The sequence below is a fragment of the Lathyrus oleraceus genome, chromosome 1 (assembly GCF_024323335.1).
Source record: "Lathyrus oleraceus cultivar Zhongwan6 chromosome 1, CAAS_Psat_ZW6_1.0, whole genome shotgun sequence".
NCBI lineage: Eukaryota > Viridiplantae > Streptophyta > Magnoliopsida > Fabales > Fabaceae > Lathyrus > Lathyrus oleraceus.
Genome location: NC_066579.1, coordinates 236,783,187 through 236,927,365, shown reverse-complemented (window position 1 = coordinate 236,927,365; position 144,179 = coordinate 236,783,187).

Genomic DNA, 144,179 nt, shown 5'->3' with positions numbered 1-144,179 from the left:
CCATGAGTAATACATCACCTTAATCTGTTATGAGATATCCATATCTCTCAGGTAGGTGACGTATCCTGCCTGACCTACGCTGGTCTTGTTCTACTTGAGCAGGTTGCTCTTCCACAACCACTTGTGTTTCCTACTCTAATTCCTCCATAGGTGTATCGATGCTTTGTGATTCTTGAATTTCTTCAAGCTCTACTTTCCTCCCACTGGTTCCTTTGGAAATAAAATCCTTTTCTAGGAAAACTCCAGTTCGAGCGACAAACACTTTGCCCTCAGGAGGATTGTAGAAGTAATACCCTCTTGTTTCTTTAGGATACCCCACAAATAAGCATTTGTCAGATTTAGGCTCAAGCTTAGTTGAAATTTGTCGTTTCACATAAACTTTGCAACCCCAAATCTTCATGTAAGACATATGTGGTCTCTTACCACTCCATATCTCATATGGTGTCTTCTCAACCTTTTTGGATGGAACACGGTTAAGTGTGTAAGTTGCTGTCAATAGTGCATGTCCCCAAAAGGAGTTTGGAAGATCGGCGTGACTCATCATGGATCGGACCATGTCCAACAGGGTTCGATTTCTTCTCTCAGATACACCATTCCATTGGGGTGTTCTAGGAGGAGTGAGTTGGGATAGGATCCCACACTCTTTCAGATGGTCATCAAACTCTAGGCTTAAATACTCACCACCTCAATTTGATCGAAGAGTTTTAATATTCTTACCTAGTTGGTTTTGTACTCCATTCTTGAATTCCTTGAACTTTTCAAAGGACTCTGATTTGTGTTTCATTAAATCCACATAACCATATCTACTGAAATCATCAGTGAATGTGATGAAGTACAGAAAACCTCCTCTGGCTGGTATGTTCAGTGGTCCACATACATCAGTATGTATGAGGGCCAAAAGATCATTAGCTCTTTCACCTTTTCCTGTGAATGGAGACTTTGTCATCTTTCCAATTAAACAAGATCTGCATGTCTCATATGATTCATAATCAAAAGAGTCCAACAGTCCATCTTTATGGAGTTTGGAAATGCGTTTCTCATTTATGTGGCCTAATTGACAAGTCCAAAGGTAAGTTGGATTTAACTCATTGGGTTTCATCCTTTTAGTATTAATGTTATAAACTGGCATTTCAAGATCAAGGACATATAATCCATTGTTCATTTGAGCAATAGCATAGAATATATCATTCAAATAAATTGAACAACAATTGTTCTTTATTATGAATGAAAAACCGAACTTGTCTAAACAAGAAACAAAAATAATATTCCTGCTAATTGCAGGTACATAATAACAGTTCTCTAACTGAATTATTAAACCACTAGGTAAAGTCAATTCATAAGTTCCTACAGCTAAGGCAGCAACCTTTGCTCCATTGCCAACTCGTAGGTTGACTTCACCTTTTTCCAATTTTCTACTCCTTTTTAGTTCTTGCACATTTTTGTACAAATGTGAGAACCACATCCAGTATCTAATACCCATGATGCAGAAGTAGACAAATTAATTTCAATAACAAAAATACCTGAAGTTGGAGTCTCTACTCCATTCTTCCTATCTTCCAGGTACTTTGGGCAATTCCTCTTCCAGTGTCCGGTCTTACCGCAATGGAAGAAAGTGCCTTCTTTTTCTATGCCTCCACTAGGCTTTAAATCAACAATAGTGGGTTTGGGTTTGGCAACTTCCTTGCCTTTCCCTTTATCATGTTTGAGGACAATCCTCAGGTTTCGGTACCAATCCAGGAAATTTGTCCCAGACAATTTTTCCTTGTCAAGGGTTGATCGCAAGATGTTGTTAGAGGTGTTTGCTGTCATGGTAATCTACACAAAAATTAATGAAAATATAAGTATCATTGACATATTTAATTAGGCCTTTAATTAAATATGCTCCCACTATTTTACTCAAAATAAATGACCCTCATCATCTGATTCGGAAAATCCCATTGGAAGATTTTCTAGTGGGTCGAGATCCATATTTCACTTCGTTCTAAGTCCGCGTAGGCGGACTAGACAAAACTAGGTTATTTAGGTAGGAACTCCTTCCAATTGTATCTCATACAACTCTCGAAAATTTCAGTTGGGTGAATAACTCCTTATTCCAATCCATCATATAGATTATTCCCAACTCTTGCTTCTAAACATATATAATCTTATTATAATTTGTTTAGTTAAGTTTGACCCATTGTTTTAACAATTGGATATTACAATTATCCCATCGCACCTTACTAATATAGAACATGCACCTCGCGTAGGCGAAACCTACATTATCCATTACTAGTCTTGATGAGTGTTAAAACATGGAAAGCATAAACTTAATATTTAATTTGAGGGAATTACAATTTTTCTGATCTTACCGGCTTATTTATCATATAAATCGCCTCTCACATGCATCAACATACATTCACATGCATCAACATACATATATACATAATGAAACAGTTATGGCCCCTAACGCAATTGTTCTCCCAAGCCAATGAGAGAACCTAAGCTAACCTAACAACGATCTAAGCTTCTCCAAGCAAGATCTTCAAGGTTGTCCTCCTTTGGCACTGACTTCTTTGCTTTCTTCATATCATTACATTACATAAAAGAAACTCGTTTTACATACGAGGGAGTGAGATGAGAAAAGAAGTTACATTTGGGAGATTAAGAGAGAGGCACGACACGCAGGTCGTATTTTAAAACCCAAAACAAAATAAAGGAAAACTAAGGCCATAACCGATCACCAAAAGACAATAATAAACACTTTATTATTATTATTAATTCTTTTAATTAATTCAAACCAAATTAAATCTCGACGACCGATCACCACATTTTAATGAACAATTCATTTAAAATCGATGTCGCTTTTCGCATCAACACTTAATACTTTTAAAGCACTGAGTTATCCGAACGGGTGAATTTTGCCTTGCGTTAACCGGTTAACCATATGCTTTAACCGCTTAACACTGTTTGAAATCTGTTCAAAAATTGTTTTCTGCCTTGCGTTAACCGGTTAACCAAATACGTTAACCGGTTAACACTGTTTGAAAATCTCTTAGAAAACTGTTTTCCGTCTTGCGTTAACCGGTTAACCAAATGCGTTAACCGGTTAACACTGTTTGAAAAACTTAAAAAAATTTATTTCGTATTGCGTTAACCGGTTAACCATATGCGTTAACCGGTTAACACTGTTCCAAAAAGTGTTTTAGAAAGCACAACTCTTGTGCAGTCACAACCCCAATCGCATAACTCTCTGACAACACAACCCTTGTGCCGTCACTAACCCTGATGCACCAATTTCAGACCGTTAAACACATCTCGATTGTTGATTCAGTATGATTGATCAACACGTCATTGCTTCACCATACTAATGTCGGATCAAGAAGCAAATGACCATTGATCGCTTAAAGGAAAACAACCATTGAGTGTTTGAATGAACGAAACGAGAACACTATATCATATATAATGTATTTTGCATCAGGATTATATATATCATATATATAAATTGATCGATCTCAATTTAATCTTTGTTTCATTTTGTCTTTAATCATATTATTACAGAACAAAAACAGTTATCAGATTCATGGTTTCGTAAGTGGCTCTGATACCACTGAAGGAGAATTGCCATCCAAGGCGCAGCGGAATTTAAAAATTTCTCCATTTAGTGATCCTTACGAATGGGCATGATCAGTGATAGAATCGTTACCTCTTGTGGCGATCACGAACGTTGAACGATGACAACGTCTCTACTCAGTCCACACGAACGAATGCCTTCAATCTCAGTGCTAGCTGTTATGAATGAAGGCTTTGAGTGAGAGAAAGAGAGATACGAAATTCTAACTCTTCAGTTGTGTTGTATTCCCATACAATGCTTTTGCACAAGAGTTCTATTTATAGAACCACTTGTGTGGGCTTCAAGCTAAAAATCCCACTTAAGTGTATTTTGGCCCATATCTCATAATATGCCAAAATCACTTAAGTACTTGGTACCTTACCATATTTCGTATTCCACTTAAGTGCACCGTACCTTACGGTATTCCTTAGTTACTCTATCTCTCATCAATCCTTCCTTTGTGTGTGACCCTATAGGTTTTCGCGGCGTTGGCAATTATATTAAATCACGTATTTAACATAATAAACAGTGAGCGGTATCTAGCAACACATCACTGCTACCCAAGACACGAAAATGTCATGTGATCTGACAAAACTTCCTGTGATAATGATTATGTGTATAATTACCCCTTTGCCCTTATGTCTATATTGAACACAAGGTATAGACCGTATCATCCTTGTCCAGTTCAATATTGGGCCCATAGACATTTATCCTGTTACGCAGGATGGGCAAATTCCATCTAGGACACTCATGTCCCTCAGCATGCTTTGTGGAGTACCCATCAACTGTCTTTATGGTTATCCAGTTACGGACAATGTTGGATCAGCAATAAAGCACTCGACTCTACATCTAGGATCCATAGTGGTTTCAGGTCGAAGAGTGGTATACACCATTATCACCATGAGAATAACTTATGACACTTTGCATAACTTTCTATATAGTATTCTCATAGCGGGTCAATCCGGTATAAATATTACTCTTAATATTCATACCTATGTTTAAGACTTGATAGCTCTTTATTCATGATCCATGAGATGTGATCATCAGTTTACAAACATAATAGTCTTAATGCTTTAATGTTATCCCACTTCACACTAAAGCTCGACTACAGATACTTTAAGAATAATGTCCTTATGTTTAATGTGCTCTCATGATTAAGTCACACTTAATACATTAAACGGACTATCTATTCCAGGGACTTTATTAATCAACCATAATAAAGAAAAAGCCTTCTTATTATTAATAAATAATTCGATACAAGTACCAAAAGTATTGGCCTCTAGGGCTTACACCAACAGTAACTTGGTGAAGCAGGCATGGAAATAAACACATGAACCTTTGACATTTTTTAGAAGTAAACCACAAAACTTTGAGGCACTCTTGATTAAAATGAGATTGAAAGATGCTTGAGATGCTTGAGATCCTTAGAGATCATGCTTTGAGAAATATCCCCTTGAGAATCAATGGTTGACCACTTTTCTGAGGAATAAAAGAAAACCTGTAACGCCCCAGATTGCTATCAGGGTTACTGACTGACCCCACAAACCAACACGGGTCTTTACAGCGTGATTTGTGCTCACTCACATGCTTTCCAAAAAAACTTCCCAAAAGGTCACCCATCAAAATACTATTCTAAGTCAAGCATGCTTAACTATGGAGTTCTTATATGTTAGGCTAACGAAAAGAAGATTGTAACGCCCTAGACTGCTTTTAGGATTACTGACTGACCCCACAAACTAACACGAGTCTTTTTAGCATGCTTTATCCTCACTCACACACTTTTCAGAAAACTCCCCAGAAGGTCACCCATCCAAATACTACTCCAAGTCAAACACGCTTAACTATGGAGTTCTTATTTGTTGGGCTACCGAAAAGAAGACGGTAGCCCAACAGATAAGAACTCCATAATTAAGCATGCTTGAATTGGAGTAATATTTGGATGGGTGACCTTCTGGTAAGTTTCCTGGAAAGCATGTGAGTGAGGACAAAACATGCTGAAAAGGCTCGTGTTGGTTTGTGGGGTCAGTCGGTAATCCTGAAAGTAGTGTAGGGCGTTACAAATGGTATCAGGGACAAACCTCTCTCAGTATGATGTCGTTCGGGGACTAACCAAGTAGAAGCTGGTAGGCATGTAACATCCGAGGCCGAAGAGGATGAAGAGTGGTTACATGTAACACCCGAAGGCGAGGGAGTGGTTATCGATGCATGAGTCATGACAATGAGACACTCCTAGCAGCTTCTAGAGAAAAACTGAATTCACATCAGAATGAGAGGGATCCTAAGGTTGTGAATGTATGGAACTTCATGGTTGTAGGAAGACTTATAAGGATTAATTAGTACTACCTATACCAACAAGATGCATCTTCTTTTCTGTAGCCTAATAGATAAGAACTCCATAGTTAAGTGTGCTTGACTTGGAGTAGTATTTGGATGGGTAAACTTCTGGGAAGTTTCCTATGAAGCATGTGAGTGAGGATAAAACATGCTGAAAAGACTCATGTTAGTTTGTGAGGTCATTCGGTAACCCTGATAGCAATCTGGGGTGTTACGAAACCTAGCTGAGGAATCAGTGCTTGATACTCTTGTTGACAAGCCTTATCTTGCATAATAAAAACAAAATATATTTTTTGCTATTTTGATTAGTGGTTAGATAAGCAATGAACATATAAGAACAAAGGTAAAAACATAAAAAAAAAGGTTCTTGATGATCCATGTAAAAGCAAAACCCAAACTGAGGGTGACCTTGTTTGTATGAAAGGGTGCCAATGGTATGTGGGATATTAAGGTTAGAAATTAGGGTATAATAATACGACATGAACAAACTTCCAGTAGCAAACTGAGGGTTGTAATTATGAGGCATCCCCCATGGGTAGGCAGTAGTAAGCCTATTGGGAGCAGATTGAGACAAAGGTTGGCTGATAGCAGCAGGTTGACCAACAAGATCAATAGGATCCATCACAACCAGATTCGTGTCAGCAGCAGAAGTCACCATAGTAGTATCAACTTGATTGATAACAAAAATGTTGTCCCTTTGAGTCTGCATATGTTCCAGAATGGTATCCATCTGTCCTTGGAGAAGAGCTAGAGCTTCCCTTTTTACAGTGTTCTCTTGTTCAAAATCAGACATAATTCTCTGTTTGTTGGCTCTGGTGAAATATCGATGAGTTGTCGTCTTTCTGGAGAGGATGAAGACGAATGTAAGCATTTTGTATTTCGGATAGAGAAAATGCATATGAATGCATGAGATGTTATGTGAAAAGATTTTTGATTATTATATAGTTTCCCAAGAAATTCTCGTGTCTTTATTTGTCGCAAGCAATCATAAAGCTTATGAAATAAAGGCGCAAGATAACACTAATAATGAAAAGAACCCTTTTAAATTCATAATAATGAAACAAATAGTACAATTATTATAATTTTTCCCCAAGGGATACATCAAGTGTGTTCAACAAGATAAAAAACCCCCAAAAAACCAAACATCCATTGAAACCGGGTCAACCACCACTGTGTATCCTTGAAGGCACAAACTGAGTTGGATTACTCAAAAGGTCTTGTAGCACCACCTCCTTCTGATTCAAAAGAACTTGTAAATGACGAATGTTCCTTTCCCAATGCGTAACTTCTTGCTGAAGTTGATTAGTATCTTCTCTAATATAGTGCACCTGATCCTTCAACCGTCGAATCTCTTCAAACCGCTTGACGAATTATGTCTGGTGCTAAGATAAAGAAACCTCCAACTACTGAGTACATACTATTTATTCCTTCAACTCCTTCTTGCAACTCTCTAACTATTCTCGAAGCTTCTTGAGCTGGTCTTGGAAACTTATCTCTATCTTGGTGGCTTGATACTAGGCATCGACTAGTTGTTTCTTCTTGATGAACAAACTGTCAATAGTCCCTTTCAAAGCGTCACCTACTTTCCTCCTTTTGATCTTCTCCTCTTAGGCTTCCTCTACATCTTGGGATGTCTTGGCTCTCTTCTGGTTGAGGTTAAGCTCCAAGTCTTCTTTCTTCCTTGTGAGCCTACCAAGATTAGATCAGAGATTAGTGTTCTCTTTCTCGAAGCTCTTGATAGTCTCCTTGAGTTTCCCAACCTCGAACGTAGGAACAACAACAAGCAAGGGCTGTAGGATGTTCATAGATGGCTCAAACGGAAATGTCAACAATTTTTTTTAACCTTATCCTTAACCCGCTATGTATAAGCTTCCTTGATGATGCAATTATTTTTCCCTAACTCAGATCTTCCTTGAGGACGAACTTCCCTCCAAGCTCTGACGATCTCCCTTAGCAACTCTGGATTGTTAACCCCTTCATACAAAACAAACTCCTCCACATTCTCGAAATATGGCTTGCATAACAACGGATAACGCAATTGACGTAAAGATAACCTTGGATTATAGTTAATTCCACCTTTGGTACCTATGAGGTGTACATTAGGGAAGCTTCCACAATTCAGGATAATCTTGACATCATCATAGACTCTAGAGTACCACAACATATCATCAATGGTCAGATACATGATCCTCTTAGACCATTTGATATTCTCCTTGTTCTCGACGAAAGGACCCTTGTTGGACAGGTGGGAAATAAACCACCTATACAACAAAGGAACACAACACACGACAATAAGCTTCTTCTTTTGAGTCCTTGTGTGGTAAGTGTCAGCAAGAAGCATAGGAACCCGATTCTTGGATAAGAAGATGTGAATAGATACAAGGTCCACAAAGTCTTCCATACTAGGAAACAACATTTTTCCATAGATGAGCAATCCGAATACAGTGCTGAAAGCTATCCAACTCCTAACATCAGCAAAGGCAATGACCTTCTCAACCAAAAAATTCAGAGTAAAACCATGAGTTTCACCCCTAGGCTTGGGGTTAAGCTTCACTTTCTTTCTCTCCAAATGCAAAGCTTCAGCTAAAAGATGAGACTTCGGTATTTACTTGGTATTGACGAAAGGAACCTGATCCTTAATTTCGACCCTCAAAATATGTGAGTATTCTTCCAACATCGACGTCAACTGATAATCATGAAAAGTGAAACACCTCAAGGGAGGATCATAGAACTGCACTAAGGTATGGATTATGTTAATGTTCACTTCAATGTTAAGAATACCTAGTAGATTCCCATAGGCCTTCTTGAAATCCTCTTTGTGATCCATATCCATACAAGTTCCCAGACCCTTCAAAGATTTCAGCCGGGGTTCCACAAACTTGTGAATGAACACACTTCTTCTGCCAGGATTCATGCCATCTCAGAGTACTCGACAACAAGTTAGGCTCTCAGATTCCTTGGAAATGCATATGCAAAAAGAGTTATATGATGTAATATGATGTTTTATGATATGCAAATGATATGCAACAACATGGCCACATTCTAGATGATCTGTACATTTTGCTTGATGTTGGATCAAAGGTATGACGGTACAGAATAACAAAGGTATCTAGGAGCTTGGTTTCCTTATAAACCCAATATCCCACTCACAATTATGAACTAGCCTTTAAAAGGTGATCCTAAAAGGCTTCCCAGAGTCATGGAATCAAGTGGAAATACTTTGCTGTAGTGAATTCTCACAGGATAAAAGTACCCCCAAGTGAAACTAGTTTGAGTGTGGGTCTCGTGCCAACCTAATGCGTGAAACGCATGTCAACATCCATGAGTCTATCATGTGTGTATACTCAAGCTCGGATATATAGTTTCTCTCAAGTAACATCATTCTAACCCAACAACAACAAAATATAGATATCCAAAATGGGTTAGCAAAAATGAAAAATCTAAAGCAATATAATACATGCAATAAAAATACATAAAAAAAGCAGACAATCATGAACGTAAACACCCAAGCAAAGAAAGAACAAACAAAACTAGGCTCGAATCCTTCTAGCAACTAGGTTGCAATAGTGGTCCCCAGTAGAGTCTCCAGCTGAAGCTAGCTAAAATGCCCACCAAATGCATCACACGCTCAAAGGTACAACAAAGTTACCAAAGAACTTTATTTATCCTAAAAGAAGGAAGGGGAAAAATCAAGAAACCCAAGGGAAAAGAAACAAAGAATCGGGTAAGGGAATTGGTTATGTAAGGGGAAGATATTAACACCATTCACATCCATGGTACTCCATGGGAACCGTCTTGAATGCTCTTGCTTGGGTGGGTGTTGCTATCTTCATGTACCTATAAAATAGAAAAAGAGTTAGTAAAAAAGTGCTCGAGGAGGATTATGGCCCTCATGCCTACGTATTCTCATGGTTCAATGAGAAGGTTAGAGCCTCGTAGTTCGGAGAACAAAGACTAAAAAAAAGGGAGAGGAAAGAAGGGTGAATAAAAGTGCTTGCCAATGATTCACATCATCGTGCCTACGTATCCTCATAGTGCAATAAGGAAGTTAGAGCTCCGTAGTTCGGAGGACAAACACTGAAAAAAGGGGGATAGGAAAGAAGGGTGGAGAAAAGTGCTTGCCAAGGATTCCATCCTCGTGCGTACGTATCCTTATAATGCAATAAGGAAGTTAGAGATCTGTAGTTTGGAGGACAAAGACTAAAAAGAGATAAGATGATTGGGGGTGGTGTTTAAACCCAAGGAAAAAAGAAAGTGGTGTCAAAACCAAGAAATAGGGAATGACCATGAAGGTGCATCCCAAAAGGAAAGAGTAGGGGGTTAACCATAAAGGTGTGTCCCTACAAAGGAAAGGAAATTACAATCGTGTTTAAACCAACAAAAAGGAAACTTGTCAAAGCCGGAGACTCACATGACAAGGGTCTTACCAAAGTACTGGGACTAATATGGTAATGAGGAAAACAAGAACTTCTCAAAGACGGAGACTCACATGACAAGGGACTTACCAAAGCACTAGGACTGATATGGTAATGAGGAAAACATGAACTTCTCAAAGTCGAAGACTCACATGATAAGGTTCTTACCAAAGCATTGGGACTGATATGGTAAAGGAGTGGTGTCAAAACCAAGAAAGTGAGAATAACCATAAGGTGTATCTCAAAAAGAAAGGTGGTGTCAAAATTAAGAGAGGGGAATGACCATGAAGGTGTATCCCAAAAAAGGTATATAACCATGACAATGTCAACCTGAATTATGGTGTCATAACCAAGAAAATGAGAATGACCATAAGGTGTATCTCAAAAATAAAATGGTGTCAAAATCAAGAAAGAGGGAATGACCATGAAGGTGTATCCCTTAATTGTGGTGTCATAACCAAGGAAATGAAAATGACCATAAGGTATATTTCAAAAAAGAAAGGTATTTGCAATAGTGTTTAAACCAAAAGGATCTGAAGAGAGGAGCCACAAAGGCTAGGGGAAGACTTTGACAGTGAATTGATTGGAATTTCACTAAAGTCTATAAATAGAGACAAATATTGTGAGCAAATGGGTCATTCGGCCAATACTCAAAGATATTCTAGACAAATGTTAGGAAGATCCCCTCTCATCATTGTCTATTGCTTAAGGCCCATGGCATGCAAGCCTAATCAATAACTAATAAGTTGTTAGGGCAGATTCTCAAAGATGCTTGTGGGAATGAGTAAAATGAATGACTGCTGAGGAAAGATGTATTCCACTAAGGGTCTTGAACTTACTAGGGAGGTTGAAGCTCCAAGGTGACATAAGCAAGTCCCATCAAGTGACCAAGGGACCTATGGTCACTTGACAAAGACAAAGAGGAAATGTAACAGATGAAAGGATCTAGTTGATAAAAAATGGCACTTTATCAATCCAAATCGAGGGAAAGGTTTTGATGAATAAAAAAAGATGCATGAACATACAAAAATAGCCTAAAAAATCATTGTTAGGTATCCCAAGAGAAAGCCATGTGTGTATAAAGTGTATTGTCCTATGTCTCATTGTTAGATAGCCCAAGAGAAATCTATGTGTGTATGAGTGTGCAAAAACCTAAGCAGATGAATGCAAGAGGCATAAAGCAGATGAAATGAAGCACAAACCCATGTGTTTAACAAGAAAAAATGTAAGTCAAAGTGTCCACAAGGTCTCAGGGTCCACGATCACTCCAAGTCAAGCAAAGGGCCTAAATCCTAAGTCAAAGTCCAAAGTCTAAAAGTCTTCAATACTCCAGATCATAGGATTAAGATTAGGTCCAAGTTACCTTATCATGTTTTGATTCATTAATATTAACAAGCAAGCAATCAAACAAGATAAGAGTAACATATGAATATGGAAAATTGAGTAGAGTATGAAGTGATATAATGATTAATGAGACATAAAATTAAAGTACATTAAGTAAATGACATAAACTTAAATGACTTGAATTAGATGGCAATAAAGTAAAGAGCAAGACTTAATGTTAGGATTTAATGGTTAGTCAATTGCATCGGGACAATTTAGTGATATGTTAAGCAATCGTAAGTAGGCTTATGTAGAAGCCATACCTATCTGAGGCCCGTGAATAACAATGTATGTGTCAGACATGTTAGAGAACTAACACAAAGTTAATCTCCTACAACATGCAACACAATGATCATAGTAAAAGAAAGAGATGAAGATGGAAAGAAAGAGAGGGAGAATCAAATCAATTACATAAGGATCATTCTATCCTCAAATCAAAGAACTCAAAATATGGGGCATCGAGGGTTAATCTATCATTGAGGCAAAGTATTGAAGATGATTCACAATCATCTATCAATAGTTTTGGATCAAAGAAGGTTGATCAACCTTAAGTCCATCTATCAATAAATTGAGATGAGGAAGAAATCATCAACCAAGCAATCACTTCAACTCAAAACATTAAGTGATAAAGAAAATGAATTAATATTGATTAAATAAAGAAAGTAAAAGGAAAATGTCAAAGAGGGGTCAAAGCATCAAACAAAAGTCCAAGAAAAATGCGGAAGGTCAACAAAAATACCAATGATTTGACCTTAAAATTTGGGAGAATTTTTTTTTTAAAATGGTTAAAATAAAAAATGTAAAAATAAAATAAAATGGAAAATAAAATAAAATATAAAATAAATGCAAAAATGATTTTAAAAATTGTGCAAAAATAGTATGAGATAGAATTTATTTTTATGAAATTATGGAAAAAAATTGGACTAAAAAATAATAAAGGAGCTATTTAAAATTGCTTTTGGAAGAAAATAAAATAAAATAAAATATTTTTTTTAAACATTTGAATCCAATGGCTAGCAAAGGGGGTGCACACTGATTGGCTGAGTGATTTGAAGTTGGCTCAAATGCGCACGAAAAACTTCATCTTTAACCTCCAGATTTGTGATTTTTCAACTTCATGAACTAGTGTTTTTAGCATGAACCAAGCATGGATTCAGTTGCTAAACACTTCATCGTTCATGTCTCCCTGCATTAGAGCAATTGATTTGCTCTGAGCAGGGAGAGATTACTCAAAAACTCGAAGAACCCTAGTTCTTCAAAATGAAATTAAATGCTGAGTACTGAAAATAAATGACAAGTGAGGGCTTTTGGTTAGTGGAACAAGACGAAGAGTGTGGTAACTTGTTTGCTCAAGGTTGTAGCTCGTATCTGCTTGTTCGACCGAGGCTTCAAAATTCAACAACGGTGGATTCGAAATCTAGGTTGCAGAAGGACTTAGACCAAGACAATGCTTCAAAAACCTTCAAAGGATGCCGATGAAGGATTATGGGCAAAGAAATGGAAGTGAACAAGCTTAAATTGAAAAGGGCTTGACTGGTTATTCGAGGTATCGGGCTTCAATGGTTTCAAATTTTTCTTGGCTTTAAAAGCTTGCAAATGAAGGCAAAAGCTTCCTCTATTTATAAGGAATGTGTTAGGATTCAAATATGTGTGGAATGGATCTTAATGTGTGTAAATTTGGTGCCAAACTCATGATTTTGGAGCTTTGCAAGTCATTTTAAGTCCTCCTCTGATAGTTTTGGTCATGGGTAATTGATTTGCACGTGTGAGAAGTGGTCCTAAGTTTATTTGTGGATGATTCAACATTATAGGTCACGAACCAAAACAGAGTTCATGTCACCATGTTCATGCTTTGGCCAAATCCAATCCAATAGTGTGCTTTCTAATTTTCTTTGAGCCAAATGATCACTTCATGGAGTATAACAATATGCAAAAAGAACCAATCCAAAAAAAGATTTGAGGTGAAAGTTGTAGGCTTGTGAAGTTGAGGTCGTGACCTAAAAATTGGGCTGGGCAATTGGGTTAGCACTTTGCAGTAAGGTTGGTTAATTTGAGGTCCCATGTTCATGATGCCATAATTTTTTATTCCCTCGTCCATTTTGAGGCAACCTTAGGCCAAATGATCTTTCACATAAGCTTAACAAAATGCAAAAAAAAAATGGGATCAAAGGAGTGCCTGAGTTGCAAATGGAAAGGGTGGAAAGTAAGGGATCAAAGGAGTGCCTGAGGTACCTAATGATTGAATTAATGTTTGACCCTTGAATCAAAGTTGTAAAGGATCCCAAAAGGAACATTTGGCTCAACGAATCGTGGCATTTGGATGAAAATTGACGAAGTTATGTAGTTTGGACCAAAGGCATGGCACACTTGCAAATTAGGTCAAACCAACTTGCACATCTCTTGAAAAAAACTTGATGTTTTCTTGTAATTTAAACCATGATGATGATGGAATAGCATACCTTGATGAAATCTTGATTAGGACTTGAGTGACCTTGAATATATCTTTAAAATTGAGTGATGTGGCATGGAAATAAACACATGAACTACCTTTTAATCACCATGAACAATCTTGCACTTCTCTTGATGAAATCGTTTGTCTTGCCTTGATTTGAAGCATGATTACCTATATGAATAACAAGAACAAACAAGTACTAACTCTCCATGGAGTTAGGGTTAGTTGACAAGCAAAAAAAGGTGAAACCCTAGTATTAGCATACAAAACCCCATGCGGTCATGCTTGTGATTCAATGACCAAATGCAATGGTCATGCATGATATGACTTGATGTATGCAAATGTTTATGAAACAAAAAGAAAAAGGGAGGGTAAATTTTAGGGTATGACACAATGCAGGTACAAGTTAATGGATATGTTTGCAAAATGAAATTTGGACTTTTGAAGTTGAACTGCCAAACGAGAATCGACTTTTAAAAAAGACTATCAAATGTGAATTGGTTAAAAGGATATACTACCCATACACGAACTGGATTTGGGAACTCAACTTCCAAACGAGAACTTGATTTGATTTAACCGTCAGACAAGAACTGACTACCAGATGGGAACTGGATTTGATTTAGACTACTGTAAGACCCCAATTTTGACCCTAAGATCCCTCATGCCACCTCATTAACTTGGCATTAGCATTGGGATAACTTCTTGGTATCCTCCACACCTATCATTCATTGGGTTTGCATTGGGAGAGATTACCAAGGATATTTGATTGTATCATAATTTATTTTTCTCTGTGTACTAACCAAAATACCAAAAATATGTGTCTAGTGTAGTTTTGTTTCCTTTGTAGGTAGTGTGCATCCACCTAGGTCTCATCAAGTTTACAACTAGGGTTTGAGACACTCAATGAAAAGTATCAAGTTAGACAAGGTCTACATTAGTTCAAAGCATTATATATGGATCCCCATGTTCTTCATTTGTTATTTTGATAAAAAAAACATCTAGATTTGAAGCTTGTTTGTCAAGGAAGCCCTAATTCATATGGGTATCTTGTGTGCCTTCCTCAGCAAGTTTCTTCAACAATTGATCAAAGATATCATGGGATACTTCATTGAACATAATATCAAGCATATATGATCCTCCATGAGCCCCAAAGAGCAAAGGAACTTCAAGTTTGCAAGTTGGTTAGAGGAGGTTGACCAGAAAAGTCAACTAGTCAAATCTAGGGATCCCTAGACCCTATCTCTTGCAAATTTTGTCATATGAAAATTATTCCAAGATCAAATTTACTCTTTATTACACTCCACATAACTTTCATGTTGTCATCAAGAGGTAATTTTTGTTGGAAAGCCATTTTTTATGGTGAACGATTATAGGTCATTTGTATGTGCCCTAGATAGAAGGTCAACTTCCAAGAACCAAACTTGCTCAATATTTATGATATTAAGATGATCCAAGTTTCATGATCAATTTCAATATATCTTATACAACTTTATTCTTTTAGGAATGTCAAATTCCACATGAAAGGGCATGTTCCATGAGAAAACATTATAGGTCCACTTTGACCATTATCATTGAACAAGCAATTTTCTTCAACTTCTAAAATCTATAACCCCATCATGCAAGATCCAAATGGTGTCAAATTTGTGACCAAATTGAATATAATTGAAAGATATACAACTTTTTAGAAGTAACAAAAGTCATTTTAAGCTCATAGAAAAAGTTATTCAAGGTGGAAGAAGGATTCATTTGACTTTTAACTTAGAACATTTTCAAGTATGTTTGATTCCTCCAACTTCAAGGTCAGAATTCATCAAGTTCCAAGAATCAAATGGAAAAAGTTCCAACACCAAAGTTGTTCCCCTTCATGCAAGATTTCCAAAGAGCTCAATATCATTCCATTTAGACAAATATTGAAGGACTTGTGCATGGCTTCTTTGCATGGCCCAATTTGGCCACTTTTGAACTCAATTTTCAAACTACTTTGCATGGCTTCATGAATGCATGAATTTGGACCTATTGCAATCATCATTTGGGCCTAAATGAATGTCAATGCACCCATGTACATCACTTGATATTTTTGGATTCAAATTGGAATGTTGTCATTGAAGGGAACCCTTGCCCAAGCCTTGCGCGTCAATTCCATAGTCCCATTTCATAGAATACCATGAAGATTTCATTGAAACCGAGCTTCTAGTTCAACTTATGTTTCTGAACTAGAACTCCAAGGATTCAAAGCCATTTGCGTTTTAATCATCTCTTGCAAGCAAGAGGAAACAAGGCCAAGAAGAATTGCATTGAGATCAACCCAAATCACTGCAACCCGAAGGTGGATTTTCATAAACTTTCCTTATTCGATTCTCTCTTATTTCTCTATAAGTTTGTTTGATTTGTGGTTGGCTGAAGTCCTACCAATGTAGGAAACAAGATTGAGTTGCTTTGAGGTTGAATTGAAGCAACTCAAGTTGCATACCTCATTTTTCAACTCCACGTATCTCTTCATATAGTGAGAGTTGGAGAAATTGGAGGTCAGATTCGAGATCCTCATGATTCTCTCTTCAAAACCATATATGATCCATCCATTTTGGTGATGCTTTGGTCCTGATAGTCCGACGAGGGTGACCAGAGCTAGAGCTCTGGTGATGCGATGGCTATGTCCAGGCCACCTGATCTGGTTCCCACATTTTAATCTAAACCATCTAATATGATTACCATGTTTACACACACGTGGACTTTGGAACACCATGGACGTGATGCACGTGGCCATCAGATCTACCATCTCAATTAATGAGGGAGATCTGATGGCCCTTGTTTTTTTTGTTTTTTTTTGTTTTTCTGAATTAATATTTTAAATAGCCTATTCTTATCAAATTCATTATAAATCCAATTTTAATCCAAAAAATATGGGTCTTTCACCAAAAAAATTCAAATGATTTCCTCTTTCATTTTATGAATTAAAATTATTTTTTGGATTGGATTTGATATTTTTAGTGAATTTAATGTTTTTTTGACTTGTTTTTAATTAATTTTAAATACTTATGACTTTTCAAAAATGCAAAAAAAATTAGTCTAAGGTACTTTGACCTTGTTTGACCTATGATAAATCCCTTGGCCATTTATCCGGTGATTTGAACGGATTTGAGGTTTTTCATCTTTAAAAATGCATTTTTATTCATTTCAAAATTGGAATTAATCTGTTTAATTGTTTAAATATTTTGTTGAGCTATTTGATTGAATTTGTGTTGACTCATCTTCTGTTTGGCCTTGATCTTGGTTGAATTGGACTTCAATTTGATCAATACTATTGGATTTAGGGGGTTTATGAAGTATGAACTTCATCCCTCAAGATGAATGGATAGTATTGGTCAAACAAAGTTCATCCCTTGATAAATTTGGGATTGTATTCAATTTCATGTTCATATTCATCTCCTTCTTCCCCAATCCCTCATTGACCACTGACTTCTCAAATATTCAAATGCTAGTTGATTCATCAGTGACCTTGTGTCAGATGAATCAACATAAGCCTGATTGAGATAGGTCCATCCCATTTTATTTTTGTGTGTGGTATGCTTTAGGAGCTTGGTCTATATACCTTGTCTATAGCATGCATTAACACCAATATTATTATTCCCCGACCTCAGATAGTTGTGACTTCTCCATAAGTCCAATTACGAGTGATTAACATATAGCTAAATTTGTCCCAAAGGCATAAATTTTTTGTAAGTTAGATTGTAAGTCTCCCATTCCTCACGGTATTGTGTGAAGATTGAACCTTTTTTCCATTTATGAGAGCTAGTGGCATACTTGTTGATTTATCCAAGTTGGAGTCCTTCTCATGGATGATTCTTGGTTCATATCTTCATGCTTGTGAGTGGATGGTTGAGTGTTCTTCAGAGATTGACTTAAACAATTGCTCATTCCACTAACATTTCACTTACATTTCTTTGTATTAACTTTATTTTTAATAAAATTTAATTTAATGCAGTTTAAATTTATTCACTTTATCATTCATTGTCATTTACATTCCATGCAATTTGTTTATGTTTCAGTCATTTTTACTTTGCTCACTGGAGCCATATTTTGTTCTTTTATTATACTGTGTGCTTGTGATTTTATTTTGTTTGTGGTCTTAGGACCTTAAAATACTTAATAAAAACAAAAACCCTAAAAGATACATTGATGGACTATTGGACCTCTGTCTGAGACTTGATCTTGATACCTGGACTTAGAAATAGGCAAATTTCATGTGCTTTAGAGACTTGGCCAATGCCATTACTTGAGACCTTTCTTGGATAATTCCATTCATATGATACAAGCCTTAATAACTCCATTGGTTTATTTGCTACTTTGTCTCCGTGCTTAAGTTGTCATTTTGATCTTATTGTTTCTATCTAATGATTGTCTCTATAAGTTTGTCACAAGGAATATTTATCTGATATATTTGAAGACATTGAAGACGGCTTGCTTTTGGAGTGCTTGCTTGGATGTTTGGCTATCTTTATTTGATGCCATTTGGTCTTCTTATTAATTGCTTGGATGATTATGCTTGTTGCTTGATTAAAAAGTCCAAAGGAAATGAGTTTCTATCTGACATTCTTGTCTTGTGGATGCTTCCCATTGGTTAGATCTTTTCAACTCTAAACTTTTAAATCTTGTCTAGGATAGTCCCTTCATCTCCTCCCACTTCTTTAATTTCAAAATCTCTCCCTTATTTTCAAAAAAACTTATTTGCTTGTGTTTTCAACACTAGACTTGTTTTAATGAGTATAAACTTTGGCCTTATGACATTGATTCTCAAAACATTTCTTAAATAAAACTTGTAAATAAACTTAATCATATTGACTTTAATTTCAAAAGACAAAAAGAACTAACAACCTCATCTAATCATTTTGACCACTTTGTGCCATTTTCTTTTAAACTTTTTAGAAGAGAGCATTTAGATTTGAGTTATCTTTGGTTGAGATATAATTCTCCAATTCCATGATATATTGATTATAAGTCTTTCCATTTATTAGGGGTTTAGTGGCATACTCGTTGATTGATTCCAAGTTGGAGCCCTCCCTCTTAAATGTTGTAAAGTACTCATTATCGATGGATGTTTGGTTGAGTATTCTCCCGTTGATAACAAAAGATCTTTAAGATTTTGTTAAAATTAATCCACCAATTTTTGAAATTTTTACCACGAACTACGAGATTTTGACCCCTCATTTTTATGTTAGTACGTAGGCATAAGACCGAAGGTCTTGTCAAACATAAAAATATAATTAATGAATTCTTTTCTCATCCCCTCATTCTATATTTTTTATCAAACATATTTTTCAACTAAAACACTTACGCACAAAAAGGGCTCCCTAGGAGTACCTAGGACACTTTGGGTGCTCATACCCTCCCTCAGTATAACCAACCCCCCTACCTGTCATCTATAACATTTTATTAGTTTTGATTTGAAAATTTCTTATCTTTGGGTTTTGTTCATACTTTCCCTTTTACTTTGGAAACAATAAAAGCACGATGGAGACTCTAGTTTTATTAACGTTGAGCTAATAAATAGCTCAATGGTCATGAATTTACCACTACAACTACCTGACGTGAACTGGGTTTGAAACTTAACTACCAAATGAGAATTGGCTACTAGACGGGAATTGGGTTTAAAAACTTAACTACCAGACGAGAACTGGATTTTGAAAACTTAACTACTAGACGAGAACTAGCTTCCAAACGAGAATTAGATTTGAAAACTTAACTGCCAGATGAGAACTGACTTTGATTTAGACTACCAGACAGGAACTGGCTACCAGACGAGAACTGGGTTTGAAAAGTGTTTTCCAGACGAGAACTGAACTTTGAGGTACCAAATAATTTTGGATTTTTTTATATATAGGCTAATGCCATGATGCACAAGATGAAATGCATGATCTGATGCAAGAGTAATGTTTGTGCATGCAAACATGATTGATGCCAATGTATGAGGATGATCTGGCTATTTGAAGGGTTAAGACCAAGAAAGGTTCTTGCAATAACTTTCACGTCAAGCAGATGTTGAGGATATCATAATTCCCCGACACTCGCTTTTGAACTCAATGGTTGCTGATGTATGGTAGAATTTTCACTTGAACAACCTGAAGGTCTGGAGAGGACTTATTTGTCTGTATCGTACCTTTCCCCAGTCTATTGGGTCTTTGTTGAAATTTTCCTTGAGAAGACGTTTGGAAGCAGTCTTTCCAAAATATGACTTTAAGACGACTTTCCCTAGTCTTCTGAATCCTTCAACAATATGCCCCTGATTGATTGACCTTGAAACGACTTGCACCAAGCTAACTGTTCTTTGGAAGAATTTCCTTGATGTTGAGTGTCTATTTTCAAATAAAATTATTCATTCAAAAAGTGCTAATTTTAATGCAATGCCCATGCAAAAATTTGAATTCAACATTATTGAAATGGTGATATATAGTGCATGGATCACTGATCTTATTTGAAATGCGAAAGACAATGGGATATGACACAAATACAAATGATTAGAAAATATCTAGGAGTCAAGTTAAGGTAACCTTGCTGAGTATGCTTTCAAAAGAAACCTTGTTTCAATTAGGTCTTTTGAGGGTTGTAAGGCGACCTTGTTCATGTTTTTTGAACAAAAGGATATATGATGAAAGTTTTGATTTTAACCCAACCCAGTCTCCTTGATGATCTCCTTTCCTATATTCAGTTAACAAGACAAACTCATTTAAATTCCAAAAGAAATTTGAAAGTGTGACTATGATGGCTTGAGAAACATTGATAATCATTCATTTGATGTGGCAGTCACATATCTTTGTTTGGTAATCTCAAAATTTGATTCTATTAGGAATTTTGGTGACCCTTTGGTTCTTGATATGATGGTCACCTATTTTCACTTTTATTTCTTCTTTTCCCTAACTTTTCCCTGCACTGATTCTTTTGAACTCTTAGTCCATCGGGATGCCCTGATTTTTGCCTAAGTCGCCTTCTTTGTGTTCGACTTAGCATGCTTTCTTTTTTTGATTTTTTTTAGGTTTGGAAAGGCTCGTGACTACCAAGTCATTGGTTATTGAGGAACAACCACTATGCCTTTAGATTTTTCATGACCACTTCGACACTTCTTGATTTGTAAAGAAAAGTACGTGGTTACACATTTTAGGTGTTTTGAATGATTCTTTTGAACTTTGAATGCATAGCCGAATTAAATGAAAACTACCCTCCCTCGGGTTCAAAATAAAGGATTTTTCTCATTTAGAAAGAAACACCAACTTCTAGGCTCAAAGGGGTTGACAAGGGATTAACTTCCTTATATCTTCAGTGTTTGGGAGTTGAAATAATGCCTTACATCATCATCAAAGTTTTTTTGAAAGCATTCTTGTTGGAAATTCTGGGTATTTTGTTTTCATCATCCTCCCTCCAATTTGTGCTAAAACATATAGTTTGATAAAAAAGAGTGAAAGAGAGAAATATTTTTTGTTTTTGATATAAATGGAAAATGAGTGAATATGAATTCAATCAGAAAGTGCATGATCACTTCATTAATATTACCATTGAAAGAAAACAATAATAGTTAAAAGCAAATAAATATTCAAACATGCAAAGGAAATTAAAAAATAGAATGAAATAGAAAAATGATTACCAGCGTTGAGGATGAGCTTTTTGTCTGATTCACCGGATTTAGGGGATGTTTCTTGTAGCCTTGGTACTCATTTGGGCAAGGGATTTCCATCCACCAACAATTTTCCTCCTTGAAGGGTTAAGTACCTCTTGTCAATCAAGTGTTGTAATTTAGCTTTGAACGCTTTGCAATCCTCGGTTGAGTTCCCTGTCGATCCGACATGATATCTACATGTGACATTAGGGTCATACTCATGCGGGAATGGTTATGGTGGTGGATTAAGAAATTTGGGAACCACCAATGAGCTTTGAACCAGATGTGGCAGAAGTTGATGGTATGTCACGGGAATTGGATCCATAGGAGCATTCATTTTTCTAAATTATTTAGAGGTTTGTGTTGATTCTGATATCCGTGATCATGGGATTGTTGATTTTAATGTCGATGTTGATGAAAAGCCTGTGTCTGCTGATTAGGTGGACCTTGCTAAGGTTATTGATACTGCAAGCCTGTAGGTAGTGGTTTATGGTGTTGAATAGCCACTGCATACATATGCTGATAATAAAAAACTAGAGACGTGGCTTGTGGAGCTTGGGGAGTTTTCCATATTTAAGTAACTTCACCCTCCTCTTCATTTTGGGTATCACTAAAGGATTCACTCTTACTAGTCTGGCCATTTAAGACGCTTTGGATTCTTCCACTTTTGAGGTCACCCTCAATACGTTACCCAATTGTCACTTGGTTAGAGAAGGATGATGACACACTACTTATCATCTTTTCGAAGTATGGGCCTTACAGAGTACCCATAAACATATCATTTAGCTCCATGTCCAATATAGGTGGTTGAACACGAGCAACCAACTCTGTCCATCTTTAGGCATATTCTTTGAACGACTCAGTGCTATCCTGAGTAAGATTTTGCAATTGTATCTAGCTAGAGCTACGTCCAAATTCTACTAGTAATGCTTTAGGAATTCCTTAGCCAAGTCTTTCCAATTGTGGATCTGATTTCTCTCTACTTGCATGTACCATTCCAATGATGCTCCACTGAGGCTGTCTTGAAAGAAGTAGATGAGCAACTTGTCATCACGAGAGTACGCAACCATTTTTTGACAGTACATCGTCAAATACGTCTTTGGACAAATAATTCCTTTGTACTTCTCGAAATCTAGTGTTTTAAACTTTGGAGGGATTACTACGTTTGTCATTAAGCGTAGATCGAAAGCGTCGAGCCTATAGGTGCCACGCTCATCTATGGATTTAAACCTTTCTTCCAACTCACGATACATTTTAACAATATCAGCATCTTATGGTCATTTATTATTCACCATCAGGCTTGCCCCTTGGGGATTTGGCGTGGTGAATCCAAATCTATGATACTCAATACCATCATGAGGTGAGGTACGCCCATCTCGAACAATGTGGTGCTCTCGTATAAAAGGATTCTCAACTGGGATTCGTATTGGCTGAGGCTAAGCATAACCACTTGCTGGAGGTGGAATACCATTCTCAGTGATTGCAGTCACTGAATATCGTATTCTCTTTGTGCCAAAACTGATATTGCCTCCCTGAGTTGGTTCAGCTAGTTCTCCATCAGGTCAACATCTTCTCTTAACACAACCTGACTTTGCTCCCTTGGGTCCATGATCCTTTGAAATATGCTTTGAGTCTGATATGAGTGTCGGGAAATCAGATGCTATTTATGGACAAAGGTGGAATGAGTTTTTTTTTGGAAATGTATGCATATGCATGTGGACGTGCCAACTTTTTATGTTCATGTTAAGTATGTTATCACAATGAAATTGTCATGTTATGTATGAACAATTATGTGATCATCGAAACATTCTGACTAGTCTTTTCATGGAGGAAAAGTTCCAGGAATAGGAAATCCACCCCTAGGCAGGATCTAAGGTTTAAAAAGTTCCTAGAGTCATGGACCCTATTCAAGAATATTATCATCAGAATGACTAATCGTAAGACAATAATATCTTCAAGAGGATCTATTCTAAGTGAGGTATTTGTATTAACCTAATGAGTCCTAAGTCTCGCAGGTTAACACTACACAACCATTGACTCCACAGTTCTAGACATGGTTCCCAGAGTCAAGGATCCTATCTGATGATATTATTGTTAGAATGACTAATCGTAAGACAATAATATCCTCAAAAGGATCTATTTTGAGAGAGGTATTCACATCAACCCAACGAGTCCTAAGTCCCGTAGGTCAACACTACATAACCATCAGTCCTACAAGCCGTATGTTCAGGGTTCTACAAAAGGTCCTCATAATCATAGGTCATGGTTGAAAATATCACCACCAAAATGACAAATCGTAAGACAATAATACTTTCAAGGGATATCATCTGAGTGGGGTTCTCGCATCAACCTAATGAGTCCGATGTCTCGTATGTCAATACTATGCAACCATCATCATAACTTACATTTTTCTCATAGCTCGGGTATAAAGCTTTTCCTCACACAAATGCCAACAATAAGAGAATTCCAATGATATCATGTAACAATAATACGACAATTGGAAATATAAATAATAATGGTATATAAAGATAAAGCAAATAAGAAGTAAACAAACAGATAAAAGCAAACACTCAAACACTAAACAAACTAAAGTAGGGTGGACTCGCTTAAGAGAAGAATCCCTAATAGAGTCGCCAGCTGTCACGGTGCGAAAGATACCCAAGCGTAAGGAACACTTGAAATATAAACAAAACAGAGTCACCACCAATTTTTTTCAATTCCCAAAGATGGAAATGGAAAATATCGATAAAACCCATGAAAAACAAAAAGAAATGGTCGTCGCCACCAAATCGGGTTCGGGAGTTGGTTATGCAAGGGGAAGTTATTAACACCTTTCACATCCATTGTACTTAATGAGACCCATTTAGTTATTTGCAAGTTAGAATGCTAGCGTGATATTAGTTTGCGAACTTATACTTATCGAGTGAGAAAAAAAAGAAAAAAAAGAAATGGAAGACTTATGGTTTTTTAATATTAATGTGTCTGACAAGATTTCACAATCATGCTCCTACGTATCTTTAAGTGATATGAAGAACTCAAGGCATACATAGTTCTACCTAAAAGAGAACTACTGGATTGATTTCTTCTAAGAGAATGATGCTTATATCACATTTGAGCGGTTAAAACTTTACTGATCGCTTTTGGAGGCTGAAGTCTTTGTTTGTTTTGCGTCAAAATCGATGTAGCATACTCGTTTCTAAAAATGTTTTTGGGGTCGCGCAAATGCGGAAAACATGTTTGATAAGTTTGAGTTGATTTTAAGTGGAGGCAGGCATCCAAACAGGAAGCTCTACTATAGTACTCAAAAGCCCAAAAAGGAAGAGGCATAAGCCCAATCACTCTATTTTCATCCAAAAGTTTACATTGAAAATGTGTGGCGAGTTAGGTCAAAGTTCATTAATGGAAGACGATTATTTAAACAGGGAGCTTTACTACATTGTCCAAATAATCAGGAAAGAGAAGGCCGATACCCAATTAATATTTTTCTTCTACAAGAGAAATGACCTAATTCTAGTAATTATTGTATTTTAATATGGAAGACGAATGTTCGAACATGAAGCTCTATAGCAGTATCTTAACATTAAAAAAAGAGAAAGTCTAAACTTAATCAGTTTCTTCCATTTTTATTATGAAAAAGCTTTTAAAAAGTGGGGAATGACTAGATGTTGGATCAAGTGTCTGAAGTTTACTTCTGAAAATGATTTGGATGTGGTGAGGTTGATGCTCGACTTTGTAATCAATTTGGATTTGATTTGGGAAAGAGACTCGATATTGGATCGAGTGTTTGATTTTTTTGTTCTTTTTCTAAAAGTGGTTGACTTTAATCTTTTAATTAACAATCAACTAACATAATAAAAATAAATAAAAGCGGTAAACTTATTACACAATATAGAAATGGGGGTACAACTTGTCGAGTAAGGATATTAACATGGACTATTTAACCGATCAACTTCATACATTGAGATCAACTAAAATAATCGGTCAAATAAGTCCACTTAGAAACAACAACATTAATTAAATGGTAATCAAATAATCAAAAAAGAATCAATTAATTAACTATAACTTGATCAAAAGAAATGTAATAGACTAGCTAAATGATTAAGTAAAATCAAGAGATGAACATAAAACACAAGAGAGGTATGATCATGGATATGAGAGGTAAACGTAAGAAAAACAACTATACCAACCATGGGCCCAAGGCCCAATCCCACAACCAAAATGCTAATTAAAAAAAAACAAAATAAAATAATCATCATAATTATTTAAATAAAAATAATAGAAATAATAATAAGAAACAAAAAAACTTAAAAACAAGTATTTAGAGAGAGAGAGAGAGAGGCGGATCATAATTAGAAAGAGAGAATAAATTTTCAAAATTCAAAATTCACTAACCTCAAATTGACATGTGTCTTGGTAATGAATAAAAAATGCATCCTCTTCCTCTCTCACCATCGTGTAAACAAAACTTAGAAGAAAAATCTTTCGTCTTCTTCACCCATGCCCTCTCTGCAATAAATCTCTCACTCATATTCCATCTTCCACTTTCGTTTCGAAAAAACAAAGTTACAACACAATTCCTCAAACATCCAAAAAATCTTCAAAATCAAACCCGAAAAAAATAAAGGAAAAGAAAACATTATAGATCGCGGGAGCTGGGGTTCAAAGTCAAGGACCGTGCATAATCTTTAGAGCTTAACACGATGGTGCTGGCTGGGGTGCGACGGTGGTGTTTGATGGCGGCGTGATAGCGGTTGCCGTGCGTTTTACTGGTGTGGAGGTATGGCAGTTGTTTGGTCCTGTTGGAGTTGAAAAGGGTTCATTTGGCAATGACCTCGATTTAGAAAGGTTGAGAAGAAGAAACCAAAATGAATGGAGTGTGGAAGTTTTATGAAGGTCTGGTTTTCACCTTCTCAAGGAGAAAAAGTCGGTTGTCAAAAGTGGACAGTCATGAAATTGAGGGTTTTTTTTTCTTGTTACTGCACGTTCTCTCTTGAGTAGTGGGGTTTGCATTTTTTGAAAATGGAAAGTGAGTATGGTCTTTTCATAAAATGGAGAGAGAGAGAGAGTACCGAGTTTTTATGGTAGGCTTTGAAAGGGTGATATGTGTAGGGGGTTTGTCTAATGGAATTATGAAGGCTAATTGTGATATTTGTGATGAATCAGTAAAGATGATATTAGTGTAGGTTGTTCGTCAATCGGAGGGAGTATGTTGGGCCATGAAGATGGTATTCTCGAAGGAGAGGTGAAGGCTTGTTTCACATGACAAAGGTGGTGATGTTTTTTATGATTGTTTAAGTGTTAAAAGTTTGTGGTTTGTTTACGTTGTTGGTGATGATTTTGATGATGTGAAGAATGATGACATTATTGTTGATAGTGTTATGAAATGAAGGAGGGGTGGTTGAGAGAAGAAGAATGGAGGAAGATAAAGAAATGAAGAAGAAAGGTTTTATTGTGTTTTCTAACGTGAAGTACCATGTGGTAAAAAAGAAAAAGAAAAATAATATTGAAAAAATGCTGCCTCCCTCCTATTGTGGACCGATCACATGCCACAACCAACCACAAAACATGCGTCACGTGTCTCCTTTTTAAAGGAGAGATTTGAAGATATTTTGAATTCTTTCTAATTTCTTAAATTAAATTTTAATAAAAATTAAAATTTAATAATTAAATAATGTTAATAAAAATAAAATAAAATAAAATTGAATTTAACACACAATTAAATTTGATTAATTTACTAATTAGATTGACTAAAAAATAAAAACAATCGGATAAAGAACGAATAAAAAATCGGGCGCAAAAATGCCCAAAAAAATAAAATGGACGCATTAAAATGATCAACGCGAAATAAAATTATTGGAAATATACATATTTTGAAATAAAAATCTTCTGGTTAAAAGGCTCAGGCTGATTGAAATGCGACTGAAAAAGTTATCGAAAAATTAAAACGAGCATATAAGGTTATACGCGGACCGTAGATTAAGAAAACTGACGTCAGCAAGCTCAATTTTGAATTTTTTTCGCCCGCTCATTCAACGTACAGTTGAGAAACGATTCAACCGGTCTGTTCATAGATCCGAAATTTTATCTAGCTCACATTTTAAGCATTATAAGGAATGGATTGAATGCTATGATGAGTATAAAATTCAAATGGCTTGTAAACGCATTGAATTACTGACTGAACAATCATTAATAGACAATCAGATGCAATGGATCGCTCTTGGACCATTTGCTTTTGATTCTCAAACATAATCAAGACCTTACAAAGATTTAGATGACGATAATACTCTTGATTATCATCCTCTGAATATATGAAACATGATGCAATGGAAATAAAAATTGTACTGAGATTGAGAAATCAAACCTTTCGACTTCTCAATCAACAAATGACTAAATGAATGTCATCAAGACCAGATAAAATTCCAAAACTCCAGACTTTTTATCTAAACCTTGATGAATGGTTTTAACTGATGAAATGCACGACAAAAGGGATCGATTATGCTATGTTGATGCAGGTCAAGAAAACCAGGGTAAAATTTAGAGTATGACAACACCCTCAAATACTTGGAGAGAATTAGCATTGAAGGTGTTGGAAATGTTAAGTGAGAGGGGTATAAAGAATAAATTGTTTCCCGTCACTTTGGACAATGCCTCTGCAAATGACAGCATGCACAATTGTTGAAAGAACATTTAGGATTATCAAATAGCTTGTTATTTAAGGGAAAGTTCTTTCATATTTGTTTTTTCACGCATATTTTGAATCTCATTGTTCAAGATGGATTGGAGGTAATTGGTGATGCATTACATAAAATTAGACAAAGTGTGGCTTATGTAAAGGTAACAAAAAGTAGAACACTATAATTTCATGAATGTGTTAGTAATGTTGGTGAGATTGATACACAATTGGATTAAGATCCGATTGTGTTACTAGATTGAACTCCACTTTTACAATGCTCAAGAGTGTGATTAATTATCGTCGTGTGTTTTATAGCTTGAGTTTGCGAGATTCAAATTTTAATTGTTGTACTTTAAGTGAAAAGTGGGCAAGATTCGAAATAATGTGTGAAATTTTGAAGCCATTCTACAACATTACAAACTTGATCTCTGAATCTTCTTATCCTACTTCTAATATTTACTTTGGGGAAATATGGAAGATATAGTGTCTTTTGAATTCTTATTTAATAAGTGAAGATTCTTTGATTCAAGACATGGCTACAAAAATGATGGAAAAATTTGACAAGTATTGGAGTGAGTATAATATTATCTTGGCCTTTGGTGCTATTCTTCATCCAACAAAAATATTCAACTTTTTGAATTTTTTGAATTTTGTATATAAACAAAATTGATAAGAACACTAGTGAAGACAAATGCAAAAAGATTAAGGGTGAGTTGTATGTGCTTTATGCAGAATATGTAAAACATGGGATTTCTTCTCATCTTAACTTTTCACAAGTACTATCTACTTTTGGAGGAGGAAAGGAATCTTTGACATCCCCATTATATATTTGTGAAGTAAGTGAAAACTATTCTTTTTTTCTCTTACAAATGCACTTTATTGTTATTTCTTTTGATTGGTTTAATTTTAAAATTTAAACTTTTATCAATGTTTGTATGTGTAATTTGTAGGAATTTGTAGAGCATGAAAGTCAAGCAAGTAAAAATATTGGAAAATCAGAACTTGATTTTTATTTAGATGAACAATGGTTACCTCCGTCGGTTGGTTTTGATATCTTGGCTTATTGGAAGGAAAAAAGTCATAGATATCCATCCAATATTGAAATAATGGCTTGTATTATATTGAGCATTCCAATAACCACAATTTAGTATTGGTTCTTGAGTTTTAAACAAGTATAGAAGTTCAATAAAAGAGGAATCAATTCAAGCTCTCATGTGCACATGAAATTGGTTATATAACTTTGAAGGTAAACTTGTTAACTTTTCTCAAGTGTATAAATAATGTTGCATGGCTATATGGTTTCTCAAGTGTATAAACTGGTTATATGGTTTCACAATGTAGAATTTGATAACGACTACTTTTCTTGATGTTGCATATTGTTAAATGTTGAATTTCATAATGTAAAAACTAGTTATATGGTTTCATATGTAGAATTTTATAATGTTGCATATGGTTATAACAACTACTTTTCTTGTTTTGTAGAATTTGATAATGACAATAATACTAATGAAGATGATGGAAGTGAACAAGATCCAAAACATTTGAACATGTGAATGTCGTTGAAGAAAACTCAAGTGGCGTTACGAGTCGAGTTAAGACTATTTGATTTTGTGTTAAATTTGGTAACTTAAAACTTCTTGAAATACATTATTTTGTGTTATCTTGGATAATTTGTAATTTGTTTTATACTATTTAAATTTGGGTGTTATGTTGGATATATTGTGTTTTATTTTGGATAATTTAAATTAAGTTAATGTGTTGTTTTAGATTTTAATAGTTAACTTAGATGGATTATTTTGAAATCCTAGTTTTGGATTTGAAATTTAATATTTACTACATGTATCATTGCATAGTTACTTACAAAATAAAAAGACTATTTGAAGAAAAAAAAGATATAAAAAAATCAGGGATTGGCCCATTTAGGGTCGAGTAGCCCGCAACATAGAAAGGGCTGGGCCAAGGTAATAAAATTAGACCCCATATTCAACATGGGCGTTTTGGGCCAACCCTGAAAAGTCATAGGCCCGGCAGGGCCGACCCATTTCAGATAGGGTAGCTTATTTTGATAGCTCTACAAACGCTAAAAACATAACAAATGAAGAATTTAACAGAGAGAGAGAGAGAGAGAGAGAGAGAGAGAGAGAGAGAGAGAGTATGGTTATAATTTCACAAACCTTATTTCATCAAGTCAAAAACTTCAACACAAGAGTTTTATTTATAAGTTGAACAAGCCCACTTAAGTGCTAACTATTACGAATGAAAACTTTATGTGTGTGTGTGTGTATGTGTGTGTGTGAGAGAGAGAAGGAGAGAGAGAGAGAGAGAGAGAGAGAGAGAGAGAGAGAGAGAGAGAGAGATTATGGTTATAATTTCACAAACCTAATTTCATCAAGTCAAAAACTTCAACACAAGAGTTTTATTTATAAGCTGAACAAGTCCATTTAATTGCTAACTACTATGAATGAAAACTTTATGTGTGTGTATGTGTGTGTGTGTGTGTGTGTGTGTGTGAGAGAGAGAGAGAGAGAGAGAGAGAGAGAGAATATGGTTATAGTTTCACAAACTGAATTTCATCAAGTCAAAAATTTTTAACACACGAGATTTATTTATAAGTTGAACAAGCCCACTTAAGTGCTAACTACTACGAATGAAAACTTTGAGAGAGAGAGACAGAGATAGATAGATAAATCGATAGATAGATAGATAGATAGATAGATAGAGAGAGAGAGAGAGAGAGAGAGAGATAGAGAGATGGATATGGTTTCACAAACCGAATTTCATTAGGTCAGTAAACTTCAACACAAGAGTTTTATTTATAAGCTGAAAAATCCCACTTAAATGCATCATATATTATGGTGTATTGTATTGCACTTAAGTGTGTAGCAGTAAATTCATGACCATCAAACTATGGATAAGCTTAACGTCAGTAAAACCAGAGTCGCCACCGCGCTTTTAATATTTCCAAAGGAAAAAGGAAAAGTACGAACAAAACCGAAAGATAAGATGTTTTTAAATCAAAACTAATAAAATGTCAGAGATTACAGGTGTAGCGGTAAATTCATGACCATTAAGCTATGGATAAACTTAACGTCAATAAAACCAGAGTCGCCACCGTGCTTTTATTGTTTCCAAAGGAAAAGGGAAAAGTATGAACAAAACTCAAAGATAAGAAGTTTTCAAATCAAAACTAATAAAATGCCAGAGATTACGGGTAAGGGGTGTAGCGGGGTATTCGTTACCATTAGAGATATTGACTAAATCCAAGGTAAACCATACAAGTCGAGTCGCCACCGCACTTCTATTTATCCAAAGGAATGGTTAGAAAGCGAACAAAAACCTAAAAGTTTTATCGAATCAAAAACTAGTTAAAATGTCAGAGACCGGGGTGAGGGGGTTGGTTATGCAATGGGAAGGTTTTAAGCACCCAAAACATCCTAGGTACTCCTAGGGAGCCCTTTTCATACTTGTTGTAAGGTTGGTATTTTGTGATAATTTTGTTCGTGCAAACATGATTGAAGAGATGAGAAGAGAATATAAAAGTTATTTACAATTTAGTGTTTGGATGGATAAACCCATTGCCTACGTACCATCTTAAAAAAGATTAGGATCAAAACCTCGTAGTTCGGGGTAAAAATCTCAAAACAAGTTGGTGAATTGATTGGTCCAAAAGCCTTAAGGTCTTTTGTTATCAAAGGGAGAAAACTCAACCTAAAACCACAAATCCACCATGTGAGGATAGCTTCAACATGCTAGTGAGGGGTTAACCCTATAATAAGCATGGAAGACTCATTGTCCATCACTAAGGATATAGGTGAGTATTACATCTACCTCAAGGATAACTCAAACCTAATAGCTAAAGGTTATGATAAGTTTTGATTAAGAAAGTGGCCATTGAAACCACAAAAAAAGTATTTGAATGAGTTATATTTACCAATGAAAAGTATTTACAAAATATAGTCAAAGTTAATTTAAAAGTTCAATTCAAAATAAGTGTTATGAAAAGAAAGTTTGAAATCCAAAAGCATAAGGCTTAGGTTTCTAATGTTTGAAAACAAGTGTTAAATATTTGCACAAAAGGTTTTGGCTTGGGTTAGAGTGGATGGAAGAAGAAGAAAGGCTAAGTTCTAAACATACAAGAGATGAGGGATAAGAAACAAGACCACAAATGGAGTTCCTCTCTTGAGATCATATTGATGATCCAAGTAGCTCCCATCCTTTGGAATATGCAAGCAACAAAATTGTAAGCTCAAGCAATCAACATAATCAATCAAGCTCTTAGAAGACCCCCAATGTCTCTTGTAACTTTCACTTTGGATGAACATGGCAATGATTCTTCAATTTGAGCTCTCATAGGATTCCCTAGCACAAAAGCACACACATCAAAGAGTTTTATGAAGTAAATCAAGAATGGACAAGAGTGAGTTTAGAGGTTTGGTCCTTCTAATCCATCTTCAACATTAAGGTCCTTTTACTCCAATTTGCATAGGGAAAGTCCTAGAAACTAAGTCCATTTGTCCATTTCTTTGCATTTTGGTCCACAACAATTAAAGCAAAACACAAGCACAATAATATATACACAATTATGTGCTCAAGTGAGCAAAAGGAAAATTGCATTAACATAAACATGTGCTCAAATGAGCAAAGGAAAAAGCAAATGAATAATATGTACAAGAATAGTAAATTGCATAAATGTAAAGAGCAAGAAGTAAATGTTAATGGTTAATAGTTAATGTTAGTAGTTAGTGTGCCATAGGGAAAATTTAGCGCTATGTTAAGCAATCGTAATTGGACTTATGTAGAAGTCACAACTATCTGAGGCCGGACAATAATAATGTAGGCAAGAACACAAGTTAGAGGTCTTGATTAGTGAATCAAACTCCAACAACTTGCCATGCCAGAAAGAAGATGAGAAATGATCTTGTATTGATTTAGGTTCTTTGCATGATTTAGGAAGCAATTTATCCTTAATGCAAAGTCATTCACTTGATCCATGATCAAGATGAATTAGATTTGAACCAAGGAAGATTAAACCTCCATGTATCAATGCTAACCACCGATCTTTAACTCATTCATCAAAAAGAAAAAAGAAGAAGGAGAAGAAGAAGATGAAGAATTAAAGTACATAAATGGAAATGGTATGTATTAATCAACATGCATTGACCAAAGATAGAGAAGATCAAGGTCAAACAATGGAAAACAGAAGCAAAAACAAGATTAGAAGTCAAGAAACAAATAAAATATTTTTGGCATTTTTAATATTTAAAATAAAACTTGAATTAAAATAATAAAAGAAAGGTCAAACTTCAAATTCACTTCAAATTAACTTTGAAAACTCCAAGTGAATTATCCCAAGTTCAACAAGGTCAAACAAAGTTTGACAAAAAATTTCAGCATTTTTAAAAGTCAGAAACTATTTTAAATCAATTAAAAATGCATAAAAATAACCTAATTGAATTAAAATCTCAAATAAATCTCAAATCAATTGATAAATTGATGAGAATGTTTTTCATAGATCTATCATCATTCAAAGAGGTTGGAAAAACATTTTTGTGTTTTTTGGATATCAAAAACTATTTTAAATGAATTAAAAATAACCAGAAAAGAGAAAATTACTAAAAAATATCAAATGATAAAATAAAAAATATTAAAAATCATTTTTAGAAAGTAGAAATTAAAGGAGAAGAATGAAATTGGTCCCATAATTTTTGGACCAATAATGAGAGAGATATGAATTTTTGAAATAAAATGGAATTAAAAGAAATAAAAGAAATTAAAATCAGAAATTAGAAAATAGGAAAAAGCGTGAGCCATTGGATCTGAGCTCATTAATTGAGTTGGCAGATCAGAGAGTCCAAACGCGCGCGCCTACCATGTTCCTTGGTCAATGCATCACATGTGGCATTATTGTAAGTCATAACAAGGCACGACTGAGATTCAATATGGGAAATGAAATGGAAGGATGTGATTGAGTCTGGAGGACAGACGGTGACCAACGCCACCGTCTTCTCCGGCCAACTTCCGGCCAAACCAAAATTTGCAGAAATTAAAACATCAACCAAAATTCACGATCCATGTACCATTCGAAAGCTGGGGTGATGTACATCACCCCTGTACCACTCAATTCCACTCTAGATCTCTAGATTGAGAGAAATCAGAGATGGAAGTTCTGTGGTGTTCATATGAACTTCATGATTTACAAAAATTGAAAGCACAATAATGTTGCCTCTATGCAGAGGACTTCAGATCACACAATAACAAAGCAAATGGAACACTATATAAGCTGGTTCGAAGCAAAATACAGTTGAAGAAAACCTTTGAATTACAAGGATTTGAGTCAAGATCTTTGGATGCTTTTACAAATAGTAGGCACTATGGATCAAGAGGAGAAGGTTTAGGAACTTCGCGATCTGAAGATTGATCAATGAAATTAAAATTCAGATCTGAAAATTTGAAGAGAAAATGAGATAGTTTCTTTACTGATGGCTAGGATTTCAATTCAGCAGCAATTGGGGCGCCTTCAGGTTGTCAAATTATGAAGCCAAGGCCTTGTATTTATAGCTGAAGCAATGCTGAATGCATGAATCAAAACTTGCATGAATGGAAAGGGCCTCCATGCATGGGCCTGTACAGGCGCATGGAGGGTCCAACTCCACTTGGAAATGAAAACTTATGCATGATGTAAGTGGAATGGACGTGCAGATTGGATTGTATTAGCTCATGCATGACAATTGAAATGATTTTCAAAAAATGCACTATTACATTCAAGTCTTCGAAAATGCCATGTCCAAAATTAAAATGCAACCTTATGAATAATGGTTGGAAAGCTTATTGCATAAGGAACAAATGTTATGTTGATCAAAACTCCATTTGGGCCCTGGAAATTAATGAAAATTGAACTTGAAGTGTAGGGTGCAAAACATGCATATGTGAGATTTTCAAAATTGGCCAAAGTTCAAGCCCTTCTGTCTCAATGATGCAAGCTCCAAATGACAAAGTCTTAAACATGAAAGTTATATATCTTTTCAATAAAATCAACTTGGACTTAAATTTTGCAACACTTTGGTTTTTTATGAAGAAGTTATGAGCACTTGAAGTTGGACTTTTTCACATTTCAATGCATTTGGTCCAAAGTGACCTATAATGTTTTGCATTATCACATGTATTTATTTTGAGATTTTTCAATTTTGCTCAACATAACATTTGAATTAGACATATTAATATTTCCAATTCATTTGGTCTCACCTAAAAATCATGAAAAATGAAGGAGTTAGGTCCTTGGGAAAATGACCCAAAATTAGGGTTTCAGTCAAAATGACCTATAATGTCTTGCAATGGACGATGACGTTACAAGCTTAAAATCAATTTTTGATGAACATGAAAGTTGTTCATATGGTTCTTAATAACAGTTTTTCTCTTAAGGTCATCTCCATTTGACCAACACATAAAAAGTTAGGTCTCAGTGTATTTCAAAATAGTCAAATGAATTGACTGATCAACTTTTGAAGTCCAAAACTCATATCTTGATGAATTGATGATTGAGGGCACTCAAATAAGTTCAAATATGCATGAAATTATGAATTAAAGAACTTACCTTGACTGTATTTGACCATGGGTTGAAGTTGCTTCATGAGCAAGGCACAGTTGATGAACAGATGAATTAGGGTTTCCTTGGGAAACACCTCAAACCACTAATTTGCTTTGATCAAAATGATGAATTGAGACACCTCAAACCCCATTTCCATGCTTGCCTTCCCCTTAAATTAGCCCTATAAATGCACATAGGATCTCCTAGAAGCTTTGGACCTTGTGACTGCTCAAGCTACAAACAAAAGATGTTAGTGACATATTTTTGTGCTTCTGGTTAGCAAATAAAAATGAGAAAAGAAATAATATACAATTCAAGCATACTTGGTGATCTCAAACCAACTCACAAGAGGTCCCACCCAAAGGTAAGGAGCCAAGATGCTTAAGATCCTTGAGGCAATGTAAATGCAATGTTATGATGCCATGAGGGATCTCTAGGGTCAAAATTAGGGTCTTACAAGGGGGTTGGTTACACAGAGGGAAGGTGTTAGCACCCAAAGTGTCATAGGTACTCCTAGGGAGCCCTTTTTATGTGTGTATGTGTTTTTGGTATAACATGATGTTTGAGAAAAATAGAGTGCGGGGATGAGAAAAGAATTCATTGATTATATTTTTGTGTTTGACAAGACCTTCGGACTTGTGCCTACGCACCAACATAAAAATGAGGGATCAAAACCTCGTAGTTTGTGGTATCAATTTCAAAGTGAGTGGATTGCTTTTAACAAAAAGTTGGAATTTAAAAGAGGCACAAAGGGCCTAAAAGAGTTTGAATGAGTGTTAGTTATTTTTGTATTTTGAAATTGTAAGTCAAGTATGGTTAAGTTTATTTACAAGTATGATTTAAGAAAAGAGTTTAAAAATACAATGGCATAAGGGCAAAGTTTCTAATTTGCAATAAAGTCTAAGTTTAGAAATCACAAGCGAATAAGGTTTTGAAAAAGGGGGGATAGATTTGAAATTTAAGAAATGGGAGGAGATGAAGAGACTAATCCTGAGCAAAAATTTAAAAGTTAAGAGTTGAAAAGATCTGACTAATGGGATGCAATCCAATAGACAAGAGTGTCATATAGGAACCCACTTTTCCTTTGGACTTTGGAATCAAGCAATATCAATAAGCAAGTAGCAAAATGAAGAGCAAGGCATCAAATAAAGATAGCCACATCCAAGCTAGCAACTGCATAGTCTTCTTCTTAATATTTCCATGTATCAGATGACATACTCCTTGAATAGCTCAGAATAAGGAACTAGACACAGGTTCAAAGTAACAATTGCATCAAGACCATGTAGCTGATGAACTCAAGTGGATCCTAAAACTTGCATCAGATGAAAGCTCAAAGCATAACAACTTGGTTTCAGAAATATTGGCATTGGCCAAGTCCTTTTGCATAGGGAATGCTGCCTAATTCTAAGTCTAAAGCTCATATCCAATCCAACAGTCCACACAACAGTTTTTTAGGGTTTTTGTTGTTTATTAAGTATTTTAGGGTCCTAAGACCACAAACACAAGCAAGATACACAAACAAATATATACAATCACAATATATGGCTCAAGTGAGCAAAGGGAAAATGGCATAAACATAAACAAGTTAAATGATATGTAAATGGCAAATGGGATAGTAAATGTCTTGAATTTAAATGACATAAAGTAAATGACTTGAAATTAAAAGCAATAAGAGTAAAAGTTAGTCAAATGTTAGTTGATTAGATGTTAGTATTGTTTTGCTTTTCAATTGATTAAGTCATTCTTTGGAGAACACTCAACTCTCTATTCACAAGCATGAATCCTTGAACCAAGACATCTTCCAAAGGAAAGAAAAAAGGCCAAGTTTCCATACAATACCATGAAAGGGGGAGACTTACAATCCCACTTACTAGAATGTTATGCCTTTTGGGTCAAAATTTAGCGCTATGATAAGCAATCGTAATTGGACTTATGTAGAAGTTTCAACTATCTGAGGTCGGGCAATAGAAATTTTGGTGCTAATGCATGTTAGAGATATGGTATACTGAACCACACTCCTAAAACATACCATAGTAAAAAAGAAAATGATTAAAGGGTGGGCCTAATCTCATCCATACTTGTATTAGTTCATGAACCAATTAGCCTTAGGATATTGAGATGTAATTGGTCAATGGAAGGGATGGGATAGAATGGGATTGAAGATGAAGAGGGAGGGGAAATGAGACAAAAACAAATTGATCATGGGAGGAATTTTATCAAATTAAAATCATTCATTCATTTTGGAAGGTGAAATGTACCTTTCATCAATCCCCAAAATCCAATGATTTTAATCCAACAAAAATCAAATCAACCTTGACCAAGGCCTAAACACATAGTCAAACTTCACAAGTCAATAAAAATAGCTCAACACAATTTATTCACAGTTAAACAATTAAAAATCAAATTAAAATGCATTTAAATTAAATTATGTTTGATCAAAAACCTAAAACCTCTTCAAAGCACCAAATAAATGGCCAAGAGATTTATCCTAGGTCAATGAAGGTCAAAGGACCTTGGACAAAAAAATTCATAATTTTTGAAAAGTCAAAAGTATTTTTAAACAATTAAAAATATGCACAAAAACAATTAAATCATGAAAAATATCAATATTGATCCAAAAAATAATTTTTATTCAGAAAATGAAAGTGGAAAATATTTGAATTTTTTTTGTGAAAGTCCCATATTTTTTGGATCATTAATGAAATTAATAGAAATTCAAAAAAAAGAGAGCCATCTGATCTCCCTCATTAATTGAGGTGGCAGATCAGATGGATGAAAACGCGCATTCCACCATGCACCAAGTCAAGCGCGCTGCAACAATGGTAATCAGAATCAAAGGTTGAGATTAAAACATTTTAAATGGATCATGTGGCTGGGAAGTAAGACACCTCATCACGTGAGCCAGAGCTCCGGTCTTCTTCTCCGGTGGACCTCACCAGACTGGTCCACCATCAACCATCACCAAAATGAAAAAGCAAGACATGGATTTAAATAAAAAATGCTCAAGAGCTCGAATCTGGCCTCAATTTTGTCCAATTCCAAGTATATGAAAAGATACAGGGATTTGAATTTTGAGGAACATGAATTGAGTTGCTTTGATTTGACCTCAAAGCAACTCAATCTTGTTGCCTACATTGGCAGGACTTCAGCAAACCAATAATCAGTCAAAATGGATGAGAAATGAGGGAGAATCGAAGAAGAAAAGTTTCTGAAATCTCACCTTCGAGGAGCTTCAGATTGGTTTGATCTTGCTTGCAATTTGGCTTGGCTTGACTCTTGAAGCTTGCAGAAGATGATTTGAATTGTTAAAAAGTTTGGACTCTTGGAGTTTCAATCCTAAAACAGAAGGATAATTTAAACTCAGTTTCTCGAGAAACCTTCAAGTTTATCCTTTCAATGGGGTTTGGGGAAGAATGGGGTCGAAGCTTGGGCAAGAGGGATCCAATTTTTGATCATGAAGGGTCCTATTTATAGCCAATGTGAATTATATTTGGACACTTCCAAATTTGGAAAAATTTCAAACTCTCCCTTGCATGGACGCATGGGCATCCAATAGGCCCATGAAATGATTCCATTTGATCCAAATTCCAATGTACAATATGCTAAAAACATGTTAGAAGATCATGCAAATGTATGTGAAAGTTGGAACTTGAAATTATCCATATGGTGCCCTAACTTACACCCTTGCGCAAGTCCCTCAATTTTAATCCAAATGAGATGATCTTGGATGTTTTGGAAATTTGAGATCAAGGGGAACAACTTTCATGTTGAATACTTTTTCATTTGAACCTTGGATCATGATGAATTTTAAGGTGGAAGTTTGGGAAATCAAATATATTTGAAAATTTTCTAAGTCCCAAGTCAAATGTTCACTTCTTCCACCTTGAATAACGTTTTCTATGGACTTCAAATGAGAAACGTTCCTTCACCAAAGTTGTATCTCTTTCAAATAATTTCATTTTGGTCACAAATTGTACCTCATTTGGATTTTTCATGAAGGAGTTATGCATTTTAGAAGTTGAGGAAAATCACTTGTTCGATGGTATTGGCCCAAAATGACCTATAATGTTTCCTCTTGGCACATGCATTTTCAAGTTGAATTTGCACTTCCTCCAAACATAAAGGTTTAATTAGACATATTGAATTTTATTATGCAATTTTAATGGATTTTATATCATAAGAATTGAACAAGTTATGGTCTTGGGAAGTTGACCTCCAAACTAGGATTCAAACAAAATGACCTATAATCTTTCAACATAAAAATGACTTTACAAGCAAAAATATATCTTGACCTAAACATGAAAGTTGTTTGTAATGTCATTTAGATTAAATTTGATCTTGGAATCATTTTCATATGACAAATAATGTAGGAGATAAGGTCTAGGAAACCCCGGTTTTGACCAGTTGACTTTCTCTGGCCGACCACCATGAACCATCTTGCTAGCTTGATATTCTCTTGAATTTTGAGACTCATGGAGGATCATATATGCATAAGATGATGTAATTTGAAGTATAACTTTAAATATTTGATCAATTGTTGAAGAAACTTGTTGAAGAAGTCACATAAGATACCTAGATGAATTAGGGTTTCCAAGGCAAACCAACTCCAAACTCTTGGTGATTTCTTGATCAAAATAACATGTGAAGATCACGGGGATGCATATATGATACTTAGAGACAAATGTTAACCATTTCTTGATTAAGCTCCTTGCATTGAGGGTCTCAAACCCTAGATATGAGCTTGATAGAGCATAGGTGAGCACACACACTACCTATAAAAGAGTTTAACTATACATTGACATTTTTTGGTATTTTGGTTAGTAAATAAATAAAAATGAAGTATGATACAATCAAATGTGCTTGGTGACCTCTCCCAATACAAACCCAATGAATGAGGGGTAAGGAGGATGCCAAGTTGTGATCCCAATGTCAATGCATATGATGAGATGATATGAGGGATCTTAGGGTCAAAATTGGGGTCTTATAGCTGCCCCTATTTAAGGACGTTCTAGCTGAGGAGATGAAGGTTAAAATCTTCGTATCGACTCAGTAGAATGGACTTAAATAAGAATATAGAAACAAATTTTGGTCCCTAAGAGACCTCATTATGGATATGATATGAAATGTTAAAAATAATCTCTGTGGGGAAAATGTTGCCACAAAGGAAAAGAATTCGGAGAGACTGAAAATCCACAGGAGCATAGTGCATTCCATAAGGAAAACTCACTAGGGAGACAAAGACTCTAGGAGATAAAAGGTTGTGCGTAGGCCAGGCTACAAATTAAAACTGCTGGGGGACACGAGAGATTCCATGAAAATAAATCAATGGAAAGACTCAGCCGGGGATAAAAGGGAAAGTCTGCAGGGGAAATGGGTAAATCAGAACAAAACTGAAATACTCAAACCAAACTCAACTGGGGAAGAATGGACTTCAACGCAAGAGTAACAGAAGTATATTATCCTCTACCGGTTACTGGGTAAGGAGATAACATACTCTGACAGAGAGGACATCCGTTACTAGTTAGGGTAAACATATCAAGGATGACTCGCTGAGGGAAACATAAGGTATATTCATTATCAGCTATTGGGTAAGAATAACCTGCTGAGGAAAAGCCAAATAGGATTTACAACTACCGGTTACTGGGCAGAAGACCACAAAGAAAGAGAATATCCGTCAGTGGTTAAAGTGAACATATCAAGGGTAGACTCAAAGGGAAGAATATATGTCATCGGTCAAGATGAACATATCAAGGATAAACCACCTGGGGAATTAGAAAGAATATCCATTACCGGTTAGGGTAGACATATCAAGGATAAATTACCTGAAAAGGTAGGAATTATATCTATCAGTTATAGGATAGAACACCGAAAAGAGAATATCTATCACTGGTTTAGGATGAACATATCAAGGATAGACTCCAAGGGGAGAAATAGGAATTACATCTATCAGTTAATGGATAGAATACTGAAAAGAGAATATCCGTCATCGGTTAGGATGAACATATCAAGGATAGACTCCGCAAAAAGGAAGTAGGATTTAAAACTACTAGTTACTGGGAAGAAGACCACTAAGAGGAGGAAATCCGTCATTGGTTAGGATGAACATATTAAGGATTAACCCTCTAGGGAATGAAATAGGGATTACAACTACCTTTACTGGGTAGAATACCACAACGAGAATATCTGTAATCGGTTAAGATGAACATATCAAGGATAGACTCAGAAGAGAAAGAATATCCGTCATCAATTAGGATGAACATATCATGGATATACTTCCTGGGAAACGCGAAAACGGATCCGCTGGAGAGAAATAAAGGAAGCAAATTACTTTTACCGGGCATTGGGCAAAAGTAAAGTACTCACAAATCGAGAAGAATATTACCATTTACTTGGTAACAGACTCTCGGGGAATCAAGGTATCTATCTAGGCAAGATCTAGAAAGAAAAGGTCAATTAAGGACTCAACCCAATGAGGATATAACTCAGGGGGAGTGGTTCCATCCAGATAATCAACTGGGGAGGAAGTTGAAATAATGATCATCCACGAGGAAATAACTCAGTGGGGAATGAGAGAGGTTAAATTCTTTTTGCTTAAGGGGCTGACACTCTACAATTGAGGGAGGACAAACACATAAAATATGCATGGAGAAAAGGATACCACCATTGCAGAGGATAGGAAAAGGAATGAATCATAAAGTGAAATAAATATGCAATAATGAAATCTATGACTGTATATGTATATGTATATATGATGATTATGCTGACAAAACAATCACATGGATACAAATGTCAAAGTTATGAATCATCATTACAACACTCAGCCAATCTCAACCGGATGGAGGCATCTGTCGGAGAAAAAGAAATGCTAAGGATGAACAGGAATCACCCGTTCCGAGGGCTCAATCTTGGTTAGGGAAAAGAAAAAAATCTACCGAGGATCTACACCATCAACTATGCGGGGAATTTTAGCTTAACACCATATCAAGTGGGAGACAACCTTGTAGAGGATTAGAAATATCGCTCGAGAATCAGTGTTGTAGCGGTAAATTCATGATCATCAAGCTATATATAAGCTAGACGTCAATAAAACCAGAGTCGCCACCGCGCTTTTGTTGTTTCCAAGGGAAAAGTGAAAAGTACGATCAAAACCCAAAAAATAAGAAGTTTTCAAATCAAAACTAATAAAATGTCAGAGATTACAGGTAAGGGGGTTGGTTACACATAGGGAAGGTGTTAGCACCCAAAGTGTCCTAGGTACTCCTAGGGAGCCCTTTTTTGTGCGCATATGTATTTTTGTATAAATGATGTTTGCAAATAAAAAAAGAGTGTGGGGATGAGAAAAGAATTCATTAATTATATTTTTGTGTTTGACAAGACCTTCGGACTTGTGCCTATGTACCAACATAAAAATGAGGGATCAAAACCTCGTAGTTCGTGGTATCAATTTCAAAATGAGTGGATTGCTTTTAACAAAAATTTAAAATTAAAAGAGGCATAAAGGGCCTAAAAGAGTTTGCATGAGTGTTAGTTCTTTTTGTCTTTTGAAAATTTTAAGTCAAGTATAGTTAATTTCATTTACAAGTTTGATTAAGAAAAGGAGTTTAAAATGCAATGGCATAAGGCCAAAGTTTCTAATTTGCAATATGGTCTAAGTTCAGAAAACACAAGCACAAGCAAAGAAGATTTTTAAAAAGGGAGAGAGATTTTAAAATTAAAGAAGTGGGGAGGATATGAAGAGACTAATCCTAAGCATAAATTTAAAAGTTGAGAGTTGAAAAGATCTGACCAATGGGTTGCAATCCAATAGACAAGAATGTCATATAGAAACCCAATTTTCCCTTGGACTTTTGAATCAAGAAATAAACAATACATAAATAGCAAGTTGAAGAGCAAGGCATCAAATAAAGATAGCCACATCCAAGCTTAGCAACTTTTAAGACCCCAATTTTGACCCTAAGATCCCTCATGCAATTTCATCATAAGCATTAGCATTGGGATCATACCTTGGCATCCTCCTTACCCCTCTTTCATTGGGTTTGTTTTGGTAGAGATCACCAAGCTCTATGTGATTGTATCATACTTGTATATTATCATTTTAGTAACTAAAATACCAAAAATATATCTTTGTATTTGCCTAACTCTTTTGTAGGTAGGGCATGATCACCATTGATCTATCAAGTTCATATTCAGGGTTTGAGACTCTCATGACAAAGAGCACAACCATGAATTGATCCAAGAATGGTTATGAGCATCATATATGAGTTCCATTGATTCCTACATATTATATTGATCAAGTTTTCTTCAAACGTTTGGAGGTGATTTGCCTTGGAAACCCTACTCTGACTGTGTATCTTGAGTAACTTCTCCAACAAGCTATCTCACCAATTGGTCAAATTTCTCAAGGGTAACTTCAAAATTCATCGTCTTATGCATATATGATCTACCATGAACCAAGAAAGTCCAAAGAATTGAAGGTTAGCAAGTTGGTTGATGGTGGTTGGCCAAATGAATTCATCTGATCAAAACTGGGTCTCCCTAGACCCTATCTCCTACAATTTTTACCATATGAAAATGATTCCAAGAGAAAAGTTACTCTAAATTATATTCCAAATAACTTTCATGTTGAGACCTAGAGATAGTGTTTCTTGGAAGATCATTTTCTATGTTGAAACATTATAGGTCATTTTGTCTACACCCTAATTTGAAAGTCAACTTCCCAAGTCCATAACTTGCTCAATTTTTATGAGATGAAAGATTTCCAAGTTTCACAATCAAATTAAATATTCCTAATTCAACTTTTATGTTTGGAGTGAAAGCAAATTCAACTTTTATGAGCATGTGATATGAGGATACATTATAGGTCACTTTTGAGCTATACCATTGAACAAGTGATTTTTCTCAACTTCAAAAATGCATAACTCTATCATTCTAAATCCAAATGACATGAAATTGGTGACCATTTTGAAGTTCTTTGAAATATATACCACTTTGATGAAGACACTTTTCTCATTTTAAGCTCACATAAAAAGTTAAGCAAGGTGGAATATTCAGATATATGGCTTGACACGTAGAAATTTTTTCAACATGTTGAAATTTCCAAACTACCACCTCAAAATTCTCCATATTCCAAGTTACAAATGAAGAAGTGTTAAACATCAAAATTGTTCCCCTTGATCCAAGCTTTCCAAAGAACCCAAGTTCTTGCATTTTGGACAAAGATTGCTAGGTCTGTGCATGGCTTTAATAGGGTTGCATCATTGGAAATAATCAATTGTACACACTTCAGTTTGCAATGCCTTGCCATTCAAGCTTCATTCAAACTTCAATTTGAATCATTTTTGGACCTTAATGCATTGCATCATGGGCCTGTACATGCCCATGCACTCGTGCCATCCACATTGCCAATTTTGGACAGGTTTTGAAGTGTGCAAATATGTTTCCCTTTGGCTATAAATAGAAGGCTTATGAACTCATTTGAATCACACTTTACGCGCCAGCTTTTCCCCACATTGAAACCCTCTCATTCTAAAGGAAAACCTGAGAAATTTCAATTTGAAATTTGAGTTTGAATCTCAACTGTTGGTGATTCAAGAACTCCAGGATCCATATCCTTGCAACCTCTCCAATCACTTCATATTAGCTTCTCAAGTGTGATAAGATCGTGTTTGAAGCAAGCAATATCAAGAACTGCATATCATTGAAGGTAATTTCCAGAAAACTTCATCTCTTCGATTCTCACTCAATTCTACTCAATTCTCTTGGATCTTTGATTGTCTGAAGTCCTACTAATATAGGCAAGAAGATTGAATTGCTTAGAGGTAAAATCGAAGCAACTCAGTTGACACACCTCAAAATTCAACTCCTCATATCTTTCTATATATGTGGAGTTAGTTAAAATTAAGGTCAGATTCGTGCTCTACGCCATTTTTTCTTTCAGATCATGTCCTCCTTTTTTATTTTGGGGATGGTTAATGGTGGACCAGTCCGGTGTGGTCCACTAGAGAAGAAGACCGGAGCTACAACTCCGGCCGTGTGTTGGCACGTCTCAAACCATAGGATCCTTGCAAAATGTTTTAATCTCGTGTGTTGGTTTTAAATACCATCCCTGCAGCGCATTGACTAGTGTCCATTATGGAATGCGCACTGAGGACCACTTGATCTGCCACCTCAATTAATGAGGGAGGTCAAGTGGTCCATATTTTTGCTATTTTCTGATATTCATTTTAGTCCTTTTATTTTCATTAATTCATATTAATATTAATATTGATCCAAAAAATATGAGTGTTTCACCAAAAAATTTCAAATAATTTCCTCTTTCATATTAACATTAGTTCTAAATTTTTTCTCCAAGGTCCTTTGACCTTGTTTGACCTATGATAAATCTCATGGCCATTTCTTTGGTGTTTTGATGAGGTTTTAGGAATTTTACAAACCATATTTAATTTAAATGTATTATTTTAGTCCTTTTAATTTGAATAAATGCCAATTAATTGTGTTGACCAATTGTGATAATTTGTTTGAGTTTGACTCTTGTTGTTAGACCTTGGTTAAGGTTGATTTGACTTTTTCAAGTTAATATAATTGGATTTAGGGGATTGATGGAATGTACATTCCATTTCCCAAAATTAATGGATGATATTAATTTGGTAAAACTCCTCCTTTGACCAATTTGAGTTTTGATCCATTCCCCTCCCTCTTCATCTCATTCCCATTCTTTATGCATTCATCTCATTTGGCCTATGATATCTCAAAATCCTAAGGCTAGTTGATTGAAAAATCAACATAAGTATGAATGAGATTATGCCACCTCTTTTGCATATTCTTTTTGTGTGTAGTATGTTTCATGAGCATAGTCCATTATACTATGTCTTTAACATGCATTAACACCAAAATTCTATTGCCCGACCTCAAATAGTTGTGACTTCTACATAAGTCCAATTACGATTGCTTAACATAGCCCTAAATTTGTGACACAAAAGGCATATGATTCTAGTTAGTGAGATTGTAAGTCTCCCCTCTTTCATGGTATTGTGTGGAAACTTGGCCTTTTTTCCTTCCTTTGGAAAATGTCTTGGCTCAAGGATGCATGCTTGTGATAAGTGGGTTGAGTGTTCTCCAAAGAATGACTTAAAAATGAAAAGCAAAAGAAAAACAATACTAACTTCTAACTCGTTAACAACTAGCTTTTTGTGAGCAAATTCTTTACTTTGAATAAGTTTTGAATGATAGCAAATTGTGTGATCATTGTCCAATTGTTGGTTGTGCATTATTTCGCATGTTTCAATTGTGTTTTTAGCCTATACTATTGTTTCGTGTCTATACATAAAGATCCACATTGATACATTCTTCAAAGAACTCATAAAAACTGTTTTGTGTTAGCATGTATCAATACATGTTCTTTTGCATCGATACACACACCTGTCTTAAATCACAAAACGTTTTTGCTTCAGTATGTATTGATCAATACGAGCCTTGCATCGATACATAAACTTGTCTTAAATCACAAAACATTTTTGCTTCAGTATGTATCGATCCATACGAGCCTTGTATCGATACATGTTAGTTAAAATGTTCTATGGATCGATACATACGAGCTTTGTATCGATACATGCTTGTATTAATTCTAAAAAATTAATCAATGTTACAGTATGTATCGATGCATAACCTTTTATATCAATACATAATTGTGTTGTGCCTACTAACAGCTTCTGTCTTTCATATAAGAAGCAATTTTTGACAGTTTAGACAACAACGAATTCAGAAGAGAAAAACAGTTGAACACAAGATCAAAGGAGTGTGTAGCAGCAATTGTTTGAGCAGTTAGAAACCTGAAAGAGACTTCATCTTCTTCATCTTCTCAATCATTTTTCTTCAAGAACATCAACACATAATCATTCTTGTTCTTTGGATTAAAGGATCAACGAGATAATGTTCAGTGGAACGATCAAGGATCTAGCTGAGGTGTTCAGTGGAACGATCGAGGATCTAGCTGAGTTGAAGGTTGAAGGGGGTTTCGAGGAAAAACCAGTCAGTTTGTCCTTCAAGAACTGGAGTGTTCTTGCGGGTTTGTTAGTGACGTTTGCAGAACAGATTCAGCCGTAGCGTAGGGTTTGGAAATCGGGTGATTTCGCAAACAGGTCGTGGAACTGGTGAATTGTTTGCAATTTCTTGCAGGAAATTCTTGATCGAGCTCAGATCAAGTGGAGGTTTTATACAAGAAGAAGTTCTTGGGATTTAGAATTCTGTCTGTGTATTGTAACCTTGTATCAACGGATTCAGCATTATTGATAATTACAGTTCTCAATTTCATTTGAAATTGAGAGGGAGACGTACCCACACGCGAGGACGACGTAGGGAACTTCCTTACCAAATCTCTGCGTATCGTATTCTTTCCTTATCTCTCTTTACGTTTTCAACAGTTTTGTAATTTCAGTTAGTGTGTTGTGGCTGTATTTTTCGTGACACAATAGTGGCAAGAAAACTTCTTTAACTAAAGTCCACCATTGTTCATCATTGATCACATACACACCAATTGTTTGACAAAACTGTCAGCTGAGTTTTATTCATTGGAATTAGGATTTAGTGATAAGTGCATTCAATTTGATAAGATTCTGGTGTTAATAATCTCTGTCGTTCTAATTCAAATCCAACAATAAATTCGTGTGTCCGGTTTTCTAGTAGCGGTTCAGAATAGACGGAAGTCGATTCGGGACTGAAATTTTCCGCTAAGTTTCAATAACTCTGATAAAATTTTAAATCCGTTTATTTTCAAAGAGTGTAAATGTTCAAAAGTTCAGAGGTATGATTGGATCTCTTTTGTATCTTTCTGCTTCTAGACCTGACATCATGTTTAGTGTTTGTATGTGTGCACGATATCAATCAAATCCTAAGGAATCACACCTAAAAGCTGTTAAGCGGATATTTAGATATCTTCATGGAACATCTAAATATGGGCTTTGGTATTCCAAAGGAAGTGATTGTAGCTTAGTAGGTTACTCCGATTCTGATTTTGCTGGCTGCAAATCAGATAGGAAAAACACGAGTGGTACATGTCACCTATTTTCAAACTCTCTGGTAAGTTGGCATAGCAAAAAGCAGGTATCTGTGGCTTTGTCAACTGCAGAGGCTGAGTACGTTGCAGCCGGTAGTTGTTGCGCTCAGATTTTGTGGCTAAAGCAACAACTACAAGACTTTAACATCCAACTCAAACATATTCCAATAAAATGTGACAACACTAGTGCCATAAACCTTACTAAAAACCCTGTTTTACACTCACGCACTAAACACATAGAGATTAGACATCACTTTCTTCGCGATCATGTTGAAAAAGAAGACGTTGTATTTGAGCATGTTGATTCCAAAAATCAGCTTGCTGACATTTTCACTAAACCTTTGGCAACGGAACCGTTCTTCAACATTCGTCGTGAATTAGGGATCTTAGATCTATCTCCATTGTTGTCTTAAGCATGTTTGTTCTTATTTATATTATGCCTCACCTTGGTTGATGAGTTTTGTTTTAGATTTCATTTATACCTCACAAGGTTACATCAACAGAGGTAATATCACTCCTTTCTATATCTCTTTTAGAACTATGTGATTGTGTATGTTAGAACAAAATTCCTTATTTTCGTTTATGTGAATTTCTGTACATATATTGTTTGAACATTATTATCTGATTTGTGAATTATACTTGGGCATCATTATCATGACATACTTCATAATGCATAACCATACTGCATAAAAATTAATTAAAATTTGGTTTGACATCAGTATGTATCGATTCAAAGATGCATGTATCGATTCATGTCTTTTGCATTTCACATTTGTCAAAATTGGTTCAGTATGTATCGATCCATCTGTCGTTTGTATCGATACATAGACCCTTTAAAAACAAAAATGCGTGACATGGATCGATCCATGCCCATATGCATCGACACATACTGATTGTTTTTGGATTAAATGCATTTTATTTCACTCATGGATCGACACATCAGCAACTCTTATCACATCCTTTCACGAACTTGGTATTAGCAGTTCCCATTCCTCCCAAAACCTGCGGCTAACCCTAATTTCCTTCATCATCACTCTCTCCAAAACCCTAAATTCATCCTACTTTTCTTCAACCTTTCATCACCATGCCTCCAAGAACCATTCCAGTTAGAGCAAAGGGTAAAGGAAAAGGAAAGGAACCGGTTGGCACCTCTCAGCAAATACCAGAAATTCCTCCAAATGCCTTGGATTTGCTTCATCCTGCAATTGCTACTGAGTTTGAGAATTCTTTTAAGACAAGGTTAGTTATGAAACCCCATGTCTTCGATAAACATGATACTTTTCGTCTGCATCTCAATGATGAGCTTGAACTGCTTAATGCACAAAAACTCGGTTCTTTTTTGACTACAAAGGATGATTACCATGAGGATTTTATCCGTGCATTTTATGCTGGCATACAATCTGGTAGAGGATATATGTTTAAGTGTTCTATCGGTGTCAGAACCTATACTTTTGAAGCTGTTGATTGGGAAACAGTGTTTCAAATTCCGCTTCCGTCGCTTAATTTCAAGACCTGGCATGACCTGCATTTTGATACTGAATTTAACCTGAAGGAGTTTACTCCATCTATCTTGAAACTGGACAGACCGCTGGGTGAGGATGAACAAAATGAGTGGCATAAGGAGCATCGTGAGTGGCATGATGCGCATACACGGATGTACCATAACCAACACTCTTGGCACCTAGACTTGGTTAAGTGGCACCAAGTCTTCTACAATGAAATGTCTGGCTTTATGGACAACTGCCGTGCCAATCCTGGTATTATGGACAGATTTAGAAGTGTCGAAGTTCAGGACCGGTTTAGGCACTACACCTTCATGGGCCAGAATCCAGATGCAATGCCTCCTCCTCCGCCTCCGCCAAGCTTCAAAGATCCTAATAGAGATGACGAGGAGTCCTGTGGTGGCTATAACCCACATTAAACCATCATCATTTCATTTCACCGCATTTCATTGCATATAGCTTGAGTTTTTTTTCGGATTAGTTGCACAATATATGTCTTGGCTTATGTAATTATTAAACACTTTCTACTAGTTAAATGCTTATTTCCTATTGATTACTTCTAGTGTTATTGCCTTTATTTGTCATTCTTTGTGAGTGATTCTTTACTTTTTAAGCTTCCTTCTTTGTGATTGTTAGCTTCTTTATCATTTTTGCTATGTCCGGCTACAACATGTTGCTTTGATAAAACTGTTTTTTTCTTTTTGATGTTGACAAAGGGGGAGAAATGCAGATGTTGACAGATATGCACAAACTCAAGGGGAGTATCACACATCTTGCAAAAAAATTTGCCATCATCAAAAAGGGGGAGTTTGTGAGCAAATTCTTTACTTTGAATAAGTTTTGAATGATAGCAAATTGTGTGATCATTGTCCAATTGTTGGTTGTGCATTATTTCGCATGTTTCAATTGTGTTTTTAGCCTATACTATTATTTCGTGTCTATACATAAAGATCCACATTGATACATTCTTCAAAGAACTCATAAAAACTGTTTTGTGTTAGCATGTATCAATACATGTTCTTTTGCATCGATACATACACCTGTTTTAAATCACAAAATGTTTTTGCTTCAGTATGTATCGATCCATACGAGCCTTGCATCGATACATAAACTTGTCTTAAATCACAAAACATTTTTGCTTCAGTATGTATAGATCCATACGAGCCTTGTATCGATACATGTTAGTTAAAATGTTTTATAGATCGATACATACGAGCTTTGTATCGATACATGCTTGTATTAATTCTCAAAAATTAATCAATGCTACAGTATGTATCGATGCATAAACTTTTGTATCAATACATAATTCTGTTGTGCCTACTAACAGCTTCTGTCTTTCATATAAGAAGCAATTTTTGACAGTTTAGACAGCAACGAATTCAGAAGAGAAAAACAGTTGAACACAAGATCAAAGGAGTGTGTAGCAACAATTGTTTGAGCAGTTAGAAACCTGAAAGAGACTTCATCTTCTTCATCTTCTCAATCACTTTTCTTCAAGAACATCAGCACATAATCATTCTTGTTCTTTGGATTAAAGGATCAACGAGATAACATTCAGTGGAACGATCAAGGATCTAGCTGAGGTGTTCAGTGGAACGATCGAGGATCTAGCTGAGTTGAAGGTTGAAGGGGGTTTCGAGGAAAAACCAGTCGGTTTGTCCTTCAAGAACTGAAGTGTTCTTGCGGGTTTGTTAGTCGCATTTGCATAACAGATTCAGCCGTAGCGTAGGGTTTGGAAATCGGTTGATTTCGCAAACAGGTCGTGGAACCGGTGAGGAATTGAGAAGGAGACGTACCCACACGCGAGTATCAAGTGGAGGTTTTATACAAGAAGAAGCTCTTGGGATTTAGAATTCTGTCTGTGTATTGTAACCTTGTATCAACGAATTCTGCATTATTGATAATTACAGTTCTCAATTTCATTTCAAATTGAGAGGGAGACGTACCCATACGCGAGGACGACGTGGGGAACTTCCTTACCAAATCTCTGTGTATCGTATTCTTTCCTTATATCTCTTTACGTTTTCAACAGTTTTGTAATTTCAGTTAGTGTGTTGTGGCTGTATTTTTCGTGACACAATAGTGGCAAGAAAACTTCTTTAACTAAAGTCCACCATTGTTCATCATTGATCACATACACACCACTTGTTTGACAAAACTGTCAGCTGAGTTTTATTCATTGGAATTAGGATTTAGTGATAAGTGCATTCAATTTGATAAGATTCTGGTGTTAATAATCTCTGTCGTTCTAATTCAAATCCAGCAATAAATTCGTGTGTCCGGTTTTCTAGTAGCGGTTCAGAATAGACGGAAGTCGATTCGAGACTGAAATTTTCCGCTAAGTTTCAATAACTCTGATAAAATTTTAAATCCGTTTATTTTCAAAGAGGTGATCTATTCACCCCCTCTCTCGATCACTAGCCACACCGTCTAACACTTTTAATTTCAAGCCATTTACTTTAATGTCATTTAATTTTAGTCTTTATTCATTTGCCATTATTCATACCATTCTAATTGTTTATGTTAATGCAATTTTCACTTTGTCCACTTGGACCATATTGTGTGATATATTCCATTTTGTGTATACTTTGTTTGTTTGTGTGGTCTTTGACCATTAATGTACATAATAACAACAAAAATCCGAAAAAACATTTGTGTGGACTGTTGACTTGATCTTGGACAAATGGACTTAGAACTTAGGCAAACATTCCTATGCTAAAGGACTTGGCCAATGCCAACTTTTGTGAAACCAAGTGATTGCAATTTGAAACTTCATCTGATACATCATTCAAGATCCCTTTGAGTTCATCTGCAACATGATCATTGTGAAGCTGTTATTTTGAACCTGTGACTTGTGGAATTCATCTGTTGCATGGGCTAATGTGAAGAAGATCATGGAGTGGCTAAGCTTGGATGTGGCTATCTTTATTTGATGCCTTAGTCTTCAAGATTGATATAATTGTTCATTTGTGTGTTGCTTGATTCTAAATGTCCAAGGGAATTTGGGTTTCTATTGACATTCTTGTCTATTGGATTGCTACCCATTGGTCAGATCTTTTCAACCCTTAACTTTTAATTTTGTGCATAGGATTAGTCTCTTCATCTCCTCCCCATATCTTTAATTTCAAAATATCTCCCTCATTTTTAAATTTTTCTTTGTTTGAACTAGTTTTATTCTAAACTTTGACCACTTTGCAAAAAGATAGAAACTTTGGCCTTATGCCATTGAATTTTCAATCTTCCCTTTCTTAATCAAACTTGTAAATAGACTTAATTATACTTGACTTTAACTTTCAAAAAGCCAAAAAAGAACTAACTCATTCAAACCATTTTTAGGCCTTTGTGCCTTTCAAACTTAATTTTTGTTAAAAGCAATGCATCCACTTTGAAATTTGTATCACGAACTACGAGGTTTTGATCCCTCATTTTTATGTTGGTACGTAGGCACAAGTCCGAAGGTCTTGTCTAACACAAAAATATAATTAATGAATTCTTTTCTCATCCCCCCATTCTATTTGTTTGTAAACATCATTTTGTACCAAATACATATGCACACAAAAAGGGCTCCCTAGGAGTACCAAGGACACTTTGGATGCTAACACCTTCCCTTTGTGTAACTAACCCCCTTACCTATAATCTCTGACATTTTATTATTTTTGATTTAAAAACTTCTTACTTTTGGGTTTTGTTCGTACTTTTCCCTTTTCCCTTGGAAACAATAAAAGCGCGATGGCGAATCTGGTTTTATTGATGTCTAGCTCATCCATAACTTGATAATCATGAATTTACCGCTACAGAAATTAAGTGGCGACTCTGTTGGGGACTAGTCTCTAGTAGGTTTAGCCTGCTTTTTGCGTGTATATAATTGTATATATGTGATGTTTGTATATATGTATGTATGATATAATCTGCTTGTTGTGCTTGGCGATCTCTGAATGGTGAGATAAGTTCTAACCCGAACTTGAGTGCAATTAAGATAGGAGGATGGTATAGTCATTTTTGACTTGTGTGGAGTAGTCCTTAACAAGTTAGCTTGAGATTCATCTGCTCAGTGGAGACCCTTTTGGATTTGGAAATGTCACACAAGTATTTATGGTTAGGCATTATTATCTCTAATTTGGGTCCGAGAAGCTGAGGACCATAAAACATTTACCCCTCTTGGCCTATTTAGGACATAGTGCGGAGATTGTTCAAGTGTAGACTTGATAACAGTCGTTACACGATACTACACTCATACGAGTTTCTCTTGAGAATATTATAGGTCGATGAGTTAGTCATCTTAACCTATAATATTCGAAAGATGGAATTAAGACTCTGGGAACTTTTTAGAACATGATCTACATGTTTTTATCCTTAGTTCATTCCTTTAGGATGGTTCTTACCCATACCCCATGCTTGTGACTTACAACAAACCCTTGATTCTTGGTTGATCCAATCAAGTCTTGTCAATATTAATGGAACTTGGGTGTTGATAAGGTATAAACCATAATCCACCAAAATGGATGATTGATCTTGACAATGACTTGATTTATCCCTTGACCTTTGTTTGTTTACCTTATGTGTGATCCCTTATCTGTGATTGTTGCATTAATACATTCATGCACATCATAACATTCATCACATAAAAATTTCAAGGAACTGAGGTATTATTTGCAAATATTTTTAGACCATGGATTGTGGACGAAGGAACACTAAGAAGTACAGTTTCAGATGTCCCGACTTGAAAGAGTTCAGAAAGTTAGCATCTTTTGTATTAGATCCCTTGGACTTCAAACAACCCCATGGGAAGCTTTTGTCTATCTTGTCTGCCGATATGGTTGAAGGACTTTTGAGTGTATTGGTGCAGTTCTATGATCCTCTCTATCGCTGTTTCACTTTCCCAGATTTTTAGCTTGTGCCTACCTTGGAGGAGTATTCTCATCTTTTGGGGATACCTGTTTCTAGTAGAGTACCTTTTAGTGGATTGGAGGAGATTCCCCGATCTAGTCTTATTGTTGAAGCTCTTCACTTGAAGAAGTCTGAGATAGAGGCTCATTGGGTGAAGAAAGGAGGGTTATTTGGATTGCCATCTGATTTCCTCATCAAGGAAGCTACTGCTTTTTCTCAAGCTGGTAGTGTGGAGGCTTTTGAAGCTATCTTTGTGTTGCTCATTTATGGATTAGCTTTGTTCCCTAACATTGACGGCTTTGTTGATGTTAACGCCATTAGACTTTTTTTGATTGGGAATCCTGTGCCTACTCTATTGGGTGATATGTATTTCTCTTTGCATCTAAGGAATTCTAAGGGTGGTGGAACTATTGTCTGTTGTATTCCTCTTCTGTACAAGTGGTTTATTTCGTACTTGCCTCAGACACCTACTTTTATGGAGAACAAACAATGTCTACGGTGGTCCCAGAGACTTATGTCTCTCACTAATGATGATATAGTTTGGTATGATCTGTCTTTGAGCAGTTTGGAGATTATTGATAGTTGTGGTGAATTCTCTAATGTGCCTCTCATTGGTACACAAGGAGGAATTAACTACAACCCTCCTTTGGCTCGTCGTCAACTTGGGTTCCCCTTGAGAGATAAACATAATAACACTTTGTTAGAAGGTCTTTTCTATCAAGAGGGTAAAGATCCCGAACATTTAAAGCAGAAGATTGTGCACGCTTGGCATAATATGCATAGGAAAGGAAGATCCAAGCTTGGTCCGCGCAATTGTGTTGCTTTGGAAGCTTACACTCTTTGGGTGAAGAAGAGAGCTTTGGAGTTGAAGATGCCCTATCCTTTTGAAAGACCTATGTCTATGGTTGTGGTTGAGTCATTAACTCTCCCTAACCAAGATATAGAGGAGTTGGAAGACGCACTCGTCAAGATAAAGCAAGAGAAGGATATGTGGGAAGAGCGTTTCTGTGCTTTGAGCAAGAAGCATGAAGAGTTGCAGTTGGAGTCTAAGGACAAAGATGCACTTATTGAGCTACTTGAAGACCGAGTGACAAAGAGACAAAGAGAGCCAGAGGTTTCATCCTCTAGCATGCCTCAGCCTTCCGTTACTTGGAAGAAGATTGTTGATCATCTTGTCCTTGAGAAGACTCAGATGAGGACTTCTTTTGAGACCGAGATCCGCCGCATTCGAAGGAAGTACGCGCCTTCAGCTAGGTCTTCTGACATTGTTGTTAGGGTTCCTTAGGATGACTAGTCTCCTTTTCTCTTGTATTTTTCATTTGGTTTCTGAAATTGTACTCAGTGTAATCCTTCCAATTATATAAATGAAAAGAGATTTTTGGCCATATAAAAATTATTGCAATTGTTGATATATATATTTGCGAATGATATATGTCGCTACGTGAAAAATAACCGACGGAAAAAAACAAGTTTACAGAGCCGCCACCGACGCTATTCATCGTATGACGGAAAGGAAGCGCATGACTAACCTAAGAAAGGGAAAAGGAACGGTCTTACGACCAGAGATTACAAGGTACGGGAGTTGGTTACGCAAGGGGAAGGTATTAGCACCCCTCACGTCCGCCGTACTCGACGGGATCCACGCTCAAAAGAATAGGATAAGGTTGATAATAAACTACTCAAAGAAATGCACGCACTGGAATAATAAAATAGGCGAAAGAAGATGGAGGAAGTGGACTCGGCAGGATGTCGCATCCTGGGCCTACGTAGTTTGCCAGAAACAAACATCAGAGTCAACGTAGTTCGGGGAAATGGGAAACATGCTCGCTAGGATATCACATCCTATGCCTACGTATATTCTCTATCTAGAGTAAGAATCAGAGCACTCGTAGCTCGGCTAACGCACGCCGAAGCAAAACACCGAAAAGAGACGCTGAGATGTCAAAAGAAACACTCAAAAAGGAAACAGAATGCCAATAGATGGACTTATATATAACTCCTCAAAACAAACAGGAAACAGAATGCCAATACATGGGCTTACATCCGACTCCAAACAAACAACACACGCTAACCAGCGAACACCAAAGCAAAAGGTTATCAGATTGACAAACTAATAGGGAGTCTGGAACTCGAGCCTAATAGTTGTCACACAAACACAAAGAGACGCTGAGACGTCAAAAGAAACAAAAAGGTTAAACACACACAAAAAAGCAAAAGGGTGCCCGGAGAGATCTCGCTCGATCTCCTGCCTACGTATCTCATCTGGTATGAGAATCAGGGCGACGTAGTTCCCCTTAACAGGGGAGAAACTCTCTCCTTACCAGAGACCAGGGAAACAACAAACTAAAAGGGAGACTAACTCGAGCCTAATAGTTGTCATGCAAACGATCCCTAAGTTGAGGTCTCTAATCATGCATCTAACTCACACAGGAAGCAAGTCAGCTCAAACAGCAAATAAACACCAATCACAAATGATCAAGCATCACACACTATATACATACAAGAGACTCATACAAACGATTGGGCTTTAGTCAAGAGGGGTCATATCAACCTCGACAAACAAGCCAAAACTGTAGGGGTATGCTGAAGCTCTTAACCACTAACATTGAGAGTTAGGGTGAAGCTGATGAAATGTGGTAATGAGGATGAGACCTCACGCTCTTAACCCTGGCTTGGGTGAGCTTAAATCAAAGAAAGCGGGGGGATCCAGAAAGAGGGACCGTATTCCACTTGACTAACTCTATACAGAGATCTTTGGTACATGTTCAAGAGCATCAGCACGTAGTGCGAGCATAATGAACGACTCACTGAGTAACAGGGGATTGATTGCTAATCCCTTCTATCTGTCAATTGCCTCTTCACTTAGGAGGACTTAACAAGTAACATGCCTCATTTAGAGGTCTTTGGCACAAATGTAAACAAACACAAACAGTGCCTCTTAAGGAGGACTTCAGCCAAAATGCCTGCCAAAAAGGTGACAGGACTTCCAGACTACATGGAGTAAGAGGGCTAAACTACCTCAGTGGTGTATCAACCACACTCCAAAGCTTAAGCAAAAGCAAAGCTAGCAAGCAACTAATGTACCTGTACAAAAGCTTAACAGTTAGTATCTCAGACAACCAATCAGAAAACACACAGTGAAACTTTCCAATATCTACACAATGCAAGTCATTAGTGCAAGCACTCAAGTGAGTTCATCACATCAATGAACCTATAACACAACCAGAGTTAGTAATCAAAGCAACTTGCATCTCAAATAATGAGACCAAACCAACCATTAATGCCAAATGCTCAAACCTGAAACACAAAGCTCAATTAGTATGTGTACAAACCACTAGTTCAAAGACTAGGTTCAAAAGCAAGTCAAATGACCAAAACAGAAGTCAATATTTCACATGAAGCACATTCAATCAAACAAGAAAGAGTCCTCAAAAGGACCAAAACCAATTCATAAGGCAAAGCCATCAAATGATCAAGGTAAAGCAAAGGCAAGCAATATGCACAAAGTTGGACATCCAAATTAGAAAATCCAAATCAAAACAGAAAAGCATCCAAAGATCATGAAAATATTTATGTGAATTCAACATGTTATGAACATACATCATGCAAAAAATTAGATCCAGAAGAGCTCAAATGATAGGCAAATGAAAATGCACAAATGCAACATCTAAAATGTGACACAAATTGTCACAACATATGTTCATGTGTCCAAAACAGTGATGGCATATGATAAAAACCTCAAACCAAAGCCAAAAAATCATATCACATGTTAGGATCAAGCATGCAAAATTTCACATCAATTGGATTAACCATGAGCATTTCACAAAGCAATGAATGTAGCATATCAATTTGGCATCATGTTCAATCAAAAATCACACATTAAAAATCCAACATCACACAAATCATGCAAATAACATCAAAAAATAATAGACATTAACACAAGCATGTGAAAAAAAGTTTGGATCAAATTGGATTAATCTACTATTTTTAGTGATTTTTCAAAGTTGAATGAAATAATTGAAATACATGGAAATAATGGAGGGGGCATGATAATTCAAAAGAAATCAGCAAAATGCCTCAGCCATGTATTGAACCCACGCGTGCCAGGAGCAAATGAGCGCTCAAAAATTAAATTCAGAAATTGCATAAGCGAGGAATCAAACCCTCGCATCCAGGCTCAAGACCTTCAAATGAAACGCAGCGTTCCAAGGAAAAATCAAATGGAAATCAGGAAAATGCTTGAGCCAAGTTTCGAACGCGCGTATGGACGGTCCAAGATGCGCTGAAGCCAAAACCCTAGGAACTGAACCAGACGGCCATAACAGTGTTTCCGGTCGTCTTCTCCGATGGTACTCCGGCGGATATCCAACGAAAAATTTCAAGAAACGCATAAAATTGGTACCGTTCGGAAGGTCTCTCTCACACATCTCAAAAATCATATTCATTCATCCTAATTCGTCCTAACATGCTCAGATCGAACGAAAACATTTTGAGCCTCCAAACTTTAATTCCATATATCTAGCTCATTTCTAAGCCAAATCAAGATCTAATCACATCAGCATGTTCAGGGAAGTAAGATCTACATAATCATGTCAAGAAAATGGCAAAAGGAAGTGGTCGAAATTTCACTTACTTGAACTGCAGTGATCAATAATCGTGTGTTCCAGCTTCCAGAACTTTCAGATCTGCTCCAATACTCCTCCTATGAAGCTTTGAGCCAAAATGCACGGTTGGAATCCCTCAGATCTTGTTCAATTTCAGGCTTCCATCAATGTATGAATGTTCATGAACCTGCTCAAATCTCGCTCAATTCTTCAAACCAGGTGTGGATTCTTACTCAAAATTCCATGATTAACCAGAATATGCAAAGAAATTGAGGACTTGTGTGAAGAAAATTGAAGTTTGAAGTGAGAGAAAAAATGGAGGGAAGTGTGAATTTGAGATCTGAAATTGTTGTTATCAGCAAAAACAGTTATGATTTTCTATTTATATGAGGTGCTAATCATCATGCTAATCACAATTAGGCTTGGTTAATCTTGATTAATGAAATGTGAAGCAAAGTGCAAAAACATGCAAATGAGGTTATGCATGGACATGTGCACGTGAACAGTGCCATGCTGAGCTTCATCCTCACTTAAAACCAACCAATAAACATGATGGAATGATCAAATGGCTTGCATAATCAACCAAATTCAAATTATGGATTTTCCCTCCAAAAAGCACATGTATGAACACATGATCATATGAACTTTTTTCAAGCAAGGCAATGATTCATTTGGAAAGTATTGGTCACAAGGAGCATTTTGCAAAAAGAGTGGACCAATTTGGTGTTTTGGATCAAACGTTATGCCATGTTGAACTTCCATGTACACTTTGTGATCATTTGGCCATAACTTCCCAACCAATCATCAGATGATCATGAAATAGGACTTTTTGAAAAGGGGAGAGAAAGATCTTCAACTTTAATGTTCACCAAAAATCCATTTTAAGCTTCTTTGATGTTGGAAAGTCAAGTTGAATATGGACCAGAAACTTGCCATTTTTGGAAACTTGAAATTACAGGTCGCTTTCCATTTTTGGAAACTTTTGCCATGACTTCAAAATCTTCAAGATAGATGTTTGGAATGACAAATGAACCTCTTTTCAACATGATTAAGGTGTTGAAACTCATCTCCCCACCTCACAACCCTCAGCTCTTGCACAGTTGACTTCTTGTGGTCCTCAGATGACTTTGACATGCCCTGATCAGCTTGAACCTCCACCACTTGGGGAAATGGCTCAGATATGAAACCCTAGCTCATACAAGCCCAATATAATGATCATGTGATCCTCTTTTTCAGCAAGTACCTCATTTCTTTGAGAATCCCTGGTTGAAAGAATGGCATTGATTAGGGTTGACCAGAGGTCAAAACCCTAATCCAAAGGAACTTGAGAATGAATCTTAAAACCCTTGGTGATGACATAACCATGATGATGATAATATATCCTTGCAAACAAGATAATGCTCAAGACCTTGAAGGATCAGGAAACCCTAATTGAAGCCCATGCCCTCAGATGGTTGATCACCAACTCATAGCAACCCTCAGGCTTGAATCATGCACCTTCTCCATCTTCTGAAAAGACTTTGGAGGATGACTTTCTTATTTTCAGATGATATGCCAAAATGCAATGCCTAATGCCCTAAAATATGAAATGCAATGTGCTAAACTAGTCACAAGAAGAGGAGGGCAAATTTTGAGGTGTTACAGATGCCCCTATTCAATCCACTGTGAACCTGTCGATATGAACAGCCTCGGCTTTCAGATGATCAGAGTGAAGAGTGGTTGAATACCAAGAACAGACGAACAATTTGCACTCTGCTGGGAATTATTATCTTTTTTTTTGCTTTTCTTGAACCCCAAAACTTCTTGATTTTTTTTTACTTTTCTTGGACCCCAAAACTTCTTTAATTTTCATTTCTATCTCCGCCCGACAAAAATTCTTCCTCCAATATCGCACTACTGGGGAATACCGTTGATCCAACGTCACAATGCTAAACTCCTCAGAGTAACATCTTCCAACTTCCATCTCGCACGACAAAAATTCTTCCTCCAATATCGCACTACTGGGGAATACCGTTGATTCAACGTCACGATGCTAAACTCCTCAGAGTAACATCTTCCAACTTCCATCTCGCACGACAGAAATTCTTCCTCCAATATCGCACTACTGGGGAATACCGTTGATTCAACGTCACGATGCTAAACTCCTCAGAGTAACATCTTCCAACTTCCATCTCGCACGACAGAAATTCTTCCTCCAATATCGCACTACTGGGGAATACCGTTGATTCAACGTCACGATGCTAAACTCCTCAGAGTAACATCTTTCAACTTCCATCTCGCACGACAGAAATTCTTCCAATATCGCACTACTAGGGAATACTGTTGATTCAGAAACACGATGCTAAACTCCTCAGAGTAACATCTTCCAACTAGCAAAACCAATTCTCAAACGGTAACCATGGCTCGAGACTAGTTTATGCTTGCAATGCTGATGCATGAGTTTTTTTACAGCGTAATGCTCCATAACCATGGAAATGCTACGCAATGAGTTATGCAATATGCTATGCTTTACTAACATGATGAATGCATAAAAAGTATCCCCCTCAGGGGACGACACGAGCAACTCTGCCGAGGAACCCAGTATCGCTCCAATCTCCACCCTGCTGGGGAAACACTGCTGCTGGGGAAAGCAACCCTTACTAAGGATGACCTCCGCTGAACCCGATCCGCTTGGGGACTTTGCTGGGGAAACAGCTACCAACTCACACCTCCGCTGGGGAAACAGCAACCTTCAGACTCGCTGAGGAAGTAACAATCTCAACCCTGCTAGGGGAAACAACAACCTTCAGACCTGGCTGCCGAAGAAATACCGATCTCAAACCTGCTGGGGAGGTACGAAATATTTGACACAGAACACCTGTCGACTCGTCGAACACCGGTATTCACCATCTGACCAAAGTATTAACTTTCTATTTCAGACTTTGAAGAGTCTTCTTGATTCATCACCTTGTATTCTCGACTTCTGTCTACTCCGAGACAATCGATCTCCTCAGATTCGGGCCAACTCTTCGGTCCTCAGACTTTGAAGAGTCTTCTTGGTTAACCCTCAAGGATCGTCGCAATTCTTTCGCCGTCTCTTCACCATTCTTCAACTCCTTGCCCCTGATTGGACTCGAAGGATTCTTTCGTCAAAAAGATTCACATCACAACCTGCAAGTGAGTGAAAACGTCTAACAGCACATGCAAAAGAGATCGTTAGATAAAAACGTGCCCCAGGCGTGCCAAAATTTCAACACCTGGGTCACTCTACCTTCCAAATAAGATTTCAAGTTTTCAATCCTATAAACATGCATTGGAAGGGACCCCTATGTCACAAAATGCAAAGATTCTTATCAAAATAAACGGATGTTTTTGCAATCAAAGCGGTAATGAAAACAAAAACAAAATTATTTGACTGAAGATGCATTTTATTGATTGAAAAGGTGGCTCATAACTGAGCAATATACAGGAAGCAATCCCTGAAAAGAGGTAATTGCGCACAAAAGGAAAATCTATCCTAATGGCAATGTGATCTCGTGATCTCATCGAGTTTCAACCCGGTTACAACCCATATGTCCTCAAGATCTCCGCGCTTTCTGCCTTCTGAACAAGACGCTTCTGACCGATCCCTGCCAGGGATTATCTAGGGGTCTCAACCAAAGTACAAACGATCATGCTAGACGCAGTTGTTCGTTCCATTCCCTCTTTTGCCTGGACCGCCCTTTCGGGTTTTCAATCCACCGGGATACCCTTTTTTGCCCAAGCCGCCCTCGTGGGGTTTTCGACTTGTCGGGTGTACAGTTTTTCTTTTTATCCCTAATTTTTGCCCGAACCTTTTTTTCATTTTTTTTTGGTTTGCCGGGATGCCCATTTTTGCCTGGACTATTTTATTCTTTTCGTCCAGCGGGTCTCTTATACGAAGTATTTTTTAACTGCGTCCGCATTCACAGGGGATGGAAAATCCTCACCATCCATGGTCGTCAACAACAAGGCTCCGCGAGAGAAAACCTTCTTGACCACGAATGGACCTTCATAATTGGGTGTCCACTTGCCCCGACGATCGTTTTGAGGAGGAAGGATCCTCTTCAACACCATATCTCCTACGTGGTACACACGAGGTCGCACCTTTCGGTCAAAAGCATGCTTCATTCGCTGCTGATATAACTGCCCATGACAAATGGCCGTCAGCCTCTTTTCCTCAATCAAGCTCAAATCTTCGTACCGAGTCCTTACCCATTCAACCTCTTCCAAATTCACGTCCATCAGGACTCTCAATGACGGAATCTGGACCTCAACCGGTAGCAACGACTTCCATCCCATACACCAGCGAGAAAGGCGTTGCCCCAGTAGACGTACGTACCGAGGTTTGATACCCATGCAATGCAAACGGCAACATCTCGTGCCAATCCTTATAGGTCACGACCATCTTCTGCACAATCTTCTTAATATTTTTATTGGCTGCCTCGATCGCCCCATTCATCTTCGGACGATAAGGAGAAGAATTGTGATGCTCGATCTTGAACTCCCGACACAGTTCAGCCATCATTCTGTTGTTGAGATTAGAACCATTATCCGTAATGATTCTTTCGGGAACCCCATATCTGCAAATGATGTCCCTCTTCAGGAACCTGGCAACAACCTGTTTTGTCACATTTGCATAAGACGCCGCTTCCACCCACTTGGTGAAGTAATCGATAGCCACTAATATGAACCGGTGCCCATTCTAAGCCGTAGGCTAAATCTTCCCGATCATATCAATGCCCCACATAGCAAACGGCCACGGAGATGACATCAAACTCAACGGGTTTGGAGGCACGTGCACCTTGTCAGCATAAATCTGGCATTTATGACATTTCCGCACGAAGTTGAAACACTGAGCCTCCATTGTCATCCAGTAATAACCAGCCCTTAACAATTTTTTCACCATTGCATTCCCACTAGCATGGGTTCCAAACGACCCCTCGTGCACTTCTTTCATGAATTGGCTTGCTTCTTTGTCATCGACACATCTAAGCAAAAGCCAATCAAAATTCCGCTTGTACAAAACCCCATCCTTATTTAGATAGAACACCATGGCCAACGTCCTCAGAGTCTTTCGATCTTTCTTAGACGCCCCCTCGGGATACTCTTGGGTTTCCAGATAGCGCTTGATATCATAATACCACGACTTTTCATCATCAGGCGCTGTGTCGACAGTAAACACATAAGCCGGCCTATCCAGACGTCCCACCTCAACACTAGGGAACTGATTCCACCACTGCACCTTAATCAAGGCGGCCAGAGTAGCTAAAGCATCTGCTAAAGGATTCTCTTCTCTCGGCACATGGTGTAATTCCACCTTGGTGAAAAACGTCAGCAACCTCCTCGTATAATCCCGGTATGGAATTAAATGAGATTGATGTGTATACCATTTCCCGTTAACTTGGTTCACAACCAAAGTTGAATCTCCATACATAACAAGGTTCTTGATCCGCAAATCAATCGCCTCTTCAATACCCAAGATACAAGCTTCGTATTCAGCCACATTGTTGGTCCATTCAAATGTTAGCCGGGAGGCAAAAGGAATGTGGGATCCCTTCGGCGTAACCAAAACAACACCAACTCCACTACCATTCACGTTAACAACCCCATCAAACATCAGAATCCATTCGGATTCAGAGTCAGGCCCCTCCTCCGGGATTGGTTCCTCACAATCTTTCGATTTGAGAAACATGATGTCCTCATCAGGGAACTCAAACTTCATCGGTTGATAATCCTCAATGGGTTGCTGGACGAGGTAATCAGACAATACACTCCCCTTGATTGCTTTCTGAGAGGTGTACTGGATATCGTATTCAGTCAAAATCATTTGCCATCTCGCAACCCGTCCGGTCAATGCTGGCTTCTCAAATATATACTTGATCGGATCTATCTTGGAAATCAACAAAGTGGTATGAACCAACATATACTGTCTCAGCCGGCGAGCAGCCCATACCAAAGCGCAACAAGTTTTCTCGAGCAGTGAATATCTTGTTTCACAGTCGGTAAACTTTTTGCTAATGTAGTAAATTGCATGCTCTTTTCGACCAGACTCGTCATGCTGCCCCAGTACACACCCCATAGACCCCTCGAGGACTGTCAAGTACAGAATTAACGGTCGTTCCTCCACAGGAGGCATCAGAATCGGAGGCTCATGCAAATATTCTTTTATTTTTCAAATGCCGCTTGGCAATCATTATTCCACCTGACCGTTTGATCTTTTCTTAGCAACCTGAATATGGGTTCACACGTGGCTGTTAGATGAGATATGAACCGCGAAATGTAGTTCAATTTACCTAAGAAACCACGAACCTCCTTCTCTGTTCTTGGGTCAGGCATTTCTTGTATTGCTTTTACTTTAGCAGGATCAACCTCGATTCCTCTTTCGCTCACAATAAACCCCAGCAACTTACCGGACGGCACTCCGAAAATGCACTTATTTGGATTCAACCTCAGTCTGAATTGTCTCAACCGGTCAAACAACTTGGCCAAATCTACCAGATGCCCCTCTTCTGTTTGGGACTTCGCTATCATGTCATCAACATAACATTCGATTTCATGATGAATCATATCGTGAAACAAAGTCACCATAGCTCTCTGATACGTGGCACCGGCGTTCTTGAGACCGAATGGCATCACCATATATTAGAAAGTGCCCCACGGTGTGATGAACGTTGTTTTCTCCATATCATCTGGCGACATTTTAATTTGATTATAGCCAGAAAAGCCATCCATGAAGGAAAACACCGAGAATTGAGCTGTATTATCTACCAACACATCGATGTGAGGTAATGGAAAATCATCTTTCGGGCTAGCTCTGTTCAGATCCCGGTAGTCCACACACATTCTCACCTTTCCATCCTTCTTTGGCACTGGCACAATATTCGCGACCCAAGGCGGATAATTGGTGACAGCGAGGAAACCAGCATCTAACTGCTTCTGTACTTCCTCTTTGATTTTCATGGCCATCTCGGGTCGAGTTCTGCGCAACTTCTGCTTCACTGGAGGACAATCTGCTCTCAATGGCAACTTGTGTACAACGATATCGGTATCCAACCCTGGCATATCCTGATAGGACTAGGCAAAGATATCAACATACTCTTTCAACAAGGCTACCATTCTACTCTTGACATTCACCTCCAAAGCGGCCCCAACTTTCACTTCCTTTCTGACCTCCTCGGTACCCAGATTCACAACCTCGACTTGCTCCTCGTGCGGTTGAATCACCTTCTCCTCTTGCTTCAACAACCTGGCTAATTCCTCCGGCATCTGACAATCTTCTTCGCCTTCTTCTTCGGCATGATAGATCGGATTGTCGAAGTCATATGAGGGTGTAACAGGATTGTTTTCAATGAGATCCGGAGAATGATCGCATCTGCATGAATGTTGATTCATGCATTGCTTTAGAGCAGGAGCGAAGCAAATTAAAAGGAAAATGAAAACAAACATTGCCATTTTTACTTATTTTTATTAAACTGCAAAAATAAATGAAAAACAGGGAACACCGCTTTTAGTGAAAAACATCCTTTTATTGATGATGCAAATATTGCAAAATGAAACACATGAGGTGGCCCTTACAATGGACCATTACGTTTCGGGCAAAACGCATGGTTTTCATGCAGACAGACTTGAAAAACAGAAATATTACTCTTCACGTAGAGTGACAATGATGATCTTTTCGCCCTTCCAGTTCTGGATCTCCATCCCTGGTATGCACGGTTTTATCCACGAGTCGAGCTCGCAGTCACTGTCGATCTCTTCACCCACCGCACAGACATGATCTGGATCTAGCATTCCAGCACTGGTGAACGTGAACGGCTGACGACGTCCTCTATTCTGCCCATACGAAACTTGGCCCGACTGATAACCGACCCCAGATCTATCTCCTTTCACCGCAACGTCTATCATTCTTCCCCAACCTGGGGCTTCTCCACTCTGCACCACTTCTACAGCCTGTTTGTAAGAAGCGATGGACGGCTTTTTCTCTTTCTCTGCAACAATGGCATTTTCCACCTTAACAGTTTTAAAAGCCTGACTCGGTGTTTCAAATATTTCGCCGTCCATTTCTACGTATTTGAACGACGACAGTTGACTGACAAAGATATCTTCCTCCCCCCAATCAACTTTCTCAAATCGGAGACATCCCCCATCCATCATTCTCTGAATCGTCTCCCTCAACATTACACACCCATTCGTAGTGACAGTGCAAGCAGCATAACAATTATCACAACCAGGGAAAACTCCACTCTTCATCAGATGTCTCTTAACCACAAACATTGGAGTCCTCAACTGATCCACATCTGTCACCTCTATTTTTCTCTTATCCTCCGACATCACGTTCACCCCCATAGGACCATGCATCGGCATGGGGTTAGCATTAACATTCGGCGTCGGTGCAAAATTGATGGCTTTAGAATCCATAAAATCTTGAACGACATGCTTAAAAGCTTTGCAACCCTCAATGGTATGCCCGGGTGCACCAAAATGGAACTCGCACTTGACGTTCTCATCATAACCTGCAAGCCTTTGATCTGGTCCTACCGGAGCCAACGTCCTCGGCTGAACCAACCCAAGATCCTTCAACCTCTTAAATAGAAAGGTATACGTCACGGGTGGCCTATCAAACTTACGATCTGTCATCCTTTTTCTCACTTGGCACCCAGCTCTCTGTGTTCTCTGTTGAGGTGACTGCTGTTGTCGTTGTACAGATTGATTACCAACAGGAATCGTTACGGTAGCAGTATACGGGTGGTAACGATCCCTACCGTGTCCCCTTTGGGCATACACATCACTCGATTCACCCTCCTTCTTGCGCTGACCATCACCAAAGGGCTTCTTTACTCCGGACGACGGAGCATTTCCCTGTATTTTTCCCATTCTCAGCCAGCTTTCAATCCTCTCCACCTTCTCGGCGATTGCTTTCTTCCCCAAGGCGAACCCTTGCATGATGTTGATCAACTCACTCATCTTTGTCGCATTACGCGAAAAAACCGGCGGGAAAACAAGAACAACAGAGCCGCCACCGTGCGTTATTTATCCCAAAAGAGGGAAAGGAAACGCTCAGAGTAAACCTGGAAAAAGCATGGTCTCGCGACCAAAGAGAATGGGGTCGGGAGTCGGTTATGCGAAGGGAAGGTATTAGCACCCCTACGCAGCCGTCGTACTCGACGGGATCCACGCACAATAGGAAGGAAAATGGTTGCTAAAATCACTGCTCAAACACACACACACTGGCTGAAAGAGACACAAGAAAACACACAAGGCTGACTCGGCAGGATCTCGCATCCTGGGCCTACTTAGTCTATCAAGCATAGACATCAGAGTCTAAGTAGTTCGGACTGGGGGAAAACACATGCTCGCTAGGATGTCGCATCCTATGCATACGTATCTTCTTGGACTAAGAAGAATCAGAGCATTCGTAGCTCGGCTCACGCACACAAAAAAAACAACACAGGAAATCGACTGCCAATCGCTGGGCTTACATCAAACTCCACACAAAAAGGCAAACATGGAAACCGAATGCCAATCGCTGGACTTACATCGGACTCCGAACCAAACACACCCACACTGGAAACCAGATGCCACTTGATGGACTTATACCGGACTCCAAGCACACAACAAGAGGATACGGAATGCCAATTGCTGGTCTTACATCCATCTCCTGACACACACAACACAAAACAAAACAGGCGCCCGGAGAGATCAACTCATCTCCTGCCTACGTACCTCATCTGGTATGAGGATCAGGGAGACGTAGTTCCCCTACGAAGGGACACAGGACTAGCCTAACCAGATAACAGAGGGAGACACAACTAGGGAGACTACGACTCGAGCCTAGATGTTATCATGCAAATCATCCCTAAGTTAAGGTTTCTAGCTAACTTGCATAGGAAGCAAGCTATCATAAACATGACTTGCACAGGAAGCAAGCCAAACTAAACCTAACTTGCACAGGAAGCAAGCTAAAGCAAACACACAAGCACAAATAGCACACACTATATGCAATCAGTTGGCTCAATCAAGGTTAGGTTTTAGTCGAGGGGTCATGTCAACCTCGACAAACAAACCACTGTAACAGGGTGAGGTTAGCTCTTAACCTTGACATTGAGAGTCAAGGTGAAGCAGATGAAAGGTGAGTGAAGATGAGACTTCACAGCTCTTATCCCTGGCCTGGGAGAGCTTAAGACATGAATGTGTGGGTTCAGAAGGTGGGAACCCTTCTACACATATGACTGACACAATGTACAATGATCTTGGGCTAGTATCTGCAATGCATCAACACAGTAGTGTGAGCAAAGCAGATGACACACAAAATAGCAGGGGATGGATTGCACATCCCTGGTATCTGCCAATGCCTCTTCACTTAGGAGGTCTTTGGATATGTACAAGGACAAATGTAAACAAACACAAACATTGCCTCTTAAGGAGGACTTCAGACAGGTGCCTGGCCAAGTAACAGGCCAGGTCTTCCAGACTACATGGAGTTAGGATGTTATAACTCAATGCAAATGCTCTTAAGCAAAGCAAAGCAAGTTCTCAATGGAACTAAAGCAACTAATGTACCTGAAATCAATCAAATACAATCAGTACTCAGACAAACCAAAACCAAACAGCAAAGATCAACAGTTAATCTGTTCAGGCAAACAATAATCACAAATGCACAAAGGGTGCAAGCCATTAGGCACAAGGTACAAGTCTCAAGCCCTACAAAATAAACCAAAGTTAGTCATCAACAATCACTAGGTCAACTCCAATTGAGTAAGCATCATTAAGCATGGCAATTGTGCTTTAAACCTGAAACAAAGTTCAAATGTGAGAGCACAAACCACTAGTACAAGACTAGGGTCAAAATGAGATCAAAAAGTCAAAACAGAACATGAAACTTATCCAAAATCAAGATCAAACAATTAGGAAACAAATCCAAGTGGTTTCACCTTCATATCATTCATCAATATCATTTCATGAACCAAAGAGTACAAAACATGCAATTTGAAACCTCATACAACCAAACAGAATGGTTCAACTCAAATCAATTCACAAACATTTCAATAAATCACCAAAAAATTCATGATCAAACAGCATCCATAACATGACAATCACACCAAATTTCAACTCATTTGGATCAGGGGAAGCAAGTCAATGAAATTCATAAAGTCAAAGCATCATCAAGCAAGCTCATACAAGGCATCAAAACATGCATCCACTTAAAGCAATCATAAAACAGAAACAAAACATGATAAATGAATGGGATTAAAACCATGGAAAACTTCATGATGTCTATAATACTCATGCCAAATTTCAAGTCCATCCAATTAAGCATCAGAATTTCACAAATCAAATGAAAACATGTCTCACAAGAAGTCAACAATTGGTCAAACAGGGGAGAAATTATCCAACAAATAGGAAATGCACTCAAAAATTCCAGAAAACTTCACAAGCATTCTCAACATTCATAACTGTCAACATGCAAAAATTCAAGTGATTTGGAGTTCAATAGGCATGGCAACAAAAATCATCAAATTGGACAAGAATGGTGTGACACAAATTGTCACACCTCTATTCAAAAAATCATATCTCATCAACCAGAAATGATAAAATCACAAACTCTATACCAAAATGACCATGAACATATCTAGTTTAAGCACAAAAAATTTCAGCCTCATTAGATTAAACATCATCATTTCACAAGCAAAATGGCATGGCATACACAAATTGGACACACATGAACAAACCGTAGACAATTTAAAAATCCAAACGTGCATAAATTCTGGAAAAAACACCATAAAAAACTAGAGATCATGAGGAACATTTCACAAAAAATCCCACATTATTTGGACAAATATTGAAGGAGCTATGAATTTTCTAAGATTGAAGATCAAAATGAAATTAAAATTGAAAAATGAAAATGATTTAATTGAACTAAATGGCTGAAATGGCAATTTCGTAAATACTAAGCCACTTAAGTGAAATGCCGCGTTTCACTTAAGGGCGTGGCATGCTCTGATTGGATTCATGGCCTGGAAACAGAAATTTCATGCAAATCCACGGGGATGAAGATCAAAACACGAATTCTGGACAAAATATTTAGGGTTCATGTGTTCTTCAAACAAATTCCAGCTCATGAGCATTTTGCAACCAAAATCAACAAACGATATACCAATGTGTTCATCTCCTAATGCTCATCAATAATCCAACATTGGTTTGCCCTAATTCGTGCTAACATGAAAGAATAGAACAGAATAACATTCACATATGAAACTTCAAATCATGATAACTCTCTTAATACTCAACGAAAATCAAAACTATAAAGTTCAGTGAACTCATGGATGCAAGATCTATCAAATACATAGCATAATTTCGTGAACTGCAATGGTCAAGAATTTACCTCCAAGTGACGACAGTGTTGAATCTGGAGTTCTTTGGTCGTGTAAGCGCGAAACAGACACTTAATGATGATGGAGAAGGTGAATGAACGATGTAATTCAGCTCAACAATCCTTGAAGCAGCTCCAATCAACACTTGCCATGGAAGAAGTTCAATGTAACAGTGCTGTTCTAGCTGAAACGGTGATGAAACTTTGCTCCAATTCACTTCTAACGTGCTTATGGATGTGAATCAATGAGGAATTCGTGTTGTTCTAAGGAAATTTTTGCAGAAAAATCAAGAGGAAAAGTTGAGAGAGTTTTTACTTTTTAGATCTAGAACTGAGTCAGAGTGAATGTTAATCCCTTTTTCTGTTAGAATTATCCATGTATACCAGCTGTTAATGAACTTTGTTAATTAAACTTAAGCCAAACCAAAGGGATTAATGAATGTAAGTGTTATGTGCAAATTGCTAAATCACCTCCATGTGCAAGGAGTGCATGCTACAGTGCACGAAAGTGGGCCTAAGCAAACTCCAAATATCATTTTCAGTCAGATGCAATTGGTAGAATGTGTAGAAAATGCTTAAATTGAAAGTGACTTTTTTACCCCTCCTTTTTTAAATTCAAGCCACTTGAAAAATGCTATTTTGATTGGATGATTTTTGATGAAATGTGATGAAGGATTTGGATAGAACATGTCAAATCTGACTTGTAGCAAAAAACCTCACTCAATTTGGCCAAATGGTTTGAAAGTTATGCCACCTTGGAGTTCAAAAATTCTTGACAATGATTTGATCATAACTTGCCAACCACAAATGAGAGATGAGTGTTCTTGGACTTTTTGGAAAGGTGAGAGGAAGATATTCAACTTTCATGTTGGACAAAATTTCATTTGAAGCTTGTATGATGATGTAAATTTGAGGAGAAGAACTTTCCATTTTTGGCAGTTTCCAATTACAGGTCACCTGCTATTTTTGGAAACTTTTGATCTGACTTTATTTTCTCCAATCTTGATCTTTGAAATGTCAAATGAGACTTGTATGGACATGAATGAAGCCTTTCAAACCATCTCCCACCTTCAAATCCTTGATTTCAGGCACAGTTGACCACAGTTGACCATAGTTGAATTTCTAGGGTTTCTGGTGGATTGAACAATGACTGATGACTTTTGAACACCCAATCTTTGACCAAACCACTTCAAAAGGACCCCTAGGTCATGTGAACATGTTGGACCAACCCTAGGGCCTTGCTTCCTTGAGAAATGCACCTGCTTGCTTTGTTTGACTGATCCTCCTAACTAGTTGACCTAATTTTGTCTGATGACTTGCACTTGGGCAAAGGACAATGCAATGTTATGCAGTGGACTATGTAATGTTAATGACCTAATATGAAAATGAATGTACAAAAGGTAGGTTCAAATTTGAAGTGCTACAGCTTCCCCTATTTAATCAGCTGGGAACCTGAACGGATGAGAGCAACGGCTGTCAGACTTTCAAGGTAAACAGGGATAGAATACCGAAGAACCGTAGAAATTTGCACTCTGTTGGATATGATACAAGAAAAGCCAAGTCATTTACCGATGACAGCTGCACGACAACTTCAGGAAAGTGAAACCATTTACCGATGGCTAAATACCGGAAACTTGATATTTACCGATATCAACTTCAGCGAGACCATTTACCGATGGCTGCTGGGAAACCCCTTGATATTAAAAGGAAGCAAGACCATTTACCGATGGTGGCTTCAAAGCAACTTTATATTTACCGATATCAACTTGAGGATTCGATATTTACCGATATCGAAGAAAACGGGGCCATTTACCGATGGCGGCTAAACTGGGCATTCGGTATTTACCGATATCGAAGCAAACAGAGCCATTTACCGATGGCGTCTCCACTCGGGGAGGAAAAAGATATTTGCAAATGGAATCAGACAAGACGTTTACCGACGACTCTTGGGGATTTTTGATTTTTATCAACAAGAAATACACACGATCAGACATTACCGGTGACTGGGATGAGACTCGATGTTTACCGACATCGAACGATGATGTTTACCGACATCCAAAAAACGACCAGACATTTACTGATGACTGGGGGGAACACTCGACCAGACGTCAACGGACGACAGGGAGAGGCTTGACGTTTATCAACACCAACGGAGAGGTGAACACTTCACTGGGGAAGGAAAAACAAATACTTGCAACTGGAAACCAGACAAGACGTTTACCGACGACTCTACTGGGGATCTCTAGCTGGGGAAATATCAGACATTTACAGATGACTGGGAAAAAACTCGACGTTTACCGACATCGAAAGATGATGTTTACCGACATCAAACAAAGGCGACCAGACATTTACCGATGACTGGGGTGAGACTAGATGTTTTACTGACACCAAAGCAATGGTGTTTACCGACACCAAAGAAAGAACACACGCGGGTGCTGATACGACACTGACCGGTATCACAAGAATGACATCTTAAATACGTCAAAGCAAGGCTGACCACTTGCTGGAGATCTCACTGGGGAGAAACAAGCTTTCCGTTCGCGGACGGGTGAGGAAATAAACCTCTATGGGGAAAATCAATCGTGAATGCCGTCAGGAGCAACTGTAGCAAACGTGCTGTACAGACATTGAACAAAAGATCCGCCTCTGCCGGGGGTACGGTCTGGTTATATTAACACATGAATGCATATGTTTGAATTTTTCTATGGTGTAATGCTCCATATTGAATGGAAATGCTACGCAGTTTTGAGGATGCAATGATCACTACATGCAAGATGCAAATGATGAAAACTCCGCTGGGGAGTCCAAAGATGATCAGATACTCCAACTCTGCGGGGAGACTCTGCTGAGGAGTACTCTGCGGGGAGAGCACCGACTTCTCACTCATGCTGGAGAAAAACATTGCTGCTGGGGAAAGGATAAACCCCGCTGGGGACATCCTTCGGGACCCAATCCACTCAGGGACTCCGCTTGGGGGAACAACCAATACAACTCGCTGGGGACGAACCAAGGCGACTGCGCTGAGGAATAAACAACTCAACTCGCTGGGGAGTAATAAGGCGACTTGCTAGGGACAACCTGGTAACTTCACTGGGGAGAGCCAACCAGTCCACAAGTAGGAAAAACTCTGCTTTGGGAAATAAATGCTACTCCGCTGGGGACGACCCATCCAGTCCACAGATAGGATAACTGCTGGAGATAAACTTTATTGAACCTGCTCCACTCGGGGATTCGCTGAGGAAAATCATCAATACCAATCTCTGCTCGAGTGCTAGGGAAAGCAACCCTGTTGGGGATAACACACCACTCTGCTGAGGAAAATTACAATTCTGATGGGGAATAAACTACCGACACCTCCGCTGGGTGTAGGCAATCCTTAGACCGGCTGGGGAATAGAATAGCCTATCCACAGACATCTCCACAGGGGAACATAGCTCTGATAGCTTCCATACTTGCTTAGGGAAATATCTGCTGGGGAACCGTCCTCACAGATGCCAATCTGCAAAACAGCACAACAAAATGCCCCCAGGGGATACATGGACAAGATACGCTCAAGTGTCCTCGACATTCAAAATGATTTTCAAATGTTTTATCTTTTTGCACGTTATTGTTTAGCCTTCATGTACTTATATGCAATGCTTATAAAAAATTCGGACGTTTTTTTGCAAACAAAACAGTAAAATAAAAACAAAAGAGCTATTTTTCTGAATAACGACTTTTATTGATTGAAAATGTGCCTGAAAAGGCAAATACATTGGGAAGCAATTCCTAGAAAGAGGTAATTGCGCACAAAAGGAAAATAAACTATCCTAATGGCAATGTGAACACGGCATCCACTACTTCCCAACTCTGTTATAACTCACAGATCATCAGTTTTTCTCCCAACTCCTTGCTTTCTGAGAAGAATGACTGGACCGATCACATCTTTCGAGATGGCAGACGACGAAGCGCGATGAAGTACAGATAACTCAGATTGTAGTCTTCGCTCTAATCCCTCTTTTGCCTGGATCGCCCTTTCGGGTTTTCAATCCACCGGGATACCCATTTTTGCCTAAGCCGCCCTTGCGGGTTTTCGACTTACCGGGTGTACAAATTCTTCATTTTATCCCTAATTTTTGCCCGAACCTTTTCTTTCTGTTTTTTGGTTCGCCGGGATGCCCTTTTTTGCCTGGACTCTTTTATTCTTTTTGTCCAGCGGGTCAATTTATGCGAAGTATTTTTTGACTACATCTGAGTTAACAGGGGACGAAAAATCTTCACCGTCCATAGTTGTAAGCATCAAGGCTCCACCGGAGAAGACCTTCTTCACAACATATGACCTTCGTAATTAGGAGTCCACTTGCCCCTGTTATCTGTACCGGGAGGAAGGATCCTCTTCAAAACTAGGTCACCAGTTTGATAGCTCCGAGGACGCACTTTCTGATCAAAGGCTCTCTTCATCCTTCTCTGATACAACTGCCCATGGCACACAGCTGCTAGCCGTCTCTCTTCGATAAGGCTCAACTCATTAAACCTTGTCCGAATCCACTCGGCTTCGTCCAGCTTGACATCCAACAAAACCCTCAGAGAAGGGATCTCCATTTCAACTGGTAGGACTGCTTCCATACCATACACAAGGGAGTACGGGGTTGCCCCGGTCGACGTACGTACTGAGGTACGGTACCCATGCAAAGCGAAAGGCAGCATTTCATGCCAATCCTTGTACGTAACGACCATCTTCTGCACAATCTTCTTGATATTCTTGTTTGCCGCCTCTACAGCACCATTCATCTTCGGTCTGTAAGGAGAAGAATTGTGATGTTCAATCTTGAAATCTTTACACAGCTTTTTCATCATCTTGTTGTTGAGATTCGAACCATTGTCAGTGATGATTCTCTCGGGAACTCCATAACGACAGATGATTTCTTTCTTGATGAACCGGGCAACCACTTGTTTGGTAACATTGGCATAGGAAGCTGCTTCCACCCATTTGGTGAAGTAATCAATCGCAACCAGGATGAAGCGATGTCCATTCAAAGCAGTAGGCTCAATCTTCCCAATCTTGTCAATGCCCCACATGGCGAACGGCCAAGGCGAGTTCATGACATTCAACGGGCTTGGTGGTACATGCACCTTATCAGCATAAATTTGACACTTATGGCATTTCCGAGCATACTTGAAACAATCGGATTCCATAGTCATCCAGTAGTAACCGACTCTCAACAGTTTCTTGGACATTGCATGACCACCAGCATGGGTACCAAACAAACCTTCATGCACTTCCTGCATCAACATGTCCGCTTCGTGTCTATCCACGCATCTGAGCAGAACCATGTCGAAATTCCTTTTATACAACACATCATCCTGATTCAAATAAAAGCTTCCAGCTAGCCTTCTCAGGGTTTTCTTATCATTCTTTGACGCACCTTCAGGATATTCCTGAGTCTTGAGGAAGTTCTTGATGTCATAATACCACGGTTTCTCATCAATCACAACAGACTCGGCTGCAAACACATACGCAGGCCTCTCGAGTCGATTCACCGCAACATGTGGCACATGATTCCACCAATGAACTTTGATCATAGAAGACAAAGTAGCCAAGGCATCAGCCATCTGATTCTCATCCCTCGGGACATGATACAACCTCACCTTCTTGAAGAACGTCAGTATTCTTCTGGTGTAATCTCTATACGGAATCAAATGCGGCTGGTTCGTATTCCAATCTCCATTGACCTGATTGATCACTAGAGCGGAATCTCCATAGATGTCAAGCATTTTAATTCTCAAGTCGATGGCTTCTTCTATCCCCATGATACAAGCCTCATACTCAGCTTCGTTGTTGGTGACGTCAAAAGTCAATCTGGCAGAGAAAGGTATATGTGCACCTTTGGGATTAATGAGCACTGCCCCAACACCGTTACCGTTCATATTCACAGCCCCATAAAACATCAGTGTCCACTTGTCATCAGGATCCGGTCCTTCCTCGACAAGAGGCTCTTCGCAATCTTTCATCTTCAGATACATGATGTCTTCATCAGGGAATTCAAACATCATCGGCTGATAATCATCAATCGGTTGCTCGGCGAGATAGTCTGACAAAACACTACCTTTGATAGTATCACTCCTCTTTTAGAGGAAAAAGAGATGACAAAGATCTTTCTGAAAACTCTGAGTTCATTTTATTATGAACGAGTGATTTCTAGTGCTCCCAATGACTTTATCGAAATGGTAAACATGGGGATGAGGCTTGAGGAAGGAGTCCGAGAGGGACGTTTGTCGAAAGATGAAGCATCGTCGAGTAAGAGATATGGTAGAAATTTTGGGAATAAGAAGGACCATGAAGCGAATGCAATAAGCAGTGGGAGGTAGAGAAGGCCTCAGATCAGAAGGAACCAACCATCCCGTCAACATCATCATCAAGTATCTTCAGTTATCCCTGTATTTTCTAATCAACAATCAACACCAGTTCAACAACCACAACATCAACAACAACAACCACAACAACGAGAAAATGCCTACAATAACTGCAATACCAACAACAATCATCATCAACAAAAATTTGAGAGGAAGAAGGTCTCTTTCGACCCAATTCCTATGTCTTATGCAGAATTATACTCGTATTTGGTTCTCAAGAACCTAATCCAACCAAGAAACCCGCCGCAAATTCCAGAACCACTTCCATGGTGGTACAAGTCTGAGCTCCGTTGGGCTTTTCATCAAGGAGCACCCGTACATGACATTGAGAACTGCTATCCGCTCAAGTATGAGGTTCAGAAGATGATGAAGATCGGAATGGTGTCCATCAGGGACCGTGCGCCGAATGTGAAAGCAAATCCGCTACCCACTCATGGGAACTCTTCTGTGAATATGGTGGATAATTGTCATGGCGAGTTTAAGGTCTTTGATGTTCGTTTTATCTGGAGATCCTTGGTGAAGATGCATAAGGACATTTGTATGGTGAGTGATTGTGAGCATGATCATGATGGTTGTGTTGTTTGCAGTATTAATTCAAGGGGTTGTGAAGTTGTGAAAAGGGACATCCAATGACTGATGGATGAAGGCATGATTCAAATTGTTCAATCCCGTCATGTAGATGAAGACGTGAATGTCATAGTTCCAATTTTCAAGCAGCCAGACATATTAGTAATTTAGTACGACAACAACAATAGTAACAATGTCAGCAATAGATCAGTATCGCCGTTGGTTATACGGTTAACGGCCCAGTCCCGTATTCATCTGATAAAGTTGTGCCATACCAGTATAATGCTATAATGATAGAAGGTGGCCAAGAGGTCCCGTTACCTACGACTAGCTCTGTGGTGAGCATTGCTGATGTTACCAAGGTGACCCGCAGTGGTCGAGTGTTTGGGCTGGTGTTCCCGAAGGATAAGGAAGAATCAGTTGTTGGAAAGAAGGTGGAAGTGCCTATTGTAGATCCAGTTGGTACTTCAAAGGGTAAGTTTGGTGAATCCAGCTATTTGAAGGCTAACGATGATGATGAGGTACTTCATTTGATCAAGAGAAGTGAGTTCAATGTGGTAGAGTAGCTGCTCCAAACCCCCTCAAAAATCTCAGTGTTGTCTCTGCTCATGAATTCTGAAGCGCATAGAGAAGCACTGCAGAAAGTTTTGGAACAAGCATTTGTAGAACATGTTACAGTGGATCAATTCGACCATATCGTGGCTAACATCACTTCTTGCAATAATATTAGCTTATGTGATAAAGAACTCCCTGAGGAGGGCAGGAATCATAAGCTGGCTTTGCACATTTCTATGAACTGCAAAGAAGATGCTTTGTCAAATGTGCTTGTTGACACCGGGTCATCACTGAATGTGCTACCAAAGTCAACTCTGTCAAAGCTATCGTACCAAGTAGCGCCTATGAGGTATAGAGGTGTAATTGTCAAAGATTTTGACGGTTCACACAAAACGGTTATTGGTGAAGTGGACTTTCCAGTTAAGATAGGTCCGAGTGTTTTTCAAATTACTTTTCAAGTAATGGATATCCACCCGGCCTACAGTTGCTTGTTGGGAAGGCCATGGATCCATGAGGAAGGAGCTGTTACCTCCACTTTGCATCAGAAACTTAAATTTGTGAAGAATGGGAAGCTTGTGATTGTTGGTGGGGAGAAGGCGTTGTTGGTTAGCCACCTGTCATCTTTCTCTTATGTTGAAGCCGAGGATGAGGTTGGAACTTCGTTCCAGGCCTTATCTATTGTTGCTGAAAAGAGAGTTGGGGCACCTATGTCCTCATTGAAAGATGCCAAGAAGATTGTTGAAGAAGGTAATATTGATAAGTGGGGGCGCATGGTAGAGGTCTCCGACAACAAAGGCATAACCGGTTTTGGGTTCCAGAAAATTTCATCAACTGCAAGGTCTGAAGATATGCAACTTAGCTTCCGTAGCGGAGGGTTTATTCATGGCAATGAACAACACTTAGCTGTTGTGCTAGGGGATGACGAAGAGGAAGACTGCACCAATTTTATGACGCATGGAAAGGCTTGCAACAATTGGATTGCTGTTGATGTTCCTGTTATTTTGCATCGATCTAAGTAATTGCTTTTATATGTTTTCAAAATCCTTCTCCTATGCCTAAGGGAGAAGCGAACATTGTTTGGGCATTTTCAAATTGATCATTAATAAAATTAATTCTATTCATCCACATCTATGATGTTTTGTTTTTCCTTTTTGCTTTATCCTGAAAATGGTAATCACGAAAAAACATAAATAAACAATATAATTGTCCATCTGCATAATATTTGGTCACAAATCCACTTCTCAAAAATCAAAATATCAAATCATTATGCAGGTTGGTTCCTAACCCCATTGAATACAATGATCCTTCTCCTTCTCCAAATTTTGAATTCCCTGTGTTTGAGGCCGAGGAGGAGAGTAATGAAGAAGTGAGTGATGAAATATCTCGTCTTCTTGAGCAAGATGAAAAGACCATTCAGCCGTTCGAAGAGTAGATTGAGTTAGTCAACTTGGGTTCTGAGGATGATGTGAAGGAAGTCAAGATTGGATCTTGACTGTGTCCAGATGTCAAGAAGGGGTTGATTGATCTTCTTCGAGAGTATTCAGATGTGTTTGCTTGGTCCTATCAAGACATGCCTGGTTTGGATTCTGAGATTATGGAGCATAGATTTCCGTTGAAGCCAGAATGCCCTCCAGTCAAGCAGAAGTTGAGAAGAATGCATCCAGATATGGCTGTGAAGATCAAATAAGAAGTGCAGAAGCAGAATGATGCTGGTTTCCTTGTAACCGCTGAATATCCGCAATGGGCGGCCAATATTGTGCCCGTTCCGGAGAAAGATGGAAAAGTTTGCATGTGTGTCAACTATCGAGATTTGAATAGAGCCAGTCTGAAAGATAATTTCCCTCTGCCACACATTGATATGTTGGTAGACAATACTGCTAAATTCAATGTCTTTTCATTTATGGATGGATTTTCCGGATATAATCAGATCAAGATGGCACCCGAAGATATGGAAAAGACCATATTCATTACACCTTAGGGAACATTCTATTATAGAGTGATGCCTTTCGGTCTAAAGAATGATGGTGCAACTTACCAAAGAGCAATGACTACTCTTTTTCATGATATGATGCATAAACAGATTGAAGTTTATGTCGATGACATGATTGCTATGTCTATTGATGAAGAGGAACATGTTGAGCATTTATTCAAGCTATTCCAGCGTCTGAGGAAATATAAACTCCGCTTGAATCCCAATAAGTATACTTTTGGTGTTCGTTCTAGTAAGTTGTTAGGCTTTATTGTCAGCGAGAAGGGTATTGTAGTTGATCTTGCAAAGGTCAAAGCAATACAAGAGATGTCTGCGCCCAAAACTAAGAAGCAAGTCAAAGGTTTTCTCGGTCGCTTGAATTATATTTCCAGATTTATTTCCCACATGACTGCAACATGTGCGCCTATATTCAAGCTTCTTCGAAAAGACCAGTCTTGTAATTGGACTGAAGATTGTCAGAAAGCTTTCGATAGTATCAAAGAATATTTTCTTGAACCTCAAATTTTGTCTCCACCTGTTGAAGGAAGACCGTTGATCATGTATTTGACTGTGCTTGATGAAAGTATGGGTTGTGTTCTTGGTCAGCAAGATGAGACTGGAAAGAAAGAATTTGCAATTTACTACCTCAGTAAGAAATTCACCGATTATGAGACTCGGTATTCTAGGCTTGAGAAAACTTGTTGTGCATTGGCTTGGGCTGCTAGGCGTCTGCGTCAGTACATGTTGAATCATACCACTTGGTTGATATCCAAAATGGATTCGATCAAGTATATATTTGAGAAGCCTGCTCTAACTGGGAGGATTTCCCGTTGGAAGATGTTGTTATCAGAGTATGATATCGAATACCGATCTCAGAAAGCGACCAAAGGTAGTATCTTGGCTGACCATTTGGCTCACCAACCAATTGAAGATTACCAGTCAGTGCAGTATGACTTTCCTGATGAAGAGATTTTGTACTTGAAAATGAAAGATTGTGATGAACCATTGCTTGAAGAAGGGCCAGAACCTGGTTCCTGTTGGGGCATGGTATTTGATGGAGTTGTTAATCAATATGGTAATGGTATTGGGGCAGTGATCATTACTCCCCAAGGCACGCATCTACCATTTACAGCTAGATTGACATTCAAGTGTACAAACAATATGGCAGAATATGAAGCTTGCATTATGGGGCTTGAAGAGGCCATGAATCTCAGAATCAAGTATTTAGATATCTTTGGAGATTCCGCTTTGGTTGTAAATCAAATCAAAGGTGATTGGGAGATGAACCAACCTGGTTTGGTACCGTATAAAGATTATGCGAGGAGGATTTCAACTTTCTTTACAAAGGTTGAGTTTCATCATATTCCTCGAGATGAGAACCGGATGGCAGATGCTCTTGCAATGTTGGCGTCAATGATTGTGGTGAAGTATTGGAATGTGGTTCCCAATTTGTCTGTGATGCGTCTTGATAGGCCAACTCATGTGTTTGCTGTTGAAGAAGTCAAAGATGAGAAGCCATGGTATTACGACATCAAATGTTTCCTCCAAATGGACATGCAATGGCGAAGAAGATGTTGCGAGCAGGTTACTATTGGCTGACAATGGAATCTGACTGTTGCAAGTTTGTGAAGAAATGCCACAAGTGTCAAATATATGCTGATAAGGTTCATGTTCCTCCGACACTATTGAATGTTATTTCTTCCCCATGGCCCTTTTCCATGTGGGGAATTGATATGATTGGAATGATTGAGCCCAAAGCTTCAAATGGACATTGTTTCATTTTAGTGGCAATTGACTACTTCACAAAATGGGTTGAAGCGACATCATATGCAAATGTAACTAAGCAAGTTGTTGTAAGGTTTATCAAGAATCAGATCATATGTCGTTATGGTGTGCTAAGCAAGAACATTACTGATAATGGATTGAACTTGAATAACAATATGGTGGAAGCTCTTTGCAAAGGATTTAAGATTGCACATCATAATTCTTCTCCCTACAGACCTAAGATGAATGAGGCCGTTGAAGCTGCAAATAAGAACATTAAGAAGATTATCCAGAAGATGGTTTTCACGTATAAGGATTGGCATGAGATGCTCCCATTTACTTTGCACGGGTATCGTACATCAATCCCCACTTCAACATGGGCAACTACTTTCTCTCTTGTATATGGTATGGAAGCAGTTCTCCCTGTAGAGGTTGAGATTCCTTCATTACGTGTGCTCATGGATGCCATGTTGAGTGAGGCTGAATGGTGTCAGACCAGGTATGACCAACTGAATTTAATTGAAGAGAAGAGATTAACTACCATGTGTCATGGTCAGTTATATCAGCAGAGGATGAAGAAAGCTTTTGATAAGAAGGCCATACCTCGGGTATTCAGAGAAGGTGACCTTGTGCTTAAGAAGATCATGTCGTTCAAACCAGATTATAGGGGAAAATGGACTCCTAATTATGAAGGCCCATTTGTTGTTAAGAGAGCCTTTTCAGGCGGTGCTTTGATTCTTATAACTATGGATGGTGAAGAGTTCACTCGTCCTATGAACGCCGATGCAGCCAGGAAATACTTCGCCTAAAAAAAGAAAAGAACAACTCGCTAAGTTGAAAACCTGAAAGGGCGGCTTAGGAAAAAAAGATCGTCTCAGTGGATTGAAAACCCGAAAGGGCGATCCAGGCAAAAATTAGAGACATAAAAACAGAAAGAATTTCCCGATAAGTTGAGTTCCCCACCTAGGGGAAACTTATGCAAAAATTAGGGATCATGTCAAGTAACTGCAGTCTGTTGATCGACTAGTATCAGAAAGACCTTAGTTGAGCACAAAGGTTGACGTCGATTCATCATCCCAGTATCGAGAGCAAAGTGGATATCAAGAGTTGGTAGAAGGATTAAGGATCATTTGTATTCAATGTAACCCTTTTCCATGTAAAATACCATTTTCAACTTTGTAAAAATCTATGGAGTCTTATCATTTACAAACTACCATCCCATTAAATAAAGTTGAGCTTTTGTCCAATTGTTTCTACTCTTATTTACTTCAACCAATAGTTTAAATTTTATTATGATCATTTTGGATTTTTTTTTTAATCAAAATCATTTTTTTCTTAAAGCATATAAAAACAAGAATTTTTCAAAGAAATTAAAAGGAAGTATCAACAGCACTTCAAAGAGCAGCAAGTCCTTAAGTGCTAAGTATCAGAGGTTCCCCAAGAAGTTAACCTTTCGGGTATCCCTAGTTATTTATGTTGATCCGGTTCCCCTACGGAGTGTTTGCTCCTTCGCGGAGTTCTGATTATTTTCCCCCAGCTGAGTTGGTTGATTTAGTACCTTGGGGCATGTTATTTCCCCGACAGAGTTTCTGTGTTCCCCAACGGAGTTTATGTTTCTTCAGCAGGGTTGATCTTCAGCAGAGTAAGATGTTTTCCCCAGTAGATTGTGTTGGTTCCCCCACTAGTCGCCATCCGACTTGCTCCCATTCAGAGTTTCCTCCTGGTTTTTGAGCAGCTATTTGTGTTTATCTTCTGTATGGTTGTCTCCCATTTGATATGGTGTTGACTTAAAATTCCCTGCAGACTCGATAACATTTCCTCTCCTCAGCAGATCTCCTCTTCCCTCGGCTAGATTTGAGCCTTTGGATTTTTGATCTCTCTGTTCTCCAGCAGTTGTCTCCCTCTTTTTGCGGATTGATCGATGATTATACTGATGATTCAAATTCTTTGCGACACCTTTGTATCCTTTGTGATCTTTTTGTCAGCATAATCATAATATATATACATATACATATAAATTCATATAATTTCATAATTATATCCTATTAACTTGTTAATTTGAGTTTCTCATTCTCTGTTATGGCGGTACTTTATCCCCATACGAACCTCAGTGGCTCTCCTCCCTCAATTGTAGAGCATCATCCCCTTAGGCAGAAAGACTTTAACCTTTCTCCTCTTTCCCACTGAGTTGTTTCCTCGTGGATGATTATTACTTCAGTCTCCTCCCTAGTTGTTTATCTGGATGGAATCACTCCCCTTGAGTTATATCCTCATTAGGTTGAGTCTTAGTTGACTGTTTCTTTCTAGATCATGCCTAGATAGATGCTTTGAGTGTCCTAAGAGCTTATTACCCAGTAACTGGTAATATTCTTCTTAGTTTGCAGTTTGTTACTTCTTGCCCAATACCCGACATAAGTACCCCTGTTTCCCCAGCAGTGGAGTTCCTAGTGGACTCATTTGTTTCTGATTCCCAAGGAAGTATATCCTTGTTATGTTCATCCTAACCGGTGACAGATATCTTTCTTTCCCTTGTCTGAGTCTATCCTTGATATGTTCATATTAACCGATGACGAATATTATCATCCTTGGTATTCTACCCAGTAAAAAGGTAGTTGTAATCCCTATTGTGTTCCCCAGAGAGTTAATCCTTGATATGTTTATTCTAACTGATGATGGGTTTCCTTCTCTTTGTGGTATTCTACCCAGTAACCGATAGTTGTAAACCCTACTTTTTCCTGAAGAGTGTATCCTTGATATGTTCACTTTAACCGGTGATAGATACTCTCTCATGGTATTCTATCCAGTAACTCATTGATGTAATTCCTATTTTCTCCCCTCACAGAGTCTATCCTTGATATGTTCATCCTAACCGGTGACAGATTTTCTCTTTGATGGTCTTCTATCCAGCATTTGATAGATGTAATTCCTACTTGTTGTTCAGTTGGTATATCCTTGATATGTTCATCCTAACCGATGACGAGTATCCTCCTTGACAGTCCCAGGCAAGTCTATCCTTGATATGTTCATCCTAACCGATGATAGATTTTCTTTCCTGTTGATTTTATCCTTGATATGTTCATCCTAACCAATGACGGATATTCTCACCTTTGGTCTTCTGCCCAGTAACCGGTAGTTGTAAATCCTATTTTCTGCAGTTTTACCCAGCAAGGCAATTCTTACCCAGTAACTGGTAATGAATACTCCCTCCTGGAAATTCTCAGCGGGTCATCCTTGATATGTTCATCCTAATCGATGACGGGTGTCCTCTCTGTCAGATCTTTATTATCTCCTCACCCAGTAACAGGTAGTAAATAATAGATTTCTGCTCCTCCTGTGTTGAAGTTTATTTCTTCCCCAGTCGAGTTGAGTGTGCAACTCCTTAGTGAAATCGCTTTTCCTGCGTGATTCAAGTACTTCAGTTTTATCCTGACTTACTTGTATCCCCTACATATGTTGTTGTTCCCCGGTTGTGTCTTTTCCATTTTTTGGAATTCCTCGAGTCCCCCAGCTGTTTTAAGTCGTAGCCTGGCCTACACATAACTCCTTTATCCCCTAGAGTCTTTGTCTCCCCAATGAGTTTTCCTTACGGAATGCATTATACCCCTGTGGATTTTCGGTCTCTCTGATTTCTTTTCCTTTGTGGCAATATGTCCCCACAAAGAATTTACTTTTACATTCATATCATAAGCATCATGAGGTCTCTTAGGGACCAAAATTTGTTTATATATGTTGTTATTTAAGCCCATTCTACTGAGTCGACATGAAGATTTTAACCTTCGCCTCCTCAGTTAGAATGTCCTTAAATAGGGGCAGCTGTAAGACCCCAATTTTGACCCTAAGATCCCTCATGCAATTTCATCATAAGCATTAGCATTGGGATCATACCTCGGCATCCTAATTACCCTTCTTTCATTGGGTTTTTTTTGGAAGAGATCACCAAGATCTATGTGATTGTATCATACTTGTATATTATCATTTTACTAACCAAAATACCAAAAATATATCTTTGTATTTGCCTAACTCTTTTGTAGGTAGGGCATGATCACCATTGATCTATCAAGTTCATATCTAGGGTTTGAGACCCTCATGACAAAGAGCACAACCATGAATTGATCCAAGAATGTTATGATCATCATATATGAGTTCCATTGATTCCTACATGTTATATTGATCAAGTTTTCTTCAAAAGTTTGAAGGTGATTTGCCTTGGAAACCCTAGTTTGACTGGGTATCTTGAGTAACTTCTCCAACAAGCTATCTCACCAATTGGTAAAATTTCTCAAGGGACACTTCAAGATTCATCATCTTATGCATATATGATCTATCATCTGATCAAAACTAGGTCTCCCTAGACCCTATCTCCTACAATTTTCACCATATGAAAATGATTACAAGAGAAACGTTACTCTAAATGATATTCCAAACAACTTTCATGTGGAGACCTAGAGCTAGTTTTGCTTGGAAGATCATTTTCTACGTTGAAACATTATAGGTCATTTTGTCTAAACCCTAATTTGAAACTCAACTTCCCAAGGCCATAACTTGCTCAATTTTTATGAGATGAAATATTTCCAAGTTTCAAAATCAAATGCAAGATGTCTACTTCAACTTTGATGTTTGAAGTGAAATCAAATTCAACTTTTATGAGCATGTGATATGAGGATACATTATAGGTCATTTTTGACCTATACCATTGAACAAGTGATTTTTCTCAACTTCAAAAATGCATAACTCTATCATTCTAAATCCAAATTACATGAAACTAGTGACCATTTTGAAAGACTTTGAAAGAGCTACAACTTTGATGAAGACACATTTCTCATTTGAAGCTCACATAAAAAGTTAAGCAAGGTGGAATATTTAGATTTATGGCTTGACACATAGAAAAATTTTCAACATGTTGAAATTTCCAAACTTCCACCTCAAAATTCTCCATTTTCCAAGCTCCAAATGAAAAAAGTGTTCAATATCGAACTTGTTCCCCTTGATCCAAGCTTTCCAAAGAACCCAAGTTCATGCATTTTGGACAAAGATTGCTAGGTCTGCGCATGGGTTTAACAGGGTTGCATCATTAGAAAGAATCAATTGTACAAACTTCAGTTCAGAATTCCTTTCCATTCAAGCTTCATTCAGACTTCAATTTGAATCATTTTTGGACCTTAATGCATTGCATCATGGGTCTGTACATGCCTATGCACTCCTGCCATCCACATTGCCAATTTTGGACAGATTTTGAAGTGTGCAAATATCATTCCCTTTGGCTATAAATAGAAGGCTTATGAGCTCATTTGAATCACACTTTGTGCGCCAGCTTTGCCCCCCATTGAAACCCTCTCATTCTAAAGGAAAACCTGAGAAATTTCAATTTAAAATTTGAGTTTGAATCTCAACTATTAGAGATTCATGAACTCCTAAATCCACAGCCTTGCAACCTCTCCAATCACTTCCTATTAGCTTCTCAAGTGTGATCAGATCGTGTTTGAAGAAAGCAACATCAAGAACTGCATAACATTGAAGGTAATTTTCAGAAAACTTCATCTCTTCGATTCTCACTCAATTCTACTCAATTCTCCTGGATCTTTGGTTGTATGAAGTCTTACCAATGTAGGCAAGAAGATTGAGTTGCTTAGAGGTCAAATCGAAGCAACTCAGTTGACACACCTCAAAATTCAACTCCTCATATCTTTCTATATATATGGAGTTAGTTAAAATTGAGGTCAGATTCGTGCTCTACATTATTTTTTCTTTCAGATCATGCCCTCCTTTTTTATTTTGGTGATGGTTGAGGGTGGACCACTTCGGTGAGGTCCACCAGAGAAGAAGACCAGAGCTACAACTTCGGCCGTGTGTTGGCACGTCTCAAACCATAGGATCCTTGCAAAACGTTTTTATCTCGTGCGTTGGTTTTAAATACCATCCCTGCAGCAATTGTCTAGGGTCAATTGTGGAACGTGCGCTGATGACCACTTGATCTGCCACCTCAATTAATAGGTCAAGTGATCCACGTTTTTTGCTATTTTCTAATTTTCATTTTAATCCTTTTATTTTCATTAATTCATATTAATATTAATATTGATCCAAAAAATATGAGAGTTTCACCAAAAAATTTCACACAATTTCCTCTTTCATATTTTGAATTAAAATTATTTTTTGGATCATTATTAATATTTTTCATGATTTAATTGATTTTGTGTTTGTTTTTAATTGTTTAAAAATACTTTTAAGTCTTTAAAAATTCTGAAATTTTTTCTCCAAGGTCCTTTGACCTTGTTTGACCTATGATAAATCTCATGGCCATTTCTTTGGTGTTTTGATGAGGTTTTAGGAATTTGACAAACCATATTTAATTTAAATGTATTATTTTAGTCCTTTTAATTTGAATAAATGCCAATTAATTGTGTTGACCAATTGTGTTGATTTGTTTGAGTTTGACTCTTGTTGTTGGGCCTTGGTCAAGGTTGATTTGACTTTGTCAAGTTAATATCATTGGATTTAGGGGATTGATGGAATGTACATTCCATTTCCCAAAATGAATGGATGATATTAATTTGGTAAAAGTTCTCCTTTGACCAATTTGAGTTTTGATCCACTCCCCTCCCTCTTCATCTCATTCCCATTCTTTATGCATTCATCTCATTTGGCCTATGATATCTCAAAATCCTAAGGCTAGTTGATTGAAAAATCAACATAAGTATGAATGATATTAGGCCACCTCTTTTGGCCTAGTGAGATTGTAAGTCTCCCCTCTTTCATGGTATTGTGTGGAAACTTGGCCTTTTTTTCCTTCCTTTGGAAGATGTCTTGGCTCAAGGATCCATGCTTGTGATAAGTGGGTTGAGTATTCTCCAAAGTATGACTTAAAAATGAAAAGCAAAAGCAAAACAATACTAACTTCTAACTTATTAACAACTAACTTTTAATTTCAAGTCATTTAATTTAATGTCATTTAATTTTAGTCTTTATTCATTTGCCATTATTCATACCATTCTAATTGTTTATGTTAATGCAATTTTCACTTTGTCCACTTGGACCATATTGTGTGATATATTCCATTTTGTGCATACTTTGTTTGTTTGTGTGGTCTTTGACCATTAATGTACATAATAACAACAAAAATCCTAAAAAACATTTATGTGGACTGTTGACTTGTTCTTGGACAAATGGACGTAGAACTTAGGCAACATTCCTATGCTAAAGGACTTGGCTAATGCCAACTTTTGTGAAACCAAGTGATTGTAATTTGAAACTTCATCTGATACATCATTCAAGATCCCTTTGAGTTCATCTGCAACATGATCATTGTGAAGCTGTTATTTTGAACCTATGACTTGTGGAATTGATCTGTTACATGGGCTAATTTGAAGAATATCATGGAGTGGCTAAGTTTGGATGTGGATATCTTTATTTGATGCCTTGCTCTTCAAGATTGATATAATTGTGCATTTGTGTGTTGCTTGATTCTAAATGTCCAAGGGAATTTGGGTTTCTATTGACATTCTTGTCTGTTGGATTGCTACCCATTAGTCAGATCTTTTCAACCCTTAACTTTTAATTTTGTACGTAGGATTAGTCTCTTCATCTCCTCCCCATATCTTTAATTTCAAAATATCTCCCTCATTTTTAAATTTTTCTTTGTTTGAACTAGTTTTGCTCTAACGTTTGACCACTTTGCAAAAAGATAGAAACTTTGGCCTTATGCCATTGAATTTTCAAACTTCCTTTTCTTAATCAAACTTGTAAATAGACTTAATTATACTTGACTTAAACTTTCAAAAAACCAAAAAAGAACTAACTCATTCAAACCATTTTTAGGCCTTTGTGCCTTTCAAACTTAATTTTTGTTAAAACCAATGCATCCACTTTGAAATTTATATCACGAACTACGAGTTTTTGATCCCTCATTTTTATGTTGGTACGTAGGCACAAGTCCGAAGGTCTTGTCAAACACAAAAATATAATTAATGAATTCTTTTCTCATCCCCCCAGTCTATTTGTTTGTAAACATCATTTTGTACCAAATACATATGCAAACAAAAAGGGCTCCCTAGGAGTACCTAGGACACTTTGGGTGCTAACACCTTCCGTTTGTGTAACCAACCCCCTTACCTGTAATCTCTGACATTTTATTAGTTTTGATTTGAAAACTTCTTACTTTTGAGTTTTGTTTCTACTTTTCCCTTTTCCCTTTTCCCTTGGAAACGATAAAAGCGCGGTGGCGACTCTGGTTTTATTGATGTCTAGCTCGTCCATAGCTTGATGATCATGAATTTACCGCTACACTACTCCATGATCTTCTTCAAAATTTCCCATGTATCAAATGACTTCAGAGAGGGCATGAGACACAAGTTCAAAATAAAAGCTTCCCAATGATCATGTTGCATATGAACTCAAATGGATCTCCAATATTGTATCAGTTGAATGTTCACTTCACAAGCACTTGGTTTCATTAAAGTTGGCACTGGCCAAGTCCTTTGCATAAGGAGTGTTGCCTAAGTTCTAATTCCAATAGTCTTAGATCAAACTGTAGCGGGGTATTCGTTACCATTAGAGATATTGACTAAATCCAAGGTAAATCATACAAGTCGAGTCGCCACCACACTTCTATTTATCCAGAGGAATGGTTAGAAAGCGAACAAAAACCTAAAAGTTTTATCGAATCAAAAACTAGTAAAAGAGAGTCAGAGATCTGGGTAAGGGGGTTGGTTATGCAATGGGAAGGTGTTAGGCACCCAAAACATTCTAGGTACTCCTAGGGAGCCCTTTTCACATTTGTTGTAATGTTGTTATTTTGTAAAAAAAATTGTTTGTGCAAACATGATTGAAGAGATGAGAAGAGAATATACAAGTTGTTTACATTTTTTGTGTTTGGATGGATAAACCCATTGCCTACATACCATCTTAAAAAAGATTAGGATCAAAACCTCGTAGTTCGGGGTAAAAATCTCAAAATGAGTTGGTGAATTGATTGGTCCAAAAGCATTAAGGTCTTTTGTTATCCAAGGGAGAAAACTCAACCTAAAACCACAAATCCACCATGTGAGGATAGCTTCAACATGCTAGTGAGGGGTTAACCCTATAATAAGCATGGAAGACTCATTGTCCATCACTAAGGATATAGGTGAGTATTACATCTACCTCAAGGATAACTCAAACCTAATAACTAAAGGTTATGAAAATTTTGATTAAGGAAGTGGCCATTGAAACCACAAAAAGACATTTGAATGGGTTATATTTACCAATGAAAAGTATGTACAAATTGGTCAAAGTTGATTTAAGGATTCAATTCAAAATAAGTATTAAGAAAAGAAAGTTTGAAAATCAAAAGCATAAAGCTTAGGTTTCTAATGTTGAAAACAAGTGTTAGATGTTTGCACAAAAGTTTTGGCTTGGGTTAGAGTGGAGGGAAGAAGAAGAATGGCTAAAGTCCTAAACATACAAGAGATGAAGGATAAGAAGTAAAACCACAAATGGAGTTCCTCTCTTGAGATCATATTGATGATCCAAGTAGCTCCCATCCTTTGGAATAAGCAATCACATAAGCATAAACTCAAGCAATCAACAATCAAATGAACTCTTGGAAAGCTCCTCAATGTATCTTGGATCCCTCTCTCTTAGGAGATCATGGTAATGGTTCCTCAATTTGGCTCAAGTGGGAATCCCTAGCACAAAGAAACACACACATCAAAAGGTTCTATTTACCAATCAAAGAATGGACAAGAGGGAGTTTAGAATATGGTCCTTTCAATGTTCATCTTCAAGCTTTAAGCATTCTAAAGGCATGAGGCCTAGTTACTCTTTGACATTTAAGCATTCTAAAGGCATGAGGCCTAGTTGCTCTTCAAACTCCATTAGCTTGGGTAAAGTCCTAAGATCTAAGTCCATTTTGTCCAATTCTTTGCATTTGGTTCAAAACAAACAGACAAACACAAGCACAAAAGATATATATACAATTATATGCTCAAGTGAGCAAAAGGCAAATGGCATTAACATAAACATGTGCTCCAATGAGCAAAGGAAAAAGCAAATGGATAATATGTGCAAGAATAATAAATTGCATAAATGTAAAGTGCAAAAAGTAAATGTTAATGGTTAATGGTTAATGTTAGTAGTTAGTGTGCCCTAAGGAGAATTTAGCGCTATGTTAAGAAATCGTAATTGGACTTATGTAGAAGTCATAACTATCTGAGGCCGGTCAATAATAATGTAGGTAACAACACAAGTTAGAAGTCTTGATTAGTGAACCAAGTTCCAACAACTTGCCATGCCAAAAAGAAGAAGAGAACTGATCTTGTATTGGTTTAAGTCTTTTGCATGATTTAGGAAGCAACCTATCCTTAATGCAAATCCATTCACTTGATCCTTTGATCAAGATGATTTAGATTTGAATCAAGGAAGATAAAACCTCCCTAATCAATGCTAACTTATCAACCTTCAACTCATTGATCAAAAAGAAGAAAGAAGAAGAAGAAGATGAATAATGGATTATGAAATGGAAGGATTAAAATGCATAAGGTGAAATAAAATGTACCAATCCATGTGTGTTAACCAAGTGACATTGAAAGTCAAAGTCAAACAATGAAAAACCAGAAATGGGATGAAGATTGGAGGTCAAACAATAAGCAAAATATTTTTGGCATTTTTAATATCAAAATAAACTTGAATTAAAAATAAAAGAAAGGTCAAACTTCAAAATCACTTCAAATCAACCTTGAAAGATCCAAGTGATTTATCCCAAGTTCAACAAGGTCAAACAAAGTTTGACAAAAAATCTCAGCATTTTTAAAAGTCAGAAACTATTTTTAGTTAATTAAAACTGAATAAAAATAACCTAATTGAACTAAAATCTCAAATAAATATCAAATCAATTAAAAAAATGATGAGAATATTTTTCATAGAACCATCATCATTCAAATAGGTTAGGAAAATATTTTTGTATTTTTTGAATATCAAAAACTATTTAAAATGAATTAAAAATAACCAGAACAGAGAAAATTCACAAAAAATATTAAATGACAAAATAAAAAATATTAAAAATCATTTTTAAAAAATAGAATTTATTTGGAGAAGAATGCAATTGGTCCCATATTTTTTGGATTTAAAATGAAGAAGATATGAATTTTTGAAATGAAATGAAATTAAAATAATAAAATGGAAAATGAAATCAGAATTAAAAAATAGAAAAAAGCGTGAGCCATTGGATGAAGATTCATTAATTGATGTGGATCATCACACGACCTAGAAGCGTGCGTTCACCATGCACCTTGGTCAACTGAAACACACCAAGCCTTTAAATAAGTCATAACAATGGACGCGTGGGATTGAATCTGGAAACTCACATGGACGGATCAGATTGAATCTGGGAACCAGACGGTGGCCAACACCACCGTCTTCTCCGGCCAACCTCCGGCCACATCCAAAATTTGCAGAACTTAAAATGGAAACCAAAATGAACGATCTAGGTATCATTCGAAAGTTGGGGTGATGTACATCACCCATGTACCACTCAATTCCACTCTAGATCTTTATATTGAGAGAAATCAGAAGTGGAAATTATGTGGTGTTCATGTGAACTTCATGGATTTCAACAATTGAGCATTCAAAACAATCACCTCTATGAAGAGGACTTCAGCCAACACAATATCCAAGAAAATAGATCAAGAAATAGTGAGTTTCGAAGAAAAAACCAGTTGGAGAGAACCTTTGAATTGTGGAGATCTAAGCTTGCTTCCATGCTTCCTTTGGCCAAACAGAAGTTCTATGGACTGAAGGATGAAGGTCTAGGAACTTTATATCCAAAGATTCAACCAGATTTAGTTGAATTTTAGATCTGAAAAATTTGAAGGAAAGTGAAATAGTTCCTTTGGTAATGGTTATGGATTCAGTAGTGCAGCATCTCAGGCGCCATTAGGTTGAATTTCAAGTGAAGCAAACAAGTGTATTTATAGTGGAAGCTGATGCAAGAAGGTGAAAAATTCGTGTGCATGGCAAGAGGATATTCATTACATGGGCTTGCATGATCATGTAGAAGGCCCAAAGTCAATGCCAAATGCAATCTGAAGTATAATTGAGCTGAAATGGACGTGTAGTTGGCAATGCATAGGCTTGTGTAATGAGTTCCAACATGTTATGCACAATTATGCCTAAAACTTCTCCTCTTCGAAAATGCCATTTGCCAAATCCAAACATGAGCATGTGAGTAATGGTTGGAAAGGTCTTGATGTGAGGAACAAATGTTATGTTGGGAAAAAATCCATTTGAAGTGTGGAAATTAGTGAATTTTGAGTTTAAAGTGTAAGGTGCAAAACATGCAAAGGTGAGGTTTCCAAATTTGGCCAATGTTCAAGCCCCTCTATTTTGATGATGAAAACCTCAAATGAAGAGCCCTCCAATATCAAAGTTGTAGATATTTTCAAGACAATCAAAATGGACTTAAATTTTGCATCATTTGGAATTTGTATGAAAGAGTTATGGGCACTTGAAGTTGGACTTTTTTGCCTTTCAATGCATTTGGTCCAAAGTGACCTATAATGTTTTGCATTATCACATGTATTTACTTTGAGATTTTGAAATTTTGTTCAACATAACATTTGAAGTAGACATCTTAAGCCTTCCAACGCATTTTATCCAACCTCAAAATAATAAAAAATGAATGAGTTCTGTTCTTTGGAAGTTGACCCACAATTAGGGTTTCAGTCAAAATGACCTATAATGTCTTGGAATGGATGATGACCTTCCAAGCTTCAAATAAATTTTTGATGAACATGAAAGTTGTTCATATTGTTCTTAAGAACATTGTTTCTTTTGGGATCATCTCCATTTGACCAACACATAAAAAGTTAGGTCTCAGTGCATTTCAAAATAGTCAGATGAATTGACTGATTAACTTCTCAAGTCCATGACTCATATCTTGATGAATTGATGATTGAGGACACTCAAATAAGTTCAAATATGCATGAAATGATTAATTAAATAACTTCCCTTGATTTTATTTGATCATGGGCTGAGGTTGCCTCAGGAGCAAGGCAATGTGGTACACAGATGAATTAGGGTTTCTTTGGGAAACAAACCTCAAACTCTTTGACTGGCTTTGATCAAAAATGATGAATTGAGATTCTAGGGAGGCATATTTGATGGATGAGAGCTTTGAGAACCATTACCATGCTTGCTTTCCTCTTCTCTTGGCCATATCTTTGCATCAATGATTCTCCTTGAAGCTTTAGACCTTGTGATTGCTTCAAGCTAAAAACAAAAGATGTTAGTGACATATTTTTGTGCTTTTGGTTAGTAAACATAAGAAGAAAAGCAATACTATACAATTCAAGCATGATTGGTGGTCTCAAACCAACTCACAAGTGTTCCCACCCAGAGGTAAGGAGTCAAGATGCTATGATCCTTGAGGCAAGATGCAAATGCAGTGATATGATGCCATGAGGGATCTTAGGGTCAAAATTAGGGTCTTACACAAACCAACAGTCCACATAAAATGTTTTTTTAGGGTTTTTTGTTCTTATTATGTACATTAAGGTCAAAAGACCACACAATCAAACAAGTATATACAAACAAAATATATCACAAAATATGGCCCAAGTGGACAAAGTGAGAATGACATAAAAGTAAACAACTTGAATGGTATGAATAATGACAAATGAATAAGGCTTAAAAATTAAAGTGCATTAAAAGTAAATTACTTGAAATTAAATGTTAGTTGTTAGTGAATTAGAAGTTAGTATTGCTTTTGCTTTGCTTTTGTTTAAGTCATTCTTTGGAGAACACTCAACCCACTTATCACAAGCATGGATCCTTGAACCAAGACATCTTCCAAAGGAAGGAAAAAAGGCCAAGTTTCCACACAATACCATGAAAGAGGGGAGACTTACAATCTCACTAACTAGAATGTTATGCCTTTTGTGTCAAAATTTAGCGCTATGTTAAACAATCGTAATTGAACTTATGTAGAAGTCACAACTATTTGTGGTCGGGCAATAGTATTTTGGTGTTAATGCATGTTAGTTACATAGTATAATGGACTATGCTCATGAAACATACCACACACAAAAAGAATATGCAAAGTGGGGGGCCTAATCTCATCCATACTTATCTTGGTTTTGCAATTAACTAGCCTTAGGATATAGAGATATCATATGGATAAAGAAGGGGAATGAGATGAAGAGGGAGGGGAAATGATCAAACACAAATTGATCAAAGGAGGACTTTTACCAAATCAAGATCATTCATTCATTTTGGGAGATGGAATTTACATTCCATCAATCCCCTAAATCCAATGATCTTAACCTAGCAAAGTCAAATCAACCTTGACCAAGGCCCAACAACACAAGTCAAACTCACAAAGCCAATTAAAATGGCTCTACACAATTAATTTGACATTTAAACAATTAAAAATAATAAAAATATGCATTAAATTAAATTATGGTTGGTCAATTTCCTAAAACCTCATCAATACACCAAAGAAATGGCCATGAGATTTATCATAGGTCAAACAAGCTCAAAGGACCTTGGAGAAATTTTTTCAGAATTTTTGGAAACTTAAAAGTATTTTTAAACGATTAAAAATATTCACAAAATCAATTAAATCATGAAGAATATTAATAATGATCCAAAAAATAAATTTAATTCAGAAAATGAATGAGGGAATTATTTAAATTTTTTTGGTGAAACTCTCATATTTTTTGGATCAATATTAAATTTAATATGAATTAATGAAAATAAGACAAATAAAGTGAATATTCAATTAATCAGAAAAACATGGACCACTTGATCTCTGTTATTAATTGAGGTGGTAGATCAAGTGGTCTAAAACACGCGTTCCACCAAACACACGAGTCAGCGCGCCACACCAATGGTATTCAAAAGCAACGCTCAAGATTAAAACGTTAAGGCTTGATCATGTGGCTCAAAACACGTCCAGCACATCGCCGGTGCAAATCACCGATCATCTTCTCCGATGACCTTGGCCGGACTGGTTCTCTCATTACCATTACAAAAATTAAAAAGAAGGACATGATCTTAAAGAGAAAATGGCACTGATCCCGAATCTGACCTTAATTCAAACTAACTCCAAGTATATTGAGAGATACATGGAGTTGAATTTTGAGGTGTATGAACTGAGTTGCTTCGATTTGACCTCAAAGCAACTCAATCTTCTTGCCTACATTGGTAAGACTTCAGACAACCAAGGATCCAAGAGAATTGATGAGAATTGAGAGAGAATCGAAGAGAAGAAAAATCTAGAAGAATACCTTCAATGCTGTGAAGAACTTGATCTCTCTTGCTTCAATTCGTGTTTGATCTTGTTCAAGAAGCTTGTAGAAGTAGCTTAGGATTCGTACAAGACTTTGGATCCAGGAGTTTTGAATCTCCAAACAGTGAGTTTCAAACTCAAATTTCAAATGAAATTTCTCAGGTTTTTCATTTCAAATGTGAGGGTTTCAAGTGTGGGAGGCAAAGATGGCACACAAGGGTTTTATTTCTGATGCCAAGGGCCTCTTATTTATATCTCAAGCAAGTGTTATTTGCACCTTTCAAAATATTTCTAAATTTGGCAAAGTGAAGTGCATGCTTGCATGGGTGTGTAAAGGCCTATGAAGCTACTCAATTCAGTTCATATGCAAGTGTAATTGAGTCTGAATGAGGATTGTAATGCAAGGAAAAAGTGTATTGATGTTTGAAGATTGATCCTTGCCAATTGATGCACCCATGTTCAGACCATGCGCAGACCCCTCAAACCTTATCCAAAATGAACGAATTTGGACTCTTTGGAAAGGTTATATCAAGAGGAACAACTCTTATGTTGAACATTTTTCCATTTGGGGCTTGTATCATGATGAATTTTGAGGCGGAAGTTTGGAAATTTCAACATGTCAAAAAAGTTTCTAAGTGTTAAACCATATGTTCAATTATTCCACCCTGGCTAACTTTTTATGTGAGCCTCAAATGAGAAATTTGTCTTAATTAAAGTTGTATATATTTCAAAAACCTTAAAATGGTCACAAATTTTACCTTATTTGGATTTGGGATGAATGAGTTATGCATTTTTGAAGTTGAGGAAATACATTTGTTCAATGGTATTGGTCCAAAATGACCTATAATGTATCCTCATATCACATGCTCATAAATGTTGAATTATCTATTCCTCCAAACATCAAAGTTTAAGTATACACCTTGAATTTGATTATGCAATTTGGAAATCTTTCATATCATAAAAATTGAACAAGTTATGACCTTGGGAAGTTGACTTTCAAATTAGGGTTTAGATAAAATGACCTATAATCTTTCAACATAAAAAATGACTTTACCAGCAAAAATAGCTCTAGACCTAAACATGAAAGTTGTTTGGAATGTCATCTAGAGTAACCTTGCTCTTGGAATCATTTTCATATGATGAAAAATGTAGGAGATAGGATCTAGGGGAACCCAGTTTTAATCAGATGAGATCCTTTGGTCAACCTCCATCAACCACCTTGCAAACTTGCAATTATCTTGACTTTTTAGACTCATGGGAGATCATATATGCATAAGATGATGCAATTTGAAGTGCCCATTGAAATATTTGATCAATTGGTGAAGAAGCTTGTTGAAGAAGTTACACAAGATACCCAAATGAACTAGGGTTTCCAAGGCAAACCAATTCCATACTCTTGAAGAATTCTTGATCAAAAACATGCAAAGATCATGAGGACTCATATATGATTCCTATATCCACTATGGATCATTTCTTGGTTGAGCTCTTAGCAATGAGGGTCTTAACCCTAGATGTGTGCTTGATAGATCAAAGGTGATCAAGTGCCCTACCTACAAAAGAGTTAGACAAATGCAAAGACATATTTTTGGTATTCTTGGTTAGTAAAGATGATAAAATACAAAGTATGATACAATCACATGGTGCTTGGTGACCTCTCCCATAACAAAACCAATGAATGAAGGGTGAAGAGGATGCCAAGGTGTGATCCTAATGCTGATGCATATGATGTGAATATCATGAGGGATCTTAGGGTCAAAATTAGGGTCTTACAGCTGCCCCTATTTAAGGACATTCTAATTGAGGAGGAGAAGGTTAAAATCTTCATATCGACTCAGTAGAATGGGCTTAAATAACAACATATAGAAACAAATTTTGGTCCGTAAGAGAACTAATGATGCATATAATATGAATGTAAAAATAAATCTCTATGGGGAAATATTGCCACAAAGGAAAAGAGATCAGAGAGACTAAAAGTCCGCAGGAGTGTAATGCATTTCGTAAGGAAAAGCTCAATGGGGAGACATAGATTCTGGGGGGATAAAGGGTTATGCGTAGGCCAGGCTACGACTTAAAAACTGATGGGGGACTAGAGGAATTCCATGAAAATGGAAAGACTCAGCCGGGAAGGAAAGGAAAGACTCAGGTAGATCAGAATAAAACTGAAATACTCGAACCATGCAGGAAAAACGATTTTACTAAGGAAATACACACTCAACTCAAGTGGGGAAGGAATAAATTTCAACACAGGAGGAGCAGAAATCTATTATCCACTACCTGTTACTGGGTAAGGGGATAATAAAAATCTGACAGAGAGGACATCCGTTACCGGTTAGGGTAAACATATCAAGGATGACTCACTGAGGGTCACCAAGAGGTAAATTCATTACCGGTTACTGGGTAAGAATAAACTTGTTGGGGAAAATATGAAAATAGAGTTTACAACTACCGGTTACTGGGCAGAAGACCAAAGGGAGAGAATCTGTCACTCGTTAAAGTGAACATATCAAGGATAAACTCAAAGGAAAGAAAATCCGTCACCGGTTAAGATGAACATATCAAGGATAGACTTGCCTGAGGATGTTAAGGAAGATATCCGTCACCGGTTAAGATGAACATATCAAGGATAAACCACTTAAACAACAAAAGTAGGAATTACATCTATCAGATGTTGGATAGAATACCATCAAAGAGAATATCCGTCACCGGTTAGGATGAACATATCAAGGATAGACTCCGAGGGGATAAAAGTAGGATTTACAACTACCGGTTACTGGGAAGAAGACCGCAAAGAGGAGAAAACCCATCACCGGTTAGGATGAACATATCAAGGATTAACTCTTTGGGAAACAAAATAGTGATTACAACTACCTTTTTACTAGGTAGAATCCCAAAGATGAGAATATCCGTCATCGGTTAGGATGAACATATCAAGGATATACTCAAAGTAGAGGAAGAAAATATCCGTCACCGATTAGGATGGACATATCAAGGATATACTTCCTAGGGAAACGTAAAAACGAATCTGCTGGGGAGAAAAAGGAGTTACTTTTACCGGGTATTGGGTAAGAAGTAACAAATTGCCAACTAAGAAAAATACTACCAGTCACTGGGTAATAAACTCTTAGGGGACCAAAAGTATCTATCTAGGTAAGATCTAGAAAGAAATGGACAAACAAGACTCAACCCAATGAGGGTATAACTCAAGGGGAGTGGTTCCCTCCAGATAATCAACTGGGGAGAAAGCTGAAATAATAATCATCCATGAGGAAATAACTCAGTGGGGAAAGGAGAAAGGTTAAAATCTTTCTGCTTAGTGGGACTAACACTCTACAATTGAAGCAGGACAAACACACCAAATATGTACGGGGATAAAGTACCACCATAACAGAGAATAAGAATTACAAGAATGAATTAACAAGTGAAAAAAAATGAAGTTATATGAATGCTTATATGTGTATGTATATGTATATATGGTGATTATGGTGACAAAACGATCTCAAATGATACAAAGATGTCACAGATTTGAATCATCAATATAATTCTCGGCCAATCCACAAAAGATGGAAACAACTGCTGGAGAAAAGAGAGATCAATATCCCAACAGGCTCAACCCTAGCTGGGGAAAGAGGAGATCTGCTGAGGAAAATGTTACCAATCAAATGGGAGACAACCCTGCAGGAGATAAACACAAATAACTGCTCAGAAACCAGGAGGAAACTTTGTTTGGGAACGAATCTGATTGCGACTAGCGGGGAAACCAGAGTCCTGCCGGAACCATGCAAACTGCTGTAACGAAATGTCCGTATTCCGCTGGAGAACAAATATAAACTCGGTTGGGGAATAAACACCAACTCAGCTGGGGACAACGGAGAATTAACCGCCTAGAGAAATCAACAAACATCGGGTGCTGAACAATGTTGCCGGGGATGAAAGAGAAATCGCGCCTACTGCTTGGGGAGAACCAATAATGTTCCACACTTAGGGATTTACTACTTTCGAACCACTGTTGATATTCCTTTTAAATGAAATTGATTGCTTAAAATTAATGCTTTATATGTTTAAGAAAATATGATTTTGATTAAAAAATTTCAAAATGATCATAATAAAATTTAAAACTATTTGGCTAAATTAAATAAGAGTAGAAACAATTGGATAAAATCTCAACTTTATTTAATAGAATGGTAGTCCATCAATGACAAGACTCCATAGATCTTTACAGAGTTGAAAATGGTAATTTACATGGAAAAGGGTTACATTGAATACAATGATCACTAATCCTTCTACCAACTCCTGATATCCACTGTGCTCTTGACCGCTACTAGGGACGAAATAATCAAAACCGACTGTTGTGCTCGAGAACGCCTTCAAAATGGAAGATCAGCAGAATGCAGTTACTTGCTATAATCCCTAATTTTTGCATAAATTGCCCCAAGGAGGGGTACTCAATTTATCAAGATAATTCTTTCTGTTTTATGTCACTTATTTTTGCCTAGACCTCCCTTTCGGGTTTTCAATCCACCGAGACACTCATTTTTACCTAAGTCGCCCTTTTGGGTTTTCAACTTAGCGAGTTGTTCTTTTCTTTTTAGGCGAAGTATTTCTTGACTACATCGGCGTTCACAGGACACATGAACTCTTCACCATCCACAGTTGTAAGTATTAAAGCACCGCCCGAAAAGGCTCTCTTAACAACGTATGGGCCTTCATAATTAGGAGTCCATTTTCCCCTAACATCAGGTTTGAAAGATAAAATTTTCTTGAGCACGAGGTCACCTTCTCGGAAAACACGAGGTCTGACCTTCTTATCAAAAGCTTTCTTCATTCTCTGCTGGTATAACTGACCATGACACATGGAAGTCCACCTCTTCTCTTCGATCAAATTCAGCCGATCATACCTGGTTTGACACCATTCAACCTCAGTCAACTTGGCTTCCATCAAAACACGCAATGATGGGATCTCAACCTCTACGGGGAGCACAACTTCCATGCCATATACAGGTGAGAAAGGGATTGCCCCTGTTGAAGTGCGGATCGAGGTACGATACCCGTGCAAAGCAAATAGGAGCATCTCATGCCAATCCTTGTACGTTACAACCATCTTCTTAATAATATTCTTGATGTTCTTATTTGTAGCTTCAATAGCCCCATTCATCTTAGGTCTCTAGGGAGAAGAATTATGATGTGCAATCTTGAAGCCCTTGCAAAGAGCTTCCACCATATTGTTATTCAAGTTCGATCCATTATCAGTAATGATCTTACTTGGCACACCATATCGGCATATAATCTGATTCTTGATAAACCTTACACCAACTTGCTTGGTTACATTCGCATACGATGCCGCTTCAACCCATTTTGTGAAGTAGCCAATAGCTACCAAAATGAAATGATGTCCATTCGACGCTTTGGGCTCAATCATACCAATCATGTCAATTCCCCACATGGATAAACGCCATGGGAAGGAAATGACGTTCAACAGTGTCGGAGGAACATGCATCTTATAGTAACTCCATGATCTTCTTCAAAATTTCCCATGTATCAGATGACTTCAGAGAGGGCATGAGACACAGTTTCAAAATAACAACTTCCCAATGATCATGTTGCAGATGAACTCAAATGGATCTCCAATATTGTATCATTTGAATGTTCACTTCATAAGCACTTGGTTTCATGAAAGTTGGCATTGGCCAAGTCCTTTGCATAAGGAGTGTTGCCTAAATTCTAAGTCCAATAGTCTCAGATCAAACCAACAGTCCACACAAAATATTTTTTTAGGGTTTTTTGTTCTTATTATGTACATTAAGGTCAAAAGACCATACAATCAAACAAGTATATACAAACACGATATATCAAAAAATATAATCCAAGTGGACAAAGTGAGAATGCCATAAAAGTAAACAACTTGAATGGTATGAACAATGGCAAATGAATAATGCTTAAAAATTAAAAGTAAATGACTTGAAATTAAATGTTAGTTGTTAGTGAATTAGAAGTTAGTATTGCTTTTGCTTTGCTTTTGTTTAAGTCATTCTTTGGAGAACACTAAACCCACTTATCACAAGCATGGCTCCTTGAACTAAGACATCTTCCAAAGGAAGGAAAAAAGGCCAAGTTTCCACACAATACCATGAAAGAGGGGAGACTTACAATCTCACTAACTAGAATGTTATGCCTTTTGTGTCAAAATTTAGCGCTATGTTAAGCAACCATAATTGGAATTATGTAGAAGTCACAACTATTTATGGTCGAGCAATAGAATTTTGGTGTTAATGCATGTTAGATACATAGTATAATGGACTATGCTCATGAAACATACCACACACAAAAAGAATATGCAAAGTGGGGGACCTAATCTCATCCATACTTATGTTGGTTTTGCAATCAACTAGCCTTAGGATATAGAGATATCATAGGTCCATGACATGAATGGATAAAGAAGGGGAATGAGATGAAGAGGGAGGGGAAATGACTCAAACACAAATTGATCAAAGGAGGACTTTTACCAAATCAAGATCATTCATTTATTTTGGGAGATGGAATGTACATTCCATCAATCCCCAAAATCCAATGATCTTAACCTAGCAAAGTCAAATCAACCTTGACCAAGGTCCAACAACACAAGTCAAACTCACAAAGCCAATTAAAATGGCTCTACACAATTAATTTGACATTTAAACAATTAAAAATAAAAAATATGCATTAAATTAAATTATGGTTGGTCAATTTCCTAAAACCTCATCAAAACACCAAAGAAATGGCCACGAGATTTATCATAGGTCAAACAAGGTCAAAGGACCTTATAGAAAAAATTTCAGAATTTTTGGAAACTTAAAAGTATTTTTAAACGATTAAAAATATTCACAAAATCAATTAAATCATGAAAAATATTAATAATGATCCACAAAATAATTTTAATCCAGAAAATGGAAGAGCAAATTATTTAATTTTTTTGTTGAAACTCTCATATTTTTTGGATCAATATTAAATTTAATATGAATTAATGAAAATAAGACAAATAAAGTGAAAATTCATTTAATCAGAAAAACGTGGACCACTTGATCTCCCCCATTAATTGAGGTGGCTGATCAAGTGGTCTAAAACGCGCATTCCACCAAACACACGAGTCAGCGTGCCACACCAATTGAATTCAAAAGCAACGCTCAAGATTAAAACGCCAATGCGGGATCATGTGGCTCAAAACACGTCCAGCACATCGCAAGTGCAAATCACCGGTCATCTTTCCCGATGACCTTGGCCGGACTAGTTCTCTCATTACCATTACAAAAATGAAAAAGAAGGACATGATCTTAAAAAAAATGGCACTGATCTCGAATCTGACCTCAATTGAAACGAACTCCAAGTATATTGAGAGATACATGGAGTTGAATTTTGAGGTGTATGAACTGAGTTGCTTCGATTTGACCTCAAAGCAACTCAATCTTCTTGCCTACATTGGTAGGACCTCAGACAACCAAGGATCCAAGAGAATTGATGAGAATTGAGAGAGAATCAAAGAGAAGAAAAATCTGGAAGAATACCTTCAATGATATGCAGAACTTGATATCTCTTGCTTCAATTCGTGTTTGATCTTGCTCAAGAAGCTTGCAGAAGTAGCTTAGGATTGGTACAAGGCTTTGGATCCTGGAGTTTTTGAATCTCCAAACAGTGAGATTAAAACTCAAATTTCAAATGAAATTTCTCAGGTTTTCCTTTCAAATGTGAGGGTTTCAAGTGTGGGAGGCAAAGCTGGCGCGCAAGGGTTTTATTTCTGATGCCAGGGGCCTCTTATTTATAGCTCAAGTAAGTGTTATTTACACCTTTCAAAATATTTCCAAATATGGCAAAGTGAAGTGCATGCTTGCATGGGCGTGTAAAGGCCCATGAAGCTACTCAATTTAGTCCATATGCAAGTGTAATTGAGTCTGAATGAGGATTGTAATGCAAGGCAAAAGTGTATTAATGTTTGAAGATTGATCCTTGCCAATTGATGCAGCCATGTTCAGACCATGCGCAGCCCCCTCAAACCTTGTCCAGAATGAATGAATTTATACTCTTTGGAAAGGTTAGATCAAGAGAAACAACTCTTATGTTGAACATTTTTCCATTTGGAGCTTGTATCGTGATGAACTTTGAGGTGGAAGTTTAGAAATTTCAAAATGTCAAAAAAATTTCTAAGTGTTAAGCCATATGTCCAATTAATCCACCTTGGCTAACTTTTTATGTGAGCTTCAAATAAGAAAAGTGTCTTCACCAAAGTTGTATATATTTCAAAAACCTTAAAAGGGGTCACAAATTTGACCTCATTTAGATTTGGGATTAATGAGTTAGGCCTTTTGAAGTTGAGTAAAATCACTAGTTCAATGGTATTGGTCCAAAATGACCTATAATGTATCCTCATATCACATGCTCATAAAAGTTGAATTAGATCTTCCTACAAACATTGAAGTTGTAGTAGACACCTTGAATTTGATTGTACAACTTGGAAATATTTCATCTCATAAAAATTGAGCAAGTTATGGCCTTGGGAAGTTGACTTTCAAATTAGGGTTTAGACAAAATGACCTATAATCTTTCAACCTAAAAAGTTGACTTTCCAAGCAAAATTAGCTCTAGACCTCAACATGAAAGTTGTTTGGAATTTAATTTAGAGTAACCTTGCTCTTGGAATAATTTTCATATGATGAAAAATGTAGGAGATAGGGTCTAGGGGACCCCAAATTTAATTAGATGAAATCCTCTGGTCAACCTCCATCAACCACCTTTCAAAATTGCAATTCTCTTAACTTTTTGGACTCATGGGAGATCATATATGCATAAGATGATGAAATTTGAAGTTCCCCTTGAAATATTTGATCAATTTGTGAAGGAGCTTGTTGAAGAAGTTACACAAGATACCCATATGAACTAGGGTTTCCAAAGCAAACCAATTCCAAACTCTTGAAGAATTCTTGATCAAAAACATGCAAAGATCATGGGGACTCATATATGATGCCTAGAGCCATTCTGGATCATTTCTTTGTTGAGCTCTTAGCAATGAGGGTCTTAACCCTATATGTGTGCTTGATAGATCAAAGGTGATCAAGTGCCCTACCTACAAAAGAGTTAGACAAATGCAAAGACATATTTTTGGTATTCTTGGTTAGTAAAGATGATAAAATACAAAGTATGATACAATCACATGGTGCTTGGTGACCTCTCCCATAACAAACCCAATGAATGAAGGGTGAAGAGGATGCCAAGGTGTGATCCCAATTCTAATGCATATGATGTGAATAACATGACGGATCTTAGGGTCAAAATTGGGGTCTTACAAGTGTTAACTGAAATCTGCTGGCGACTTGAGGGGAAACCCAATCTATGCTGAATTTATGCAAACTACTGAGAAAATGCACCTACCAATCAAAGGAGGTCAATTACAAACTCAGCTGGGGGGGGGGAACCAACAAAACTCGGTTGGAGTTGCTGAAATGCTGTTGGAGAGGAAACAAAGATCACACCAACTGCTTGGGGAGAACCCACAATGCTTCGCATTTTAGGGCTCACCATGTTCTCAAACCGCCGTTGATATTCCTTAAATGAAATCGATTGCTCTTTAAAAAGTAATTGCTTCTATTATTTTAAGAAAAACATGATTTTGATTTTTAAAATTTAATTTCAAAATGATCGTAATAAAAATTTAATTCTATTTAGATGAAACAATAAGAGTGGAAACAATTGGATAGAAAGCTCAACTTTATTTAATAGAATGGTAGTCTGTAAATGACAAGACTCCGTAGATCTTTACACAAGTTAAAAAATGGTAATTTAGATGGAAAAGGGCTACATTGAATACAATGATCACTAATCCTTCTACCATCTTCGATATCCATTGTGCTCTTGGCTTTGGTTGAAGATGAATCCGAGTTGACTGACTTGCTCAAGATTGTTCCAAGACTGGAGATCAACCGAATGCAGTTACTTGCCATAATCCCTAATTTTTGCATGGATTTCCCCAAGGTGGGGTACTCAACCTATCAGGATGAATTTTGTTTTATGTCTCTAACTTTTTCCTGGATTACCCTTTCGGGTTTTCAATCCACCGAGACGCTCATTTTTGCCTAAGCCGCCCTTTCGGGTTTTCAACTTAGCGAGTTGTTCTTTTCTTTTTAGGTGAAGTATTTCTTAACTGCATCGGCATTCACAGGACAAGTGAACTCTTCACCATCCATAGTTGTAAGAATCAAAGCACCGCCTGAAAAGTCTCTCTTAACAACATATGTGCCTTCATAATTAGGAGTCCATTTAGCCCTAGAATATGGTATGAAAGATAGAATCTTCTTGAGCACAAGGTCACCTTCTCTAAACACACGAGGCCTGACCTTCTTATCAAAAGCTTTCTTCATTCTCTGATGATATAACTGACCATGACACATGGCAATCAACCTCTTTTATTCAATCAAATTCAGCTGATCATATCCGGTCTTACACCATTCAGCTTCTGTCAACTTGGCTTCCATCAAAACACGTAATGATGGGATCTCAACCTCCACTGGGAGCATAACTTCCATGCCATAGACAAGTGAGAAAGGGGTTGCCCCTGTTGAAGTGCGAATGGATGTACGGTACCCATGCAAAGCAAATGAGAGCATCTCATGCCAATCCTTGTACGTCACAACCATCTTCTAGATGATCTTCTTGATGTTCTTATTTGCAGCTTCAACAACCCCATTCATCTTGGGTATGTAGGGAGAATAATTATGATGCGCAATCTTGAAATCTTTGCAAAGAGCTTCCACCATATTATTATTCAAGTTAGGTCCATTATCAGTAATAATCTTACTTGGCACACCATAACAGCATATAATCTGTTTCTTGATAAACCTGACAATAACTTGCTTGGTTACATTCATATATGATGCCACTTCAACCCACTTTATGAAGTAGTCTATAGCCACCAGAATGAAACGATGTCCGTTTGAAGCTTTGGGCTTTATCATGCCGATCATATATATTCCCCACATGGAGAAGGGCCATGGAGAGGAAACGGCATTCAACAATGCCGGAGGAACATGCATCTTATCTGCATAAATTTGACACTTATGGCATTTCTTCACAAACTTGCAACAATCAGATTCCATTGTTAGCCAATAGTAACCTGCTCTCAACATCTTCTTAGTCATAGCATGTCCATTGCAATGAGTACCAAAGGAACCTTCATGGACCTCAGTCATCAATAAGCCTGCTTCGTGTCTATCCACATATCTGAGCAAGACCATATCAAAGTTGCCACTTAATCTTATCAAAGTCTTCTTATCTTTCAAAGATGCCCCAAGCGGGTAAATCTGACTTTAGAGAAAACACTTGATATCAAAATACCACAGCTTCTCATCTTTGATCTCTTCAATAACAAACACATGAGTTGGCCTATAAAGATGCATCACAGTAAGATTGTGAACTTCATTCCAAAACTTCACTACAATCATGAAGCCAATGTTGCAAGAGCATCTGCCATCCGGTTTTCATCTCGAGGGATATGATGAAATTCAACCTTTGTAAAGAAAGTTGAAATCCTCCTCGCATAGTCTCTATATGGTATCAAACCGGATTGATTCGTCTCCCATTCACCTTTGATCTAATTCACAACCAAAGATGAATCTCCATAGATGTCAAGATACTTAATTCTGAGATCAATGGCCTCTTCAATCCCCATAATGCAAGCTTCATACTCTACCATATTATTTGTACACTTGAAATTTAATCTAGCTGTAAACGGAAAATGATTTCCTTGAGGAGTAATAATCACTTCCCCAATGCCATTACTATACTGATTAACAACTCCATCAAATACCATGCCTCGACAGGAACCATGTTTTGGCCCTTCTTCAACCAATGGTTCGTCGCAATCTTTCATTTTCACGTACAAGATCTCTTCATCAGGGAAGTCATACTGCACTGACTGATAATCTTCAATCGGTTGGTGATCCAAATGGTCAGCCAAGACACTACCTTTAATTGCTTTCTGAGATCGGTATTCAATATCATACTCTAATAACAACATCTGCCAACGGGCAATCCTCCCGGTTAAAGTAGGCTTCTCAAAAATATACTTGATTGGATCCATTTTGGATATCAACCAAGTTGTATGATTTAACATATACTGGCGTAGACGCTTAGCAGCCCAAGCCAATGCGCAACAAGTCTTTACCAGCATAGAATACCGAGTCTCACAGTCGGTGAACTTCTTACTGAGGTAGTAAATAACATATTCTTTCTTTCCAGTTTCGTCTTGGTGACCAAGAACACAACCCATACTCTCATCAAGCACAGTCAGATACATGATCAACGGTCTTTCTTCAACAGGTGGAGACAGAATCAGAGGCTCAAGTAGATATTCCTTGATACTGTTAAAAGCTTTCTGGAAATTGTTGGTCCAATCACAAAGCTGATCTTTCTGAAGAAGCTTGAATATGGGCGCACATGTGGCAGTCATATGCGATATGAATCTTGAAATATAATTCAAGCGGGCGAGAAAACCTCTAACTTGATTCTCAGTTTTGGGCGCATGCATCTCTTGTATTGCTTTGACCTTGGCAGGATCAACTTCAATACCCTTCTCACTGACAATAAAGCCCAACAACTTACCAGAACGAACACCGAATGTACACTTATTGGGATTTAAGCGGAGTTTGTACTTCCTCAGACACTGGAATAACTTCAACAAATGCTCAACATGTTCTTCTTCATCACTTGATTTAGCAATCATATCATCAACATAGACTTCGATCTCTTTATGCATCATATCATGAAAAAGAGTGGTCATAGCTCTCTTGTACGTTGCCCCAACATTCTTTAGACCGAAAGCCATCACTCTATAACATAATGTTCCCCAGGGTGTAATGAATATGGTCTTCTCCATATCTTCGGGTGCCATTTTGATCTGATTATAACCGGAAAATCCGTCCATAAACAAAAATACTTTGAAATTAGCTGTATTATCTACCAACATATCAATGTGTGCCAGAGGAAAATCATCTTTCAGACTAGCTTTGTTCAAATCTCTATAAACAACACACATGCGTACTTTTCTATCCTTCTTCGGAACATGCACAATATTGGCCTACCATTACGGATACTCAGCGGTAACAAGGAAACCAACATCAATCTGCTTTTTCACTTCTTTGTTGGTCTTTACGGTCATATCAGGATGAGTCCTCCTCAGCTTCTACTTGACTGGTGGGCATTCTGGCTTCAACGGCAATCTATGCTCCACAATCTCAGAATCCAAATCAGGAATGTCTTGATAGGACCAGACAAACACATCTAAATACTCTCGAAGAAGATCGATCAACCCCTTCTTAACCTCTGGACACATTTGAGACCCAATCTTGACTTCCTTCACATCATCTTCAGAACCCAAGTTGACTAGCTCAATCTGCTCTTCAAATGGATGAATGGCTTTTTCCTCGTGCTCAAGTAGACGAGACAATTCATCAGACACTTCTTCATCACTTTCTTCCTCAGCCTCAAACACAGGGAATTCAAAGTTTGGAGAAGGAGTAGGATCATTATATTCAAAGGGTTTAGAAACCAACCTGCATAATGATTTGATATTTTGATTTTAGAGAAGTGAATTGTGACCAAATATTATGCATATGGACAATTATTATTTATTTATTTATGTTTTTTGTGATTTCCATTTTCAGAAAAGCAAAAAATAAAAATAAAAACATCATAGATGTGAATGAATAGAATTGCATTTTATTAATGATTAATTTGAAATATGCCCAACAATGTTCACTTCTCCCTTAGGCATAGGAGAAGGATTTTCTAAAATGATAAAAAATAAATTACTTAGAGCGATGGAGAATAACAGGAACATGAATAACGATCAAATTGTTGCAAGCCTTTCCATACGTCACAAAATTGGCGCAGTCTTCATCTTCATCACCCTCGATCCTAGCAGCTGAGTGTTGTTCATCACCATGGATGAATCCTCCGCTACGGAAACTCGGTTGCACATCTTCATTTCTATCATGAGACGACCCTTGCTGAAATCCAAATCCAGCTCTACTCTTGTTCTCAGCGACCTCTACCATGCGGCCCCACTGATCAGTACTGCCACCTTCAACAATTTTCTATGCATCTTTGAAAGAAGACATGGGTTCCCTGGTTTTCTTCACTTCAGAAATAGATAGAGCTTGGAATGGAGTTCCAATCTCCTCCAAAACTTCTACATATGAAAAAGATGACATATGACTCACCAACAATGCCTTCTCTCCACCTACAATGACAAGCTTGCCATTCTTCACAAATTTCAATTTCTGGTGCAGAATGGACGTTATAACTCCAGCTTCATGGATCCATGGCCTTCCCAACAAGCAGCTATCGGCCAGGTGGATATCCATTACTTGAAAAGTAATTTGGAAGTCACTCAGACCTATCTTCACTAGAAGGTCCACTTCTCCTATGACGGTCTTGCGAGATCCATCAAAAGCTTTAACAATCATGCCGCTACACCTCATCAGGGCGCCTTGATAGGATAATCTTGGCATAGTTGATTTGGGGAGTACATTCAGAGAAGAACCGGTATCAACCAACACATTTGACAGCGCATCCTCCTTCGAGTTCATCGATATATTTAGTGCCAGATTGTGATTCCTACCCTCCTCGGGAAGTTCTTCGTCACAGAAACTCAGATAATTGCAAGAAGTAATGTTAGCCATGATCTAGTCAAATGGATCCACAGTCACATCATGTTCTACATAGGCTTACACCAACACCTTTTGCAGTGCTTCTTTGTGCACTTTAGAATTCATGAGCAGAGACAATACTGAAATCTTAGACGGAGTCTAGAGCAGCTGCACCACCATATTAAATTCTCTCTTCTTTATTAACCTTAACACTTGATCATCATCATTAGGCTTCAATTTGTTGGGCTCGCTAGACTGACACATTGTAGCACTAACCGAATTCACCACAGACACATCAACTTTCTTACCAACAGATACATTTTCTACATCCTTCGGGAAAACGGGACCAAGAACACGACCGTTGCGGGTCACCTTTGTAACATCAACAATATTCACAATAGAATTGGTCATAGGCAACAAAACCTCTTGACCATTCTCTACCATGGTAACATTATACTGATACGAAACACCTCTATTGGATGCATACGGGATGGGGCCCGCTAACCGTATAAATAACGGTGATACCGATCTGCTAACGCTGTTACTGCTGCTGCTATCAAACTGAATCACTACCCACTCTGGGGTCTTAAACACTTGTATTACAACATTCACATCATCTATATCCCTCGACTGTTGAATATGGATTACATTCTCATCCATATACTTCTGGATATCTCTCTTGACGATTGAACACCCATGGGGGTTTACACTGCAAATAGCACAACTGTCGTGGTCGTGCTCATAATCACTGATCGTACACAGGGTCTTATGCATTTCAACCAAGGACCGACGAATACGTTGCACATCAAACACTCGGAAACTTCCCCGACATCCATCTACCATATTAATAGAGGAATTACCATGAGCAGGCAATGGGTTAGCTTTCACATTCGGTGCACGGTCCTCAAAGAACACCATCCCACTCTTCACTAACTTCTGTACCTCATACTTCAACGGGTAGCAGCTTTCGATATCATGACCAAGAGCTCCTTAATGAAAGGCACAACAGAGTTCGGGCTTATACCACCATGGAAGTGGTTCTGGAATTTGAGGAGGATTTCTTAGCTGGAGGAGGTTCTTGAGAACCAAAGACGCATAAAGTTAGGCATATGACATAGGAATAGGTTCAAAAGAGACCTTCTTCCTCTCGAAATTTTGTTGTTGTGGTTGATTATTGGTGTTATTGTAGGTGTTTGTTCTTTATTGCGGTTGTTGTTGATGTTGGTATTAAACTGGCACTGATTGATTATTTGAAAATACTAGAATAACTGACGAAACTTGATGATGATGCTGACGCGGTTGCATATTTCTTTTAACATGAGTCCTCCTCTGCCTCCCTACTGACACTGCATCGGTTTCACCTTCCTTCTTTCTGGTGAAACTGCTTCCATATTTCTTGCTTGATGACACCTCTTCCTTAGACATATGTCCCTCTCGGACTCCTTCCTCTAATCTCATCCCCATATTTACCATCTCGGTAAAATCACTAGGGGCACTAGCAATCATTCGTTCATAATAAAACGAACTCAGGGTCTTAAGGAAAATCTTGGTCATCTCTCTTTCTTCCAACGGAGGATTGATCTAAGCAGCAAACTCTCTCCACCTCTGGGCATACTCTTTGAGTGTCTCTTTATCCTTTTGAGACATAGACCTCAGTTGGTCTCTATCAGGCTCCATGTCCATGTTGTACTTATACTGCTTCACAAAAGCTTCACCCAAATCATTAAATGTGCGAACACTTGCACTATCTAGCCCCATGTACCACCTCAAAGCGGCACCAGTCAGACTGTCTTGAAAGTAGTGGATTGGTAACTGATCATTATAAGTTTATGTTGACATTTTCCTGACATACATGACGAGGTGGCTCAACGGACAGGTATTTTCCTTATACTTTTCAATGTCAAAGACTTTGAACTTCATCGGGATCTTAACATTTGGTACTAAGCAAAGTTCAGCAGCACTCTTACCGAACAAATCTTTACCTCTCAGAGTATTCAATTCGTTTCGCAGCTCAAGGAACTGATCCTTCATTTCGTCTATCTTTTCATAAACATCTGGACCCTCAGACGACTCAGAATGATAGATAGTGTCCTCAACAAGAGGCAGAGTGTGAACACCCGGAGGTGGTACAGACATGACAGGGCTAGATGCCGATATGGAAGCAAAAGTAGGCGCAAACCCTTCAGGCACAAAGTTCGGCGACATTCCCCAAGGGAGTCTGGCAGGCATAGATGGACCAGGTTGAGTAGCAGGCACAATTGAGGTAGCAACCTCTGAGATGACAGTCCTGTGAGGAGGAGTAGTTGAGGGAGTTGGAGAAGATTAATCCCGAGCAGCTAGGATAGATTCCATCATAGCAGTCAGGCGAGCAATCTCGTCCTTCAGTTCTCGGTTCTCTTTCTCTAAGTGTTCCATGATCTTTGGATTATTAGCGCGAGTGTTGTATCGATGAGTCAGCTTGGCTGAAGCACAGAAGAATAACCAATAAGACATCTGGAAAAAGAAACCTGTTTATGCAAATGATGCATGAAATGCAATGTTTGTTTATTTTTATTTTCAAGGAACATGCTATCTTATTTAGAAATATATAATAACAAATTGATTGACCATAAAAATCTCTTTTATTCATAAAATATGGAAGGATTACACTGAGTACAATTTCAGAAACCAAAATACAAATAAAAGAGAAAAGGAAAACTAATCATCTTAAGGATCCCCTAACAATAGTGTCCGATGATCTGGCTGCTGGAGCGGACATCCTTCGGATGCGTCAAATCTCAGACTCAAAAGAAGTCTTCATCTGAGCCTTCTCGAGGACAAGCTGATCAACAATCTTCTTCCAAGCACCGGAAGGCTGAGGAATACTAGAGGGAGATGGACCCTCTGGTTCTCTCTGTCTCTTCATCGCTCGGTCTTCAAGAAGTTTAATAAGTGCATCTTTGTCCTTAGACTCAAGCTGCAACTCTTCATGCGTTCGACTCAAAGCATGGAGCCACTCTTCCCACATAGCCTTCTCTTGCTTCATCTTGGCGAGTACGTCTTCCAACTCCTCTACATCTTGGTTAGGGAGAGTTAACGGCTCAGCCATAACCATAGACATAGGTCTCTCACAAGCATACAACATCTTCAACTCTAAAGCTCTCTTCTTCACACAAAGAGTGTAAGCTTCCAAAGCTACACAGTTGCATGGACCAAGCTCGGATCTTCCTTTCCTATGCATATTATGCCAAGCATGTACCATCTTCTGCTTCACATGTTGGGGATCTTTACCCTCTTGATAGAAAAGACCTTCTAACGGAGTGTTATTAGGTTTGTCTCTCAAGGGGAACCCAAGTTGACGAAGAGCCAAAGCAGGGTTGTAGTTGATTCCTCTTTGTATACCAATAAGGGGTACATTAGAGAATTCACGATAACTATCAATAATCTCTAAGCTACTCAATGCAGAGTCATACCAAACTATATCATCATTAGTGAGAGACATAAGTCTCTGAGACCACCGTAGACATTGTTTGTTCTCCATAAAAGTAGGCGTCTGAGGCAAGTGCGAAAAAAACCACATATGCAGAAGAGGAACACAACACGCAATAGTCCCACCACCTTTAGAATTCCTTAAATGAGAAGAGAAATACATATCACCCAACAGAGTAGGCACATGATTCCCAATCAAGAAGATTCTAATGGCATTAACATCAACAAAACCGTCAATGTTAGGGAACAAGGCTAAACCATAGATGAGCAACACAAAGATAACTTCAAAAGCATCGACACTAACGGCTTGAGAAAAGGCAATAGCTTTCCCAATAAGGAACTCAGAAGTCAACCCAAACATTCCTTCTTTCTTCACCCAATGAGCCTCAATCTTAGACTTCTTCAAATGAAGAGCTTCAGCTATAATATGAGATCTGGGAATCTCCTCCAATCCACTAAAAGGCACCTTGTCAGAAACAGGTATTCCCAAGAGATGGGCATACTCCTCTAACGTAGGCATAAGCTGATAATCGGAAAAAGTGAAGCAACGGTAGAGAGGGTCATAAAACTGAACCAACCCACTCAAGAGTCCTTCAACTACATCAGTAGATAACATAGATAAAAGCTTCCCATGACGTTGCTTGAAGTCCAAGGGATCTAACACAAAGGATGATAACTACCTTATCTCTTTCAAGTCGGGACATCTGAAAATGTACTTCTTAGTGTTCCTTCGTCCACAATCCATGGTCTGAAAATATTTGCAAATAAAACCTCAGTTCCTTGAAATTATTTTCGTGTGATGAATGTCATGATGTGCATGAATGCATGAATGCAACAATCACAAATAAGAGATCACACACAAGGCAAACAAACAAAGGTCAAGGGATGAATCAAGTCATTGTCAATATCAATCATCCATTTTGGTGGATTATGGCTTTCACCTTATCAACACCCAAGTTCCATTGATATTGACAAGACTTGATTGGATCAACCAAGAATCGAGGGTTTGTTGTGAAGGTGTTAGCACCCAAAGTGTCCTAGGTACCCCATTGAGATTACATGTAAGGGGGATGGTTACACAGAGGGAAGGTGTTAGCACCCAAAATGTCATAGGTACTCCTAGGGAGCCCTTTTTTGTGTGCATATGTATTTTTTACAAATGATGTTTGCAAATAAAAAAAGAGTGCGGGGATGAGAAAAGAATTCATTGATTATATTTTTATGTTTGACAAGATCTTCGGACTTGTGCCTACGTACCAACATAAAAATGAGGGATCAAAACCTCGTAGTTCGTGGTATCAATTTCAAAGTGAGTGGATTGCTTTTAACAAAAAGTTTGAATTTAAAAGAGGCACAAAAGGCCAAAAAGAGTTTGAATGAGTGTTAAGTTTATTTACAAGTTTGATTTAAGAAAAGAGTTTAAAAATGCAATGGCATAAGGCTAAAGTTTCTAATTTGTAATAAAGTCTAAGTTTAGAAATCACAAGTGAAGAAGGTTTTGAAAAAGGGGGGAGAGATTTGAAATTTAAGAAATGGGAGGAGATGAAGAGACTAATCCTAAGCAAAAATTTAAAAGTTAAGAGTTGAAAAGATCTGACCAGTGGGATGCAATCCAATAGACAAGAGTGTCATATAGGAACCCACTTTTCCTTTGACCTTTGGAATCAAGCAATATCAAGAAGCAAGTAGCAAAATGAAGATCAAAGCATCAAATAAAGATAGCCACATCCAAGCTAGCAACTGCATAGTCTTCTTCTTAATCTTTCCATGTATCAGATGACATACTCCTTGAATAGCTCAGAATACGGCACTAGACACAGGTTCAAAGTAACATTTGCATCAAGACCATGTAGCAGATGAACTCAAGTGGATCCCAAAACTTGCATCAGATGAAAGCTCAAAGCATAACAACTTGGTCTCAGAAATGTTGGCATTGGCCAAGTCCTTTTGTAAAGAGAATGTTTCCTAATTCTAAGTCCAAAGCTCAAATCCAATCCAACAGTCCACACAACATTTTTTTAGGGTTTTTGTTGTTTATTAAGTATTTTAGGGTCCTAAAACCACAACCACAAGCAAGATACACAAACAAATATATACAATTACAATATATGGCTCAAGTGAGCAAAGGGAAAATGGCATAAACATAAACAAGTTAAATGATATGTAAATGGAAAATGGGATAGTAAATGACTTGAATTTAAATGACATAAAGTAAGTGACTTGAAATTAAAATCAATAAGAGTAAAAGTTGGTCAAATGTTAGTTGATTAGATGTTAGTATTGTTTTGCTTTTTAATTGATTAAGTCATTCTTTGGAGAACACTCAACCCTCTATTCACAAGCATGGATCCTTGAAACAAGACATCTTCCAAAGAAAGTAAAAAAGGCCAAGTTTCCACACAATACCATGAAAGGAGGGAGATTTACAATCCCACTTACTAGAATGTTATGCCTTTTGGGTCAAAATTTAGCGCCATGTTAAGCAATCGTAATTGGACTTATGTAGAAGTCTCAACTATCTGAGGTTGGGCAATAGAAATTTTAGTGCTAATGCATGTTAGAGATATGGTATAATGAACCACACTCCTAAAACATACCACACTCAAAAAGAAAATGATCAAAGGGTGGACCTAATATCATCCTTACTTGTACTAGTTCATGAACCAATTAGCCTTAGGATATTGAGATGTCATTGGTCAATGGAAAGGATGGGATAGAATGAGATTGAAGATGAAGAGGGAGGATAAATGAGACAAACACAAATTGGTCATGGGAGGAATTTTATCAAATTAAAATCATTTATTCATTTTGGGAGATGAAATGTACCTTTCATTAATCCCCTAAATCCAATGATTTTAATCGAACAAAAGTCAAATCACCCTTGACCAAGGCCTAAACACATAGTCAAACTTCACAAATCAATAAAAATAGCTCAACACAATTTATTCACAATTAAACAATTAAAAATCAAATTAAAATGCATTTAAATTAAATTATGTTTGATAAAAAACCTAAAACCTCTTCAAAACACCAAATAAATTGCCAAGAGATTTATCCTAGGTCAATGAAGGTCAAAGGACCTTGGACAAAAAAATTCATAATTTTTGAAAAGTCAAAAGTATTTTTAAATAATTAAAAATATGCACAAAAACAATTAAATCATGAAAAATATCGATATTGATCCAAAAAATAATTTTAATTCAGAAAATGAAAGAGAAAAATATTTGAATTTTTTTGGTGAAAGTCCCATATTTTTTGGATCAATAATGAAATTAATGTGAATTAATTAAAAATAAGCAATTAAAAGAAATATTCATAAATTCAAAAAAAAAGAGCCATCTGATCTCCCTCATTAATTGAGGTGGCATATCAGATGGATGAAAATGCGCGTTCCATCATGCACCAAGTCAAGCGCGCTGCAACAATGGTAATCAGAATCAAAGGCTGAGATTAAAACATTTTAAATGGATCATTTGGCTGGGAAGCAAGACACCTCATCATCGGAGCCAGAGCTCTGGTCTTCTTCTCCGGTGGACCTCACCAGACTGGTCCACCATCAACCATCACCAAAATGAAAAAAGCAAGACATGGATTTAAAGAGAAAATGCTATGTAGCTAGAATCTGGACTCAATTTTGTCCAATTCCAAGTGTATGAAAAGATACAAGGGTTTGAATTTTGAGGATCATGAACTGAGTTGCTTCGATTTGACCTCAAAGCAACTCAATCTTGTTGCCTATATTGGTAGGAATTCAGCAAACTAATAATCAGTCAAAATGGATGAGAAATGGGGGAGAATCGAAGAAGAAAAGTTTCTAATATCTCACCTTCGAGGAGCTTCAGATTGGCTTGATCTTGCTTCTAATTTGGCTTGGCCTGACTCTTGAAGCTTGCAGAAGATGATTTGAATGGTTAAAAAGTTTGGACTCTTGGAGTTTCAATCCTAAAACAGAAGGAGAATTGAAACTCGGTTTTTCAATAAACCTTCAAGTTTATCCTTTCAATGGGGTTTGGGGAAGAATGGGGTCGAAGCTTGGGCAAGAGGGATTAACTTCTGATCATGAAGGGTCCTATTTATAGCCAATGTGAATGATATTTGTACACTTCCAAATTTGGAAAAATTTTAAACTCTCCCTTACATGGATGCATGGGCGTGCAATAGGCCCATGAAATGATGCCATTTGGTCCAAAGTCCAATGTACAATATGCTGAAAACATGTTAGAAGCTCATGCAAATGTATGTGAAAGTTGGAACTTGAAATTAGCCAAATGGTGCCCTAACTTACACCCATGCGCAAGTCCCTCAATTTTAATCCAAATGAGATGATATTGGATGTTTTGGAAAGGTGAGGTCAAGGGGAACAACTTTCATGCCTAACACATTTTCATTTGAAGCCTATATCATGATGAATTTTGAGGTGGAAGTTTGGGAAATCAAACATATTGGAAAATTTTCTAAATCCTAAGTCAAATGTTCACTTCTTCCACCTTGAATAACTTTCTTTATGGACTTCAAATGAGAAATGTTCCTTCATCAAAGTTGTAGCTCTTTAAAATCCCTTCAATTTTGTCCCAAATTGTCCTTATTTGGATTTGGCATGAAGGAGTTATGCATTTTAGAGTTGAGGAAAATCACTTGTTCAATGGTATTGGCCCAAAATGACCAATAATGTTTCCTCTTGGCACATGCATTTGAAAGTTTAATTTTCACTTCCTCCAAATGTAAAGTTGAAGTTGACATCTTTAATTTGATCATTCAGTTTGAATGGATTTCATCTCATAAGAATTGAGCAAGTTATGGTCTTGGGAAGTTGACCTCCAAACTAGGGTTCAGACAAAATGACCTATAATCTTTGAACATAAAAAATGACTTTCCAAGAAAAACTAGATCTTGACATCAACATGAAAGTTGTTTGGAATGTAATTTAAAGTAGCTTTTCTATTGGAATAATTTTCATATGACAAAAAATGTAGGAGATAGGGTCTAGGGAACCCCAATTTTGACCAGTTGACTTTCTCTGGCCAACCACCATGAACCATCTTGCTAGCTTAATATTATCTTGACTTTTGGGACTCATGGAGGATCATATATGTATAAGATGATGTAATGTGAAGTATCCCTAAAAAATATTTGATCAATTGTTGAAGAAACATGTTGAAGAAGTCACATAAGATACCCAGATGAATTAGGGTTTCCAAGGCAAACCAACTCCAAACTCTTGGTGTTTTCTTGATCAAAATAACATGTGAAAATCATGGGGATCCATATATGATACTTATAGACAAATTTAAACCATTTCTTGATTTAGCTCCTTGCATTGAGGGTCTCAAACCCTAGATATGAGCTTGGTAGAGTATATGTGAGCACACACACTACCTACAAAAGAGTTAAACTATACATTGACATTTTTTGGTATTTTGGTTAGTACATAAAGAAAAATGAAGTATGATACAATCATATTTTCTTGGTGATCTCTCTCAATACAAACCCAATGAATGAGGGGTAAGGAGGATGCCAAGTTGTGATCCCAATGTCAATGCATATGATGAGATGACATGAGGGATCTTAGGGTCAAAATTAGGGTCTTACAATAGGTAAGGGGGTTGGTTACACAAAGGGAAGGTATTAGCACCCAAAGTGTCCTAGGTACTCCCAGGGAGCCCTTTTTTGTGTGCAAGTGTTTTTTGTTGAAAAGATGTTTGATAAAAATGGAATGGGGGGGGGGGGTGAGAAAAGAATTCATTAGTTATATTTTTGTGTTTGACAAGACCTTCGGTCTTATGCCTACGTACCAACATAAAAAATGACGGATCAAACCCTCGTAGTTCATGGTAAAAAAATCAAAGAAGTTGTGGATTGATTTTACCAAAAAACTTTTAAAAGAAAAGGCACAAAAGGCCAAAGATTTGAATGGGGTTGTAAGTTTTTTTGTCTTTTTTGAAATTAAAGTCAATATGGTTAAGTTTATTCACGAGTTTGATTTAAGAAAAAGTTTAAAAATTCATTAGCATAAGGGCAAAGTTTGTAATCTTTAAAACATGTTTAAATTGAGAACACAAACAAAGAAGGTTTTCAAAAGAGGGAGAGATTTGAAATTAAAGAAGTGGGAGGAGATGAAGGGACTATCCTAGACAAAAAAGTAAACGTTAAGAGTTGAAAAGATCTGACTAATGAGATGCAATCCAACAGACAAGAATGTCATATATAAACCCATTTTCCTTTGAACTTTAGCAAGCAACAAGTATAAGCAATATCGAAAGTAAACTAGTATGATGACCAAGGCATCAAATAAAGATAACCATAATATCTAAGTAAGCACTCCAATAGCTAGCAGTCTTCAATGTCTTCAAATGTATCAGATGAAATTATTCCTTGTGGTGAACTCAGAAGCAATCATCATACATCAACAATAATAACAGTATAACAATTAAGTACAAAGACAAAGTGTCAGATGAATCAAGGGAACTCAACGTCTTGCATCAGATGAAAGGCATAATCAGTGATGACTCAGTGTCAAATATTGGCATTGACCAAGTCCTCAAACCATAGGGAAATTGCTTATTCTAAGTCCAAAAGTTCAGATCAAGTCCAACAATCCACCAAGATGTTTTTTAGGGTTTTTGTTGTTATTAGGTAATTAAGGTCTTGAGACCTGTAAGACCCCAATTTTGACCCTAAGATCCCTCATGGTATCATAACATTGCATTTGCAAAGCCTCAAGGATCATAAGCATCTTGGTTCCCTTTGCCATTGGGTGGGACTTCTTGTGAGTGGTTTGAGATCACCAAGTATGCTTGAATTATATATTATTGCTTTTCTCATATTTATTCACTAACCAAAAGCACAAAAATATGTCACTAACATCTTTTGTTTGTAGCTTGAGCAATCACAAGGTCGAGAGCTTCAAGGAGATCATTTGTGCAAAGATATGGTCAAGAGAGGATGAAAGCAAGCATGGTAATGGTTCCCAAAGCTCTCATCCATCAAATATGCCTCCCTAGTATCTCAATTCATCATTTTGATCAAAGCAAGTCAAAGGGTTTGAGGTTTTGTTTCTCAAGGAAACCCTAATTCATCTGATCATCCACAATGCCTTGCTAATGAAGCAACCTCAGCCCTTGATCAAATACCATCAAGGGAAGTCCTTTAATTCATAATTCCATGCATATTTGAACTTATTTGAGTGTCCTCAATCATCAATTCATCAAGATATGAGTTGTGGACTTGAGAAGTTGATCAGTCAATTCATCTGACTATTTTGAAGTGCACTGAGACCTAAATTTTTATGTGTTGGTCAAATAGAGATGATTCCAAAAGAAAAAATGTTCTTAAAGACAATATGAACAACTTTCATGTTCATCAAAAATTGATTTGAAGCTTGTAAGGTCATCTCCCATTCCAAGACATTATAGGTCATTTTGACTGAAACCCTAATTTTGGGTCAACTTCCCAAGAACATAACTCATTCATTTTTTATGATTTTGAGGTGGGATGAAATGCATTGGAAATCTTAATATGTATAATTCAAATGTTATGTGGAACAAAATTTCAAAATCTCAAAATAAATACGTGTGATAATGCAAAACATTATAGGTCACTTTGGACCAAATGCATTGGAAGGCAAAAAAGTCCAACTTCAAGTGCCCATAACTCCTTCATCAAAAATCCAAATTATGCAAAATTTAAGTCCATTTTGATTGTCTTGAAAATATCTATAACTTGTATGTTGGAGGTTTTCCCATTTTGGGCTTGCATCATCAAAACAGAAGGGCTTGAAATTGGTTCAATTTGACAAAATTCCCAAAAGCATGTTTTGCACTATGAACTTCATGGTCTGTTTTCATAAATTTCCACACTCCAAATGAGTTTTTGCTTAACATAAAATTTGTTCCTTATGTCAAGACCTTTCCAACCATTACCCACATGCCTATGTTTCCATTCTTCAAGTGGCATTTTCAAAGAGATGAAGTTTTTATGACCAATTATGCATTTCATGGTGAAACTTCATATGCAAGCAATTGGAGTGCAAACCACACGTCCAAACCTTCTCCAAATCATTTCAGCATCCATTTGCATTGGCTTTTGGGCCCTCCATGCGCCTGTACATGCCCATGCATGGAGGCCTTCAATTTTCATGCACACGAAATTCACCTTGCTTTGCATCAGCTCCATCTATAAATAGACATGCTATGCTTCATAATTCTGGATCCTGAATCAATCTGAAATGCTGCAGAAATCAAAACCTAGCCACACCTAAAGGAACTAGTTCACATTTTCTTCAATTTTTCAGATCTAAAATTCAACTGAATCTGGTTGAATCTTTAGATCTAAAGTTCCTAGACCTTCATCATATGATCCATTGAACTTCTGTTTTGCCAAAAGAACCAAGGAAAGGAGCCCAGATCTTCACAGTTCAAAGGTCTACTTCACCTGGTTTTTTCTTCGAAACTCCTTATTCCTTGACTTATTAAACTGGATATTGTGTTGTCTGAAGTCCTCTCTATAGAGGCATCATTGTTGTGTGTTTAATTTTTGAAATCAAGCAAGTTAATGATGAACACCATCATGCTTCCATCTCTGATTTCTCCATTTATAGGAATCTAGAGTGGAAGTGAGTGGTACAAGAGTGATGTACATCACTTCCTCTTTCGAACGGTACCTAGATCGCCCATTTTGGTGGACATTTGCATCTCTGCAATTTTTGAGTCTCACCGGAGTTCACCGGAGAAGACGGTGGCGCTGGCCACCGCCCCATTGCCAGATCCAATCTAGATCGTTGGATGCATCTCCCACGTTTTAATCTCAGCCATGCGTTTGGTTTACTTTTTTTAATTCATTGTGTGACGCGTTTGACTTGAGTCCATGGTAAGCGCGCACATGTGGAGCGTCTGATCAGCCACGTCAATCAATGAGGCTTGATCAGACGCTCCTGGTTTTTTCTCTTTTTCTAATTTCTGATTTTATTTCTAAAAAATATGGGACCAATTGCATTCTTCTCCATTTAAAATCTAGTTTCTAAAAATGATTTTTAATATTTTTTATCTTGTCATTTGATATTTTTTGTGAATTTTCTCTTTTCTGGTTATTTTTAATTCATTTTAAATAGTTTTCAATATTCAAAAAATACAAAAATATTTTCCTAACCTATTTGAATGATGATGGATCTATGAAAATATTCTCATCAATTTTTTAATTGATTTGAGATTTATTTGAGATTTTTGTTCAATTAGGTTATTTTTATTCATTTTTAATTGATTAAAAAATAGTTTCTGACTTTTAAAAATGCTAAAAAAAATTGTCAAACTTTGTTTGACCTTGTTGAACTTGGGATAAATCACTTGGACCTTTCAAGGTTGATTTGAAGTGATTTTGAAGTTTGACCTTTCTTTAATATTTTAATTCAAGTTTATTTTCAAATATTAAAAAATGCCAAAAACATTTTGTTCATCTTCTTGACTTCCAATCTTCATCTCACTTCTGTTTTTGATTGTTTGACCATGATCCTCAATGTCATTGGTCAACACTTGTTGATTGGTACATTTTATTTCATTTAATGCACTTTATTCTTTCCTTTTCCATTTTCCATTATTCATCTTCTTCTTCTTATTTCTTCTTTTTGATCAATGAGTTGAAGGTTGATAAGTTAGCATTGATTAGGGAGGTTTAATCTTCCTTGATTCAAATCTAATTCATCTTGATCAATTGATCAAGTGAGTGGCTTTGCATTAAGGATAGGTTGTTTCCTAAATCATGCAAAGGACTTAAACCAATACAAGATCAATTCTCTTTTCTTTTGGCATGGCAAGTTGTTGGAACTTGGTTCACTAATCAAGACTTCTAACTTGTGTTGTTGCCTACATTATTATTGACTGGCCTCAGATAGTTGTGACTTCTACATAAGTCCAATTACGATTGCTTAACATAGCGCTAAATTTGCCTTATGGCATACTAATTACTAACATTAACCATTAACCATTAACTTTTACTTTTTGCACTTTACTTTTATGCAATTTACTATTCTTGTATATATTATTCATTTGCTTTTTCATTTGCTCATTGGAGCACATGTTTATGCTAATGCCATTTGCTTTTTGCTCACTTGAGCACATAATTGTATATATCTTTTGTGCTTGTGTTATGTCTGATTGTTGTTGACCAAATGCAAAGAATTCGACAAAATGGACTTAGACTTTATGACCTTCACCCAAGCTAATGGAGTTTGAAGAGCAACTAGGCCTCATACCTTTAGAGTGCTTAAATGTCAAAGAGCAACTAGGCCTCATGCCTTTAGAATGCTTAAAGCTTGAAGATGAACATTGAAAGGACTATATTCTAAACTCCCTCTTGTCCATTCTTTGATTGTTAATAGAACCCTTTGATGTGTGTGTTCTTGTGATAGGGATTACAATATTGAGCCAAATTGAGGAACCATTACCATGAGCTTCTAAGAGAGAGAGATCCAAGATACATTGAGGAACTTTCCAAGAGCTTCATTTGATTGTTGATTGCTTGAGTTTACCATTATTGTGATTGCTTATTCCAAAGGATGGGAGCTACTTGGATCATCAATATGATCTCAAGAGAGGAACTCCATTGTGGTCTTATTCTTTATCCCTCACCTCTTGTATGCCTAGGACTTTAGACATTCTTCTTCTTCTCTCCACTCTAACCCAAGCCAAAACTTTGGTCCAAACATTTAACACTTGTTTTCAACATTAGAAACCTAAGCCTTATGCTTTTGATTTTCAAACTTTCTTTTCTTAATACTTATTTTGGATTGAACTTCTAAATCAACTTTGACCATATTTTGTAAATACTTTTCATTGGTAAATACCACTCATTCAAATACCTTTTTGTGGTTTCAATGGCCACCTTCTTAATCAAACTTTTCATAACCTTTAGCTATTAGGTTTGAGTTATCCTTGAGGTAGATGTAATACTCACCTATATCCTTAGTGATGGACAATGAGTCTTCCATGCTTATTATAGGGTTAACCCCTCACTAGCATGTTGAAGTTATCCTCACATGGTGGATTTATGGTTTTTTTGGTTGAGTTTTCTCCCTTGGATAACAAAAGACCTTATGGCTTTTGGACCAATCAATTCACCAACTCATTTTGAGATTTTTACCCCGAACTATGAGGTTTTGATCCTAATCTTTTTTAAGATGGTACGTAGGCAATGGGTTTATCCATCCAAACACAAAATTGTAAAAAAATTGTACATTCTCTTCTCATCTCTTCAATCATGTTTGCACAAATAAATTTTCACAAAAACACCAACCTTACAACCAATGTGAAAAGGGCTTCCTAGGAGTACCTAGGATGTTTTGGGTGCCTAACACCTTCCCATTGCATAACCAACCCCCTTACCCAGATCTCTGACATTTTTACTAGTTTTTGATTCGATAAAACTTTTAGGTTTTTGTTCGCTTTCTAACTATTCCTTTGTATAAATAGAAGTGCGGTGGCGACTCGACTTGTATGGTTTACCTTAGATTTAGTCAATATCTCTAATGGTAACGAATACCCCGCTACAGAAAAATGGCGACTCTGCTGGGGATGAATTGCTTAGTGGGTTTTGCCTACTTTTCATATTGTGTTATATTGTATTGTATATTGTTTTGTGACATATTCTTGTGCAATTTGGGATTACTGTATAGTATGTAATGATTGATTTGCTTGAATATTAATTCCTTGTATGCTTGGTGGTCTTCGTGAGATGAGTTCTATACCCGACTCGAGTGCACTTAGGATAGGAGAATGTCATAGTCTTGTTGACTTGTGTGGAGTTATTCCTTAGCAAGTTGACTTGCAAGTCCATTCACTTGGTGGAGGTCATGTTGGGATCAATAATGTCACACAAGTAGTTGTGGTTAGACATTACTCTTTCCAATCAGGACCTTAGAAGCCAAGGACCTTAGTTTACCGAGCCCATCTTGGCCTTTTCTTAGGATGTAGTGCGAAAGTCGTTCAAGTGTAAGATTTGATACGATTGTTACGCGATACTACACTCGTAAGAGTCTCTTTTGAGAATATTTTTGGAATACGAGTAGTCGTTTATCCGATAATATCCGAAAGATGGGATTATGACTATGGGAACCTCTTGTAGAACATGTTTGGCAGGTTAAACCCTAGTACACTCCCTTTGGGTGGTTCTAAACCGAGACTTCATGCTCGTGATTTGCAACAAACCCTTGATTCATGGTTGATCCGTTCATGTATCCTTAATATCAATGGAACTTGGGTGTTGATAAGGTGTAAACCATAATCCACCAAAATGGATGATTGATATTAAGGATAATATGATCCATCCCATGACCTTTGTTTGGTGTGCTTTGCTTGATCCTTGAGTGTGTTTGTTGCATTCATGGATTCATGCACCCATTTGCATCCATATCATCAAAATAAAAAGAAAATTTTCAAGGAACTTAAGAGGTCTATTTGCCAATTTTCAGACATGGAACGACAAAGAAGGAATACAAAGAAGTACAACTTTAGACAACCAGATTTGAAAGAGTTAAGGAATTTGACACCCTATGTATTAGATCCCTTGGGTTTCAAGGCTCGTTTTGGGAAGCTTCTTCCTCTTCTGACTACTCAGGTGGATGAAGGGTTAATGAGAGTATTGGTGCAGTTTTATGATCCTTTGTACCGTTGCTTCACATTTCCGGATTTCCAGCTATTGCCCACGCTTGAGGAGTATGCCTACCTTGTGGGTATACCTATTCTAGACCAGTTGCCGTTCAGTGGCTTGGAAAGTATTCCTACTTCTCGAGAGATAGCTGACATGTTGCAAATAGATGAATCTCTGGTTGGTGCTCATATGACTACCAAAGGTGGAATTCAAGGTCTCCCATCTGAGTTCCTCATTGCTCAAGCTACTGTATATGGGAAGGCCATGAGTGAGGACGCCTTTGAGGCCATATTTGTACTTCTCATCTATGGGCTAGTGTTATTCCCCAACATCGACAAGTTTGTGGATGTGAACTCTATTAGGATTTTCTCTACTCTTAATCTCGTTCCGACTCTGTTGGGTGACACTTATTTTTCTTTGCATATGAGGAATGCAAAGGGTGGTGGTGCCATTGTGTGCTGTTTGCCTCTGTTGTATAAGTGGTTTATTTCTCACTTACCACAGACGGTCGCCTTCAAGGAGAACAAGGGATGTCTATGGTGGTCCACGAGACTTATGTCTCTCACTAATGATGATATCTCTTGGTATAACCGTGTGTATGATGGCGTGCAGATTATCGATTCTTGTGGTGAATTCTCCAATGTACCTCTTCTTGGTACATGTGGTGGAATTAACTACAACCCTGTTTTGGCACGTCGTCAGCTTGGGTTCCCCCTAAAGGATAAACCCAATAACATTCTGTTAGAGGGTGTGTTCTTTTAGGAGGGTAAAGATCCCCAAGGCTTGAAAGCTAGGATGGTCCGCGCTTGGCGCAAGATTCATAGGAAAGGAAGGAATGAGTTAGGTCCTAAGAATTGTGTCGCTTTGGAGCCTTACACTGCTTCGGTTAGAAGGAGAGCTTCTGAGTATCTCATGCCGTACGAGTATCTAAAACCTACGCCTTTGGTTATGGCTGGGCCTTCAACCCTCCCTGACCAAGGAGTAGAGGAGTTGAGAGATGAAGACCGTTCATGTGCTTGGATCCGTGAACGAGAAGAGTTGCTTCAGCAGATTAAGGAGAAGGATGCTTTGATTGAGTTTCTCGAGCATCGGGTTATTGATGATCCTAATGATGCATGGACTTCTCTACTTCCTCAGTCTTCTAAGTTTTGGAAGAGGAAGTACGATCGACTCATCAAGGAGAAGGCAGATATAGAGGCAGCCTATGAGGAGGAGGTGAAAAGGCTTCGTGCATCTTATCTTCCTGTATCCCGAGCTTTGGATGATTGTTTCTAGGGATCCATAGGATGATCGTTTTCCTTTTCTCTTGTATTGAATTTGGTTACCAATGTTGTACTTTTTTTTTTGGTGTAAAAATATTTCCCAGATATTATTGATAAGATGTTTCCATATGTGATAAAAATGTAATATTTCCCAAAATTTGCAAGTAGAACTCTAAAGTTCCCCTGAAATAAAAAACAAATCATATGCACAAACATTGCATGCATCATATGCAAAAGCAGGTTTTGCTCCAGGCTTCTTGTCCAATGGTCTAACTCTGTGTTCTTCATTTATTTCAAAGACAAGCTGACTCACCAGTACTACACCAGAGCCAATTCTTCGAGACTGATGGATCATTTGGAACAAGAGAACCGCGAGCTGAAGGAGGAAGTAGCCAGATTGACTGCCCTGATGGAGTCATTCTTGGCCGCTCAAAGCCAGTCTTCTCCAACACCATCAACTCCTCCCAAGAGCACGATCATTTCTAAGATTGTAACTTCTACTGTGCCTGCTGCAACTGCTCACTTTGCACCATCCATGCCAGCCGGGTTCCCATGGGGAATGCCCGCCAACTTTGCACCAGAAGGTTTTGCTCCTACTTTTGCTTCTCTGCTGGCATCTAGCCCGGTCCTTTCAGTGCCACCTCCTGTTGTGCACACGCTACCAAGGGTCGAAGATACCATCTATCATTCTGAGCCATCTGAGGGCCCATACGTTTATGAGAAGATGGATGATATGAAGGACCAATTCCTTGAGCTTCGCAAGGAGCTGAAGACTTTGAGGGGGAAGGACCTCTTTGGTAAGAGTGCTGTTGAGTTGTGCCTTGTGCCCAACGTGAAAATCCCTATTAAATTCAAAGTGCCTGACTTTGAGAAGTATAAGGGAAACACATGTCCTCTCATCCATCTTGTGATGTATGCTCGCAAGATGTCAACGCAAACTGATAATGATCAACTGCTCATCCACTATTTCCAAGACAGTCTGTCCGGCGCCGCTCTCCGGTGGTACATGGGTTTGGAAAGTTCGAACATCCGCTCTTTCAACGATCTTGGCGAGTCCTTCGTCAAGCAATATAAATATAATGTGGATATGGCTCCGGATAGGGACCAATTGAGGGCGATGTCCCAGAAAGAGAAAGAGACCTTCAAAGAATACGCCCAAAGATGGCACGAATTGGAAGCTCAGATACTGTCATCCTTAGAGGAGAAAGAGATGACTAAGATCTTCTTGAAGACCTTGAGCTCGTTCTATTACGAGAGAATGATAGCCAGTGCTCCCTCAGACTTCACTGAGATGGTGAATATGGGAATGAGACTGGAAGAAAGGGTCCGTGAAGGACGCTTAACTCGAGAGGAAGGCTCTTCAGCAAAGAGATATGGAAGTTTTGCAAAGAAGAAGGAGGGAGAGGCGCATGCTGTGTCTTCCCATGTCAAAAGAAGACCCTCTGTGAAGAGGAAGATTGCTCGCCCAGTCAACAATCAGCATTAGGTGGCTCATATAGCACCTGCTTTCAGGGAAGCTCAACATTATCAACAACCGCAAACTCAGCAATATCAGCAACAACAACAACATCCACAACAGCAGGCCTACCAGCCTCGAAATAACAACAACAATGCCAGCACCAGCTACGAGAGGAAGAGGGTCACCTTTGATCCAATTCCGATGACTTATACTGAACTCTATCCATCACTGATTGATAGAAAGTTAATCACTCAGCGAGACCCTCCCGATGTACCTGCTAACCCCCAGTGGTGGTACAAGCCTGAGCTTCATTGTGTATATCATTCTGGTGCTCCCGGACACGACGTGGAGAATTGTTATCCCTTGGAGACCAAGGTGCAAGACCTTGTGAGAAGCGGGATTTTGTTTTTCGAGGACGTAGGTCCGAATGTGAAGAAGAACCCATTGCCCGAGCATGGGAAGTCTGTTAATATGGTCCAGGGTTGTCCTGGCAAGTACAAAGTTAAATACGTCAGCCATATCCGGCAATCGCTGGTTGAGTTGCATCGCTTGCTGTGTGATTATAGTCGTTATGAGCATGACCATGATAGATGCAGAGTCTGTTCTGTCAATCAGAGAGGATGTCGCCAGGTGCGCAGAGATGTTCAAGAGATGTTGGACGAGGGAGTCATTGAGATCCTTCAAAATAGAAATATTGACAAAGATGAGCTCGAAGTCAACGTCATTTCTCCGGTATTCCGGATACCTGAGCCTGTTGTCATCAAGTATGATGGCAGCAAGTAGAAGGTTTCTCCAGCTCTCGTCATCAAGCCAGCCAGACCTGTACCGTACTCCTCCGAGAAGGCGGTTCCTTATCGCTACAATGCTGTAGCAGTGGAAAATGGGAAAGAGGTATCCTTACCCTCCTCATCTGTTGTCAACATTGCTAATGTCAGTGGTTTGACCCTTAGTGGTCGTGTATTTTCAGCTCCGATGAAACCCCAGGTTGATGCTCGAGGAAGTGTTGATGCTGATTTTGTTGAACGCCCCGATTAGGAATGCTGTGAGCACTCTGAATCCGGCACTTGTTGCTAAGCCCTCCTCTACATTGAAAACTCTTGCTTCTGTTGGCCAGAGTGGCAATACGAGAGAAGACTGTGATGAGATGCTGAGGCTCATCAAAAGGAGTGAGTACAATGTTGTAGACCAGCTTCTACAAACGCCATCCAAAATATCGGTGTTATCACTACTATTGAATTCAGAACCACACCGAGAAGCTCTGCAGAAGGTGTTGGATGTGGCGTACGTAGATCATGATGTCACACTAAAACAGTTTGATAGCATTGTTGCAAATATCACCGCTTGTAACAATTTGAGTTTTTGTGACTCTGATCTCCCCGAGGAGGGAAAAGACCACAACTTGGCATTACATATATCTATGAGCTGCAAAGGTGACGCCATGTCCAATGTGTTGGTGGACACTAGGTCATCATTGAATGTATTGCCGAAGACCACTCTCGCGAAATTATCATATCAGGGGCCTCCCATGAGGCAGAGTGGAGTAGTTGTGAAGGCTTTCGATGGGTCTCGCAAAACTGTGATTGGTGAGGTTGATCTCCCAGTCAAAATCGGACCAAGTGACTTCTAGATTACCTTCCAGGTTATGGACATTCACCCATCATATAGTTGTCTCTTAGGCAAACCATGGATTCACGAGGCAGGGCCGTGACATCCACCCTACACCAAAAATTGAAGATTGTAAAGAATAGGAAGCTGGTGGTGGTAGGGGGAGAAAAGGCTCTCCTGGTTAGCCATTTGTCTTCCTTCTCTTATATAGATGCTGGGGATGAAGTTGGAACTCCGTTCCAAGCTTTATCTATTGTTGAACCTATTGAGAAGAGAACCTCTTCATTTGCTTCCTACAAAGATGCGAAGTGGGCCATTGAGCATGGCGCAACTGCTGGATTGGGGCAAATGATCAAGTTAAAAGACAACAAGTCCCGGGTTGGTATAGGCTATTCTTCTGGGGTCTTCAACAAGCAAGGTTTGTTCAAGAGTTGAGGTTTCATCCACACTAGTCAAGATGAAGAGGCTGATGCCATTTTGGAAGAGGACGGAGAGGATTCTGGCAATTTCATTATCCCTGGAGGGATCTGCAATAGTTGGGTCGCTGTGGATATTCCAACAGTTATCCATAAATCAAAGTAATGTTCATTATGTTTGAAAACCCTTTTCCCATGCCAAAAGGAGAAGTGATGACATTGTTGGCGCATAAATGCAATGATATTTACGTTCAATAAATTCATGTTAAATGTTTGTTTTTCCAATTATTTTCCCTTTTTGCTTTTTGCATGAAATTGGTGATCACATAAAACCCTAAAGATAAGAATAAAACCAATCTTTTCATCTGCATAATGATTTGCCTTGTTTTGAGTTCTAAAGCTGCTTTTATATCCAAAATCATTATGCAGGTTAATCAAACCCATTGAACATAATGATCCAACACCATCTCCCAACTTTGAATTCCCTGTATTTGAGGCAGAAGAAGATGATGTTGAAGAGATTCCTGACGAGATCACCCGTCTACTTGAGCATGAAGAGAAGATCATTCAGCCGCATCTTGAGAATTTGGAGACAGCCAACATGGGGTCTGAAGGTTGTGTGCGAGAAGTGAAGATTGGGGCACTCCTGGAAGAGTCTGTTAAGAAGGAGTTGATTTAGCTGCTACGAGAATATGTTGATGTCTTTGCCTGGTCATATGAAGACATGCCTGGTCTAGATACTGATATCGTACAATATTTTCTACCTTTGAAGCCTGAGTGCGTGCTTGTGAAGCAAAAGCTCAGAAGAACTCATCCTGATATGGAAGTAAAGATCAAGGAGGAAGTTCAGAAGCAAATTGATGTGGGGTTTCTGGTGACTTCTACATATCCCCAATGGGTGGCCATTATTGTGCCCGTGCGTAAGAAAGATGGAAAAGTTTGAATGTGTGTGGACTATAGAGACTTGAATAAAGCTAGTCCGAAAGATGATTTCCCTCTACCACATATTGATATGTTGGTAGACAATACAACTAAGTTCAATGTCTTCTCATTTATGGACGGATTTTCTGGATATAATCAGATTAAAATGGCACCCGAGGATATGGAGAAGACAACATTCATCACACCTTGGGGAACATTCTATTATCGAGTGATGCCCTTCGGTTTGAAGAATGCCGGAGCCACGTATCAACGAGCTATGACTACCTTGTTTCATGATATGATGCACAAGGAGATCGAGGTTTATGTTGATGATATGATTGCTACGTAAAAGACGGAAGTTGAGCATGTAGAACACCTGTTGAAGCTTTTTTAGCATTTGAGGAAGTTTAAGCTTCATCTGAATCCCAACAAGTGTACATTTGGAGTCCGTTCCGGCAAGCTATTGGGCTTTATCGTTAGTGAAAGAGGTATTTAGGTTGATCCTGCAAAGGTCAAAGCAATACAAGAGATGCCTGCGCCCAAAACTGAGAAGAAAGTCCGAGGTTTTCTTGGCCGCTTGAATTACATTTCCAGATTCATATCCCACATGACTCCCACATGTGCACCGATATTCAAGCTCCTCCGGAAAGATCAGTCCCATGATTGGACCGAGGATTGCCAGAAAGATTTTGATAGTATTAAAGAGTATTTGTCTGAGCCTCCAATTATGTCTTCGCCTGTGGAAGGGAGACCATTGATCATGTATCTGACTGTTCTTGAAGACTCAATGGGTTATGTCCTTGGTCAGTAGGACGAATCAGGAAAGAAAGAGTATGATATCTACTATTTGAGTAAGAAGTTTACTAATTGTGAATCTCGATACTCAATGCTTGAGAAAACATGTTGTGATTTGGCTTGGGCTGCTAAGCGCTTACATCAGTATATGTTAAATCATACGACTTGGTTGATATCCAGAATGGATCCAATCAAGTATATCTTTGAGAAGCCTGCTTTAACAAAGAGGATCGCCCGTTGGCAGATGTTGTTGTCTGAGTATGATATTGAGTATCGAGCTCAGAAAGCCATTAAGGGTAGTATCTTGGCTGACCATTTGGCACATCAGCCGATTGAAGATTATCAGTCAGTTCAGTATGACTTCCCGGATGAGGAGATTCTGTATTTGAAAATGAAAGATTGTGATGAGCCTACGCTCGATAAAGGGCCAGAGCCTGGTTCCAGATGGAGTATGGTATTTGATGGCGCTGTAAATCAATATGGAAATGGTATTGGGGCAGTGATTATTACTCCTCAGGGCACACATCTTCCTTTTACAGCAAGGTTAACTTTCAAATGCACGAATAATATGGCTGAGTATGAGGCCTGTATTATGGGATTGGAAGAATGTATTGATCTTAGGATCAAGCATCTTGATGTTTATGGTGATTCGGCCCTCGTTGTTAATCAGATTAAGGGTGGGAAACGAATCAGCCTAGTCTCATCCCATATAGAGATTATGCGAGGAGGATTTCAACATTCTTTACTAAGGTTGATTTCCATCATATTCCTCGAGATGAGAATCGGATGGCAGACGCTCTCGCTACACTTGCTTCAATGATTGTGGTCAGACTTTGGAATGAAGTTCCCAATATCACTGTGATGCGCTTGGACAGACCAGCTCATGTATTTGCAGTAGAAGAAGTAAGAGATGATAAGCCATGGTATTATGACATCAAGTGTTTCCTTCAGAGCCAGGTTTACCCGCCTGGGGCATCTGTGAAAGATAAGAAGACTCTAAGGAGATTGTCAGGCAGTTTCTACCTTAATGGTGACGTGCTTTATAAGAGAAATTTTGACATGGTGCTGCTCAGATGCGTGGATAGACACGAAGCAGACCTGTTAATGACTGAGGTCCATGAGGGTTCATTTGGTACACATTCCAATGGACATGCCATGGCTAGAAAGATGTTGAGAGTAGGCTACTATTGGCTGACAATGGAGTCTGACTGTTGCAAATATGTGAAGAAATGCCATAAGGGTCAGATTTATGCGGACAAGATTCATATTCCTCCGACACTTTTGATTGTGATTTCATCACCATGGCCTTTCTCTATGTGGGGATTCGACATTATTGGCATGATAGAGCCGAAAGCGTCCAATGGACACAGATTTATTCTCGTAGCAATTGATTACTTCACTAAGTGGGTTGAAGCAGCATCATATGCAAATGTGACCAGGCAGGTGGTTGTGAAGTTTATCAAGAATCAACTCGTATGACGATATGGTGTGCCAGATAAGATCATTACTGATAATGGATCTAACTTGAACAACAAGATGATGAAAGAGTTGTGTAGCGAGTTCAAGATTACGCATCATAATTCTTCTCCTTACAGACCCAAGATGAATGGGGCTGTTGAAGCTGCTAATAAGAATATCAAGAAAATTATCCAGAATATGGTTGTCACGTATAAAGATTGGCATGAGATGTTGCCATTTGCTTTACATGGATATCGTACATCTGTCCGCACTTCAACAGGGACAACCCCTTTTTCCCTTGTTTATGGCATGGAGGTTGTGCTCCCAGTAGAGGTGGAGATCCCATCAATGAGAGTCTTGATGGAAGCCAAGCTGACTGATGCTGAATGGGTTCAGAGTCGTTATGACCAGTTGAATTTGATAGAAGAGAAGAGATTGACCGCCATGTGCCATGGTCAGTTATATCAGCAAAGGATGAAGAAAGCCTTTGATAAGAAGGTCAAGCCTCGTGTGTTCCGAGAAGGTGACCTTGTGGTCAAGAAAATCTTGTCTTTCGCGCCCGATTCCAGGGACAAGTGGACTCCAAACTATGAAGGTTCATAGGTTGTTAAGAGAGCCTTTTCAGGCGGTGCTTTGATACTTACAACTATGGATGGGGAGGATTTCACTCGTCCTGTGAATTCAGATGCAGTCAAGAAATACTTCGCCTAAAAAATAAAAACAGAATAGCTCGTTAAGCTGAAAACTTGAAAGGGCGGCTTAGGCAAAAATGAGCGTCTCGGTGGATTGAAAACCCGAAAGGGCGATCTAGGCAAAAATTAGAGACATAAAAAATGAATATATGTATCCCGCTAGATTGAGTACCTCACCCTGGGGCAATCTAGGCAAAAATTAGGGATTTGGCAAGTAACTGCATCCTGAAAAAGACTTTGTTCTACAACTGTCATCCGTCAGAGATTCTCACTCATTCATCATTGAGCAAAGCTTCAAATACATCTGATTCAGAATTGGTGGAGAAATGGTCATTATGTTCAATGTAGCCCTTTTCCAATATATATCACCAATTTCAAATTTGTTAAGATCTATGGAGCCTTGCCATTTGCAGACTACCATTCCATCAAATAAATTTGAGCCTTTATCCAATTATTTGCAGTCTTATTTGTTTCCATTTCAACAAATGTTTTGCATGTTTTAATTGAAAAATATCATTGTTTTAATCAAATCTTTCATAATTTGTTTTTAAACAAAGTGAACATTCACAAAGATGAGGGATACTGAGGATGTCTTCAGTGCTCTCCCAAGGATGGTAAGATTCTTGACAGGGTAAGACATGTGTTATTCCTGGCATGCTGATATCCTCTTCCTCCGGAGCCTTTTGTTTTTTTCCCCTAGCGGAGTGTGGAGAAGGATTATTCATCCCTCTTTCCTGCAGCGGAGTAGTGATTCTGCCTCCTCAGCAGATTTGATCTCATTATTTGGGACAGTGTTTAATGACCCTTGGAAACTTCTGATTTGGTGGTTGTTCCCCACAGAATTCCTTGATCTCCTCTGATATTTTCCCCAGTAGAGTGCTTCCATGGCGGATTTCATTTGTATGATGATCCTGATCCCAGTTGGAATGATGGATGTTCATTTCCCTGCAGAAATCTTTGTTTCCTGGTATCTTTTGCCCCTCATCAGATTGGATATTTTCCCGCTGGGTCTGGCTTCCTCTCTCGAGATGTAGTACCGGATGTTTGTGTACTTGTTCGTTGGACTTGTTTGTGTTAGATATGTCTGTTTGTCAGCATTCATCATACATAAACTGTACATATGCGCATATTGATAACATTCATGTCGCATTTGTTTGACATATATCTTTGTTTGTTATCTCTTGTTTGAGGGTGTTATGTTCCCCAAGCAGATGTTGGTGGTTGATCTCTCCATATAGGGTCAGCCCCATAAGCAGAAAGTGTTCATCTTTCCTTCCATATTCCCCACTGAGTTATACCCTCGTGGATGATGGTTGCTTCTGTTTCCTCCCAACACATATATTGGGATGGAGTTCCTCATTGAGTTATATCCTCATAGGGACAAGTTTTATTTCAGCATTGGCCTCTTTTGGTTGCTTCTTGCACTCTCCTGTGGTGTAAATGAATGATTGCTCAGTAACCAGTAATTATTCATCTTATCCCCGGCGGAGTCTGTGGCCTTCTACCCTAATACTGGTGGTTATAAATCCTATTTTTGTGGTTCTCTACCCTCATACTGGTAGTCGTAAACCCTATTTTTATCCCCTTGCAGAGTTAACCTTTTGCTCATCCTAACCGATGACGGTTACTTCTCCGTGGTTTTCTACCTAGTATCTGGTATATGTAATCCCCTCCTTGACAGTTATCTTCATCCAATATTCGGTGTTGATATTCCCTCATCTTTTGGGTAATTGCTCTGATCAAGCAATATATCCCCGGTGAGTCATCTCTCATCTACCCTGTGTTGTTGGTGACGATTGTTTCTCCCCTGGATCGGTCATCATTATGTACCTAGTTTCGGTATCCCGATGCCTTTCTTTGTCGATCGATTTATCCTTTATTAACCCAGTAACCGGTTGGATAATCTTTCATGCGAGTATATTATCTATGTTCTGACGGTAATAGATAATATATCTCATGCACTCTTTGGTCGAAGCCTTTTGTTCTTCCCCAGTCGAGTAAGATTCGTATCCCTTTTTGGAATCGAATGTCCATCCTATAATCGAGTTTTGCTTTTAGCCCTCTTTTGGATGATGAGTGTCTTGGAAATATTCCCCAATTCATGCCTTGGTTGGTCACCTATTATATGCCCAGTAACCGGTATCCTTGGTGTTCCTTCCTTCTGCTCCTTATTATGACTTTTTGTCCCTTTGTGGAGTCAGATTTTCCTGAGCTGAAGTATACCGTTTTAGGTCTTCCTCAGATGATTTTGGATGTTTGATATCTCTCACCCTTATACCGGTCTTAGATATTCATTCTTCCCGAGCATATTGTTCTCTCACCCTTATACCGGTGTTCAGATCATATGTCTCTTTGAGCTTATTACCCAGTAACCGGTAATACCTCATCCCGTTGCTTCCTCAGAGGAGTTTTTGTTCGTGTTTTCCCCAGCGAGGTCCCTTAGTGGATTCTCCCAGCCTGAGTATGGATTTTTATCTGAAGTATCCGTTATGGATAATTTCTGCGGTATTGGCATATTCCCCAATACACGCGCCTTTGAGTCAGCTCGGGTCTTTCCATCGACTTACCCCTTTTGGAATTCTGCTCCCCAAGCTTTGAATCGTGACCTGCTCACGCATCTTATTCCTTTTCTTATCCCCATAAGAGTCCTCAGAGTCTATGTCCCGTTGAGTGAATTACTCATATGGATTATCAATTTCTCCTGATTTCTTTTCTTCCTTGTGGACACATATCCCCACAGAGTATTACCTTCTGCATACATACATTTGCATCATGAGGTCTCTTAGGGACCAAAATTCGTCTCTCTGATATTATTTAAGCCCATTCTACCTCGTCGAGACGAAGATTTTAACCTTCTCTTCTCCGGCTAGAATGACCTTAAATAGGGGCATCTGTAAGACCCCAATTTTGACCCTAAGATCCCTCATGGCATCATAATATTACATTTGCAAAGCCTCAAGGATCATAAGCATCTTGGTTCCCTTTGCCTTTGGGTGGGACTTCTTGTGAGTGGTTTGAGATCACCAGGTATGCTTGAATTGTATATTATTGCTTTTCTCATCTTTATTCACTAACCAAAAGCACAAAAATATGTCACTAACATCTTTTGTTTGTAGCTTGAGCAATCACAAGGTCAAGAGCTTCAAGGAGATCCTTTGTGCAAAGATATGGTCAAGAGAGGATGAAAGCAAGCATGGTAATGGTTCCCAAAGATATCATCCATCAAATATGCATCCCTAGTATCTCAATTCATCATTTTGATCAAAGCAAGTCAAAGGGTTTGACGTTTTGTTTCTCAAGGAAACCCTAATTCATCTGATCATCCACAATGCCTTGCTAATGAAGCAACCTCAGCCCATGATCAAATACCATCAAGGGAAGTCCTTTAATTCATAATTTCATGCATATTTGAACTTATTTGAGTGTCCTCAATCATCAATTTCATGCATATTTGAACTTATTTGAACTATTTTGAAGTGCACTGAGACCTAACTTTTTATGTGTTGGTCAAATAGAGATGATTCCAAAATCAAAAATGTTCTTAAGGACAATATGAACAACGTTCAGCTTCATCCAAAATTGATTTGAAGCTTGTAAGGTCATCTCCCATTCCAAGACATTATAGGTCATTTTGACTGAAACCCTAATTTTGGGTCAACTTCTCAAGAACATAACTCATTCATTTTTTATGATTTTGAGGTGGGATCAAATGCATTGGAAAGCTTAATATGTCTACTTAAAATGTTATATGGAACAAAATTTCAAAATCTCAAAATAAATACATGTGATAATGCAAAACATTATAGGTCACTTTGGACCAAATGCATTGGAAGGCAAAAAAGTCCAACTTCAAGTGCCCATAACTCCTTCATCAATAATCCAAATGATGCAAACTTTAAGTCCATTTTGATTGTTTTGAAAATATCTACAACGTTTTTGTTGGAGGTTTTCCCATTTGGGGCTTGCATCATCAAAACAGAAGGGCTTGAAGTTGGTTCAATTTGACAAAATTCCCAAAAGCATGTTTTGCACTATGAACTTCATGGCCTGTTTTCATAAATTTCCACACTCCAAATGAGTTTTTGCTCAACATAACATTTGTTCCTTATGTCAAGACCTTTCCAACCATTACCCACATGCCTATGTTTCCATTTTTCAAGTGGCATTTTCGAAGAGATGAAGTTTTTATGACCAATTATGCATTTCATGGTGAAACTTCATATGCAAGCAATTGGAGTGCAAACCACACATCCAAACCTTCTCCAAATCATTTTAGCATCCATTTGCATTGGCTTTTGGGCCCTCCATGCGCCAGTATAGGCCCATGCATGGAGGCCTTCAATTTTCATGCACACGAAATTCACCTTGCTTTGCATCAGCTACATCTATAAATAGACATGTTATGCTTCATAATTCTGGACCCTGAATCAATCTGAAATGCTGCAGAAATCAAAACCTAGCCACACCTAAAGGAACTAGTTCACATTTTCTTCAATTTTTCAGATCTAAAATTCAACTAAATCTGGTTGAATCTTTACATCTAAAGTTCATAGACCTTTATCATATGATCCATTGAACTTCTGTTTTGCCAAAAGAACCAAGGAAAGGAGCTCAGATCTTCACAATTCAAAGGTTTACTTCAATTGGTTTTTTCTTCGAAACTCCTTATTCCTTGACCTATTGAACTTGATATTGTGTTGTCTGAAGTCCTCTCTATAGAGGCATCATTGCTCTGTGTTTAATTTTTGAAATCAAGCAAGTTCATGATGAACACCATCATGCTTCCATCTCTGATTTCTCCATTTATAGGAATCTAGAGTGGAAGTGAGTGGTACAGGAGTGATGTACATCACTTCCTCTTTCGAACGGTACCTAGATCGCCCATTTTGGTGGACATTTGCATCACTGCAATTTTTGAGTCTCACCGGAGTTCACCGGAGAAGACGGTGGCGCTGGCCATCGTCCCATTGCCAGATCCAATCTGGATCGTTTGATGCATCACCCACGTTTTAATCTCAGCCATGCGTTTGGTTTACTTTTTTTAATTCATTGTGTGACGCGTTTGACTTGAGTCCATGGTAAGCGCACACATGTGTAGCGTCTGATCAGCCACGTCAATTAATGAGGCTTGATCAGACGCTCCTGGTTTTTTCTCTTTTTCTAATTTCTGACTTTATTTCTTTTATTTCCTTTATTTTCAAAAATTCATAACTTCTTCATTTTAATTCCAAAAAATATGGGACCAATTGCATTCTTCTCCATTTAAATTCTAGTTTCTAAAAATGATTTTTAATATATTTTATCTTGTCATTTGATATTTTTTGTGAATTTTCTCTTTTTTGGTTATTTTTAATTTATTTTAAATAGTTTTCAATATTCAAAAAATACAAAAATATTTTTCTAACCTATTTGAATGATGGTGGATCTATGAAAAATATTCTCATCAATGTTTTAATTGATTTGAGATTTATTTGATATTTTAGTTCAATTAGGTTATTTTTATTCATTTTTAATTGATTAAAAAATAGTTTCTGACTTTTAAAAATGCTGAAATTTTTTGCAAATTTTGTTTGACCTTGTTGAACTTGGGATAAATCACTTGCACCTTTCAAGGTTGATTTGAAGTGACTTTGAAGTTTGACCTTTCTTTAATATTTTAATTCAAGTTTATTTTCAAATATTAAAAAATGCCAAAAATATTTTGTTCATTTTCTTGACTTCCAATCTTCATCTCACTTCTGTTTTTGATTGTTTGACCATGATCCTAAATGTCATTGGTCAACACTCGTTGATTGGTACATTTT